This window comes from Leuciscus leuciscus, assembly GCF_965113295.1.
Source record: "Leuciscus leuciscus genome assembly, chromosome: 21".
NCBI lineage: Eukaryota > Metazoa > Chordata > Actinopteri > Cypriniformes > Leuciscidae > Leuciscus > Leuciscus leuciscus.
Genome location: NC_138745.1, coordinates 18738909 through 18870915, shown reverse-complemented (window position 1 = coordinate 18870915; position 132007 = coordinate 18738909). Strand labels below are relative to the sequence as shown.

General features: G+C 37.1%; 5 protein-coding genes and 1 long non-coding RNA gene across 11 annotated transcripts; 3 read left to right on the top strand and 3 right to left on the bottom strand.

Annotated features, from left to right (window-relative positions):
- Positions 1-22299: 22299 nt before the first annotated feature.
- Positions 22300-84517, bottom strand: rnls (renalase, FAD-dependent amine oxidase). Of its 4 annotated transcripts, none has more exons than XM_082152850.1 (7): positions 84305-84517; positions 79534-79639; positions 79239-79384; positions 77058-77219; positions 39848-40021; positions 29520-29698; positions 22300-22824 (listed from the first exon to the last, which is right to left on the bottom strand). In XM_082152850.1, the coding sequence occupies exons 1-7, from the start codon at positions 84420-84422 to the stop codon at positions 22672-22674; spliced, it is 1038 nt and encodes a 345-aa protein (XP_082008976.1). In that variant the 5' UTR covers positions 84423-84517; the 3' UTR covers positions 22300-22671. The 4 variants fall into 4 exon arrangements, with proteins under 4 accessions (XP_082008976.1, XP_082008977.1, XP_082008978.1 ...); XM_082152851.1 differs by having other exon boundaries at positions 29520-29695; XM_082152852.1 differs by having other exon boundaries at positions 77058-77216.
- LOC309485887 lies at positions 51403-57670 on the top strand. The gene is made up of 2 exons (XR_014201306.1): positions 51403-52594; positions 52656-57670. It is a non-coding gene; the product is annotated as an uncharacterized lncRNA (long non-coding RNA).
- A 409-nt stretch (positions 84518-84926) lies between the features above and the next one.
- lipf (lipase, gastric) lies at positions 84927-98019 on the top strand. Of its 2 annotated transcripts, XM_082152834.1 has the most exons (11): positions 84927-85084; positions 85774-85888; positions 89534-89651; positions 93155-93353; positions 94049-94158; positions 94477-94613; positions 94990-95136; positions 95225-95296; positions 95868-95936; positions 96775-96809; positions 96873-96909. In XM_082152834.1, the coding sequence occupies exons 1-11, from the start codon at positions 85062-85064 to the stop codon at positions 96892-96894; spliced, it is 1047 nt and encodes a 348-aa protein (XP_082008960.1). In that variant the 5' UTR covers positions 84927-85061; the 3' UTR covers positions 96895-96909. The 2 variants fall into 2 exon arrangements, with proteins under 2 accessions (XP_082008960.1, XP_082008959.1); XM_082152833.1 differs by lacking the exons at positions 96775-96809; positions 96873-96909 and adding an exon at positions 97050-98019.
- Position 98020: 1 nt separating this feature from the next.
- On the bottom strand, positions 98021-100630 carry ankrd22 (ankyrin repeat domain 22). The gene is made up of 6 exons (XM_082152882.1): positions 100378-100630; positions 99495-99686; positions 99185-99292; positions 98829-98906; positions 98601-98699; positions 98021-98443 (listed from the first exon to the last, which is right to left on the bottom strand). The coding sequence occupies exons 1-6, from the start codon at positions 100396-100398 to the stop codon at positions 98366-98368; spliced, it is 576 nt and encodes a 191-aa protein (XP_082009008.1). The 5' UTR covers positions 100399-100630; the 3' UTR covers positions 98021-98365.
- Positions 100631-103046: 2416 nt separating this feature from the next.
- stambpl1 (STAM binding protein-like 1) lies at positions 103047-115881 on the top strand. 2 transcript variants are annotated; one of them, XM_082152827.1, is made up of 11 exons: positions 103240-103511; positions 105470-105576; positions 106491-106708; positions 106927-107002; positions 108014-108109; positions 108224-108533; positions 109715-109839; positions 110902-111039; positions 112174-112286; positions 114379-114478; positions 114608-115881. In XM_082152827.1, the coding sequence occupies exons 2-11, from the start codon at positions 105547-105549 to the stop codon at positions 114662-114664; spliced, it is 1263 nt and encodes a 420-aa protein (XP_082008953.1). In that variant the 5' UTR covers positions 103240-103511; positions 105470-105546; the 3' UTR covers positions 114665-115881. The 2 variants fall into 2 exon arrangements, with proteins under 2 accessions (XP_082008954.1, XP_082008953.1); XM_082152828.1 differs by lacking the exons at positions 112174-112286; positions 114379-114478; positions 114608-115881 and adding an exon at positions 111437-112165 and having other exon boundaries at positions 103047-103511.
- Positions 115882-116891: 1010 nt separating this feature from the next.
- Positions 116892-123804, bottom strand: acta2 (actin alpha 2, smooth muscle). The gene is made up of 9 exons (XM_082152842.1): positions 123653-123804; positions 122083-122254; positions 121564-121692; positions 120917-121027; positions 119300-119384; positions 119048-119209; positions 117892-118083; positions 117620-117801; positions 116892-117409 (listed from the first exon to the last, which is right to left on the bottom strand). Exons 2-9 carry the CDS (start codon positions 122209-122211, stop codon positions 117266-117268), a joined length of 1134 nt encoding a protein of 377 aa, XP_082008968.1. The 5' UTR covers positions 122212-122254; positions 123653-123804; the 3' UTR covers positions 116892-117265.
- Positions 123805-132007: the final 8203 nt, after the last annotated feature.

Below are 132007 nucleotides of genomic sequence, written 5' to 3'. Positions count from 1 at the left end.
TGTGGCCATCTGTAATGAATCTGTGATGAATTAAGTGCTTCCCTTCAAAAGTGCTGAAAACAAACTGAACTTAACGTTCAGACTCCATTGTTTTGGTTTAATCTATCAAATAAACAGCTAGTCTGGGGTTACTGACAACAATTATAGTCATTGTTTGCTGAAGGCTAAGGTTGTGTGTGGTCTCAAAGTTGAAGTAAAGCATTTTCTTTTGTACTTCATTAAATTTGTTTTATTTCTACATCTGTTATATAATTACATTTATACTAGCAGTGCTTTGCCTTGCTCTTCTCAATTCATGCTGCAAAAATACAGCCGTAGATCATATTTCCTCATCTGTGTGAATGAGTGGTGATCTCTCTCTTAGAAGTTTGAGTTTGTCCTTGAAAAATTTAAGAAGTTAATCTGAGGAGATATTTGATTTCTTTGCCATCTTTGTGGTGTATCTAATATGATACATTTCAGTCATTTAAAAAAAAGAAAATGATAAATGTCCTTACTAATATCAACCAAAACTCCTCAAGGTCTCAGTCTGAGATACATAATAGTTTTTTTTTTTAAGGGATAGTTCGTCCAAAAATGAAAATTCAGCCATCATTTACTTTTCGTCTACGTTTTATGAATACTGTGAATTCTAAAATACTACTCTTTTCACATATTGTTCTTCTCCTACTATGGAAGTTTGCATATTTGTACACAGCCGTCTTGTCCTCACCGACAGTAGGCTACTATTACAGTATTGAAAAGAGTAGCAAGAATATTCTTCAAAAATTCACCGTTTGTGTTCCACAGAAGAAAGCAAGGAATACAGGTTTGAAACAACATGAGGATGAAAACAATAGTAGGTGCAGTATCCCTTTAAGGAACAGCCACTCATTGGACACATGTCTATATGCAGCTACAGTATTGTAACATCTGCTATGTGCGTGGATTCTTCTCAAGCCCATCTGGGAGAAGCTCCCTGCGGTCTCCAGAGCCTTGCTGGGAGAGATAGATGTCCTGTCTAAGCCGGCCTGTTTAGGGCTCAACCTGTGCCCTAAACCCAATGACCCTAGGGAGGTGAGGGGACACACTACAGCAGTCGCTTTCCCCCTCCCCATCCCCCAACACTCTCTTATGAAGCCAGAACAAGGCCAGAGGAGAGCAGACACAGAGCCGAAGCTTCCCCTGGGGAGCCTTACTGAAGCCTTTCATGTTCTCCACAAGACTGCACTATGGACAACATGAACTGAGGATGTATAAAAAAAATCTTCATCTTTCTTTTTTTTTTTATGAAGGAATGACCTTGCAGGAGCATTTGATCAAAAACTCTGTATGTGGATGGAAAAAACAAAGAAAGGGAAGATGAAAAAGAGACAAAGGATCCATATTTAAATGTGAAGTTCAGCGAACCCTCAATGAGTCAGTAGTTTTCTCTTCCTCGCCCCAAAGTCTTTATAAAATCACTTCTTCCCACTGGTTGTGTGCTAAATCTATATTTACTCAAGCTACTTTTATTCAGGCCCTGTTGCCTTGTAAAAGATCCTTTGATTTTAAAAGAGCGGTAAACAAATAGTAACACTTCTGCCATATGGGTTTACTGAATACCTTATTGACTAGATAAACACAAAGACATAAAAAAGACATACAAAATGAAACCTTCTTTCATGTTCTAGATGCAGTGGTAGAATATGGCTCATGGTGAACTTAGCAACACTTTGGTTATTAGGTGCAACTACTTTTTTTTTTTTTTAGCATAACACTTCACACTTTAGCATAATACACATTTTTGAAAGAAGTCTCTTATGTTCACCAAGTCTGCATTTATTTGATCAAGAATATTATTACAATGTAAAAGAACTGTTTTTGCTGCTTAATATTTTTGTGGAAACTACCATTTAAAAGTTTGGGCTAAGATAATATATATATATATATATATATATATATATATATATATATATATATTATTATTATTCAGCAAGGATGCATTCAATTGATCAAAAGTGACAGTTTTTTTTCAACACAGATAAAAAAAATAAAAAAACATTACTAATAATTGTGCACCAATAATAATTGAACACCAAATTAGCACATTTGTAAGACTTCTGAAAACTTTTACATTTTAATCGTATTTTACAATATGATTATTTTCACTGTATTTTTGATCAAATAAATGCAGCCTTGGTGATCATAAGAGACTCTAAATAAAAAAATTTTTTTTAAAAATTGTCTGGTAGCATTAGATTACTTTTGATGCAATGATACAAGCAATCAAGCAGTTGAGATTTGCTATATAGTATATATTGTTTTATATGTTTATCGAACTTTATATAAAGAACTGGGTGCTAATTTAGTTTGCGATTTGAGATAATATATATATACAATCAAGCAGTTTAGATTTTTCTATATAGGCTAGTGTATGTAACTTTACCTGAGTATACTGTATGTATGCAGATAAAGATGGATATACTATTTATCCATCCTTTTTTATCTTTTATATAGATAGGCCTAGTTGTGCAATAACATGTTGCATTGATATAAATTGCCTGCACATTTGAGGCTTTAAAGCTCAATGAGAGCTTTAACCTGGACAGAAATCACACACAGAAGGCTGGAAACACGACCGCCTCGCATCAATAGTGCTACACACCAGCGCACACTCTGGTTCCCACAATCTGTTAAAACAGTTGAAGAGGTCACTTTCTCCCATATAACCCGCCCCCTCGCTCCGCCGCACAGCTGTCTTTCGTTTGGATTAAGCCAAGAATAAAGCAGGAAGTGGAAATTAAACAAGGGCAGAGTCATGTAAGTTATCAAGGATGGAGAAACCTGTATCCAACAACTCATGGAGTGGGTGGGACATCAAAGTTTGCTCATCAAAAGAAATTATAACAGAAAGCAGAGAAATTATGGCTTTATTTCATTACACTGCTGCTTTCATTCTTTAGTTTTGTAGCCAGTCAAAGGATGTTTCTTCAACTAGGGGCATTTTTTGATATCACTGTGTGGTGAAAATGACATTTGAGAATCATTTTTATTGCTAGGACTTTATGTATCCTAAAACTTTTTGACAAATACAGCTTGATTTACAAGTGACATTCACTTGTCTTCACACATCACATGTGTCATACTGTATTTCATCTCAAGTTCGTCCAGACAGCAACATAGTGTCGGCCCAGATCCGGGCCACATCTGGTACATGTGGATTCAGAACTTTTGAAAAAACTGTATTATGGTCAACATGTTGGTTGTGGTGGTAACTACATTTAAATAACTGAACTAAATGATTTTCAAACAAAAATATTTAAAGGCTTATTTTATAATGCATTTTCACATTTTAGTTTTTTTTTATGGAAAAACAATAGCAAAAAGCAGTTCTGTCATTTTCTATATTTTTTTTCCTAAACCATAGCTTTCCTAATTATGCATTAATGCAGTGACATTATACACTGACACATTGAGTTATGCATTTGACACATTATTTTAATGCGATAAAAAATAAAAGTAAAAAAATACTTTTGCCAGTAAAAAATATATAATTAAAATATTACGTTTGATGGCCAAGATGATACCAAGCTGAACTGTCTGGGATAGAAGCTCTTGCTTTCTCCTTTTCCCACACTGCTGCTTGACATTCAGAAACATTTTGTACCACTTAAGTAAAAGCCATGATTGTATATAGATTCCAGTAATACAGACAGGATCTCTTCATTTTAATCCTGCCTCCAGAAGTAATAAAAGAGACCAGACGCGCAGACCTCTGGAAATGACTGAAAAAAAGCTAAATCAAAACGGTAGCATGTTTACATCTAAACATGGAGCTCAGCTGCTGGATGGCTAGATTGTTTCATCAGATGCAAAAATGAGGTGAAAATTTGTGATTAAGCAAACCAGAGACATCTTTATTAAGATAATTTTACATAGTTGGACCTAAGAATGTGTGTTCAGTGTGTTCCTCCTTTTCTATTCATTTGCTCTGTTTGCTTTGGCTGACTATCACTGAAGGAAAAGGATCTTTTTTTCCTCCCGCAAGGCCGGAGGAGGCCTGTATACGCGTGTGCTCTCCGCTCAGGCCAGCGAGATGTTGGCCAACACTGCCTCTCTTGTTCTGCCTGTCTCTGTGTTACCAGAGGTCATGGGATGAGTCACACATGAAGGCAATGCATAGAAGCAACGCGGCAGACCTTTACAGCTTCCGCAGGTGGATAAATACCACACAAAAGCAATGACGGAAAGATGTGTGTGTTTGTGTTGTAGTCTGCTTTTCAGACCATAGAGCACCATCAGAAACAGAAGGGTTCAACTGTCACAGACGGTAATGTGCTGGAACTTGCGCTGTTTATCTTCGAACTCCTAAATAGTGATGATATTGTAAATAGCCTTTTCCTACAACATTCTTTTGCTATTTACTTTTAACCATTTGGTCTCAAGGTGTTTTTAGTGGATCTTTGCTCAGGTTCAGCACATAATCAACTAACATCTGACAAACAGAACGTTTCCAAGTATTTATTTTTTTTTGCCAATTTTGAACGATATATATCATTATCTTTTCAGCAAACTTTTGCTGTGCTTGAAAAGTGCGCTGTCCTTTTATGAATGCCACTTATTTTGTATATTGTAACTTTATTTTTATACATTTTAACAAAAACAACAATGAACTAAACATTCCTTGACAACAACAGTGACCCAAATAAAAGAGATACAGAATTAGAAAAAGTGGAAAAGAAAATACCTAAAACACTATGCAATGGTAAAATGAAAGAAAATAAACTTTTTATACAACAGGGAATAAGTAAAAGTTCCACACCGATCAGTTCACCCTCAATGCTTCAATATATATACTAATAGGTGTCCACCTTTGTATGAAAATGTCCATATTAGTGCATTTTTATGCATTCATATTTTTTTATGTCACTGTACTTTTATTAAGTGTTTTTTGATCAAGGTCTGATTATTCAAGAATTTATACAAAACAGAATAGCATACTGTCACAAGGATGAAGATGATGAAGACGGATGACAGGATTATTAAACATAAACAAGGTTTTATTAAACTAGAAGGTAGCAAATGTAACACAAAAACAATAACCGTCAACTAAAGACTGAACACAGAGGAACTAAATACACAGAGGTAACAAACTAAATGATGTGCAGCTGTGGTGGAAGATTAGTGTCCATGGGAACAGATGAGTGGTGGGAAACATGTGACTGATGACAACAAACTGAAAGTTCATGAAAGTGAAACAAAAGATGAGTGAGTCCAGATAACCGTGACATACTATATGCAGTACAGCACTGAAGGATTTTGTAGAGATGAACAGAGCCGGATCTGTGCCTGACTCTTTGCTCTTAAAACCAGGACGAACCAAAAGAACTCTGGTCCCGGTGAACTCCAGCACTCCCCTGACAGTTCATACAACCTCCCCGCTCCATGTTTGTCTCAAAGTTCAATGTAAGTGCACCAAAAATTGAAACTGTGCGTGTCTTACGTGTGTGTTTGGATTTGGAAAGCACATCAACCACAAGAAAACAAGAAAAAAGGGATTTTTAGAAAAATGGATTTTATCATAACACATGCTTGTTCATAATTTAAAGTGCCCCTATTATGCTATTGTAAAGGTTTCTAATTTTATTTTGTCTCCTACAATAAATTTACATGCATCAAAGGTAAAAAAAAAAATACTTACATTTTCTCATAATATATATTACACATCATCTAATTTCTCAAAAAGTCTGAAAAGGGTTTGTTCGAAGATTCAGTCTCTCTTAACCCCTCCTTTCCGAGAGACTCTGCTCTGATTGGTCAGATGGCCCAGTTTGTTGTGATTGGAAATGAAACGGTCATTACCATATCTGAATTTCAGCTCCGGAGGATTCCTCAGCACTCGACAAACAGTGGTTAGACCAGTAACGATGTTGTCGTTTAATTTTCTGTATCAATTCCAGCGCGAGTCCTCATCCTTTTGTGTATTCCAGTGATTCACAGCCCTGAAAACAGCATCATCTCGACCTGTCGACAACACAAACCAAACTCTTCTAGGCCTCAGCTACAACTACAGTGTTTGAGAACGGGTCAAAGTAGACGTTGCAAATGAAGACGGTAGGCTGCATTATGTTACATTGTTACATAAGTATGTAACGGTAAGTGAGACTGGAATTGCTGACAACTCGTTTTGGCAATCGATTCTTTCTTTTAGGAGACAATAACTATATTTGTCGCACACTCTGACCTTTTACATTCACAAAAAGCTATATTATACACTGCGTGAAAGGTACGAAAGAGCATAATAGGGGCACTTTTTTAATGATGCCAACATATTGATGTTCTTTTGTCTCCTTTTGCATCTCTGGTGTCTACATGTTTAGAATAAGACAGACTAACCAAAATACAAAATAAGGGGTGATTAATAATGACAGCAAATATTCCTTCAGTACATTTAGAGGATAACAACTGCAGAACATTACAGACTTGCATTTCTAATGAAGTCTTTCTCTCTTTTTTTGTGAGAAATATGAGAGTGGCTCTGAAGGTCAAGTGTGCAGTGGGGGTGGCAGGGGTTAATGAGGATGGCAGAGGGGGGTCTTACGCACATACACAAGTGTGTGAAAGGGTTAAAAAGGTTTTAGTCAGGGAGCGCAGCCCCAGATTAAATGGCCAGTAGAACAATACCACGGATTTAGTACAGATAACCCACATTACCAACCAGCGAGATGGAACCTTTTAGCCCTGAAACAAAATAATAAGTATCTTTACAACCAGCCTATTAACTACCATCTGTTGGGCCGCTGACCAGACCCTCTGGCTGCAGAGAGCGTGTCGTTTAGCGTGGGAGCGAGAGGTGGCTGGAGGGGGAGGAAAGAAAAAGAGAGATTAAGAGAAAGAGTCAATCTGTTTCACAAAAGCGATTTATTTATAATGTCATTTATTAAAAAAAAGAAAAAAAGAAAGAAAAGAAGCTAAAGAATACCACTGATGGAGGCTCAAAACAGATCCCAATATGAGAGAAATACCAACGTTTAATAAATAGTTACAATTATTCTTATTAATATTCACATTAAACAATTTTTTCACCACATTATTTCATTTCTTAGCCTAAGATTGTTCATTGACATCAAGTAAATCCTAAGTTTTTAATCCTAAGTAGTCACGGCCATGGCAACCGATACAAAAAATGAATTTATTTATTCATTTGGATTGGTTTATTTAGAAAAATTGGTCTAAATTACCTCTCCACATAATAGTAATTGCGACATCACATTTTTCTTCAGTTTGAATGTGGACAAACACGTTACTTGACGCTGCTTACAATTGCCAAGCAACTTGGCACATAAACATAACCATCTGCATTTTGCAACGGCTTCAAACGTGGCCTATACAATTAGAATTTAGAGTCAGAACTATTTGTTAGCACTGTGTCCCAATTCACCTTACACTATATGCAGCAAAACTATGTTGTGTTTTTGGGATGGGAAAGTAAATTGAAGATCTGCCAGTCGCTGTCTTTCATGCATTAAGTGCTGCTGAAGCTTTTGAATAATGATGCATTTAATAATGTGCAGATAATGCAAGCCAAACATCCCTCTTTTGAAATTTTACAATCCGCATCTTTATTAAATGTGTGTTCACAATGTGTTTCAGATGAAACATGGATAACAGCAAATAAATAATTTTGATGAAGGTAAAATTTGATTCACATTATCATTTCAAGTAAAAATGTTGTATAGTGCATTTAAAATGACACAACACATGGCGCTTTACTGGAGCTCTTTATTGATTTCTGGTTTGGCAGCTTCACATCTGTTAGATCAATATAACAGTCCCCATCTGACCCCCACCACATTTGAGTGACACAATAAATGGCTAAATAAATATGACTTTTATGTATTAAATCCATGAGACTGACGGTTTTCCTTAGAGATTATTTTATAAAATGAAATGTCTTAAGAGACACACATTTACTTTAACATTAAACACCGTATTCACATAAAATCACCCAGTTTGACTTAAAGCCTTTAAGAGCAGCTTTTACTTTTAAGTTCCCTGGAGCAGCTGATCGCTCATTTAATGAAGTAAATCAAGTAAAGGTATTAATCATTATGCACAATATACTGGCACCTTATTGGTTGTCAGTCAGATCTTTTTAATTTAGTACTATTGACCAATATAAATGAAAAAAATAATAATAAAAAGGGATATTTAATTGTACTGCTCATTTTCTCTATTGTTCCATTTAGATTACCATTGCTGTCATCTATCGCGCCCTTAAAGTTACTCTTAAAAACACTAATAATTTAATAACACTGTTAAATAATCTTTAGCAAATCTATTTCCATTTTTAATACTGTACATTATAACGATGCCTAAATTCACTTGTATCATAAAAAAAAAAAAAAAAAGCTTTTGGTGTTTTGTTTTTAATTTAGGCAAAAAAGTGTAGAAATTAATGACATTGTAAATTAAATAAATATAAAATAAATATTTATATTAAAAATATTTAATTAATTAGATCTAATAAATTATGCTCACACAAGGAATTGACCTTGGTATTGAAGCTTCTAGTACTACACACACATAGATATAACAAGACGCATAATAACATTTAAGAATAACAAATATAAAAAGACAGATAGGATTAGTCAGAATGAACATTTTCTGATAATGTATTGTACTGATATGTATTTCAGTATTGTGAATAATAATATGAATAAATACGACTAACTGAATTTACAGATATTGCACAAAAAAGTGGGGTATTCCACATTTAACTGTTCAAGAGGGAAAGAAATAGCTCAGTGGGAAGAAAGAAAAAAAACGAAACCAAAGAAAACTTTCAAAAAGTAACGGCACATAGTTGGTATTACACGCCACCATGTTTGTAGTTCTTTTTTATTTAACATCTGTAGTCCTGAAGTGAACCGTCATACTCTTTTAAACATATGAATCAGGGCACGCTAACTCCAATATCACACACATTGTTTAGGATGCAAATAAGGATACGTTCTTAGTCTTCTTTTAGAACAGCCTGATTGCAAGTAACAAAATGTTTATACGTTTTTGCATGTATCTGATTGTGAAGGTCTTTGTGTTTTTTCTCAGCAGCAGGCAGTGGGGCCAGATTCGGGTTAACCCACTTTTCCAGACGCCCTGTGGCTGTTCTCCCCCATGCTGCCATCAGTCACAGCTCGATGGCCAGTCCTGTCCTCTGTCTTTTATTATTACACATGAACACACTTGCTCTCAGGTGCGAGAGCCTGTGAAAGGTGCAGGGGCAGAGGTGGGAAAGCCTCCACTCTTTAGGGATGACAAACATCTGTGTAAGCCATCAAAACAGCTGCTGAGCTTTTCACTCTCTCTTTCCAAGCTCACCCCCACCGCCGCTCGAACCGCTGTTTGTCTAACGCCCCCGAAGACTTCCATTCAGGCCTCAATGCGGGACGAGAGCAAACGAGAGATTCATCATTGCAGGAAGTCGGGACTGATCAAAGCACTACACGCTTCTTCCAAGTATAATCATCGCCTGGGACGGAGGGTCCTCCTCACCGCCACTCTTCACATGAGCCGAGAAAGTTGAGATTGCAGTTCGTCGAAAGGATAATTACTTCGCCGGTCATTAATGCCGTTTCTCGGAGAGGGAGATTGTTTTAATATTAATGTCCATGGGGGATGTGGAATCAGAAACATAGCTGGGCTTTGGCGCTCTAAACAGAGGGAGTGAGAAGAATCTCTTTGATTCTCCCCTGACTTTTACAGTCCAGCGACCACATTGTTATTCCTGAGTTGTTTGCTAATGAGATTTCCAGTCAAGTTGAAGCCATGTCCCATCTTATGAAACTTAAGATCACCACTTCTTCCCTTTTCCCAAAAAAGGCAGCAGGACGCCAGAAGTCTATCTCCCAGTCCCATCATTACACCAGAGAGGAGGGATTCTACCAAGCGGGACACTTCTGCTATTAGGGCAGGGTATCAATACAGTTTTCCAAATTTAATTTAGATTCACAATCTCTCAAATCTATTTGAATTCCAATTGGTTTTGATTCTGATTGATGCTATATTCTTGTATCCATGCAGCTCAAACATCAATGTGGCTTGGGAATTGTACTGTACCCAATTTCAAGTTCCAAGTTTCAATTAAGTTTCAATTGTACCTAATTAGGTACAATTCCCAGGGAATGCATGAACTGATCAAATGTATACCGTAAAATGAAATGTAAGTCACTTTGGATAAAAGAGTCTGCCAAATGCGTACATGTAATGCTGTAAATTAGGGGCGTTGTTGTGAATGTTATACCCTTGGGTATAAGGGTGTAAAATGTTATAGCCTACCCTTTTTACAGCTGTGCCTTAGTAGAATATCACTGCTAAATCCTTGTCTCATGATGAGGATTACAATTTTTTCCTGATAACATTTCATGTTTTTTATATTTGTTATATTATATTGAATATTCATAAGACAAAATATTAACAAAAATAGCACTGGATGAGGTGGATATTTACCTACAATCCATTGAATAAAAAAAATAAAAAAATAAAAAAACATCCTGACACATTTTTGATGACCTGTGTCCCAGTTGTGATTAAAAGGCTAGAAACACCCTTGCTGTAAATGATACAGGGTGGTATTTCAAAGCGATTCAAACCAGTAACATGGCTTTTTGAACTATTCATTAAAAAACGTCTTATAACATTTACATTTACATTTACATTTATTCATTTAGCTGACGCTTATATCCGAAGCGACTTACAATTGCTATATATGTCAGAGGTCGCACGCCTCTGGAGCAACTAGGGGTTAAGTGTCTTGCTCAGGGACACATTGGTGTCTCACAGTGGATTCGAACCCGGGTCTCTCACACCAAAGGCATGTGTCTTATCCATTGCGCCACCACCACCACTTATAAGAGTCATTAGTTTCATGAATCAGTCTATCACATATATTTTTTGATTCATTTCAAAGAACTGGTTCATAATAGTCATTTGTTGGTAAATCGGACTACACTGGTCACGCTTCAAGTTTTTGGTCCACTAAAAAGAACTGACTCATTAAGAAACATTTGCTTGTGGATCGGACAACATTGATAACGCTATGTGTTTTTGATTCACTAAAAATAACAGACAGTTTAACTGGAGTCCATATTTACACAAACATACTGTAAAGTAAAAGATTGCTTTTGGGATATTAAGTATCAATATCACAATCGTTCAAATGAAGGTTGTGATTAATCTAAAAATCAATATTTGTTTTCCGTTCACACATCAAAGGCTGAACTGAACTCACTCTCAATTCAGTTTTAAGTTATATATAGAATATTATTCATAACAGCGCTATGCGTGAACATAAATGTATTTTTCTTTTTAAAAAAGAACCAAGTATATTCTGTGTGAATGTAGCCCCTGAAGCATGGACATCGTCCCACTCAAACCAAAGGCAAAGGCAGGGAAGGGGTGTACAAACGCAGAGCGCATATTCCCCAGACTGCAGTGGAGCCACACAGTGGGAAGTGGATGAAAGTAAACACGGCATGTGGAGGGAAAAAAATATGCTGAAATGGCTTTCTCTAAAAAAAATGATGTCTGACGAAATTTGGGTGACCTCCTGGCCTTTCCCACAGCCATAAAAGCCCCAGAGTCTGCAGGCCACAGCCTGCCACTGCAGCGGGTAAACCATGATACAGTCCCTCTCTCTGTCTCTCTCCCTCTCATGCTGTTGCATTCTTTCCTTTTCTATCCCCCACTCTCCTTACATGTCCTAATTACTTTACTTCCATGACGATAATGTGTCTTTCTTAACAGCATGTGGTTCAGAACAAATCCCTAACCATAATGTTTGAGGAGTATCTAAACTGCGCTGCTTTGCAAAGCTCTGTACTGGATTATTGCAAAAATGACTGTAAATGTGAGATTCTTTGTCCTAATATTGCCATCCAGTTCACCTAATGTGAATGTTTTCAGCTCTGTTCACCAGGTTTAAATGCATTATTCAGATTTTTCCTCTAATTTGGGCAGAAAATGCTGACCTATAACCCAAAAAGCAGTAGCTACTAGCTACAGTAGAGGTGTACTGTGAAATCCCCTTGGGTAAATGTCCAAAAAGTAAAAAAAAAAAATTGACCCCAAAAAACCCAGAAAGTCCATGACCAAAAAATCCATGATGAGTTGTCCATTAGTTGACAAATCCAAAACATCCGTATCTATGGCAACATTACTGTTACAAAGGGAAAGAAAACAAACAAAAGTTTGAACAAAATCCCATTTTTTATGTTTATCCAACAGTGGCCTAAATGTGCCTGTTTTGATTTGGTTAATGGAATACAGTGTAACACAGTTCTTTTACTCTTTGTGTTCACGTTGGATTTTGACAAACTTATATACCATTTTTAAGAAAAGGTTAAAAAATGTTGTGTGTTGTGGTAAAAACATTTAACAATATTTATTCTTGTATTTTGAGCATATCATAATCCTTTTCAAATATATATATATATAATATATATATATTCATATATTTAAAAAAATAAGTATTTTTACAAATATCATGAATTATTAACTTCATAAGGGATTTTCTTCATTATGATATACATATATATATATATATATATATACACACACACATATACATACATATACACACACATACATATATATATACACACACACACACACACACACACACACACACACACACACATACATACATATACACATACATACATATATATATATGTGTGTGTGTGTATATATATATATATATGTATGTGTATATATATGTATATGTATGTATATGTGTGTGTGTGTGTGTATATATATATATATGTATATGTGTGTGTGTATATATATATATATGTATATCATAATGAAGAAAATCCCTTATGAAGTTAATAATTCATGATATTTGTAAAAATTCTTATTTTTTTAAATATATGAATATATATATATATATATATATATATATATATATATATATATATATATATATATATTTATATATATATATATATTTATATATATATATATATATATATATATATGATATATATCATGACATTGACCCACTTAATATTTCCTATTACTGCATCATCATCGAAAATAAAAAGAGAGATGGAATGAGAGTTCTGGACTTATATCACACTTGAATGTCATGAATCATGAATGTCAGAATGTTCAGACTGAAGTTAATATTCTCATCAAAGACTCAAACACAAACAAGTACATCAGATTTCTAGCGGGGTTCAGATGAGTTCAGTGTCAAAAAACTTTATAAGACTGAATTCTTCTCCATAGACTCCGTCTGTATGTTTAATATACTCAAGGCTGTCTGAAATGCAATATACATGCTCCATTCTATTGAAAGCAATATACCTTTGAACATCTAAATGAATAATACACTGCATATGAGACCAGGCTGAGAATATTGAATGTTTCTGTGGCATTGAGGAGAGGGAAATGATGGGAAATGTATGTGACCAGTCAAAACAAAGCAACAGACGTGTCCTTACATCTGATTGGCTGTGCCTCCCAGGCTCTCGCTCTCCCTTCCCCCACTCAGCCCCAAAATGAGCAGAAGTGCTCGCGCCAGCTCTCCCAGAGCTCTCTTCTGCCCTCTTTTCTGCAGTCTAAAGTCCAAAGCTGTAACAGATTTACAACTAGGGTAGGGCTATTGTGTGTAATACAGAGCGCTGGTCTAATCTGAGCTGAAAAGGCTTTAGCCAAGCGTTAGATTGTCCTTGCTCATGGCTCTGGCCAAATAACGTGCTCTTCCTTCTATACACAGGCCCTTTATAAAGCTGATTAATGAGAGAAAGACTGTAAAATGTCCAGCGCTGAGAAGATAGCACTCAGACCACATTGGCAGGCCAACTTCTTTTTACTTTCAGAAAGTTGAAGTAGGTCCAGACCAGGGTCAGAAATTCACGTGGGCGATCCCTAAACCAGTAATAATAATAAAAAGACAATTTTATGTCTAATAAAGGCAAAATGCTCCTGAAGGTTGGTTTAGTTTCGATTTTTTATTTTTTTTTATTTTTAAGAAGTTTAAATTTAATGACTCTTAATGACTTGAAAAATGTCATGGATTTATCAAAATAAATCAAAAACATACTTTCTTTACTCCCTTGAAATATTGTTTGCTTACTTTTAGAGTCCGAGAGTATTGTTATTTATTTATTTTATTTTTGGATGAGCACATACCATCTCGTTTTGTTAGTGTACACATATAAAAAATTTTTTTTTTTTTTTTTTTTACTTATGTACATTTTAAATATATTTTAAGGTATTTCGATTTACAATGAAATATTAATTCATAAATATCATTGCGTTTTGGGGAGTTGCATCAAAAGACTATAACATGTTATAACCTAAACTAATATTCTTCATTTTGATATCAGGACAGTTGAATTAACCTGACCATGTCTTACTTTATTTTAAGTTAATATAATATAAAGTTAATACATTTCTGAACAGGAGCTGGTAAAAATGAAACTATAATTTAAGATTGCCTTGGAAATAAACTATATGGGGGAAAAAAAAAACAAGCAAAACAACTTTAATGAGTAAAACTGTCTGGCTGCAGTCAGTAAGAGAGGCATGTGGCGTTTCAAGCTTACAGACATTAAGTAGTGTGTGTGTGTGTGTGTGTGTGTGTGTGTGTGTGTGTGACGACTCCACTCCCCTGAGAGTGAGTGTGCACACTTCCCCTAGAAGTTAAGGGTTAGGGTGTGCCACTGCCGCAGTACATGTACAACCAGTCTTCTCAGTACTCTTCTCCCTCACAAGAGGTTAGGCAATTTAACATACACTTAACCTGTCACTGAGCTCATACCAGACACATATGGTCTTCTTACATAACGTCTGAGTCCAATTCATATGCACAAATACTCATTAAGCGCATACCATGCATGTACCCTCCAACGCAGCCTCCAGCACAAATTATTTTAACTGCGAAACCCTTTTCAAGGTTTCATACAAACCACTGATTCAGCATCTGCCCAAAGGTAGCACTGTGTACTCTCGATCTGCTCATCTTTACAGAGGTTCCTGTGCAGCCTGGACTGTATACGTCAGCACTGAACAGAGGGCTTTGAGCCATCACTTCCTGTGGAACAGTGGTCAGCGTTCGTCCATCCCCGACATCTGTTGTCCGTGCTCTCTGATCTGAGAATGCTTTTCTTATAACAACACAACCAGACCTCTGAAGCTACAGTAAAAGGTTCACCATTTCAACTACTCAAATATGCATTTTTGGGATCTGGTGTCAAGAGACACATGATTTGGGGGTGATGCAAAGAAGCAACTCCATAGGAAAAACAGGAAAATGGTACGCTCTTTTTATATAATGGAGTACACGGATATTATTAAATTATCAACTATCTCAGATGTTTCTCCTGAAATTCCTTAATAGTAGGGTCCAGAATTAAAACTCTTTGGGCCCTAAGTGCATGGTCTAAAGTGCATGGCACAAGTGCACTTAGGGTGTTTCCGAATCAACTTTTGTTCGTTTAACGACGGGAAAAGTGGTCAGCGCACCAGGCGCATGGTCTAAAAAAGGTTGTCCCTATTCTCTTAATGAAAAATGGGTGTGTTTTGGGCATAACATGCAATAAACCAATCAGAGTCTCATCTCCCATTCCCTTTAAAAACCAGTTGCTATGTACATGGCAGAATTTGCAAGTGGAAAAACTGAACGCTTCTCCAGAGAGGAAACGGATCAGCTCGTGCGCGAGGTTAAAGCGCGCAAGCAGACCATCTACGGGACAGTGTAAGCACGTTGTGCACCCACCTATAGACGTATATTACTAACTCCCTGTAAAGCGTAACTCTAGCCAAAATGCAACCTAGGGTATTTTTGTGTATCTACCCGAGGCAAACTTTCGTTTAAAAGCATAATTAGGATGGAAACGCCACTTTTAAGATTGACCATATTTTCGTTTTGGGTCAAATTGCCTTTTGAATGGGAGTGTTAGGGGCACTTCTATGATAGCATCAAAATCGCTATTTTTAAAACACTAAGGCGGCTCGACGCAACATGAAACTTTGCTCAAAGTATCACTTTGTCAGTCAAAAATAGTCGATCTCCGAATGCAATGTAACAGGGAGGAGAGTAAAGATGGAAAGCTCCTAAAGCTTAGTTCCATATAAATTCACGGATAATTTGTTGTTTTGTCGTTAGTGAAAATCAATATTGACCTTGTATTTGAAAAAGGATCCTCATATAAGAAACAATACTAAAATTCAGAGTTAGTTCATTCGCATTCGGAAACCGACTATTTTTGACTGACAAAATGCCGGAGGCCGGAAACAACAACAGCTACAGTGAGTTGTTCAAAACCTTTCTTTTTAGTAAACTCTGTGTACACAAACGATGTTCTCAATGCTCAAGTTCATGTGTAGAGCCCCTGCCTGGTGATACTTCAAGCAAAGTTTCATGTTGCGTCGAGCCTTCTTAGTGTTTTAAAAATAGCAATTTTGATGCTATCATAGAAGTGCCCCTAACACTCCCATTCAAAAGGCAATTTGACCGAAAACGAAAATACGGTCAATCTTAAAAGTGCCGTTTCCATCCTAATTATGCTTTTAAACGAAAGTTTGCCTCGGGTAGATTCACAAAAAGACCCTAGGTTGCATTTTGGCGAGAGTTACGCTTTAAGTGCTAAATGAGAGCAAAAAAAGGGCTTTGGCATGTGAATAAAATACAGGCTGGTCACAACATAATATTGAATATTTTTAAGAGTATTATATAAAGAGTATTTTTCCACCAGAACTTTATGTGGCAATATATACAGTATGTGGCATATTCCTTAGCCAACGAAACAAAAACATGAGGAACAAAAGTGCAATAAAAAGTTAATTTTATACACTGATTAGGAGAATTAAAAATGTTAACAATAAAACGAGAATTGTAAGAGCATAAAGCAATAAAATGAATGTGAATTGCACTGCTGAAATCATTGAGATATTAAAGATATCTCATTTGTGATTTTTACATCCTATGGGGACACACATTTCCCTGACAAGGCCTACTTTATGGCGTGGCAACATTTCACAAGCTACAGATGGCGCGGATCCTGCTAGCATTGCGCAAAGCATAAGGGTTGTTAATGACTCTCTGCACTCTCAAAACAACTCCTGAGAAGAGCCCAGGCAGGAGGCTTGCACTAGTTGGACGGGTTGTACTCAAGTCACCTTGATGTCTAGCTTTCTGCCATTCTGTGGGCAGGACAGAGGACCGAAATGACAGTTTAATGTGCAGCTGCTGATACCAGATTGACAGCTGGCATGCTGCTATCAGTCCTGAGATGTTGGGAAGCTACTAACTTAACCACATTTTTCAACAGAGTGATAGAAACCTGGCTTTAAAAAAAACAAAACAAAAAACAGCTTTTGCAGTATCAAGCTAGTTGTTTCGATGAGTGTAATGCTAAATGCTAAATCGCTATTTATTGTCATTCACAACTCATCTCCCATGGCCTCATAGGATAGTAAAGTAGTTTAGAATCTCGGTGGAAATAGCAGGTCATCCGGTTACTTCTCTCCTACTCTTTTCGTATACTGTTTTTGCCCACTACAAAGTAAGGAAGTAGGAATATTTGGATGCAGGGTCTGTTTGCAAGATAAATAAATAAAACAATAAATAACCTAAATAAATGCTATAATAGTTATACATAATAGCTTTGTTATTGCCAAAATAGATTCAATGTAGTTAGATAGTTAATTACATTTGTATTAGCTTGTAAGGTAGCTAACTACTGGCATTGAAAAGGTCTTGTTTTAAGTCCTAATGCTAGGTTTCGTTAGGTTTAGGGTAGGGTTTAGTGTAGGCAGCACGTTGCAACAACCAAAGTAACAAAACTTTGCCAGATTCATGTTAATCTGTTTTGGACAGAAAGGAACACGCTGTTAGTGCCACTCACTCATCCACTTAGAAAGTGTTGTGAAATGTGCAGTTATCAGTGTAATATAATTTTCCAGAAATGTCACCACAGGAACGCATTTCCAATGAGCCTGGGCTGGTTGCTTTTAGGTTGGAACACTATACGACGTTTAAAATGTGAACTGATTAGAAAACACTAGGAAACATACAGTTGCCAACGTTGAAAATAGTTACAGAGAAAAACTGAACATCATACACTAAATGACTGGCTGTGCCATCACATTTGTGGTTGCTCAGCAAGACTGAGTCCTTCCGATATGAATCCGCATAATCTGAGTTTCACATAAGGGTGAAAAGTTCCCCTCACAGATTTACCTAAATTCATCACGTTGACCAACAGAATGCTGCTTGGTTTGAAAGTGAGTCCTGTGTGAGCGGTGCTTTATAGATTGATACTCTTCTATTGACAAGAGACAATGGACCTTTTTTGAAATTTTGCAAATGCGACCGTATATTCCATATTCTGGATCGCACACTACCAGACTTTCAAGTCATTCAGAAGACAATAAAACTCACGCTGGAATTGTGACAAAAACGAAAACAATAAGTGTTCTATAATTGGCTCAAAATGTCAAACACGTTTGATATCCTCGGACTGGATGGAATCATAGTCTGAAGCTAAAAAATCTAAGCCTGTGCCCATCATACACTGTGATTTTCTGCGAAAACTGTCAACTTCGACTGACATCCTCTGACTAGTGACTCCTCCAGACTGTAAATCGGAGGGAAAAAATCTGTGCAATGTCATTGAGTGTATTCCAGCCTTTCGCTAAGGGTAGTTTGCTGCCATGTGAGTGAATCCGTCCCTCCCAGGTCAATAGAGAGCTTTTGGGTATATTGACTGCTGAGAAAGCCATGCTGTTGGGCCTGTGAGGAGAAGCGGGAGAGCGAGAAGAAGGGGCCGATGACGTCAGCGCCCATTACCCATGGCACCACCCCTCTAATTAAACAAGCCTGAGCTCCCTAGAGATGTGAGAGAGGGAGAGGAGTCTAAACATCCCAATCTCCTGTCTGCCGCTTACACACAACCACACAGGATCCTCATATCCCTAAACCCATGCACTATCTCCTTTCATTTCCTCCCAGAAAACATCTCTCCCTCTAACCAAATATGAAAAAAAAAAAAAAAATCTTATTAGTGATGCCCTTGAATCCAGCTACAAAAGTCTTCCCATTCTCAATGTGAGTGATAGCCTAAGCACCTCTGATATGATGCCAGCGCTTTTCATCCGGCTCTAGGGGGGTCTACCTAAAGAGGACACACATGATCTGCCTCGGAGTGGGGGATGGGATTGTGTATGATGCCGAAAAGGATTGTATGTGTGTGTCTGTGTCAATTGGGTAGGGATTAGCCTACCGCTGTCTCGTCAAGCTCTGGTGCCATCTGCCAGTGACTTTGCAAAAATGCAAATCAGATACCCAGAATGCACAGCAGCCACGCTCCGTCGGGATAGCCTATAAAAATAGGTCAGTGGAGCTATGATCCTTGTGTCTGCGGCAACACGCTCTGTGGCTTTACGGCGTGCGCTTTTAGAAAAGGGGGGAATGAACAGTCAGGGGGAAGCGAAAGAGTCTGGAAGGACCCTCGTGAGCATGCGAATTGTCACCAGGGATGAAGAGAGGGGATAAAAGAAAATGAGAGCAAGAATATTTCAGACAGGGATGAAAGTAAGAAGCGAAAGGAGTCAGGGGAACATTTGAAATGAGTCTTGGCAGCAAAACAAAGGCTTTGCCTGACTGTGTCATCTACCAGGCGCACGAGCAGCCGGCAAGAGTGGCACAACATTCGCCCGCCTCACGATCACCCCCCGATGCCTGTCCATCAGTCTGTTAGGACGACCATCCTCAACCCAAATCAAATCACTAACAATGTCACCCCTGCAATGGAGTGTTCTACCATAGCCCATTCTTTTTTATCGACAGCTAAAAAAAGATCAAAGAGCCCTAGACGGTAATGTGCGTATTAATGAAAGCGAGGTGGCTGATGCAACATTGTGGCAAGGCTTTTGCAACCCAGGCAGCTGAGCTCTATTCCTTGCAGGATGACTTGTATGAATAATGTATCCATTAGAGTAAAGCCTCGCTCTTTCTCTCTCCCACTCTCCGTTTCTTTCTAGCAGATCAGACCAGCACTGCTAGAGAAAGAGGAACACGTACAAAAGGCTGTTATTCATATATAATAAAGTGGAAAGGATTAGCTTTTTCTGTATAACCTTTTCTTTTTAGTTCCTTTTAAATCAGAACATGCTAGTGGTGACTTGATGACTTGCCTTTTTCAACATATACTCTTGGCTTTGTTCCTGAAAGTAACTACCACATGAAATTCTTGCTGAGGCCCGGCTTTTTGTTTAACATGGCAGGCATGGATGATTAGTTTATATTGGAAAATCATAGTGGCACATGGTCAAACTCTTTAAAGCAGGGTATAAATAAAATATATTCAGAATATATACCAATATATACAGTGCGGGGTCTGAAAGTATGAGACTAGATTGAAAATCTGGGACTTAAAATCTAATTTAAAAAAAGAAATAAACAGAAGGTTTTAGGATATTGAAACATTTAAAACAAAGTTTATTATAAATATATAATATTCTGCACTATTTCTAAGTCAATAATCATTTAAGTACATTAATGATATCCATTCCATTGAAGCTTAAGGTGCTCTTTAGATCATTCTAAAATCATGCTGTTGAACATGATCATCAGGTTTGTTAGGTTCATGCAGCTTGACTGCTGCTGTCATTAAAGCAAAAGCAATTCAAATGAATCAAGTTAAAAAACGATCAATTATCAACTGCCTCAGAAAACAGGAAAACAAAACAATGATAAGTCATTGGATGCAAGATAAAAGCAAAATGTACACGAGTATAACCCATCCATCTTGAGGTTTGTTGACTCTGTATTGATGATAGTGTGGTGTATCTCAGGAGGGAAGTAATATAATCCTGGTAAGGGCACAGAGGCTAATATTAGTAGTGAGAACAGGAGTTTGGAGTGGGGGAGTAACTGATAAAGAAAGAGAGAAAGGGAGAGATCAAGAAAGAGAATGAGGTAGGCCCAGCTGTGCAGTGGGCCCCGGGCCCACCCGGCCATAATTATGGCTGGATTATGACTGACTCTCTCTCCAGACTGGCTGCCAAACATTTTGTCCCAGATTATGTCCCAGATGCAGCAACACTAAGCTGCACAAGTCGGTCAATGGCTGCTCTCGCTCCTCTAAGCAGAATTACTGTACACAGATCAGTAGGGGGTGGCAGCCGAGCTGGGCCAACTTTCACCCCCACTCCTGCACTCAACAACCAAATGCAAGATGGGTCTGATTTGCACAAATTATCTCGGAGCTGTTTTTAAAACATCAAAATTGTAGGTAAAAATGTTCATGAATGTATGGAAACCCCTTTATGCCTAAAATAATAATAATAAAAAGATTATATACATTTTATTTTATAATTGCAATTATTGTGACTTTATACTTCCTCATTCTGACTTTATTTCTCACAGTGGTAGCTTATGTTACAAAATGACTTCATGGGCTTAACAAAGTGTTTTTTGCTAGTTTCAGCCCGACGCAGTTATCATTTTCACGTCCTGCACCATGTTGTTTAAATAGCAAATGCATTTGCGCCCATTTGTGTGCACATGGGCGTGCTGGTCTGAAAACGAGGTGTGTTCAGGCACATTGTTGGTGCGTTGCTATTTTGAGGCAACTGAAATAGACTGCGCCATCGACCAACAAAAACCTGGTCTAAAGTCAATGGCGCAATATTTTTTTGCTATTTAAAGAGCGCGTTAGTAATACACGTCTATAGGCGGGTCCACAACGTGCGTACACTTTGTCCCGTAGATTAACCTCGCGCAGGAGCTGATCCATTTCCTCTCTGGAGAAGCATTCAGTTTTTCCGCTTGCAAATTTTGTCATCTTGCAAATTTTGTCATGTAAATTGTGAATCCGCCATGGCGCGAGCGCAACTGGCTTTTAAAGGGAATGGGAGATGAAACTGATTGGTTTATTGCACGTTAAGCCCAAAACACACCCATTACTCATTAAGAGAATAGGAACAACCCTTTTATACCATGCGCCTGGCGTGCCGACAATTTTTCCCGTCGTTAAACTAGCAAAACTGTATTCGGAAACACCCTAAGTGCACTTGCGCCGTGCGCTTTAGACCATGAGCTTAGATCATTAAAATAGGGCCCTACATCTCATATTTAACTACTACTCACAATTGTGGCGTATTTCGTTACAATTATTACTTTATTTCTCTAAATTAATTTAAACTTAATCTTACATTAACTTTTTTTACTCTGAGTTTTACATATATTATAATTAGTTGATAGATTAGAGTATAGTTGGTCACATAGCAGAACGTCAACTACCCATGTACAGCGACACATTCAAGCATGTTTTAATCATTTTATTCATCTTAAACTAATTACAAGGGAAGGTTGAGAATACCTGAATGCATACATAATGTTTGCTACACATCAGAAAACAATAGTCCAAGATACTGTGTCAAAGCCAGTGTGAGGCACCAGCCTCCGTCACAACTGAACCTGCGCAGTGCTCTGTTGTCCTCTAATCCTCAGCATCCGGCACAGACGGTATAATTGGTTTTTGTAACAAAATGCATTTCTGCAGACACAGGCCAGACAGATCTACTGTTCTTTGTGCAGTACATCCATCTTCCTGCGGGGATGGGCTTAAATCTAAATCAATGTGCCATCCTCCATAACAAAAAACAAAAATAAAGGCGTACTTTCCCACCCCCCTTTTAGAGAGAAGACTTCAGAACATCAAAGACCTTCAGGGCGGACTCGATGCAGCCGTCGAAATTGGAGTGTGTGAAGCCGTCCCCCCCACACACCAGCAGAGGCTGGGAGAGCAGTGTCATCTGCCCAGGGCAATCAGCCACCGATCTGCTCACCTAATTAGAGAACAACAAAATTGAGTGATTGGATGTCCAATAACTGATGCAACCTCATTTTTACTCTGATATTGAGCAAAAAAAAAAAAAAGTGAATACGGTCGGAGCAGTTCCGTCTTTGTGTGTGTGTGTGTGTGTGTGTATGCAAATGAATGCACACTGAAAGTATTGTACTCATAATACTATATGGAACATTTGTGGGTGATGCATAGTATAACACTGGATATGTTCATTGGACTGTTTATTTCATATCATTGATACTCAAGAAGGCAAAACACAGGAACCAAGCATCTTTATGTATATACAGGTACATACAGTACAGCCATTCAAAAGTTTGGGATCGGTAAGACTGTATTATTACAATTTAAAATAACTGTTTTCTATTTGAATATATTTTAAAAAAATGTAATTTATTCCTGTGATGCAAAGCTGAATTTTCAGCATCATTACTCCAGGATTCTGAAGGATCATGTGACACTGAAGACTGCTAATGATACTGAAAATTCAGCTTTGCATCACAGGAATAAATTACATAAATTAATATATTCACATAGAAAACAGTTATTTAACATTTTATAAATATTTAACAATATTACTGTTTTATTTTGTATTTTTAATCAAATAAATGCAGCCTTGGTGAGCATAAGAGACTTCTTTTAAAAACATAAAAAATCTTATCGATCCCAAACTTTTGAACGGCAGTGTGTATATATATATATATATATATATATATATATATATATATATATATATATGTAAATACATTCCTTAAGACTTCAGATAATTTCTCATCACTTTATTTTCTTTGTCTCTCATATTTAACTTGTACAGACTTGTATTGAAACCGATGATTATTGAAAGTATGTACAGTCATTTCTTGAGACCTCAATTCAATCAGCACAGTGTTTACAGGAAGGCTTCTCTCTTATCTCTTTCCTCATTTACAACAGAAATATTACTATATGTCTGGCTGGTGACTATGAGGTGGAGTCAATTGTAATGTTTTGAATAACCTCAACAGAACAGAGATATCAACGGCTGGATTACAAGGATTGAGCTGGTCTGAGTGCATGACAGTACTAAAATACGGTGCACTTCTGAATGCTGCCTAACAGACCTGTTTGACAACTGAATGTGGCACATGGAAAATGTTAAAATAATTAAAATAGTTTAGTTGGACAAAAAAAGTCTTCATTTTTATTCAATATCAGGACAACCACATTGTGGTTTATGGTGTCCAGGCTTCAAATACAGTGGAAAGTATTGTGGAGATACTTTTTTTGCCTAAAGTATCTATAAGACACAATAAGAGAGGAGGGTGGACAGACTGTCCATCCATATTTAATGCAGACAGTAAAGGCATTTAAAAGAAGGTTTTTTTTCTTTGTGCCACCTCAGTTTTTTTTGCCAAATTATTATTTTACCTAATTTCCAAAATTATAATTCCCAAATTTCCAAAATCATAACTTTTTGGTGATTTTCATCATTTCGAAGTCCAAATATATAATTTAGATTTAGGTAGAACCAAGGAATTTTTGTATGTGGGTGGTAGGGTGAATCGACCAAAATTTGACAAAATATTAATTTGTCAACATAACACAACAGAGTTTTACAAACTAATTAGATACGCATTAATTATCCATTTAAATGTCAGCTATTTATGAAAACGACTTTTGCCGAGTAACCAAACTCAACGTGCATTAAAGGGGTGGTTCGGGATTTTTGACATCGGACCTCATTTTTAAGTCAGCCTGGTTGTTATTCATCAGTGGAGACATTTAAAAAAAAAAAATTATCCAGTCCTTTTATTTGGATAGTTAGCCGATGCTAGGCTAGCGCGAGTCAATGGTATATGTTAGCCAGCCATTAAAAACCGTTTTACCCACTCCACAGTGCACCAAACGCAAATCAATTATAACACTAGACTATCGATGCAAATGTCCGTTGAGAGAATAATGTTAGAAATCAAACTTACCTTTCATCACATTGCATTAGTTATAATTTGTTCCCTGTAATCATAAGCCTTGTCTACAGCAGCAGCGGAGTGATATTGATTACCTAGGCAACCGAGTGAGCCGGTACACACATGACGCAAGTGTATTTACCTGCCGCTGGTACACTGATTACAGTGCGCTTCTGTTCTGTGTTTACTTTTTGCCGCATTACTAACCGGAGCAAAGTAAAATTCCGCAGCTGCTGAGAAGGATCATTGAGATGAAAGGTAAGTTTGATTTCTAACATTATTCTCTCAACGGACATTTGCATCGATAGTCTAGTGTTATAATTGATTTGCGTTTGGTGCACTGTGGAGTGGGTAAAACGTTTTTTAATGGCTGGCTAACATATACCATTTACTCGCGCTAGCCTAGCATCGGCTAACTATCCAAATATAAGGACTGGATAATTTTGAAAAAAAAATGTCTCCACTGATGAATAACAACCAGGCTGACATAAAAATTAGGTCCGATGTCAAAAATCCCGAACCACCCCTTTAAGGAATCTGTTTTTAACAACTCCTTTGCATATCTGAACTCCTATGCATATTACAAAAGTATTTATATAATGTATATTATATGTGTGTGTGTGTGTGTGTGTGCATACATTTTTCTCTTTATTTGTAATGAAGTACTGAGTAGTTAGTGAGGTACAGAAATTCTAAACTGATCAAGAAAAAAAAACTGTACTGGTATAGGATTGGTATTGGTAAAGGCAGATACACTGCATAATATTGCGGTATTGGTTTTGGACATGAAAAAGTGGTATCAAGCCAACCCTACTGGTTGTACTGCAGATTTGTTTCCTCATAATGAACATTCTCACAAGAGATGAGGGAGGGAAAGGGCTGTTAATATATTTGGTTAAATATAGAGCTTTTAATAGCAGTGGAGGCGCCTTCATTGGGTCAACCAGAGTCAAGAATAGACTTAATGGTAAAATGAGCAGAATTTGGAGGATACTCGCTGTCTCTGTGGGTTGTGGGTTCTAAAGAGCAAATGGTATGTGTGACCCAGGTTATAACTAGAAAAACTAAGTTTTTCAAAGCCCTACTTTAAAGCAAAAAAGTTTTAAAAAGCTTAAAAAAGTTTTTGGAAGTTAAGCCTTTGAAATTTAGTTTTAGAAAGTAAGATGTTTTTAAAAAGCGACAGATGTTTTGTGGCTGCTCTGTATATGTTGGGTGTGCTGTAGCTGTGTAGTTTTTATATATTAATATTTACAGAGGACAGACATGTTGCACTGCAAACTAAATATCTGGGTTGAACTTCTTTATAAACTGCCTCTATGGTTCATTAAAATGATGTATGTATTCTACAGTCAGCAGTAAATGATACAGGTCCTCACTGTAAATCTGATCCACATTTACAGATAACTCTAAAAGAGCCACAGCTAGAATGGCGTCTCTGCACAATGTTTAAACGTAGAAATGCAGCATGTAAATGACTACTGAGAGTAAACACATTCCCTGCACGGCCCATTACAAAGGCTTCAGCCGGCCCCAAACCTCCGCCAGATAAACATCAAGGTGCAATGCACTAGAGCCAAGGAAATAGTGTCCATTTCCTGGGGCTTTCACCAGGCATCTTACAGACTGAGCGCTATCATCATTCTGTCCAAACTCCCCCTCCCCTCTTGTATCTTTAAATGGTAATCTGTGTGTAAATCAATTGATAAACGTTTGGCCTGAAACATGGCCAAGAACAAATTGTTTGGTTTATTTCAGAGGTACGCTGATGTAAGTAGGGCTGAACTCCTTAACCTCCTTAAATCTGCTTCACCCCAACGTTCCTCTGGTGTACATTCAGACATTAAAGTTCCAGCATGTCAGAACTTTGGTGCATCAAACTGCAGGGCCCGTTGCAACAATCTCCTTAAGCGATAGTTTACCCCCCCCCAAAAAAAAATCTAAATGATGTTATACATAATTTGGAACACCATGAAGAACAGTAAATGGTGACAGAGTTTTCATTTTTGAGTGAACTATACCTTAAGAAAACCATTATTAGAGAACATTATTAGAGATAATTACAAGTATTTTCTCAAGTTAAAGGAATAGTTCACACATTTTGAAGAATGTCAGTAACCAGACAGTTCATGTACCCCATTGACTTCCATAGTAGGAAAAAAAAAAACATACTATGGAAGTCAATGGGGTACATCAACTGTTTGGTTATATCTTGTCGCCACTTAATGTTCAAACTTTTCTGTATAAGCTTTTTAGATATTATGTTTATTATAGACAGGTCAGGCCAAGAAGCATGATTAATTGCATACATTATTGTATAATTAAAAATAATTACCCCAAATCAACACATTCAATTGACAGCCCTAAATCCTACAAATTTATTTGTATTATTTTTTTATGAAATTAATGATACACCTAGACCCCACCATGCCTTTTAATTATGAATTGAAGTTATGCATTATTAAGCATGAGTGATAACAAAAGGAATGCACATGTTCTACGCTCAAACAGTGTAGTGCCTGTTGCAAAAAGCATCTACATTTACAGTAGATTGAAAGTCATGACTCATGAAGAGTCTTTCCAGCCATTAGAGTCCAGAGGAGTCAATGACTTTGACATGTGGTGAGTGCGAATGTGTGCTGCCGGTTTATGCTCAGCAAACTGTGATGTGGCAAATGACTGTAAGACCGACTCCTGCTCCATGCCTTCTGTGTGTTTGACCGGGAACTGGCACGTGCACAGGTGTGTGTGTGTGTGTGTGAGAGAGTAAGCGTTGTGTTCCCGCCTGTGCAGTCTAAACGGGCCTTGGCCCACTCTCTGGCACTCAGCGAGCTCAGCGCTCCCACACAGATGTTCTATGTCCTCTGACCTCAAACTGAGGCCCAACGCTGCATGTCACAGAGGAGCTAAGAGTGTGGGGGCTTCGAAAGAAAATGTCTGTGCGTGTGTGTGTGTGAGAGAGAATGCAACTGTGCGAGAAAGGGCGCAGTCCCACACAGTGTGTGAATGCATAAAGTACTACTGTAAGATTGTGTGTGTGTGAGCCAAGTGAGTGGGGGGAGAGTATGGATTTCTATGTGTGTGAATCTACCAAGACTCTTCTGAAAAAATTACACTACTTTTTCCTTAAACTGTATTTTGTCTGTTTTCCAGTAAATATATATATATATATACACACATTTATTCATCATCTACTTCTAATTTATTAGAGAAGAAAAATTGCCAGAAGATAATAAAACAAAATGTGTCATAAATTAGGTTTATTATCGAACAAAATTTAGTAAGGTTTATGCTTAAAGAACTTTTTGTCAAAGTTTTAATATCTGAAAATAAGTCTTAATATCTTATGAATTTTTGCTTCTCAAGTAAATCTTGTTTTAAGGACATTTAGATATTTTTTTAACAGGAAAACAGTAACTATACAGCAGTTTTTTTTTTTTTTGCACTGCCGAAAATTCTCTCCATTCAATAGTGAGGTTTGAAGAAGCCATCAGCCTGGCTTTATTAAAAATGTATGTCTTTTGCTGTATAGCAGGGAGGCTTTTATTAGTAGCACTTGCCTGAATAAGCCAAAACATCTCCGTTTCGCTCTTGCTATATATATATATATGATTACACAGACTAAAGAAAAACAATTTTTCTCCACAAAATTCAAAATGTAGGGATAAAATAACTAAAAGAAATTAGATCAAATAAAAATTAAATCTAAAAATAATTAACTATATTATAAAGGACTGGCTCATGATGAGATGGAACAGGGGATGATAAAAAATGACTTATATATTTATATTTGAAGAGTTCAGATGCAAAATCCTCTAAATGCCATCTGAAATTTTCTTCTAGAATGATAATTTTTATAAAGCTTGTATATTTAAGTTAAGTAATTTCACTTAAATGACAATTAATAGGTAATTTGCATTGCCATTTAAGTGAAATTATTGAACTTAAATATACGAGCTTGATAAAAATGATCATTCTAGAAGAAAATTTCAGATGGCACTTCATAACTCTTCATATATATGTATATATATATATATATATATATATATATATATATATATATATATATATATATATATATAGTTATAGTTTTAGTTTTAGTTATGATACTGCCTTCAGTGGCTCAGTTTAAGATGAACTATCTATCTAACTATCTAACATCAAAGTTTACAGTGAATTCTGTTTCAGACCAGATAGTTGTCAAGTATGGAAAACATTCTAACACTCAATAACAAAACACATTATTAATTGCACTACTATACCACTACCAAAAGTTTTTGAAAGAACAGTTGTGAAATATTACAATTTAAAACAACTCTTTTTATTTTATATATATATATATATATATATATATATATATATATATATATATATATATATATATATATATATATATATATATATATATATATATATATATATTTGGTGCTCAAGAAAACAAATCAGATTATTATCAATGTTGAATACAGTTGTACTGTTAATATTTTTTGTGAAAACCACAATATAGTTTTTTTCAGGATTCTTTGATGAATAGAAAGTTCACAACAACAGCATTTATTTGAAATAGAAATAGTTTGTATCATTAAAAATATATTTACTGTCACTTTTGACCAATTTGCTGAATAAAAGTAACTATTTCTAAAAAAAAAAAAAATATATATATATATATATATATGAATGGTAGCGTTTTGAGTTTCTCAGTCCAATTTTCACGCACAGCTTAATGTCGTCTCACCTGTGAGTACCTCCATTTCTGACACTTGATGCTGTCAGGTTCAGGAAGCTCTGGCATCACCTTTGCCAGCTCTTCCAGGATGATGGGCTGTACCACATCTTTTTCCTCCTCCAGGTGCTGGATGCCAAAGGGCACACTGGTGTGGACCACCACAGAAGGTCCGCAGTCCTTCGATGCTGCTAATGATACACAAATAATCATCAGGCTCACATGTGCCTGCTTAAGTCATGAAGTACCTAATTCACAGATCCTACATTGTGTGCTACAGTGAGAGGAGGACTGCGAAAAGTTAAGTAAGGAAATTTCAAATAGAGGAAGAAATGATGGTGAGATAAACAACAAAGACAGCAGCAGAAAAGCAACGACACAGGCTGGAAATGCCACAAACAGTTTATTCTTTATAAAAAAAATTATATATTTTTTACATTTATTTTGCATGTCATAGAGAACGTCAACTGGAGGATGTCTTTGACATAATGTTATGCAAGTTTTAAAGGGACACTGTACCAAAAACAGAACATTCGGTCATCATTTACTCACCCTTATGTCATTCCAATCATCTATGTCTTTCATTCTTCTGTGTAACACCGTGTCCTAATCAGACGTGATGCGATAAGATTCCAGCGACAAATAATTTGTCTTTCCACACAAGAAGCGATGCGACTGCGAGATGCATCAAAATCAATCAAAACTCACAGCCAATCAGAACAGCATGTGGGCGGAGTCTCGCGGCAAGTGCACAGCACCAGAGAGTAATCTTGATGGCTCTCTCAAGAAGTTACATAATACATAGGCTACATAATCAAATTCACAAATATTACACCATATAAACATTATTAAAAATACATAGGCTACTGAGTTACTAAAACAATCTTTGTCAAAGAATACACTTGTTTGTTCACAGTTTGAACGTTCTTGTTTCCATTTGTTTAATTTCAAGATCTGAGGTGAATTATCCATTGTTGCTTTTACAGTTACAAAGCTGGGAGCACTAAATGATATTCAAAGTCACATTGCATGCTTTTAACATTAAATAAAGCACATAAACAGTACCTGAGATTATCATTGCCATACTTTGTTCCAGCATACTTTGTAAACGTTGCAGAAAAATAGAAACCGTTTCTAAAATAGAATCGTTGCGTGTCGCCGTCGTGGCTGGTTAGGACAAAAACTCTGATTAACATGGAAAAGATATCTTTTATCGTGTGTCGCAGCGTCGCGTGTAGTTAGGACATGGTGTAACACAAAAGAATGAAAGTCAGTGGGAAATAAACAACACTGGATCACATTAACAAAAAACACAGACTTCCTGGTAAAATAAAGGTAAATAAAAAAATTAAATAAAAATATAGACGATATTACCAAAAGTATTGGGACACCCCTCCAAATCATTGAATTCAGGTGTTCCAATCACTTCCATTGCCACAGTTGTATAAAATCAAGCACCTAGGCAATGCATGCAGACTGCTTCTACAAACATTTGTGAAAGAATGGGTCGTTCTCAGGAGCTCAGTGAATTCAAGAGAGGTACTGTGATAGGTTGCCCCATGTGCAATAAGCAATTGGGAGCAACAGCAACTCAGCCACGAAGTGGTAGGCCATGTAAAATCGCAGCGCATCATCGGGTCAGTGCATGCTGAGTCAATAGCTACAGACCTCCAAACTTCGTGTGGCCTTCAGATTAGCTTAAGAACAGTGCGTAGAGAGCTTCATGGAATGGGTTTCCATGGCCGAGCAGCTGCATCCAAGCCTTACATCACCAAGTGCAGTGCAAAGCATCGGATGCAGTGTATAGCACGCCGCCACTGGACCTCTAGAGCAGTGGAGACGTGTTCTCTGGAGTGACGAATCACGCTTCTCTGTCTGACAATCCGATGGACGACTTGGGGTTTGCCGGTTGCCAGGAGAACGGTACTTGCCTGATTGCATTGTGCCAAGTGTAAAGTTTGGTGGAGGGGGGATTATGGTGTAGGGTTGTTTTTCAGGGGTTGGGCTTGGCCCCTTAGTTCCAGTGAAAGGAACTCTTAATGCTTCAGCATACCAAGACATTTTGGACAATTTCATGCTCCCAACTTTGTGGGAACAGTTTGGGGATGGCCATACCTTCCTGTTCCAACATGACTGCGCACCAGTGCACAAAGCAAGGTCCATAAAGACATGGATAAGTGAGTTTGGTGTGGAGGAACTTGACTGGCCTGCACAGAGTCCTAACCTCAACCCGATAGAACACCTTTGGGATGAATTAGAGCGGAGACTGTGAGCCAGGCCTTTTCGTCCAACATCAGTGCCTGACCTCACAAATGCGCTTCTAGAAGAATAGTCAAAAATTCCCATAAACACACTCCAAAACCTAGTGGAAAGCCTTCCCAGAAGAGTTGAAGCTGTTTTAGCTGCAAAGGGTGGGCCAACTCCATATTAAACTCTATGGATTAAGAATGGGATGTCATTAAAGTTCATGTGCATGTAAAGGCTGACGTCCCAAAACTTTTGCCAATATAGTATATCTTTTTCCATTCATACAGGTTTGGAATAACATGAGGATGAGTAAATGATGGCAAAAGTTTCATTTTTGTAAAATGTATCTCTTGTACTAGTCAAGCTAGCTGTTGCATATTCACTGCACATATAACATGACCAACTTAATTTGTTAGTCATAACAAGTTAGTGTGAGTGGTGTTAAATAACAGTACTCAGCAGCCTTCCCTTCTCCAGACGATGGTTTCCTAGTGATATCATCTATGGGCACACCAAACCCCATGATCTAATGCTTTACAGGCCGAGCTCATCGGCAGAGACATGACCCATGACTGAGAACAGGCCTGATATATCAGCCTTGCACATAGTGTAGTCATTTCTCTAATGACACTGTTTTAAAACACATATTTAATATGATTGGAGGAAATCATGCTTTATTGGGCTCCATAAACATGGGCCTGTGTTTGAGCAGCTGGAGTGATTTGGCCCAATGACTCCAAGTAGGATGAAGATGCTGAAAGCCATTGTTGATCAATGCTTGAGGAACGAGGGCTGGGTCTGAATAAAACCCAAGAGACTAGCTAAAGCTTAATATTAAAGCCTCTGGCAGATTCACATGGTAACAGATTGAGTTTATGATCACCTGTGAGGAGGAGCTTTATACTTAAGTAAGATCTATTCTGTTCAGTAAAGTTTTATGGACCAACAGAGAACGATGAGCCATTTAAATCATGACCACTGGCATAAATGTGGAAAAAGTCAAGCAAATCACATCCACATGCCATACCCATGCCCGGTCCTTAAATAATATTGGGCTAATAAATAAATCAAGTACGCCTGGAAATAAAGTTGTGGATAAAACCCTTGATGAATAACAAATGATTAAGGTTAGTTTCTGACTAATAGCATCCAAACAGGGCTTTTCACACTACACTTAACAGTGAGTTTAAGTCTTTTTAAACTACAGAATAAGGCTAGTTTTTGATGAGGTTCAGAAGACAACAAAATTACATGGCAATAATTTCCACAGATAGACAAGAAGTTATTAAAACAAAGTCGTTGAATGTTGCATTTGCATAATCAATATGATTATTATCCTCAAAAATATGCAATAAATAACCCAGTTTACAGTTTTCAGCGTGACATGTTGAAACTAGATTACCCAGGATAAATAACAGTACAAGAGAATAAAGTTTAAGATAAAGTTAAGAATGACCCAGGGTTCAACTTCACATTTTTCAATTGTGAAAAGTCTATAGGAAAAGGCTGGTTTAAGTCAATACCGCCACAGGTAACAGACTGTGTCAACAGAGGAGGTACATGTGAGGAATCAAGTGCCTCTGTTGGATAAATAACAGAAGAAAATGGATGGATTATAAAATCTTGTCCAAAATTCCAGGTCATGAAATACTAGATTGTGCCCTCATAGTTATATACCTGTATGTTTGCACTACCATTCAAAAGTTCAGTGTTGGTTAGATAAAAAAAAAAAATGTTTTTGAGAGAAGTTACTTATGCTCACCAAAGCTGCATTTACTTAATCAAAAATACAGTAAAACAGTAATATTGTGAAACCTTATTACAATATAAAATAACTGTTTTCTATTTTAATATATTTTAATATATTTAAAAATGTAATTTATTACTCTGATAGAAGAATTTTCAACAGCCATTACTCCAGTCTTCAGTGTCACATGATCCTTCAGAAATCATGATATGCTGATTTGCTGCTCAAGAAACATTTCTTACTAATATTAATGTTGACAATAGTTGTGCTACTTAATATTTTTTGTGGAAACGGAAAGATATGAGGTTAAAAAGAACAGCTTTTATTTTAATATCATTTTTTTTTTTATGTGTAAGTTTTTAATGTCAATTTTGATTAATTTAGTGCATCATTTGCTGAATAAAAGTATTCATTTCTTTGAAAAAACCTTTTGAATAGTTTTTTACAGACTAATTATTTACATTTAATTTAATTTACTTACTTGAATTGAATATTGATCATTTTATTATATGTCAATGCCAATTTATTTGTAACTAATTTATTTGTGTTTGACTTACAGTATGTTTACTTAACCCTCTGTTCTTCGGTCATTTTTGACCTAAAAATTATGTTTTTTTTTTGTAAATAATTTTTTACTTAATCGGAATGGTACGAAACTTGGTAAAGGTTTTTGACACTGTCTTGCTATGTGAACAACAACAACAACAACAAAACAAATCATGGAGATGATTCATAAAGGTTAAATGGTCCTGAAAAAAATAGTCACACTTGAGCTACAAGATCTAAAAAGACCGCATTGGAAATGAATGGGAGATGAATTTCATCTAGTGGAAGCTTTTGGTACTGCACTCACACAAAATCTTACTGAAAGCAAATTTTTTAAAGATATCAAGCTCAAATTTGGAACACAACTTGTTTAGATGTATGGCTTTGATTTTCTTGAGGTTTTAGAGAAAAAAAAAAATAATAATAATTTTAATAGCATTTTGTGCATTTTCCATGACAATAAATGTAAAATTCTGTAACTTTTTTAAGTTCACTTTTTAAAACTTTTTCCACATCAGCAATAATTTGCCCAGTGTCGTCTTTAAAAAGAGATCAAACTTAAGTCTGTGCTCTAAAGCATTCAAGATTTACGACAGTTTAAGTTGGCAATTTCATTTTCAGGTCTATGCTCACAAATGAATAAATGGATTATAATAACTACAGCATAAATATAATTTAGTACCATAAAATTGCCTAAAAATACAAAATATTAAATAAAAAACGTGAAGACCACCAGAGGGTTAATTAGGCTTTTGAAAATGGCTTACTAGTTTATTTGGTTAATTTTTCTTATTTCTTAAAACCATTTAAATACAAAAATGAAAAAAGCAATAAATTAGAGAACATAAACCATGAGAACATGCTGTTTGAGGATGTAGGAAAAGGTTTCAGATATTAGCTGCAATGCTGGCATGGTTCAAGCGAGGGAAAGAGGAAGTCATTTTTTCAGTGGTATTCTCTTGCTTATGTAAGAGTTTACAAGCATTACAAGCTAAACCTAAAGAGATTACCACATAACTTTTTCATTTCACTTCAAATCAGCCAAATTTATGGCAGGATTGATGGAAGGATTAACTTCACAATTATAGAGAATTGTTTTTGTAAAAAGAACAAAGTATCTGAAGAGATAATAGCTGAAATTATTGTTCTAACCAGTCTAGGTTGACTTTGGCTGACCATTATGAATATCAGAACAGGGCTGAAACACAGAGACATGGTCATTTTCCGTTTGCAGAGCAGTCAGACTATATACGTGTTTGGCACAGTGCCAGGCAGAGAGGAGGGGAAAAGGAGAAGCAGAGGGTGGGTGAGAGAGAGAGAGAGAGAGAGAGAGAGAGAGAGAGAGAGAGAGAGAGAGAGAGAGAGAGAGAGAGAGAGAGAGAGAGAGAGAGAGAGAGCTTCCTTTACAAGAAAAGAGTTTGAGTGTTTATTTGTAAGTGTGCATGTGCCAGAATGTGACTGTGCATGAGAGAGAGAGGTCATAAAGCGTGGGTAGAGGGCTGGCATTGTGCCTGCTGGTTGAGTCACTTATTTCTTGGTGGGGGCAGAGCTTGTCACAAAGTTCACAGGGTGAATAGGAAACTGCATGTACTGCCTGACAGAAAATAACTTACATATGAATTAAACGTATAGTCATTTTTTCCCCCTCATTAACCCTTTAAGCCCTGAAGGCGCTTTTTGAGTTGTTTTTTCCAAAGTGACATACACAAAAGTAAAGACTCATAACTCCAAATAGCAAGCAGAGTCCAAATGTAGGTATCGTTTGATAGAAAAACCTTTTACATTTTTAGGGGGGAAAAAATCATTACATTCTCATGCTGGGAAACTGCTGACAAAAGACACAAAAAAAAGAAAAAAAAAGAAAAGAAAATTTCTAGTGAAATTTTACATATATTTCTTATTTGATATGCAATTACTCAGGAAGGAAATAAGGTATAGGAGGACAAGCTGCATCTGGATCAAATTTTGTGGAGATAGCATAAAGTAATCAAAAGTTACAGTATTTGGAACCAAGGTAGCTTTTTTGTTTAGCCCTTGACACCCGGAAGGCATTTTTAAAATTGTTGTTCCTCCGTGAGGAATATCTCGTGATCAACGCAATGGCTTATGTTGATTTTGGACTCAATCGGGAGCATCAACTGTAAGGAATGATTTTTTGTAATGCGATTTTCTGTGCATGTTTCAGTTACAAGCGTAAACACCACATGAAAGCTACATTTGATTTTACATAGCTAAATGTGCGCCTATGGAGTTTTGTGTGTTATAACTCCATGAGAGTATATCTTCAGATCTAAATGACAGATTATGGTGAGTTTGGGCTCTTTTTAATCGTGATCTGCAGTAAATAATGATGTGCCACTTTCCACGATCGGAGCATGTTTCATGAAGTTATGAGCGAAAACAACATAAATGCTGCATCCGTATATTATTTACATGTGAGTCTGGGGTGGCTTCACGTACAAAAACCCGTTCAAGTTTAGTCAAAGCCCAAAACATTTATGCTTGTATTCTACTCTGTGATACCTTTCTAATGAAATATGACACATGACTATCTGAGCTGTATGATGTTTTTGACATATTACACGCATAGTATAAAAAAGTATTTAATAAATTATGGAAACTCTTTTTCTATATCAGCAAATAACTCAGCACAACCTAGGAGTTAATCAAATTGGCTAAATGCATCGTAAAGTTCAGACTCTAAGCTTTCAAATGACACTTTTTGTGTTGACCAAGGCAGTTGTTTTGAAATATATGATTATTAATTTTTTCGTAGCTAGGTGGCGCCTGCCAGCAGAACACTCCGTTTTAGAGGGACTATTCGATCAAAGTGGTTAGATGCATTAAAAAGCTGAGCATTAAAAAGTTTCTAAGCTTGTTGTGATACATGATTTTGTGATACATATTTTGACATTCTAAGAAAGAAATGTTGTAGGATAAAAATTCTTTTCATTCAGCTTTATTGAATTGGGACTTTTTTAATGCTTCAAAAAGGACGTAAAAGCACCATAAAGATATCATAAAAGTAGATAATACGGTTAGCCCTAGTTGTTCTTGAGAGTTCATAAGAGAAGTAGTGATATTTGATTCATGAACAAATCTGTTGGGTCAAATCTTTTCAATGAATACAACTCACAAAACTAACTTGAAAAATTCTTTCCCAAATCTGACTGATCTGGTTCTCGAGTTTACAGCAGCTCACTAGAGGGAAGGATTTTTACTGAGTTACTTAGGCCTATTCTTCATAAAAAGCTATATGATTTCAGAAGACTCTTATTATAGCAAGTTGTTTGGACCACTTTTACGATACCTTTATGGTGCTTTAGCATCCTTTTTGAAGCTTGAAAGCCTCATCAGCCATGGGTACTAAACTCAATGAAAAGAGAAACTGGCAAATTTCTCTTTTTGTCTTCCACAGACGAAAGAAAGTCAAACTTGTTTGGAGCAACATGAGGGTGAGTAAAAATAACAGAATTTTCATTATTGATTGGACTATACCTACAATTTCCTCCCTTAATTACATACATAATGTTTTAATTAGATAATTAATCACATCCAGAGAACATTAACGTCCATAACGCCCACATCCAGACACATTAGTATTAACTACAGTGATCCCAATACCATCTGAATCAGTACATGAAATGACAGACATCCCATAATTATAACTTAAACGTCCTTTAGAAAATGAATCCTGTCTGAATTTTTTTTTTTTTTTTTGCCATTCTGGTAGCAAGTTTCATACTTCATATGTAATCAAATTCATATCAATTATGAACCAGTTCTGTTTTTGGGAAACCATCATCTAGCCCTGATCTACCTCATTCCACATTTACTGAACGGCATAAATGGGTTTCTCGCCAGACGCTCAGGAACACAGTAATAGCTTATCATTAGCGGCCTGCCAAAAAGTTTTCAAAGAGAGCTTGGGGTGCTCTGTGAGATCAGACTCAGACCTACTTTACTGGAACTACAAGCAAAACACATTACAGAAATGAAAAGGAAGATTAAAGCATGGTCGTGTGAAAGCTGAGGAGGCTGGAAGGAGTGTGCCGGGCTAAAAGAACAGCACAGCAGAATGCAAAATTTAACAGCTCCCCTAATTATGATGTTGCCCTCGGAAACACTGGAGTGGATGAAAGGTGACAGGTGTAGAGGCTGTTTTCACAAGACTATTTCCACTGGGCTACTGCAGATACACCATCATGGACTTACAGGCTTTGTGAGGAAAAACTCACAAACACAAATCACGTACAAATTCTTCACAAATAGAAACGCTTTTTTTAGTCATGCATTCACAAAAATCATAAACAACAAGACGCACACACACACACACACACACACACACACACACACACACACACACACACACACACACACACACACACACACACACACACACACACACACACACACACACACACACACACACACACACACACACACACACTCTAGTTCTGTTCCCAAACCTAGTGAGGTGGCTCACTGTTTGCTGTCCACATACACTTAATAAAACAAAAAACAAAACCAACTGATAAAATTAAATGCTTTAAAACGGTCTAACACAAATGACACACAAACAGTGACAAAACTGAGTTTTTTGTTCCATTTCGCCTCTGGCTCATCATCTGTTGACTTTCTAGCAGCTCCCTGTTTTAATTACTTAAACGTGTGATATGACAAAAATCCTTACCAGGATATAAATCTCTGTTATTGCCTTTGTTATAGCACTTTTATATGTGCTAGAAAAAATTATAAATACATTTACATTTACATTTAGTCATTTAGCAGACGCTTTTGTCCAAATTGGGACTAAATTAAGCAAGTCATCGTGAAGAGGCAAAAACAACGCAAGAAGTGCTCAAAATACGAAGTTCAGGCATTATTCAGAGTTGCATAAGCCCGATAAGCGCGAATTTACAGGAAAAGTATTTTTTTTATTTTTTTTTTTTATTTTTTTTATGAGGTTAAGTGCTCACGGAAGAGAAGAGTTTTCAGCTCTTTTTTGAATGTTGTCATGGATTCTGCATTCCGGATGCCGGTGGGGAGATCATTCCACCAGCATGGAACTGTGAATGAGAATGTTCTGGAAAGTGATTTTTTGGCTCTCTGTGATGGAACCACGAGACGTCGCTCGTTGACTGATCGAAGGCTTCTGGTATGATACTTCACACTCAAATACAATATAGCTATTTATCTAAAATCTATATCATCGTTTTATATTGTAATATCACCAGGCTCTAAATCTTGCTCTATAGTAAAGCACTAAGGCATAATAGACATAACAGTATGACTTTCTGTAAAGCTGCTTTAAAAACAGTGTGTATGGTGAAAAGCGCTATTAAATTTGACTAGTGAATTTGACTTGCTAATAAATTTGACTAGACTTGATACATTTTCAAGGCAGACAAACTCTGTGCTGTAATTTAAAGAAAAGGCAGAAAAGGACAGACACTGACAGGAACAGGGTGGAATAGCAGGGGCAGGGTATTAGAAATGTCTTTAGGGCTGTCAACCAAAAAATGAAAATAAAAACAGACGTGTCACCATCGAAACGGTGTCATTTTTGACACCGTTTGAAACTGATTATGACCATGACCATGACCATGTGTAAAAGTCAATGGGCATCAGTTTGGATTTGAAAAAATAAATCGGATTTAAAAACCAAATCAGATTTGTGTGCAGTGTGAACAAAGATCTTGAAACACAGTGAGAGAAAGAAACAGAAAATGCAGAGAAACAGAACGAAACGTCAGAGCGGGAGTTGGAGATGAGAGGAGGAAAATATGAAGGCACTGACCTAAATTGCGCTTTTTATCATCTATGGCAATGAAGCGAATGCAGGGATTATTGGAGACGTACTTGGCCGCCCAAGGGACGTCGATTCGTGCGTCGGCTTTGTAGAAGAGTCCAAGTGCGTAGCGGGAAGAGTAGCTGACAGCCTCCAGCTTCTTCCTCTGATTCTCCCCCATCACTGCACAGACACACACAAACACAACAGCACAGGATGAAGCCTCTGGGCCTCTGTTAGTTCATCTCTCTGTTAACTTCAGACAGACGCCAGAGTTGGTGCCTGTGAAGAACGGGCCTCTAGCATTCATAACGCACAGATCAAATGAGGGAACATTGTGCCGTCAACTCACAGAGCTTCTACAGCACCAAGTCTGATAACACACATGGGTTAGTGTGATTTGAGTGTGTGGTTGATGTGTAGTGCTGATAAAACACAACCAACTAGCCCCTTTTTGCAGCTGAGATGAGCCGTGCGGAGGTTGAAATGGACAGTGAGTGACACTTTAATGAGAACGCGGTGCATGGACTGATTCGCTTGTGCATGTAGGGCTCTTTTTTTTTTTTTTTTTTATGCTGTCCTTGTTTCCTGTCTGGAACATCTGTTATTTATTGGAAACAAGCAGTCACACTAAGGCCTGCTTTAGTTATTTAGGGCCCACAGGTACTGAGTGTAGTGGAGGTCAAAGGTCAGCCCTTGTGGAATCAAATGCATATTTCTACTCAAAGACACCCCTGTTTCCAGTAAGGAAGAAAGCATTTCACGGACAACCGACAGAGACTTGATCAACATTAGTCTATCTGAGCAGTATCTTCCCCTCCTGAAGCAACAAACAGATGTTTGGTGAAAAGTGATGAACAGAATGCTAACTCATCATTTTCCCTTTGCACATGTGTAATTCAGTTCCAAAGGGCAGTGTCAGTGTCAACAAGCTCGGGCACCCCTCTTGGCCCTAGTAAATCCATATACCGTTTAAAGACCTCATGAAATCAGTTTCCTTTCCTGTGTTGATGTAATTCCAATTGAAACAGGAAATTTAGGTGGGACTTATCGAATGGCCTGTCCTTTATAAAAAAGCAAACGAAAAAAAGGCATAAGTCAGAATTTTTTTATTCTTTTTTTAATGATTCCGTGTTCCCCAACTGTTCAATTAACAAATTGATATTAATTAAAAAGCCTATTATTTTACATATATTTAATTATGAAATGTATTTAATTAACATTACATTAAGATTCATTATTATTAATATTAATTTGTTGCACAGTTGTAACCTGTATGATTTTGTTGATTCTGTCTGTATCACTGAAAGAATACAGATGCAAGAACCGAAAAACGAAACAAACGTAATTTGATTCCAGTATTTTTTCCACTGTGTAAACAGTTCTTAATTCAGCTAAAAATCTGTGCAGATGAGTCAGCAATTTTTTGCTCTGTTTTCCGAGAAGAGAAAGGCTGTTCATTTCAAATGTGTATATCTGCTAAAAGTGTATTCTGTCACTTATAGCTGTAATAAGCATATAGACAATAAATGTACAGTAGAATATAGATGACCTCAAAGTTCCCTCTCAGTCAGTCACTTTTCGACGTTACGTCAGAACTGACTGATGCATTGGGATCTTGCCTGAGAGCCCAATCACCTTTGAGTGGTAACAAAACGTGAGATTTGCATGGCAAGCAAGGAATTACACATTTAAGAATCTGTTTTATATCTGCTGATCTTGCATCTTTACATAACATCACATGAAAAACTAAGGGGAAGTACATTGTATTTAGCATTTAAGGTAAAGATGATGACATCAGATGAATGATTCGTTAAAGCAAAGATTTTATTAAAAGAGGTTCCTGTCAGTCCTGTTCTCGAGTCAGATTACTGACAATCTCACCCTTTGTCTTTAACCCTCTGAGGTCGGCAAACGCGCCCCCGCGTTTTGTTGGATTTTCTTCACATTGTAGCACAATAAACTTAAATTACTCCGTCATTTATGGTCATACAGAAAAAAGAAATATAAAAAAAGAATCTGTGATATTTCTACTTTTGTATGTGTCCACTTACAATCAAATAAAAACATTGTGCTTTTGTAAAATAAAGAAAATAAACAGGGTGTGCGTTCTGCCTCTCCGTCGCGGTGAACTTTTTTTTCTTGAGCACGTCTATAAACTGAAACAAAACTCAGCGAATACTTGTCACACATTTATGAGCCATATACCTTTATACACATTTAAGTGTGTACTTTTAAATGATCGGATTCAAACTGAAAACAAATATTCTCTGTTTAAGTAATTTGTATAAAACCAGTATCTCAAACGCTTGCTAATTACTTTTAATTCGACCACGCCCACTCGCGCAAATCGTCCACATGCAACGCGAACGCCCTCATTACCTCAAACACAAAACACCAAAACACTTCACAAATCACTGCTTTTCGTCGAGTTTGGAAGACACGTCTGAGCTTACATTGGATTTAACTCCAATGGATTGTAAGAAGAACGCGATTTGAAGACAAGAAAGATGTAAGGTAAGAAATTCTTACTTATTAGTTTATGGTATTGTTGCATAAACTTCACATTGCAGTTGAACTGTTGCTAGATATATTAGGGGTGTGCATTGGCACTGCCCTCACAATTCGATTCGATTACGATTCACCAGGTAACGATTCGATTCAATTCGATTCTACGATGCATTGCGATGCATCAAAATTCTACTGCACACAACAAGGCAAATTTTTCATCAGTCATGAGGCAATACAAGCAGTCAGATATTGAACAACAGATTTTATTGGCTGCTATGTGTGTATTATCACACTCCTGTATCTTTGATATAAATGTCATTAAATAAAATAAAATTGAATGGTACAGGGTATTGGATATGGCATTTTCAAACCTGAAAAAGAAAACATAAATCACTGCTGTCAGTGCTTTGAATGAGAAATGTTTCTCTTCTCTCTGCTTGAGAACCATTTGAAATTAAATTTCAACTTTATTGTCCAACTCGAGGCCAGAAAATAAACAGTGTAGGGGTGTAACGGTTCAGAAAATTCATGATTCGGTTCAATACGATACACTTGTGTCACGGTTCGGTACGTTTTCGATACAGCAAAAAGAAAGAAATGCCAGAGAAATTTCCTTGATTTTTTTTTTTTTATTCTTTTTTTTATTTTAAACTAACATCATGAAGCAGGGATGGAAATTAGCACCCGCCACCAGCCAAATGCGGGTGATTTTGTGTTGTGGCGGGTAAACTCGCTTCACCTACCGGCCACCGTGGCGGGTAAATAAAAATAGCGTACTGTTTCACATGGACGGCGGACACTTTTAGAGGAGGCACACCTTCAAAAAAATTTGGCATTACATCGAAGGTAAAAAAACGTTTTTTTAAAGAACGATGGAGAAAAGCAGACAATGGGGAGTCCCGAGATTGGTTAGTTTACGACGAGACAAGGTGGACCTTAAATTAAAAACGTTAAATTAAAACCGTTATTCAATCACTGTTTAACCTAATAAAAATGACTGATAAAATAACAGATTAAAATATAAAATAAAATATAGATTTTAATAGCTTGATGCTCTTTAAATATTTTGTTGCATTGTAAAAAGTGTCGGTGCATAGGACGGACCTATCCGCGATCGCTCTCCATGGTTCTGACCAAAGAAGAGCGCTTTGGAATCTCCATTACGCATCATACCGTTGTCTCTTAGTGCGCTACGAAGACTCTTGAGGTATAACTTAACAAAAGGTACCTATACTACCACTAAAGGTATAGCCTACCATTGGCGTCTTCAGGGCTATCATCCACTCGCGAGGCAGAGGCGCTGGCGCCCTCCCAGCAACGGCGCTGTTCGCCGAGAAAGATATGATGCATCATGAGATGCGCAAATATGTCTGGAGACATGACATGTAAGACATGATTTTGACCACTTCATTGAGTTTTGTTTTGTAGAAAGGCTCTTTTTAAAAGATTTTCGTTTTGTATAAATTGTATCTTAATTTTGATCAATGTTTTATCAACGAATTGCCTGTATTTATCATAAATAATAAGAAAATATATAGCAGACAATGTATTAAGGCGCCGGCATGATCACTTGCATTGCATGTGAACTGGAGAGCGCCGAAACTCAGCTTGTGCCTCACAGATTTGAGAAATATAGGCTATATATTACAGAAAGCTTGAAATGTCTACTTTTAAACGAAAATATTCAAAACCAAAAGAAATAGGCTCTCTGATTGTGAAATCCATATGAAATGTGCATTTCTCTCTGGCGTTCATGGCGAATCCGCAAAACACCAGTTTATTAATAAATAATTAAATGTCTCCTTGCTATTTTAGACGCATTAATTTTCATTACTTTTACCGGTTCTTTGTGGCAAGCTTTATGCGTGCGGTGCGCTTGAGTGCGGCTATATTACGTAAACGCGCATTATCCTGTAGACTATAGCCTATTTAAGCATAATTAAAATAATATACAGGGGCGATTTGTCCACGAATGGCTTAAATGAACAACAACTAGTCGACTAGAATTTTTTTTAAGTCGGAGGCAGCCCTATTCCACATATTTTCGAACCAGGATCAGGCCATTCTGGGTTGAGCGAGCGACATTGCGGAATGAGCGAGCTATTCAGAAATGCGTTCTCCACTCACGAGCTCTGATCGGAACAAACCCGTCTGCTGAATTTGCGCAGAAACATCAAGATAGACATAACCAGCTTTTTAAAAAATTTAAAACTAAACATTTAGACTATTTTAGCACAAATTATGATCTTATTGACGATTTTTTATAGTTCTTGACAAAATTAGAATATATAAACTTTTTTTTTTTTTTGAAGACAAGTTTTGGGTGGGCCTGTTGAAAAGTGAAGTGGGTGGGCCTACTTACGCACCCATAATGCCTTGCCTGGTGTGTGTATAAGAACGAAAGAGAAAATGTCAGTATTTAATTGAGACTTGAGATTAAATAAACTGCTTAAGTATTGTAGATCTTGTAGTATTAATTTTCACATGCAGTTACACATTGTAGGTTAAAAACAAGAAAGTGGCTGGTAAAAACATTGAGTGGCTGGTAGATTTTTAAATCCACCAGCCACAGTGGCCTGTGGACAAAAAAGTTAATTTCCATCCCTGTCATGAAGTATGGTATTTTTTTCTTTGAGCAATGATGGAGCTATAATTGACTCTTCTTAGGAGCATCCGAGCATATAAAACAAAACAGCTCCTTGGAAAAAAATTTAATGTAGGCTAATATTTTGTGCTTATAAACACATGTTTATTTTAGTTCAGATTAACATTTGAGGGCAGCAATGTTATTCATAATGTCAAAATAAATCCGACATAACGTTACTTGAAAGCATTATAGCCTACTATTCCTGCCAAACTTCCAAAGTTGCAGTTAGTGTTACTACAGTAAATCCATGGTGAATGTTGCTGATCTGTGGACACTGTATAGTTCATTCATGTCACAATGTTTCTTCCTGGTTTCCACGTCAGCGCTGTTTGATCTGTTAATAACGGAGAAATGTGAATGTTTCTCATTAGATCTCGCAGCGATGTTATTACTTTAGTGGCGAATTCAAATGCTTTCTTCACTGGATCTCTTAGCGCTGTGTAGTATAAGATCGGCTCGCGCTGCTTTGGTCCAAACTGATAAACAGTCCGTCACGAGTAGCTCAGTTTCGTTCCGCTTACATTGCGTTTGCCATTTGATGTTGTGGTCGCGCCAGCGTCTACATTATGAGCGCGCTCGCGACGCGCTTACATTTGAAATAACTGTTCGGTTTGAAAATGCGTGCCTTGTACCGAACGGTTTAATACACCCCTAAAACAGTGACATAATCGATTATGGCACTTTGCCGCATCGATGCTGAATCGTGCATGCCCCGCATTGCGATGCATCGCCGAATCGATTATCGTTGACACCACTAAGATATATGGTGAATATTATACAATTTAGACCTGTGTTTACTGTTAAATACGGTTTGTGGATATCTGCTCAAACATAGATATGTATAACCATAATGTTTAATATTTTGGAGCGCGATCGCGTTTGAATGTATCATATTTTGGAGCGCGATCCCGTTTGAATGTATCATATTTTGGAGCGCGATCGCGTTTGAATGTATCATATTTTGGAGCGTGATCGCGTTTGAAAGGCAAAATGCACCAAACATTAGGCTTTATATTTTTACTATTATCTCATTTCATATCATCATAACGAATGGAAACATTTGAAGTAACATAAGATAATCAATATATTTTTCTCTAGCATTGTTACTGAAATCTTTTGGAAGATTTATAGGCTGCTATAGGTTATTGTTATAATTATTTTATGCAGTACTGCACATAGCTTATGCCTACAAGGCACAACAAACATGGTGTTCATTATATTATATATTGTTGGAAACATTTGTGTGTGTGTGTATTCTGTGAATTTTAAAAAGCAATTTTAACCAGAAAAGTCTAAAATGTATTCCCAAAATCGTGCAGGCCTAGTTTCTCTTCATACCAGTATGTTCACTTTTTTTCTTTTCTTTCAGGGACCAGATGCAACTGAGTCCTGCTGACTTCAACATTCACATGAGTCTCTGTACATGAACATGGTAAAGTGAAAATCAAACACCTTGGAAATGAAAGGTACTGTATGTACAATGTTTTTAGGAATGGCACAAAGGTCTCTGTCTTTGGATCATTGTTTTCAATGTGCTCTTTTGTCATTTGTTGTGTATTTTTGGATTATGTTGTGTTGTAAATAAATCCAAACAATCTAAAAGCCATTCTTTTTTAAATCTCCTCATTCTTTGTGCAAGGTTGCTCTGAATGACAGGGCCTGATAGCTCCTAATAGGGCAGTTAGGGGAGTGTCTTTGTCTTTCTCAGGTGTTGAAGGCTTACGTATTCATGAGATGATCACGCCTCTTCGCATATGGCTTTCTCACACAAAACACGTCTTCGAAATTTTAAATCAATATATTGTCTTATCTGAATGAGCAGTCAGGGTGATTTTCACATAGTTTTGGAGCAAATATTCTAGGCTACGTGATACAATTTTCAAAAGTCTTGTGAAGAAATAATCAATATGGGTTTCATGGCCTTATTTCAGTGACAATTTTTTTTGGTATTTTCACAAACCACGCATAAATGTCATTATCTCAAAACTACAAACTTTTACATACATGCTGCTGATATATTATTGTAGCAGAGTTTGTGCTAAATACAGTGTAATAAGACTTTAGCCATGACAATGTCACAAGTAACAGAAATAAGCACAAATGTCAGAGCATGTCAGAACACCTCCAGGGCCAGAAAACAGCTCAGACCTCAGAGGGTTAATGGCTCTTGGAGCCACTGTCCCATTCTTTGAATAGTTATGCTGATTGGATTAGGACTGGTGACACTCCAGAGTCTGGGGCGGGTTTAAGCATGCTTTGTTTAAGGTCGTCAGCCAGGTGCTTTGTCGGCATTTCTAAGCTCTGCCTCCTAAAATCTATATAAACTACAATGTACACTACCTTCGTTAGACTTGATGACTGCAGCACAAAACAGAACATGAACGTTCTCAATAATAAAAAAAAATCCTATAATTTACTCATCCTGGAGCCATCCTAGGTGTATATGACTTACTTATATTAGCCAAACACAATCTGAGTTATATAAAAAAAAAAATCCTGGTTCTTTCAAACTTTATAATGCGAGTGAATTGTACCATAGATTTTGAAGCCCAGAAAAAATGCTTCCATCCATCATAAAAGGGATCCAAGGAGCCATTCACTTCCTCTACTTCGGGACGCTACGCCTCCCTGGTTGGGCCCCAGCGATCCACCTCACTGCCCCTCCATGGTTGCGTCTGTGGTTAAGCTGGTGCCGCTTGCACAGTGTCTGGGGGCCTGGCTATCTTGTTGGCTCATGCAGACAATCAGACTAGGCTGTGCAATTCAGTTCACCTGGCGTCCCCCCAGGTTCAGAAGCATTTGTTTACCTCAGTGGCAGACAAGCATGCTCCTGTCCTGCTTAAGGAGATGCAGTCCTGCTGGCAAAGAACGCAATAGAGCCAGTCCCTCCAGCCGAGATAGGTCAGGGTTTTACAAACCGTACTTCATTGTTCCCAAAAAAGGTGGTGGGTTATGGTCGATCTTGGATCTTTGTGTCTTGAATCAGGCCCTTCACAAGCTTCCGTTCAAGATGCTAAAGCAGAAGTGCATCCTCATGTGTTTCTCCCCCATGATTGAGCGATCGACTTGAAGGATGTGTACTTTCATGTCTTGACTTTACCCCGACAGACAGTTCCAACGCTTTGCTTCGAGGATAGGGCATATCAGTACAAGATCCTCCCGTTTTGGCTGTCCCTGTCGCCTCGCGTCTTCACAAAAGTCACAGACACTGTCCTTGGCCCGCTAAGGGAAGTGGGCGTTCACATTCTCAACTATCTTGACTCTGCCTCACTGTAGCTCAGCTCACTTTCCCTCTGAAAGCTTAAAGGGATACTTCAGGATTTAACATTAAGCTTTGTATTAGTAGAAAACCTGTAGTATTTTCGAATTACCGTGCTTTCTACCCTCATATCCCCCTGAGATGAGAGATTTATGTATTTTTTGTCTGGAAAAAATCCTCAGATGACGCAAAAATCGTCATTTTGCGTCATCGGAGGATTTTTTGGCCAGAGGCTAAAGACTACAGCCAGTAGGAGGGGCTGTCCCGCATGTTTTCAACCAGCTCATAGGAGGTGGGATCTCACTCACAGAATGTACACATAGTATCAGCCGTCTTTCTTTGGAAGCTAAGCTAACAGGCTCTTGTTCTGTGGAGAAAGCTGAGTAGTAGGAGAAAGCTGAGTAGTAGGGGTTACCATCCTCTTTTTCCCGGACATGTCCGGCCGTCGAGATCGTCCAAAATGTCCGGGATTCGGCTTTTGGTTTCAGCAGTCGCCATTCATTGTTTACATGCACACCTTTTGTTTCAATCTAACTGAATTCATTCCGATTGGTGAATCTGAATGTAGTGTTTACATGAACAAGGGGTGTCGCAATATACCGGTGTTGACGATAATCGTGATATTCAAAGCATGAAATATCGACATCGTGTTAATTTAGAGTGTGACAATATACCGGTATTGGCGATAACCACAATGTTTAAAATGAATAGGACTCTTATGATAATATGACACCTAAATACTCCAGCGCCAGTACCTGGTTGACCTCTCAGCTGGCAGTATTGCACCCGCTGACACCTGTCAAATAAGAAGACGACGCAGCGCTCGTCCGCGCCCGCGCAGCTAGAGTGGAACACTCTGTCCACACCCGAAAAAAGTAGGCTCGCCAGAGTTCTTCGGCTTCAAAGAAAACAGCACCTTAAAGGTGGTCGCACACCGGACTTCGAACACATTCTCTATGAGTGTACACACACCGGCGGCCGCGACGCCCAGCAACGGCTCAGGACCATGTTCAAAATCCTGCTGCGACACAGAGCGTCATTTACATCGTTTTATATTAAATTTACATTATATTTGTCTCAAATCATCGTAAGTGATTTCTCCCTGTGCTGCAATATACATTTAATTTTACATTAATTTACAGAAATCAGCTGCTTGAATGAAAATTGCTGATGTTATCGGATTTTCAGGTGATATTCTCAATTCATTCAATTAACGGACGCTCTGAGGTAAAGTGTTCAGATCACAGACTCAGCAACTATTATTTAATTGTACAGTGTAATCATAACATAGTGCAGACATTATCTCAATTCCATAATGTCCTTAAACAATGATATTGCTGGCCATAAACTGAGACGCGCGTGCGTGTGCGATACCTCGAGTTGTCATAAACGCGACGCGGCTATTATTTTACTAGTCATGGAATGGGAAATGTGACATTAACTGTTAACAGGGGGTTTCTGTGGTCATATATTAATAAAGGGTGATTATTAAAATTAAGAACCCCGTTTTCTTTACTCATCTTATTTTTGTATTTTGTAATTTGCACTTGATTTTTTAATTCAAATCTGCTATCTGCATGACTTTATTGGCACCGGTGCAACAATAGGTTTAAGAGCTTTTCAGTTCTTCAGGAAACCTTCAGACAGTGTTTTGCTTCAGTTTGAAACCAGATAAACTTCACATGCTTGTCTTCCTTCACAAGAATTTGCCAAAGATTGAGTACGCAAGAAGTAAAAAATGCATGTGCCTTGTCTATCAGTATCCTTATGTTTGTTGGGTAAAAAAGAAAAACTATATAAACAAAGTAAAAATGTATTTGACTGATAACTACCCGAAATGGATTCTATAGATATCGCGATATATCGATATCGTGAATTCTTTTGGCCACAATAACCGTGGTGTGAAAAATCTAACATCGTGACAGCCCTAACATGAACGCTAAACAAGTGATCGGTTGATGTGCGTTTTAACATTGCTAAGAAAATTCCCGCTCCTCCGTGAGAGATACGAGATCGGTGCGTCTCAGTAATCACGCCACCGGCCTCGCGCCGTTCTCCCGTGCCCCTCAGCCTCGTCCTGCTCGCCACAGTAAACAAAATGAATGGCGACTGTAGAACGCAAAAGCCGAATCCCGGACATTTTGGGCGATCTCGAAATACCGGGTAAACTCGTCACGGAGTCTCACAAGTAGCCTAGCCTTCTTGTTTTCAACTGCGCTCTCTAACCGGTAGGCGTGGCTTGGGAGTGGCCTCTTAGGGCAGCGAAGCAAGTGCATTCTGGGAGTTGTTATCTTTCATCCACATAAGCCAAAAATACATTTTCTGGCTTTTCTCAGTCTAGAAAGCTACAAATTCAAAAATAATTTCACATTTCTTCGACATAAATGACCTATTTTAAATACACATTCATCTTTCCAGAGGTGAAGTATCCCTTTAAGTACGATCGGCTGACTGACCCCATAGGAGGAGAAGCCATCCTCAGAGGTTAAAATCCTCCACACAAGTTCCTCCTCTCTCTCTTCCTGCTTCTGCTGGTCACTGTGTGTGTGTGGGACCGGAAACTACCATGCGGTCGTCAAGCCCGGTCCTACCACGCGGTCGTACCAACACATCAAGCCATGTGCAACTTCCTCGACCATGACGGAGTTGAACTAAACATGCAAGTTCATCATATCTTCTTCATTCAATGCAGTAGAAATCGATTGCAACTTCAACGCCATCGACTCACGGAACCATCAAATCAGGAACTTTACGAAACTGCTTCAATGGCAATGCAAGTATCGTACAATTAACTGACTAAATAGAGGTTTAGTAATAAGCTGTGAAGCCTTCTACAAGGCTTTGAAAATAATAAGCTGATGGTTCTTTTCATAGTTGAATTAATCTTTTCCATAGCTTCATTCCATGTTTCCGTTTCCGGTTTCATTCTGTGAGCTTAACATTTTACCCATGTATTAAAATTGTGTGTACTGTATGTGTTTTGTTTAGATTAGTTGTGTTAATGATTTAGTTAAAGGACAAGTTCGGTATTTTACACTTAAAGCCCTGTTTTCAGATCGTTTCTGATGAAATACAATGGTTAAGATTGAAATTTGGACAAATGCTGCTGGCCCGAGAATTTTCGGTTTCTGTGGTAGCAGATTCTGATTCTCTGTTTTACGCAAAGTCAATTTAACGATTTCTGGTCTTGTTACATACTCTAAGCGCTGTACATGTTAAGACAGAATTATTTTTCTGTCGCTATGAAAAATACCCTTTTCTTAGAATTAATGGGACGAACGGATTAATTGATTGTAATATAAAGTTAGCGACATCAAGTTAATCAGATTAACTGATCCAAATATAAATAATTAATCATAACAAGTTATGATTAATTATGAATATTTCCTCTTTGAGCTAATTAGTTACATGGGAATGGCGCAGAGGCAAACATCGGGTGACAATCACACCATTCTGTAGTCGCACTTTCAGCCCGTTGTCAGACCTTGCTTTTCTACAGGCAGAGTGCCCCTAGAACAAGTGTACATGCACGTTGTTGTTACAACAGATGCCTCCAGAATGGGCTGGGACACTGTAGGCAACGAGCAAACAGCTTCAGGATCCTGAACAGGACCTTGACTGCAGTGGCACATCAATTGCCTCGAGTTGTTAGCAGTACTTATGGCCCTGCACCAAATTCGACTGTTATTACAGGACAATTGCCAGATTTTGTATTCCCTGACCGAGGGGACCCTCGGCTCGAAAACACTGGCACACAGCTGGCCCCAGGGCCTATGCAAATATGCGCTTACCCCAGTGAGCCGCAAGGTCAGGGAGGTTGGGGAGAAGCTTCTGATGGTTGCGCCTTACTGGCCACCCGGACCTGGTTCTCTTACCTGACGCTCCTTCTTACGGCCCCTCCCTGGCGGATTCCACTGAGGAAGGACCTGCTTTTCAGGGACGGGGGTCCCTATGGCACCCGTGGCCAGACCTCTGGAAACTCCAAGAGTGGTATCTGGATGGGACGCAGAGGACTTAAGTGGTCTACCACCAGCAGTTGTAGACACGATGACTCATGCCAGAGTCCCCTCTACGAGGCAAGCTTATTCCTTGAAGTGGAGTCTGTTCGTTGAATGGTGTTCTTCCCGTCAGGCAGAACCCCATAAAAGCCGAAGAATTGGAGCGAAGGCCATCTCCCTCCAGCTTAAAAGTGTATGTTAATGCTATTACGACACAGTAGTAAGTCTGTGGAAAAACAGGGAGAGAGGAGACTGAATCCTCATCGACCATGCCTCATCCCCTCTTGGGACCTCTCTGTGGTATTAACAGCCCTACATAGAGTGCCCTTTGAACCATTGCAGTAAGTTTAAGCTTAAGATCCTGTCTCTCAAGACGTCTTTCAAGAGGGTTGGGCCCTTCAGGCATTTTCGTTCAGCGAAACATGCCTGGAATTCGGACTGGCTAACTCTCAAGTAATTCCCGTAAGACCCCAGCCCATATACACTCACCTAAAGGATTATTAGGAACACCTGTTCAATTTCTCATTAATACAATTATCTAATCAACCAATCACATGGCAGTTGCTTCAATGCATTTAGGGGTGTGGTCCTGGTCAAGACAATCTCCTGAACTCCAAACTGAATGTCAGAATGGGAAAGAAAGGTGATTTAAGCAATTTTGAGCGTGGCATGGTTGTTGGTGCCAGACGGGCCGGTCTGAGTATTTCACAATCTGCTCAGTTACTGGGATTTTCATGCACAACCATTTCTAGGGTTTACAAAGAATGGTGTGAAAAGGGAAAAACATCCAGTATGCGGCAGTCCTGTGGGCGAAAATGCTTTGTTGATGCTAGAGGTCAGAGGAGAATGGGACGACTGATTCAAGCTGATAGAAGAGCAACTTTGACTGAAATAACCACTCGTTACAACCGAGGTATGCAGCAAAGCATTTGTGAAGCCACAACACGCACAACCTTGAGGCGGATGGGCTACAACAGCAGAAGACCCCACCGGGTACCACTTTTCTCCACTACAAATAGGAAAAAGAGGCTACAATTTGCATGAGCTCACCAAAATTGGACAGTTGAAGACTGGAAAAATGTTGCCTGGTCTGATGAGTCTCGATTTCTGTTGAGACATTCAGATGGTAGAGTCAGAATTTGGCGTAAACAGAATGAGAACATGGATCCATCATGCCTTGTCACCACTGTGCAGGCTGGTGGTGGTGGTGTAATGGTGTGGGGGATGTTTTTTCTTGGCACACTTTAGGCCCCTTAGTGCCAATTGGGCATCGTTTAAATGCCACGGCCTACCTGAGCATTGTTTCTGACCATGTCCATACCTTTATGACCACCATGTACCCATCCTCTGATGGCTACTTCCAGCAGGATAATGCACCATGTCGCAAAGCTCGAATCATTTGAAATTGGTTTCTTGAACATGACAATGAGTTCACTGTACTAAAATGGCCCCCACAGTCACCAGATCTCAACCCAATAGAGCATCTTTGGGATGTGGTGGAACGGGAGCTTCGTGCCCTGGATGTGCATCCCACAAATCTCCATCAACTGCAAGATGCTATCCTATCAATATGGACCAACATTTCTAAAGAATGCTTTCAGCACCTTGTTGAATCAATGCCACGTAGAATTAAGGCAGTTCTGAATGCGAAAGGGGGTCAAACACAGTATTAGTATGGTGTTCCTAATAATCCTTTAGGTGAGTGTATGTGCTCAAAGTTCCCACAAGTGGACTGCACACAGAGCTTCGGAAGCTCTGAGCAACTCTTTGTTTGCTTTGGAGGTCAGCAGAAGGAAAAGGCTGTCTCCAAGCAGAGGTTGGCCCACTGGATAGTGGATGCCATCGTCTTGGCGTTTCAGTCCCAAGGCGAGCCATGCCCCCTTGGTCTGAGGGCTCTCTCCACTCGGAGTGTAGGCTTGGAGTGTTGGCGCACAGCACCTCTCTGACAGACATCTGCAGAGCTGAGGACTGGGCAACTCTAACACATTCGCGAGATTCTACAATCTAAGGGAGAAGCTGATTTCTGCCCTGAGGTTTAGTCCATATGTGTATTTCCATGTTACCTCCCTACAGGCAGGATGTGGTCTATGTAGCGTCCCTCTCCATCTGGATTTGGCACGCTTTTCCAGTGTTATCCAACCAGTCATGGCTGTATAGGGTAAACCGAAAGGAACAGCAGCTATCGACCTTCCCCTTGGAAAGTTATGTCCTTCCGTCCCACCAGGTACGCAGGTCTATGAGGCTTACACAGGGCGCTGGGAAGGGTCAGCGATTGTGGCGCTTTCCACAGGGATCCCAATGCATCAGTCAGTTCTGACGCAACGTCAAAAGTGACTGACTGATAGGGAACATCTTGGTTACTAATGTAACCCCCCTTCCCTAAAGGATGGAATGAAGATGTTACGTCCTGCCTGCCACAACCGCTGTACCACAGCTGAATGGTTGGGACCCCCGTTTTGGCTCCTCAGCGCAAACTTGAATGAGTGAGCTTGCCATGCAAATCTCACTCACCAATGTATATTGGCTTGTTTTGTTACCACTCAAAGGTGATTGAGCTCTCAGGAGAGATCCCAATGCTTCAGTCAGTTCTGACGTAATGTCTTATTTCCCTCCTTCAGGAAACAGGGGTTACATTAGTAACCGAGCCGTTTTTAAAGTTGACCTATTATGCCCAGTATCAAAGTCTTGATTTTGTTTTTGGGGTTGTTTTTTCTACTAGAAAAGGTTTTCATGCTTCATATTTCAAAAAATATATATTTTTCACATATTGATGTAGCACCTCTCTTCCCAGTCTGTCATTAACATTCTGTTTAGTTCTGGTCTCTATGGGCCGGTTTACACCTGGTCACTTCATGCGTTTTTACTGATCAGATTGCTATCTGATCAAATAACCAGATGCATTTAGATGCCCAGTTTCGTATGCGGCCCAGACCACCTCCTGATGTGGTTTGAGCGATCGGATTTAAATCCGTCTCAAATGTGTTTTGGAGGGCATTTACACCTGGTCTTTTTACGATCGGATAGCTATCCGATCACAGAAAACGCATGAAGTGGCCAGGTGTAAACAGCCCCTATAAAGCACCTCCTTCAGAAAAGCACAATGTGCTCTGACTGGTCACCTGGAACAGTGTGTTGTGATTGGTCAACTACTTCGAGTGTGTTTCAGAAATGTCATGCCAATTAACATAACCGCGAGTTTCAACACAATACTAACGCAACTCAACCAGGCCTCGCTGCCTTTTTTTTTGCATATGCTTTGGGCAGGAATTATTTAAATAAGGAAAATTGTGATGTACATTCCCGGAAAAAAACTCAAGGCTACAATCAAGGCATTTCAAGGAGTTCAAAAACAGTGCTAACTGATATAGAGAATTACTCCTTTTGGAGTGGAATTTGTGCAGAACTTTTTCAAGCACAAACAACAACATTACACACTAAAGAAGGTTGAAAATGTAAAAAAGCATAATAGGACCCCTTTAAAAGATTTAAAAAAAAACATCCAATCCCAAAGTTAAAATGGAACTGGCACCTGGCTCGCCGAATGACAGTGACCACGCAAACCCTTCCAAACACCATAAACCACTGCTGTAATTTTGTTGTCATAAGAAACGCTTCACCAACTGTAAGTTTGATTAGAAAGTAACCAACTGACAATGATGGAATACGACAATAGATGTTAAGCAGTCACATGACTGTCCCCGGACATGTCCCTTTTATCACTGTTTGTGTCATTGCGGAACATCTGGGGAAGATTAGGAGCATGTAAATGTGCCCCTTGGTACAGAGACAATCTTCTGCAGCATCTGAGCGTGGAAAGCCAAGGATAATGCAAACCCTGTCAGCTGAATCCATAAAGAGGCTTTCTTTTTCTCATGGTAATGGAATCTGGTTACAGAACACACCATTGTTAATCGGCATAAAAGATCTTGACGCGGGAAGGGTTATCTAATACAGATATGAGAACGCTTTTTACCACATTAACCCATTTAAGTTGTCAGAAAACACTTTCCCTAGAGCTAGACAATGAGTGCAGATGCACATTAATGAATCATCTCCTTTCAAAAGGCTATGACTTCCATTTCAAGTAAAACGAGACCACCTATTTGGTGGTCTGAATGACTTCAGCTTAGCCACAACTATTGAGATGTTTTCAGAGCTGTGCATTTAAAATAGAAAAGCACAGGCTATGTATTTTCTGGCAGCTATGGTAAGTAAAGCTCTGCATCATGGTGTATAGTGTATACTGCCCTACATTACCCCCAATCCCTTCCTGCCCGCTCAGGTTGGCAATTACCTCTGACAGGTTTCGACTGTGGGTCTTCTAGATTTCAGCTCAATCACATGCACAGAGCTCACAAACCAGCTGAACTGAGAGAAATAGCAAAGCAAATAATCTACATACTGCTTCCTACTTAGGTTAAAATCATATTTTATAGACACAGTATTTATTTATTTTTCATTACAAATGATATTGTCAACATAATTACAATCAAATGAATCTGTTATGACACCTTTTTGCTTTACTGGCTGACATTCAATGGAAGCAAATACAATATGGCATTTTTTCACAAGGTCAATGTCACAAATTTGCTTACATTTGATTAGTGACCAAAAAATGGGACAGAATCAGAATTGTTTTTGTTTTTTAATACTGGTGCATGCCTAAAATATCCCCTCTCTATTTTGTCATAACTTTTCTTTTTTCAAACTTTTCAATATCCTAAAACTTCTCTCTAGTTCTTAAAGCATGAGAAAAAAAATATATTATTACATTTTAAATTGAAAAGATGTTTGGACCAACAATATATTTCTAAAGAAAATTATTTTAAGGACAAAGGGCAATGTTTGAAATGCTTATGAGTAGTGTACTTCAAGCAAGTTAACTTAAGCAATATTACAAAATTATTCCCAGAGTCCTCTTGGTATGTGGATTTTTCCTTAATCAAGGTTCTTCATCAAGGAAGCAAGAGTTGGCTTTAGCTATACTTAAAATGAATTATACATCCACCTGCACAAATGATATTCACCTGGTGGAATATTATACATTTTTCCTCTCCTAGTTGTCCTCAGCCCATGGAGAGATGATGTATGCTTTTTTTATATATATAAATTATTCACTAAAATGTGCAGTTTTACGTTTTCCACTTCTTTATAAAAGATGAATATCCTTTATTTGCTCACTCTAATGGTTTCCTTGCTTAATGATAAGTAATGGCACTAATGTGCAATGAGAGCACTAGTGAGCACTTCAGTAAAAAATGTCCTCTTAGTTTAGACCAGAGGGATTTGATTTCATTACACACATCTGTGATCTTTAGCCTCCTTCCCTGACACATCCTCCAGTCGAAGGACTAACAAATCCACATGAGCACAAATCTACACGAACAGTCAAGTTCTTTCAATATCCTGAAGGGAAAGCCCTGCATAGCCTCAATGTGAGACATACCTTCCACGAAACCACATTCACTTACTGGGCTATACACACACACGCACCTGATGTCCTCTTCCTCTTCAGACACTTGTCACCACTAGAGTCTGCTTTACATCTGTCTGGACCTTATAAATCTCCAATCAGGGCAGAGCGGAGGGGCTTCTGACAGCATGTGCTGTATGTGCGGGAGCGGGACCACCTCACACCAGCTACATTCACAAAGTCAGTGATTGGCAACTGTATTTACTGACAGATGTGAATCTGAAACTGTCCTGTTCATACAACAGCTTACAGGAGCAGCTCAAATACTGCCTAGTCAAGCTACATTTATACTCCTGTGCAACTATACTGACAGGTGTTGGGATTTACTTGAGATGTACATTAAAATTCTTGTTGATAGAGTAATTTTCATGCAGTTAAATGGCTGATATTAATATTCTATACTATTTTGTCTAAATAAACCCAAAAACCCAAAAAGTCACTTCAAAAAGATTCATTTTGAAATTTGCTTCTACATTAAATTATTAGCATGTTTAATTGAGTGCTTTTTTTGTTAGATGACAACATCTAAATCCACCAAAAGCATCTTCATATGTTTTTTTTTTATGTTTTTTTTTTTTTATGAGTATAGAGTGCAGCATTTTTTTTGTGTCCTGACTAGGTTCGGTTCACAGAAAAAAAAAATAATTAAAGGGATAGTTCACCCAAAAACCATACAAGTTAAAGCCATACAAGTTTGTATTGACATGCGGGGGAGTAAATATAAGTAAACGTTCACAGCAAACTTTTACTTTTAGCTTTACATTTTTAGAACTCACAATTTTGATTGAGAGTTTACAAGGCAGTATTTTTAGGTGAACAATCGCTTTAAGAATGCCATAAGAATATTGTAATATTAGAATGTTATGATGAACTATATGCCTTTCTCCACTGACGTTCTAAGTTGTTCAAAACATTTCTAAGGATTCAGATTTTTAGAAGGCAGCTGTCTGACTCTGAGATGGTGAACAGGAACCTTTTTTTTTTTCACTGTTTGTGTAGCATTAGCAACACATTATTAGGTGTTTGATAATGCAGTCAAGCAAAAAGCTAATCATCTTAATTTACCGTAATGTGTCCGACGTTGTAGAGAGCGATACATAAAACACATTACAATTCTGATATATCGACTTGTACACAACCTGTTGATGAATCAGTTTCTGGTTCAAAAATATATGGTATTGAACCAGTATTTCCACTTGCCACTGTGCAGGGCTTACTAAAGTAAAGTTGAGCGAGTGGATCAGCTATTCTGGGTGCGTTTCCCGAACAACGACGTAACTCGCTGCTTAACTACCATAGTACGCTGCATCGTTGAAGAAATCAACTAGCTAGTCACGACTGTTTCCCGAAACCATATTGTCGCAAAGTGGTCGTTCAACCACGTTGGTTTATGACGTCACACACGTGTTGGAGTAATAACTTATTTTAATGAAACTGTTAGAGATCGAATTAATGCAAGATGTTTTGATATAAATTACAGACATGGCACCTGAGGACTATTTCAAATTTTTCTCAGTTATTTTGCTTTATTTCCAGATTTGTTCATAGGCTCGTTCTTACTTAGTAGAGCACGTTCGCACATGCACACTCTTCAAAAATGGTGATTTAAATCTCTTGAAAAACTCAAAGACGTAAATGACATTTGTATGTATTCTAAATAAAAGACACAGGTTGTACTGAATGACAGCTTGCTTATTTTGCTCAAGATTAGGATTTATTTAGTCCACATGTCATGCAATCTAGAAACTATGCTTCTAACCACAGCTCGAGAGCTGTCGTTCCAAACACACAACTTTGCGATGCTGTTTGCGAATGTTCGTTGGAACGATGGTTTCGGGAAACACCGACTCGTTGAACTTTGCTGATAACGACGGAACTTGCGACCATAGTTGGCTAACGATGCTTTCGGGAAACGCTCCCCAGAGCTTGCGTGATTTAGTGGAGGCAGGGCTAATTTGCATATTCATGTTTCCGCATATACTAAATGAAGCAAGGGTGTAGAGTTACATTCAAGCTATTTTCAGGCATGAATAAATTTTTTTCACAGGAATTTTTTTTTAAATATGGGTGATCAAAGATGAGTTTTAAGGGATAAATTTGTTGACTACAGGGGGACTTTAACCAAATCTGGGTGTGAACAAACACATTTAGGGGGGGGGGGAGTTTGGGAAATTTGGAATATGGGATTTTTTTTGGAAAGACCAAGGCTGCATTTATTTGATCATATACAATATTAATTAATGACCCAGCGAAATTTTCAGCAGACATTACTCCAGTCTTCAGGGTCACATGATCCTTCAGAAATCATTTGCTGATTTGGTGCTCAAGAAACATTAAAAAACAGTTGTGCTGCTTAATTTTTCCCCCTCAAGATTCTTTGATTAATATAAAAGTTCAAAAGAACAGCATTTTATTTTAATTATATCAATTGAAGGACCCCCAACACTGCACGTTTTCTTTTTCTCCCTAATCAAACACACCTGATTCAACTCATCAGCTCATTAACCCATGTGATAATGAGCTGATGATTTGAATCAGGTGTGTTTGATTAGGGAGACAAAGAAAACGTGCAGTGTTGGGGGTCCTTCAGGAGCAGGGTTGAAGAACACTGATTTAAGGCATCCTTGCTGAATAAAAATAATAATTTATTTAAAGAAAATCCTACTGACCTCAAACTTTTGACCAGTAGTGTATATAAAACGAAGAAAGGAAAATAGAGCAATACTAACCGCCACCTTTCCGACACACATATGCAGCACATTTGACAGCACACTTAAAGGTTGTATCAGTGATTTCAGGCCCAAACATAAATTATCACATTCATCTAATCTTTCCTAACGATCCGCTAGCTGCCCGCCCCATAAGCAGGCCGTCAAAAAACTGCGTCTCTGTAGGCAGCCTCTGAGATCTGCACACAAAAACAATTGGTTTCACCAACCACTCAAAATCAAAATAAATAGTGCTCCAACCAATCACCGACAGGGGGTGGGTGTTGTGAGGTTTTGCGCTCGTGACTCAGACTTCGCGTGCAGCCGTGCATGAGCGCAAAACCTCACAACACCCACACCCTACTCCCAGCAAAACCCAAAGCATCATAAGCTGGCTGCAAATTAGCCGCCACCTGACTGTAAGCATTTCCCTCTTCTAACCTGAAAAAGCAAACTGTACGCAGCTCTATAGCAGGAACCCGAGGCTAGTCATTGACACGTGTTTGGCTGTGCGAGTGACTACATTAGTATCTGTGAGCGTGTGTGCGTGCAGCTCTGGGACGAGAAGGTTAACATTTTCCAGTTGGCCGCTCGGGGGCATGTGTTGAACCCTGCACTTGTGGCCCCTGGATCTTTGATGTGGGAGTGGGTGAAACGTTCATGAAACTCAGCATGTTGACAGAGCGATCCTTAATCAATACAGTGAGTCCTACAATATGTTTCTGCACAGTGACTGCACTTACATAGTCACCAAACAACTTTTAACAAAAAAAATAACATCTAGCATTTCCTTTAATCTAGAACTTAAATGCAGAGGTTGTGTGTACAAAAGTACCAAAGGTCTGGTGGTCTCATGCTAAAGCATGAGATATGAGGCTTCCTTCTAAATCTTCCTCTCTTAAGCACGTATGTGTGTGTGTTCGGATAAGGGGGTGGAGAATTACTGAGCTACGGGGTGATTAGAAAAGTAAGGACCCAAGGGAACCTGTAGGAGTGAATCTGGCTGAAGCCCAGGAAGTTATGCACATCTGCATTACATCTCCCCACACACACACACACACACACACAGACAGAATCTCAAATTACTCATAGAGTTGTGTAGAAAGTTTCAAATCAGTCACTCATGAGATTCCATTTCAGAATGCTCCCTTAAATGGCTGCCTATGTAGGCTGTAGACAGCAAGACAGCTCACTGTGTTTTGGGACAGAGCCATATTTTTTTTTCAAACCTGCTTATATCAGGAAGCCTCTATTTTAGAACAAGGAAATGTGCCATTTTCAAATGAGCTTGCGGATATAATTAGCAATAGTTAACATAACAAATGACGCTGATGAAAAGTGCTATTTGCATGTAAACATTTGGGTTGTGATTTCATGCAGAGCTTCATGTCATTTGCTGGGCTGGTTACACATTATAAATGCTGCTTGGCTTGAAAATATAAATCCAGTGTTATTTTGCGACAAGCTCTCTGGTTCACAGGCAATCATTGAGGGGTAAAAGGCAGAAGGTGATGAATTACTATACAAGGGCATTTTCTCACGAAACAAAGTACATATTTTGGCTGCTAATGTGTCATTTCTAAGCACACAGAGTCAGCTGGGACCATTCCAGCAGTGGTTATGGAATACATGTGAATATTCCCTAAAGGAATAGGTCTTGGGGATCAAGTTTTTCTTCTTCTCAACAATTGGCCTAATTGGAGACATCAGTGCAGGGTGTCAGGGGATGTGATATAAACCTCTTTTAGGAGGTGTAACTGTCCCATGGTCAAGTAGACTAATTAGGACTCATTGGTGTTCAGCGCTGGGGAAGCAATTACAAAAGGGACCTTTGTGAAAAATGAGGGGTCAACTCTGCAGCGGTTTTAAAGGTGCAGTACGCACCAAAATGAAAATTGCGTACGGGACCTTCAAAGTTAACTCTTCAAAAAAACACAAAGAGTATGAGTTTAAGCCATTCAAACAAAGTTGTTGAACATTACCGTCGTGTTTGCTTTGTGTTGTTTTTGAAGCATCAACTTTGGAGGTCCCGTACACTTGCATTATATGGACTCACACAGATTGATTATTTTTCCAAAAATCTTTGTTTGTGCTCGTATGAAGAAAGAAAGTCTTATACATCTGGAATGGCATGAGGGTAAGCAAATTATGAGATAATTTTCTCACTTTGGAGTGGAGTATACCTCACCCTCGTGTTGTTCCAAACCAGTATGACTTTTTTTTCCTCGAACAGAAAAGTCTCATGCACAAAATAATAACAAAATAAATAAAATAACAGCATACAGGTAAGTAAATTATGAAAGAGGTTGCATTACTGTGCAAACTGTTGTTTTAGCAGCATTAATTAATACAAATTTGCAGAAATATGGCAAAGTAAAAAGCCCAACATTACATTTTAATTGTTTATTTAATGTCATTCAGAAGAAACAGCATTCACAAAAAGGCTATCTTCAAATGTGCAGCAAAGTATCGTGGACTGCGTACAGATTTGGCCAAATGATAAATTACATACTGGGTTGACTCAAACTAAAATACTGAATGAAATAAAATGCCACATCCAGCATGCAGAGAAATCCAAAACAAGTTTATTTTTGAATTTGGGTGGTCATTTTTTTCACATTGGCATTGTTTGATTGTTTGAGGCAACATTGTTGCAAGTGCACCAACTCCCAAGCATTCATCATTGTTCCCTGGAAGGGCTGGCCTTTGCTGCTTCCCTCTGGGGACGCCACACAGCAGCACCGCATACTGGAAGGCTACACAGAGTGCACAAGAGAGCTGAACCATTTCCCAATTTATGATCTCTCAGCCCTTTAAAGGTTGATTTAATATTTGCCTGAGAGGTTCTGGAAAGCTTCCCGAAAATAAAAAGGACGAGAGAAACCCCCCCCCCCCCCCCCCCCCCAAATAAAACAAAACCAAAAAGGGAGTCGAGTGTTGTTTATCTAACATTTAATGCACTTGTTGGTGAACTGTGTCCAAAAATAAGAAGTATTTATTAGTCTGGGTGAAGTGGAGGGGGCCTGACACCATTCAGCTTCAAAGGGGATTTGAACAGGAGCGAGAGGTCCATCATTAGCCGTAGCTCCTAATGGACCACGTTTCAACACGCATTTGCTCAAATGTCATGTGATTGGGATGATGTACAGCACGTTGGGAGAGAAGAGACCTGAATCGCTTTTCCAACTGGTCACCGAGAGCCAGGTTAACTTTGAGTCACTTGAAAAAACAAAGCCAATGTGATGTGCGCCTGGTGCCAAGGCAAGCTGAAGCTAGCGCTGCCAAACCACCTGAATGTGAAAGCACTTCATCTCATGTACGCAATTAAAGAAGTAAAGCGACATTATAGATGCCTCCAAGTTGTCTGAAAACTTTTAGTATCCAAACAATGATAAATCATCACTCTTATTTGCCATGTGATTTTATTAAAGGTGATTCATAAATAGGCCTCCATGTTCGCTGGATTCACTTAAATGCTGATCTTGTGAATGAGGTTTTGCCCTTCAAGTCTTAGCCTGAAAAGAACTTCAATTGAGGGCATTTTTGGTTTAGAATGCGGCAAAGTCTTTAACACATGCTCAATCTTTTCATATGTCAGCCAAATGTGATTAAACATGCAAAGAGCTGTAGTGTGCGCTGTAATTCATCCACAACAAGATGTTCTTGAGGATGTTCTCCATCTATTAAAGAAGCTTATATACACATTAGAGATAATGGCCCTCACTGTAAAACATATCCAGGTTTTCTCCTACAGCACTGGCCCAGAACACAGAGGAATCTGTGGGCCAACTACAGATCATCCATAAACCGCAGGCTTTGGCCGATGCTATAAATGAAAATTTCTCAGCTCTTTATATCCGGAGTTTGAGCCCTGGCCGCTAGAGAGACGGATGTACCTCCACAGCTGTAGGCCACTTTAAAGCGGCACAGGTTTTCAGGGATGTTTATTAATGTTTTTCGCTGGAGGGACTTTTTTTTTCGGTTTCCCTGCAAACAGGGCAATAATGGACACTTTTGTGTAGCCAGGTAAATGAAGACGAAACCGCTCTGATGTCAGCTGAAATAGCTGCTGGATAAACAAGGCGACTGCCAACACGACCGTGCGGTTTGTTTCATAGATAGCTCGAGTATAATTTGGGACCAAACAGAGACATTTAGGGCAGCTACCTGAGGGCTTCGGCGCTGACGTCAAGCCACATGTTATTTTAAGCAGTGGGTCAAAGGTGACCTATTTCTTTTACAGAATATTTTGCCCCAACATGGTGAACTGAAATCTATGTTATAGTGTAAAAGTCTGTTTTTAACTAATGGACAATGCTAAAAGCCTTCATCATAAATGTGTATGGAGTGTCTGGCGCTGCAGTGGACTTTCAGTGATGTGGTATAGGAAATCAATATGTCCCATTTCTAACTCCAGACTCATTCAGAGAGCAAATAAAAGCTGCTTTAGTGTGGCAACGCAATCAATTTGGTTATCTAAATTATAGTAAATTACTTCAGGAGTGTTACAATGCTTTACGGATGTAATGCAAAAAAATTTGAAACTATCTAAAATCCAGCCAAGGCTCATTGTAAAAACATGACTGTGGCGACATTTTTGTAAAATGATAATGTTGCTTCTTGCATCTTTTGCGAAACTTTCAATATGATTGTATAGTGAGTGGCGCTAAAAGAGAGTTCAGGAAACAGCTGATTATGAATCTGCGACGTTTTATTAAGTTGTTTGTTGTACGTATCATGGCAGTTCGAAAATGCAAAATGTTATTGGTCTATTGGGTTTGAAAATATTGTATCACCTACACTAAACCCTACCCTTAACCTAAACCGATAGCATTAACAAAAGCAAACATTTAATTTAAACTTGACTCGTAAACAAAATAAGTATTTATGAAATTGCTGATATTCCCCTGCAATCATAATTTGTGTGAAAAGGAATAAAAGTTATTGGTGTTTTACTGCCACAAGTGTTCATTTCACCTAGAAACGGCAGTGAATTGTATGTGCAGATTCGTTTTTGAAGTTTTGCAAAAATGTAGGTAGAGGCACATTTGTTCCCTAGGTTGCTAAAACCATGGTACAGCCTGTAACAGATTTGATGACCAAATATCCCTCGTCCCTTTTCATAGCATGGAAAGAAACAAAAAAGTAACAATAAGTGACCTTGCAACGCCATATTTTTGGATAATTTATGTGAAATAGTGTTTAAAACTATCCTAATACACATATTCTCCATTAGAATAGAACAAAAGCTGACAAAATGGAGATTGGCAAGAGTTATAAAGGTAGCAAGTAACGTTTTAAGGCAGGTCTTAGAGAAGGGTGTACAAAGAGCTTTTACAAAAACATCATAATGTGGTATTATGTCCTTCCTCAAATATGACTAACCAGTTTAAAACACACATTCTTCCTGTATTTAAAAGAAGAAGAAGATAAAAAAATTCGCACAGAACAAGCTCTATTTTAAAAGGGCAGACGGTTATTTTTTGTGCAGCATAGCTGAAGTTAAATCGGGAGCGCATGATGAAACAGACGAAGCAGAGAACTGACATGCAAATGTGCAAGAGCCGCCATTACTCATGAAAGATCATTTCAGTTTTAAGAAGGCTTGGCAAGGGAACTGCTATTAGGAGCACGACTTAGCCAGAGCCGTTACCGGCCTTGTCAAAAGAAGCTCTTTCTCTGCATCACAAATTCCTCTTAATTTAGAGGGCAATTCACTGCTCATTAATCTTCTGTTCTAATCCAAATACAGATCATGGCACTACCCAAAAATGGCATTCGCTCTTGGCACACCAGGGGTGAGATTATCTCAAGCCTCTGAAGTCACAATGAGGCTCTTCAGGCAGCGGAGGATTTTACACTCACAATTCTGAGGTTTGGCCTCAATTTCTCACATGCTTGACTATAGTGTCTTCTTTTCTGGGTGTGCCTCTAATTTTAGCTTTGTGCATTTTACATCTTCCTCTTTTTATGCACAGTTTCCTGAATGAGGTTTGTATGAAGAAACGTTGAAATGTATGCAAAAAATGTGTATATGTTTCTGCAACAAACATGTGTGATGCATGCTCTGGTTGATATCCTTAAACAAGCCCTGTTCTCATTTGGATGTTCAACTTGAAAATAATTATCAGTTTATCAATTTATCAATTTAAAAAAGGTAAATAAACAAACCACTTTTTAAACTAACAATTAAAAATGTATATCTCAAATTATTTTATTAATTAAAGGGATACTACACTTAAAGGGATACTCCACTGAAAAATGGAAATTCTGTCATTATATACTCACCCTCATGTTGTTTCAAACCTGTATGAATTTCTTTCTTCTGCTGAACAGAAAGGAAGATATCTAGAAGAATGTGAGTAACCAGACAGTTTTAGATACCATTGACTTCCATAGTAGGAAAAAAAATATACTATGGAAGTCAATGATTATGAAGTCTGGTTACTGATATTCTTCTAAATATCTTCCTTTCTGTTCAGCAGAAAAAGAAATTCATACAGGTTTGAAACAACATGAGGGTGAGTATATGATGACAGAATTTTCATTTTAAAGTGGAGTATCCCTTTAAAAAAGTTAATTGCTCACCCAAAAATGCAAATGTCATTTCAAAACTCTATGACTTTCTTTCTTTTAAAGAACATTAAAGAAGATATTTTGAAGAATGATGATAACCAAACATTTTGGTTGACCACTGACTTCCATTTTATGGATGGAAAAAAAGAAAACCACTGAGACATTTTTTTAAAAATATTTTCTTCATAAGACATTCATACAGATTTGGAATGATGATGAAAATGAATGATGACAGAATTAGCATTTTTGGGTGAACTATCACTTTCATGTTTAAAAGTGTAGTCAAATGTAACTGTTGGTTAAATAATAAATTAAATCACTTTTTTAGACTAAAAATATATATACATAGAAACATTTATTATACTTATGTTTAACATGTTAATTAAATGTAACAAATTAATAACTGTAAATAATAATACAATTAGTAACGCATTTTTAAATTTCTGCATTGGCCTGTTGCGTTTCTTAAAAAATAAAAATGTTGTCATTAGTTACTCACCCTCAAGTTGTTTCAAACCTGTATGAGTTTTCTTTCTTCTGTTGAACACAAAAGATGATATTTTAAAGAATGTTGGTAATCAAACAGTTGACAGTAGCTATTGACTTCCATATAGTAGGGGAAAAAAAATACAATGGAAGTCAATGGCTGCCGTTAACTGCCTGGTTACCAACATTACTCTAAATATCTTTGTGTTCAAAAGAAGAAAGAAACTCATACAGGTTTGGAACAACATAAGGGTGAGGATAAAACTCAAAAAAAAAAAAAAAAATCATTGGAAAGTTCACACATGCATAGCTGATATATGCATAGTTGATATAAAAAACTGGATGACTAGCAATTTCCTACTTCTTAATTCTGAAAAAAAAAAAACGAGATTCTAATTATTGGATAAAAACCTTCCTCATGTAATAACCTAGATTACTGTCTAACACTTGATGGCTGCTCTGTCAAGTCTTCGTCGTCGGTTAGGAACCTGGGTGTGCTCTTTGATACCAATCTTTCATTTCAAAGTCACGTTTCTATTATCTGTAAAACCGCATTCTTCCAACTTATATCTAAATGAAATTACGACATATGCTTTCAATGACAAATACGGAACAGTTAGTTAATGCATACATGACATCAGGGCTAGATTATTGTAATGCTATTATGGGTGGTTGCCCTGCACGCTTAATAAACAAACTACAGCTGGTCCAAAACACAGCAGCTAGAGTTCTTACTAGAACCAGGAAGTATGACCATATTAGCCCAGTTCTGTCAACACTGCATTGGCTCTCTATTAAACATTGTATACATTAAGTATTGCTGATTACTTACAAAGCACTAAATGGTTTAACTCCGCAGTACTTGAGCGAGCTCTTAACGCATTATAGTCCTTCACGTCTATTACAATCTCAAAATTCCGGCCAGTTGATAATACCTAGAATATCAAAAGCGACTGCTGGCGGTAGATCCTTTTCCTATTTAGCACCTAAACTTTGGAACTGTCTTCCTAACATTGTCCGGGAAGCAGACACACTCTGTCAGTTTAAATCTAGACTAAAAACACATCTCTTTAACCTGGCATACACATAACACATTATAGACTTCTATAATTCAATGTTAGGCTGCATAGATTAGGTCAGCCGGAACCGGGAACAATGATGTGCTTGTTACATCATAAGAAGAATGGCGTCTACGCTAATATTAATCTTTCTGTTTATCCCGAAGTTTACCTCAGTTCGCCGAATTCAGGCCGTATCCAGATCTGATGAAGGACCTGAGCCTGGACACGACGACAACGCATTCCTGAAGTGTCAACCAGTTCAATTTTTAGATGATAAAATTGTTCAAAGATTTTCAACGCTTGCACCTTGGAACCCATTTCAAGGTTTGCGTTCTCGAGCCACCAGGCACTGTTGTTGTGCAAATGAGCAGGCCGGAGAGCGTTAAGGGTTTTCTGTTAGAACGGTGTCGTGTTAGCGGCCCCTAAGTTAATAACTAATGATCTTTGCAACGGAAGTGAATCAATCAAAACTAACTTTAGCTGGACAATAACTTTATTCTAGAGCTGCTGTAAAGCCCAAACAATCTCTGTTAATTAAATTTCCCATTATCACTGTAAAGCTGCTTTGAAACAATCTATATTGTTAAAAGCGCTATATAAATGAAAGCGACTTGACACATGGGACCAAACAATGAAGACACGTCCCTTTCATGCATGATGGCCACCACATTACCATAAAGGTAAATAGATAAAGAAAATCAATTCGTAAATACTTTATAAAAATGTAATTTTGCATTTTTTTTTTAAATGCACATCTATAGACATTATTTTCACAATTCAACAATTTCTTTTAAATATGAATTAAAGCAACTGTTTTAGATGTCAATTAATGTCATTTATTTCTTTTGTCAATTTTTATTTCTTTTTAAATGCACTGATTTCTTCATTTTATTTTCAAGTGGCACTCCTATTCACAATTCTAAATAAAAGACATATTAATCCAAATTAACTACTTATTCACTAAAGGTAAAAACTTTAATACAGCATTGTTTTGATACAAAATTTACATGATCTGTCAAATCAGTCTGATGTGTCAAAAGGTGACTCACAAAACAAAGGTACATCACAGTGTCAGCAACAAACCGAGAGCTCCTTTGACAGGGTTAAGAGACCCAATTATAAAAAGAGAGAGAGAGAGAGAGAGAGAGAGAGAGATAGAGAGAGAGAGAGAGAGAGAGAGAGAGAGAGAGTGATGAAGAAGAAGAAGAAAAAAAAAACTATGCCTCCATTGTTTGGTCTCCTGAGTGCCTTTGAGAGAACTGTGGAGAGATGAGGACTAAGTATCCTTTTAGCGCACAACACCCAGACAGTGCAGGGGAAATAAGCGTGCCTTTCTGTCAGGAGTCAGAACAAGGGATTACATCATGCCAGACTTGAAAGCAGCAGACCCAGACAGCCACTCGATGAGAGACAAAAAGAGAATCTCTAACCAAGAGGAGGATGATGTAACTTGACACATTTATTGTATTCCGAGCACGGGACGGAGCTCAAGGTAATTGCTAGCCTAACAAAATGCTCAGATATTTATGTTTGGTGGAGGGGAACAAAAGAAGCACCGTTTTAAGTTTAATGGCGCATCCTGTCATGCCTTTTATCATATCTGCTGATTAACAACCGCTCTTTAAATTCAACTCTAAAACAAGGAAATAATCAGCATGCTACCTATCTCGCACAGCCAGGCCCCAAATCAAATAACGCAGCCAGGAAGACTGATTACCACATGAGAGAGCGAGCCTGCCAAAAATAGAGCTTTAATTTCATTAGAAATGAAGAATCATGTTTCTCAACATCAGCAGAGTTTCAAGGCCGGCAGGGGATCCGGGCTGTGTGTTACTGTCGGCCACACGGAGGTTAGCTGCAAAAATGCCCTATTTCAGCACAATGATGTAATCACTTATAGCACAAAGGCTTGCTAAGATGGGGCACCCTGACAGACCTGCACGCGGGCAGGACAGGAAGTAAAAGCACATAATAGGAAAGGGTGTGGGCACGAGTAACTGAGTAACGGAACGGGCAATTGAGTCAATGGCTTCTATATGCAGACATCAATTTTGCCTTTGTCATCCTTGCATCAAGCTGCAGTTTGCATAAATGCATCTGTAAGTGGTCCATAAACTATCATTGAGTGAATCAGGAGTTATGATTCACAGCTTTAATCTCATATAAAGAGGTTAGAAAGTGGTCATTTAGCACTTGGAAGGCGAATGTAAATTTTGGACTGCCTAGATTAGAGTGTGACTTTAAAACTAAACAGCTGCTTGGAATCACAAACCAAATCCTCAAGTATGAGCATTAAGCATTAAGCATTAGTAAAATAAAATTTTTAAAGAAATAGTTTCACAGCAGGGAACTAGCACATCAAGTCAAGTCAAGTCAAGTCAAGTCACCTTCATTTATATAGCACTTTTTACAATACAAATTGTATCAAAGCAGCTTCACAGTGATAACACTTAAGGTGGACGATTTGTGAACAGTGATAACATTAAAATAATACAACAAAGTTTGTTTCTAGAAGAAAATTGCGTCATCGTCCACCTTAAGTAAGGCAGATCAATAATATTGTTGAATATTAAATGTCCCCAACTAAGCAACCAAAAGCCAAGGCGACAGTGGCAAGGAACCAAAACTCCATCAAGGTGACAGAATGGAGGAAAAAAACCCTGGGAGAACCCAGGCTCAGTCGGGGCCAACATGTTAAAATGCATTATCATTCAAAAGTTTGCGGCATGTAAGATTTGTTTGTGAAAGAAGTCTCTAATGCTCTTTAAGGCTGCATTCATTTGATTGAAAATACAGTAAAAGCAGAATTATTGCCAAATATAATTTACATTTTAAAATGTAATTTATTTCTGTAAATGAAGCAAAGTTTAATATTCAGCAGCCATTACTCCAGTCGTCAGTATCACATGACTTCAGAAATCATTCTAATATGCTGATTTAGTGCATTTATTATTATTATCAATGATGAAAGAAGGTTTTTTTTTCCAGTATTTTGATGAATAGAAAGAACAGAAATTTTTAACATTATAAATGTCTTTACAGTCAATTTCCATCAATTTAATGCATCCCTGCTTTAAAAAAACCCCAAATCTTACTAATGCTAGACTTTTGAACAGTATTGTATATAATAAAAAACTAGATAGTTTGGGAAGTATTTGCTCAAATTTTTACTTTGGTTAAAGAGCAGAACATCTAAACCGTTTTTGTATAGGCACTGGGTCAACTTCCTCTTTAGGGTCTTCTCTGTCTTTAACCACAAAAGCAGAAATGGTTCTGCATAGGCTTAAGCAAGCTTGCCAAAGTGGAAGTGATTTCTGATCAGATTCTAATTTTGAAATGTACTTGTTCAGCCTCTTACTGTGTCGTTGGAGAACAGGCCCGACCACCTGTTATAGATTACATACTCTGATGAGCAGGAAGAGCCAGACCCAGTGTTTTATGTTCAAAAATGCACTCTCCATAGTTTGCGTTAGGGTGTGTGTATGCGTGTGGCATGTGTCCTAGGCTCAAAAACTTCCCCGAAGTGACTGTGGAGTTACTATGAAGGAAATCAGACGTCTGAGAGCGCTCAAACATGTTATGTAAATCCAATTCAGCGCTTGCAAAAGCTGCATCCCATTCTCTCATGTTAATTTCTGACAGCTGGTGGAGCAGTGACAGAAGAAAGCTCGAATGAAAGAATTAAGGAAGAAAGTGTTGCAGAACACAATGAAAAACATCCAAATGTTAAGGAGGGGAATTTCTGGCCAAGAAAAGTGCAGAATCTGTCAGGAAGTCGGCTGCAACAGAATGCACTAGAGTTGGCAAAGCACCTCTGGCCCAAACGTATGTTCCATAACCCTAGTCAAACCGCTAACCCAAAATGTTCAGTAATATATTAGAGGAAACAAATCAGAGTCAAGTCCAGAGAGGGCTCCGATCCACATCAGGCACGCCACAGCCCAGCGGCACGCATAGAGTTCATTCATCTTTTGCAAATGATACACGCTCATATTTCCTCAGCACATGGAAAGCCGCTGGGAAAACTAAAGTCCAATGAATGAGAGGACGTGACTGTCACTGCATTCAGGTTAAAAGAAATATGGCTGCTCTGGATTTCATTGGTTTCTATGGCTATTCTGCTAATATACTGTAACCACATACAAACTATGAGCGGATGTAACAACCATGTAAAGAACTGTTCAAGATGTAGGTCGTCTTAAATTAAGCTAATTTTGCACTTTGCAAACTTCTGCAAATCCTACTTGTAAAAAAATGTTCAGGTCGGCATTATACCATAAAACATAATGCAATCTTTGCTGAAAGCTGAGAATAGACAACATTCATGTGGAATATGAACTATGTGATTAAAATATCTTTTTTTTTTTTTTTACTTCATAATCAGACCTTGATATAAAACAATTAAAAAAAATATAACTTGCAATAAATATCTTTGCAAGTCTATGATATATAAAAAAAGAGCTATGAAAAAGTAAAGCCTATTTTTTTTCTGAATGTCATTATTGAATTTTATCATCTACAGGTTTTTCTGGGGCATTTTGGATTTTCTTGTTGGATTCTTTTTTTTATTTTTTATTTGTGTTGTCCACTAAACTGCATGGAATCTGACAAAGAGAGCACAGATTTTGGAGTGAATAATCAAAGTAAAATAAAAAACATATTCTTCGAGTTATGGTTGCTTACATGACTCTTTCAACGTCCAAAATTGGCATTAAAACAATTCCAATCATTTTGCTTTTCCATTGATCATTTTTTTTTCACACAAATTAGACCTAAAGACCTAAAAATGGAGGTCAATAGATACTTCTGTGAAATCGTGCTGTAAATGAAGCAGGAAGCGTGAGGCATTCATTTTTTTCAGTGTGCAGCTAGAATCTGTGAAAATGATTTCCAGATTGCATCTTGCAAGTGCCAGTGGCTCATACCTGCCTGCTGCCCCCAACTGTCCAGCAGCCGACACTACAAACAGAGCCGCTAAAACAGTGACATCATGGCACAGGACAATCAAGACAAAATGAACATATTTTATCTACGTGTTAGTACTATCAATTTTGAGAATGAGCTTTTTTCCAAACCATTTTAGTTGTATATACACTATCGTTCAAAAGTTTGGGGTTGGTTCAATTTCTTAAGGTTTTTAAAAGTCTTATGCTCACCAAGGTTCAAAGGATCAAGAAGAATACAGTAAAATAATCAAATAAATATTATTATTACAGTTTATTTAAAAAAAATTCTGCAGTTTAATATATTTTAAAATGTACTTTATTCCTGTGATGGCAAAGCTGAATTTTCAGCAGCAATTACTCCGTTCTTCAGTGTCACATGATCCTTCAGAAATCATTCTAATATGTTGAGTGGGTGCTCAAAAAAACATTTATTATTATCAAAATTGTTGAAAACAGTTGTGCAACTTAATATTTTTGTGGACACCGGGATGCATTTTTTTTGAAAGTTAAAAGAACAGCATCTATTTGAAATAGAATTATTTTTGTAACATTATAAATGTCTTTACTGTCACTTAAAATCAATTTAACGCATCCTTGCTGAATAAAAGAATACATTTCTTTAAAATAAAAATAAAAATCTTACTGACCCCAAAATTTTGAACAATGGTGTAGGCCTATATGATGTGGCATACATTGTACGCACTGCAATTATGTGGACAATTTACACAAATTGCCCTGGATAGTCAGCTCAGTCATAGTTCAGTCCCAAAAGCACCATAACTACATCTAAAATTATGAAGAACCTAAATATAAGAACTGCACCTCTGCTAGATGATTCATTTGCTTTAAAATTATGAACACAAACCAAAGAATATAGATTTAGCCGGGTCACAAAACGTTACAAAACCTCCAACTGAATATGATATGTTCTACAAAACAAAGATGTACGCAGAAGAAGAAAAAAAAGTTACAAATGAGAAACATAGCCCACTAAAAATGAAAGATCAGAAGGGTTTAAGGAATTTCAAGAAATGGCTGTAATGTCTCTCCCAGGAGCAGTGTTTTTCTGAACACATGGGTTTTCTCACAGTCCTGACACAAAACAGAATAACACTTAAAAGAGTCCAAAAAGCCATGTCTTGTTGAAGTGGCTTTAAAATAACTATGATTTGACAGAGAAGCAGTTAAATGAGAGCCTACATTGACTGGAGCCAGCCAGAGAATAAATCAACTTAAATCTCTGTGGAAAACATCCTCACCTCCAAATCTGAATGGGTATTTAAGAAGGAAACCAGCCAATTATTTGGGCATGATTTTATTTGTATATCTTAAGGGCCTCTTACAGTTTCGACCCTCTTTTAAATTGCATTCGGATATGAGGAGTCCTGTGCAACTGCACTGTGACATTGATCACATGGCCTCCATCTCCATCCAGACCACTTCAGATGAATTTTTCAGCTGCTCCATTGCAGCCGTTTCATAGCGTATCAACAGTGAAGAGACCCATCCGCCTCTGCCCTACTTCTGCTGCTCTGTGCGTGACACCACAACCATTTAAAGCGCCGTTTTTTCGCTAGCGACTCCTCCACCATTTTCAGCTGTCTCATTCCATTTTTCATTTATCCCTTAATTTGCGATGCAGCTCTTTTTCCGAGCCTGCGACTTTCTCCTCGCACCCTGCATTATTCACAGTTTCTCAGAAGCTCCAACACCCAGAAGACCTAGACCCGACTCTTCCATTTCCATATTTCTACTTAAGGACTTATGTTTTACCATTTCAAACACGTCATACTGAGAATACCAATTTGGACATTGATGCAAGACCTGCAGTATGTGGCAGCTGGAAAACAGTTTAAGATGGAGATATGGGGTCTCTGAAGCCCACCAGCCCAGGGCAAGACTGAATGGATATAACGGAGAGGTGGACCTGTGACTCTGAAAACAGATCTGAGACTATTGAACATACAATCTGGCTATTGTTCATTTAAACCCTCTGACTACAATAAAAAGATAGTTAAGGTACCCATATTATGCTATTTTAATGGTTCCTAATTGGTCTCCAACAGTAGTTTTACATGAATCCAAGGTCAAAAAACATTTAAATTTTCTCATAATATACAATGCACGTTCGAAGATTCAGTCTCTCTAAACCCCTCCTTTCCAAGAGTCTACTCTGCTCTGATTGGTCAGACGGCCCAGTCTGTTGTGATTAGTTGACCACTTACAGCGCGTGTTGGAAATCAGAATTTCAGCTTCAGAGGCTTCCTCAGCGCTTGAGGCACAGTAATACGAACAGTAACGATGGCGTTAGTTTTTCCGTATCAATTCCAGCGCGAGTCCTCATCCTTATGAAATGCATGCAAAGTGGATTCACAGCACAGAAAACAGCATCATCTCGACCTGTCGACAACACAAACCAACCTCTTCTAAGCCTCAGCTACAACTACAGTGTTTGAGAACGGGTCAAAGTAGACGTTGTTCATGGGCAGCCAGTGAAGATCATACGCTGGTATTATGCAAATATGTTACGTTGGTATGTAACAAACAGGAAGTGAGACTGGAATTGCTGTCGACTCATTTCCACAGTTCGGAATTGATCCTTTCTTTTAGGGGACAATCATTTTATTTGTCGTGCACTTTGATTTTTAAAACTTTGCAGACATTTTTACATTCACAAACAGCTATATTACACACGACATGAAAGGTAATATTAGAAAAATCATAATAGGGGAACTTTAAAAAACATTTTTGATGGTATAGTCCACCCACTATTTCCAAAATTCTGTAATTTTACTCACCATCATGTCATTCCAAACCTGTATGACTTATTTTTTCTGCAGAACACAGAAGAAGATATTTTTTTTGTCCATATAATGGAAGTCCATTTTCATCAAAACTTTTTGGTAACCAACATTCTTCAAAATATCTCTTTTAAGTTCCACAGGAGAAATAAAAGTCATACGGCTTTGGACCACAGAGGGTAAGTATATGATGACTTTTTTTTTTTTTTTTTTGGGTAGACCAACACTTTTAAGCATTCAGGATGTAAAGATACAGTATATGTATAGATATCCTTTGACCTTAACTTAGTTGTTTGTGTACTGTATGTATGCGTTTTTTGTCTTTAATTTATGACAAGACAAATTATAATGGCTGACAAAAATGGTGAACCATCAAGGTATATCTACCTTTATCTTTTATTCTAGGAGATCTATGCAGTAAAAATATTTTTTTTCCTTAGAATACAATTTAAGAAACAGTTTTATAATTAATGTATTTGTTGTAATTAAGCTTCTATAACTAAAAATACATCTGTCCACTGCAGTTCACACCATGAATTAAAGGGAATATTTGGTTATTAGGAATTTCCATTCAGCTCTGTCACTATTTCTAAAATTAAATAAAATAATAAAATAATGCCATTTCACAGGATATTTTGAACAGAAACAATGGCAGACAGCAAAACCAAAAGTCATATTTGACTTTTTGAAGGCCAAAGTGTGTGTGTGTGTGTGTGTATATTTGTGTTTGTGGTGTTGTTGTAATGTACTCACAAGATCCCACGTCTCCTTGCAGCTGAAGTATTTGGGGTACTGGCATGGTTAAAACCACAACGTCAAACTGCTGTGATGCTCCCCCTTTGTGACACACTTCCCAGCCAGAGTCTTTCCGGTGAATGTGAGTGACATGTCGGTCGTAGAGCACCTCTGCTCCTGCTTGAGTGCGGAGGGGCACAGTTGGCAATTTTGCACATAGCAAAAGAAGTAGAAAGGAGAGAGAAACATAGAAGGAAAGAATTCCAAAGAAAGTCACGCAGATTATGTATTATAGAAAAGTCAAGATTTGGTTTATGGCACATGCAAATAGTTTTACATGATCCCTAATTTTAGAAACAGGAGTAATAGTGGGAAAAAAACTAGTGGTAAAATGTACTGTTTATTAAAATGCTTAATTTGGTATTACATTAGGGGTGGACTTGAATAGGCTAGGACTTGGTCCTCCTGGTCCCCAATGGTGACACCAGAATAAACATATTCATGATTCTGAAGCTGAAAATACAGGATTTTGTTCAACACATATGCTTGTGGAATAACCCACTTTTTTGTGCAATATCCTTATTAATTTGTCTCATTTATTCATGTTATTGTTCACAAAACTGTAAATATGTTCGTTGTCTGTAAATGTTTACAGATATACTTTATACTTCTTTATTCGTAAATGTTATTATGTGACTTGTTATATTTTTATGTGTGTACTGGAAGCTTCAATAGCAAGGTAAATTCCTTGTTGGTGAAGCACACTTGGCAATACAACTCTTTCTGATTCTGATAATGTAGGCCCCATTTTACTAGTAAAATCAGACATTTGACATTACCAGGACCCACAAATAGACCTCCATTGCATTATAATAATTTATATTCAACATTATGTATAGTAGTTTAAGGTAGTACGCTTTCAATGCAGGCATTTGTTGCATCCATAAGGATATATCGTTACACTCCTAAAACAAACCCAATTCCAGTTAATATATCTTATGTGAATTAGGCTTAAGAAGGGCTTAAGGTGACAGAAAAAAACATCAGTAAATGAAATTAACATCAGGGAAATAGCGTGCAAATACACACTTTTCATGCAAATCCCTTACTGTTTTGCTGATCTTTGAATAACTGTGTTGAATTGTGTTGTTTCAAATATTGCTACATTACAGCAGCTCCATCTGACTGCTGCTTTTTGTTCACATGCAAAACATCAAAACATCCTGAACTGTTTCTAAAGACTCAGTCAGATTATTGACTAAGAGCTGTGATCTTTGAGTTCATAAATCAGCTTGCAGTCTGGCCAAATTCTTCTGGGTTCTCTCTAGGAAATCAGATTTTTTTTCTAGAGAGGTAACATTTAGATGGAACAAAACAGCTGGAAGACTCGGGTCTTGCTGACCCAAAAATAATTTTCTGGCAGCACATTTCTGTTATTAAACAGCTGATGAAAAACAGCTGCTTTATGAACAGCGATAAAATCGGTTATTTAATCTGTCTTGCTTCTCTGAAGTGTGAATAAATAAAAAGCATTTCTGTGTGAAATTGCCCTAATGAAAAAAAAACTAAAAAAACTTTATGCAACAGCATATTTTTTTGCTATTTTAATACATGTTTTAAATTAAATGTAGATATTTGCATTATAATAATTTTTATGAAAATCTGCAGGTTTAAAAGTATCTTATGCTTGCCATGGCTGCATTTATTTTATTAAATACACAGTAAAAACAGTAATATTGTGAATTATTGTTACAATTTAAAATAATTGTTTTCTATTTTATTAAATTTTACAATCTTTTTATTCCTGTGATGGAAATGCTGAATTTTGTGTAACATGATCCTTCAAAAATCATTCTAATATGCTTAGTTGGCGCTCAAGAAGCATTTCTTATTATTATAAGTGTATATAAAACAGTTGGGATGCTTAATATGTTTTTGGATTCCCCAGGATTATTAGATGAATAAAATTAAAAAAGAGCAGCATTTTATTTAAAATAGAAATATGCTGTAACATTAAAATTCTTTACTGTAACTTTTGATCAATTCAATGCATCTTTGCTAGATAAAAGTATTAATTTCTTTATAAAAACAAATCTTTCTGACGGTAGTGTATATCAATATGACTTACAGCAGAACCAGAAGAAGAAATCAGAAATGAAATGCTAGGAAATAAGTTGAACCTGAATTCAAATGACCTACCTGACTCTTTGAGGTAGTGTTTGACGATGGACGAGACCCCATGGGGCGTCACATAGTTCATAATTCCTTCTTCCTTAGACATCATGTCTTCAACAGGAGCAACGAGAGGTTTTAAAATGTCTTGTGCTAAGAGTTCTTCATAAAAACTAAAAATACAAGAAAATGCATTAGTCACTACAAGCAGCAAATATTTTTATTAACATAAAGCAAAAAAAAAAAAAGCAAAAAAACTTTTATTTCCAAAAAATGATATCCACACCATACAGATCAGATATAGTACTGAGAAGTAGCCCACCTGCTGTGAATACGAGCGTAGTGTGGTGTGGCACTTATGTATTGAGCACCAAGGTCAACCGTGCATGAAGGATTGTTTGGACTTCTGCTTGTGGACATTCTTCCTCCTATAAAATTAAATATCATCAGGTCCGATCGATGTGAAACATAAAAATGCTGTTTTAATCTTTAGAGCTAAAAAAATAAAATAAACATTTGAATGTAAACAATGATGATTCAGCATTAAAAATAAGAAATCAGACATCAAACTTTTACAATTATTGTAATTATTGTAAAAACAATAGCCTATGTTGTGCATTATAATTAAGTGGACATAAATGGATATGACATATTAATATCATCATAATATTATGTAGGCCTATTTTTTCCTTCTTTAAAGTGGTTTTGGAAACCACTGATGACAATATCAGGAATTTTTACCATATTTATGGCTGAGTTTAGGAACGTTGTCTAGTATTGGGAGAAATGTCACCACTAAAATTAAGTACAAAAGTACATATGCTTTGAAGCTGAAAGGCTAAAAGTTTAACACTTTGAAATTCACTGTTAAAAATGCTTATATAATCTGATAAAATGCCTTTATAAAAATGGGATATAATCATTTTTAAATCACTAAATATGTTGAGATATAACCCTATACAAAGCCTGTTGTACACAAATCTTCTACAAGCTACTACGGACATGGAAAAAATATGAGATGGGAGGAAAAATATATTTCAATATTTTACTTAGTCTGTCATCTGTTCTTCAATTGTCAAAAAGGATTTTAAATAGAATAGTTGAATTAGTATTTTACATTAATAACATTTAAAAATATATGTAGGGGCTTTTTGTCCAAAAATAAATCCAAAATGAAAGCCACCCATCTTGTGTAAAGGTTGAGGGATTCTTGATGCACATAATCCAAGAAATACCCAATATAAATGCCAAATTCAGAACGTTTTCCACAAGAAAGCAACAAAAAAGGTTAATCTTGCTCTGTCAAACAATGTGTGGTCGAAAGCTGTGCTCTCTCAACCTTCACACCTGATTCAGCCTACTTCCTTATACAGAGCCACCTTACAAAATAAAAGTAATCTTCTTTAAATTCAGCAAAACATTAAATCGTAGTTTAAGTGAACAGTTGAGTTACAATAAATACAATTCAAACATTCAAATTTGAATGGCTCCAACCATATATATTAAAGGGGTCATGAACTGAGAAGTCAAATTTTCATTAAGCTTTTGACATACAGAGGTCATCATACTATCAGAATATCCTGTAAGTTTCAGAACTGAAAACTTCCTGTTTAGTCCAAAAACAGCTTTAATTGTAACCAAGCCCAATGAATGACTCATTGTGGAATGTGCCTATCTATGACAAATAGGTGAAAGACCGCCTCTACTTATATAATATTACCTTCCGAAGGATCCTAATGTTAAGAATGTGGTTATTTTTTATTATGAACAATGTCTCAGTTAAGCATTAGGCCTATTTATTTGTATGCGGTACATTTCACTAGGGCTGGGATGATACACCTATCTCCCGATTCAAAAATATCACGATACTTGGGTGCTGATACGATATATATTGCGATTTTTTTAAGAATTGCGATTCTACAAGTAGGGGTAGAACCGGGGCGAAAGTAACGCGGGACGAAAGTAACAAAGCGATTTGACCTATTGCGATTCGATATTGCAATTTATTTTTAACACTAGAGACCATCGGGAAAAGTTAGATTGTACATGTATAAGATGAGCCATATTTACAAAAACAAATTTTCACATCTTTCTGACTTTTATTTCAGAAGCATCATACTCCATTCTCTTGAATAAATGATTCATAACAAATAATTTTTTTAACAATCACTTGTCGCCATTTTGTGGTGAAACAATGTAATCAATAAATGCGTTTTAAGCACCAAGCTTCTATCAAAAGCTGATTTTGATCGCCATCAGTGTTCATATTTGAACTTTAAACTTTTATCCAAGTACTTCTATGATAATTGTAACTATTGCATCACAGAAATAATGATACTATGAGGTTGAAAAGACTGCTGTTTCATGACAACTCTCTCTGGGTCAGCGATTCTGGAATAAAAAATTTTGAATCGTAAAAAAAGAACAAGAAAATCGCGCTAGCTAGGTGAATCGATTTTTCTCCCAGCCCTACATTTCACTGTGGTTTCTTTTTAGTAAATAAGTCGAAATTTCGGCGCAGGCTTTGTAAACACTTTACGATATGGACTCGACAGTAACAACATGTCATGTAAGTAACCGTGTTAATTCTAATGCATGATCTGTGACCAGTCATTTCTGATATTCAGTCAGATGTCTTTGTCTATGTGTCAGTAAATCAAACCAGTGACTAAACAGTCAACTTCACATTGCTTCTCTTAGTAGGATGAAATTAAGCTGTTATTTAAGCTGTGATTAAGTTATATATAGAAAGCGATAAAAAAAACGCTCCTTTTGCAACAGCTGGAGCTGTCAATCAAACAGCGCGAGTTTATAAGTGAAGTGAAAGTGACGTGTAGCCAAGTATGGTGTCCCATAATCGGAATTTGTGCTCTGCATTTCACCCATCCAAGTGCACACACACACACACACACCTTGGCTTGAACACACCCAAAGCAGCCGGCAGCCATTTTTGCTGCGGCGCCTGGGGAGCGATTGGGGGTTAGGTGCCTTGCTCAAGGGCACCCAGTTGTGGGTAATGAGAGTGGAAGAGAGCGCTGTTTCATTCACTCCCCCACCTACATTTCCTGCCGGTAGCACTCAAACCCGTGACTCTCTAACCATTAGGCCACAACTGCCCCATCAGTGACTGATTTCTGGACTCGCACCAAAACTCACGTAATAATCAACAAATCTCTTATTTACATTGTGTTTGCACTGTTGATTATGATAAAAGCATGCGTTATTGTTCAGAAATCGAGTTACAATGATGAGATTGCTGCATTCATGCGCTCAACATAGCTGCGTCCGAAATCGCATACTTCTATATAGCAGACGAAATAATAAACAGTATGTCCAAATTCCCATTACTGATAAAAAGAGAAGGCAAAAAAGTACCTGGAAGACCTCCAACTTCCAGCGAGATTCTGGTGTGCATATGATACTATATAGAACATAATTTTTTAGCAGCCCTGAAGTAATTACTCAAATTCAAAATAAGAACCTACTCAAGAGAGTGTGACATTTCGGACGCAGCCCATGTCTGTGATCAGCTACATGCTCATGCTGCAATCATGCCACAATCTAAATATAATGCTATAGATCTATACAATGCTATAATCAACACTTTTGGTCACGCGATTAGTTAAAGCTGCAGTCCGTAACATTTTTTGTGTTAAAAATGTACAAAAATTATATAATGAGCGAATACATCATGAATCCATTTTCCAAACTGCGTTTTTGTCTTATCCTGAATCACTACGGAACACCTATAAGACTATTTTAGACTGGTTCGGGTCGTACCACTGCGGAGAGAAGTAGCTCCGGTTACAATGTTCTTCCACTAGACGCATGCAGTTCTGTTTATTAACCGATAGAGTTACGGAATGCAGCTTTAACCTTGAGAGCTGTAATAGTAAAAACTTGCTAAAAGTTTTTGAGAGAGTTAAACATGTAATACTTAGCTATTTCATAAAGATATCAGCCAATCACAGCAGTGGGCGTTTACACTGACGCAAGTATAGGACAGTAATAGGAGTTACCAGATCAGTGGCGAGGCCATAAACAGAGGGGCATTTTCGACCTTGTTAACTGATTTGCCCACATCGCAGTGAGGGTAGGGTTTAGGGGTGGGTTTGGGTGAAGGGCATAATTTTCATTGCATGATTTATAAATACCCACCAGTTTGAAAAAACCTACAAATTTAGAAACGCCCACTTTTGTTCCGAAGTCCCACAGCAGACAGACCCCTTAAAAAAAGAGCGGTCAAATCAGAGGGCTAAAATCAGGGTAGTAAAATGCCTTTTATTTCTAAATTGATTTTTGTCCTATACTAACATTATAAGTGCACCACAGGAAAGAAATTTAATGGAATTTCTTCAATAGAAATGATATTAAGTTATTTACACAGAGGCGGCATCTTTTCCCATCTTAACCCAGTTTTTAATTATTTTAAACAGCTGTTGCAATTTGGCGTTAACTATTCTGTTCCATTAACATCTTAATCAACCACATTCTAATCATTGTTATTTGACGATATTTGTAGTGGGAGTGTTTGAAGTGGGGAAGTTCAAGAGATGCTGCCTTCATCATATGCTATCACAATTATCGTAAATAAATATTTGTTTCCTAGTACAAAAAAATGGACATGAACGCCCTCTCAAGTCTCAAAAACGTTAATGCGATGAGCTCGTAATGACGACTTCTGAAGTGGAAAGTAGGAAATTTCCGATAGCAGGTGAAGGAAGCATTACTTTCTGGTCATCTTTTCTGAAGTAAGTTACATTAGTAACGTTACTTGTTCATTCATTCTGTCCTTTCAGGCAGAGTCAATAGGAATCCGACATAAAAAAAAAACGAACTAAATAAAAATATTTGTAGAATAAAGTTGAAGTTACTTTATATCTGTTCATTTTCTGCTCACCTTAGAGGAGCAGGTCACCAGTTTAGCAACTTTTTGATTTATGTTTAACCCATAATGAGTGATTTGCAGCACATACCACCAATGCAATGATTCCAACACACGAAACATTCACCACTCGATAAAGTGTTTCATATTAGTTTATAAAAAAAAGCATTCTGTATGTCAAAACAAATATCGTTAAGAAGATGCTAACCTGAACCCCGAGATTTGTCCCACACGACTACATTAACCTTGTTTGGCAGCTCCCTCCGCAGCAGACAGGCACATATACTGCCAGTAAGTCCAGCACCAACTATTAGAACTCGAGACATTTTTTTAAAGAATGTAAAGTAAGCAACTAACGTTACTTAAGGTGAATTAGCCAAGTGATCTAGCTAGTTTCAAGATCTCACTCGATATGGCTTAACGTTACTGTCACTTTAAGAATTATGAAAGGCTGAAGGTTTTTTTGTTGGCCAACTAAAACATTCCCTTTGTTTGTTCAATGTTTGACTGATAAGTATGCACATAATATCCAAACTTCAAAATAATAATAAAGTTATATGTCAGTTTTGTAGCTATTTGAAGAGTACGCACTCAAATGTCTTAATTGCATAGTGTAATTTTTAAATTAATTTATTTTCGTAGACGAAAAAAACTTGCCTTAACTGACCTGAAGCACAATTTATTTAGTCTCATTATCTAAAAACAAATAATGACAACGTCAGTTTGACACATTTAAATAATAATGGAGGAGTATTGAATCAAAGGAGAAAGCAGCTAGCTACATGTATTAAGCTTCTTCAGGGAGGGGGACTGATTGATTAAAGGCGTTTAAGAACAGTGATCATGTCATGATGTCACTGTCAGCTGATGTTATGTTAAAGCATTATCATCGCTATCAGTCAGTGTGGTTAGCTAGTTGTTAATACTGACCTAACTCTCCACGCGTTTGAGTTCAGTGCGCTGCTATGGAGAGCTCATCCGACGTTGGGTGAGTTTCATTATTTTCGTTATTCAATGCTTATTGCTTAGGACTCTTCAACAAACACGGTTCATTAGAACATTAATCTCGATCAGCTTAATAAGACAAACATGTTTATTCGTGTGCTGCAAAGAATGATGTAGAATAGTGCAGGTTAGTAAATGAATTAGCAGTGAACGAAAATACTGTACGACAATGTAACTACTGTATGTTTGCACTGGCTGACTTCTGATGTATTTGTGACGCTTAAAGTTTGTTTTTTCAAAAGCAGTGGCTTGGCTTCTTGTCATTCATACCACTCGGATTGGGCTAACTGAACTGCTTTCGCTTTGTGAAAATGCAGAATTGTAAAATTAAACGTTCCTTAAATTATATATAGGCCCTACACTATTTTTGGTGGCAGAAATGTTTGAATAGGAAAAAAAAGTGTTTTTTTTTTTGTTTTTTGTTTTTTTACCAGTCACACTGCTCTTGTATAATAAAGTACAGTGATGTTTAGCAATGTTTGTTTTTACAGTTTATTTCGTCTGAACATACTAGGATTTAGCTACATTGATTTTTTTTATGTAGCCTATTGCTTACCTTTCAGTCGCACATGTTAAGCAACACTGTATTGATGGCTGCTGAAGAAAAGCTTTGGTTTAGATTAGTCTTGGGAAACCATGTATGTTAATTCACTGTTTGTGAATGTTCAACAGAAAGAAGATATCATGGCTGGTCTTGTCTCTGGTATTGCTTACACTTGGGCTGGTTCAGTGCAGGCCGCCTTTTCAGGACGAGGCAGGACTGGACCCTGAAGTCAATATGAACATCGTAAGTGACCAATACAACATGTAACATGTAATAAGACAAGCTGCAATGAGTGTTTTTCATTACTCATCAGTAAATTGTCAATGAGCGTTAAAACACCATGAATATAGAACAAATTCTGGTAAATTGGGTCACTTTTGTCCTTCACCTCAGTGGTGACAAAAATGAAGTTATTCAACAACATGCTGATCAGCTTTGTGGACAATACTGTTTACTTTGTGAACTTGCTCCTCAGAATCACAACCTGTAAGTATGAATTAAGTTATTTTAATTAAGAATTAAATTCTCATTTTAGTAAATTGTGGCCATGAATTAAGAATTTGTCCTCTCGTTTTAGTAAATCGTGTTCGTGCTGATTTAACTAAAACAAGGGAACAAATTAGTACAACATGGCCATGATTTAGTAAATTGTGGAAACTGATTACTAATTGTGCACACTATTTGCTTCTTAAAACAAGGAACAAATTAGTAAAACATGCTGACATATTAGTAAGTTGCGGGAACAAATTGTTAATTCGTGGCAACGATATACTTTTTTTTTTCTTGCATTTATGTGTGGGGCTCCGTAATACAGTGACAATATGAGGCTTAGCCTACACTCAAGGAGAATTCAGAGGCCAGACTGAGCAAAATTATGCAATTTGGTTTAGCTATAGGCTATGGCCCAATTTTTTTGCAATTTTGATAGCTTGTAATATAAATCAATGAGATTGTTATAACAGTATAACAGACTTACAGAAAAAATTCATAGAAATATCAGTTGTCACTCTGTATCTCCCAATAATATTCCCCAATAGTCTTACGGTAATAAGATGATTTTTAAACAATTATGTATGGATAATAGATAATGAAGTAAACCTATACTACACAAGGACTTATAACTCAACTGACCACATGAATGTCATGTCATGTTTTGAACTTTGCACTAGATTTGTAATATTATTTGCAGTTCTCTGTTTTGACACGTGCTCTCGAGAGAAGTGGATTCATTAGTTGACCATCTCTATAACAAACTACATTTTGCACTTTGTCCTTCCACATTTCACTGTGGCTCGCCCCCTTCGCAAATATGTACATGCATGAAATATCCATATATGAAATATATGCTCATATTATAGAGTAAAAAAAACATATACCAATATGTACATAATATTCATAGCTATATATGAAACTTATTCGAAATTGAAACAATTCCATATATTGACATATTAATTTATCCCTTATAAATATATCTGTTTATGTATCTATAATGCATATTTTGACATGTATGTCTCATATATGAAATATCCATGCACAAAATATATTCTCATTGTATATTGGTCTTAACATACAGTACCATATAAAAATTCATCATTTAAATATTTTGTTTCATGTAGCTATATAAACTAATTTTACTATGGGTATTTCATATATGGTATAAACTAATATCTTTATATATCTTGAGGATGTATATATGTGGTAATAATGTATTGGCTTATATGAAAACATAAATGACAACACCACTCTCGATATAGGAACATATATCTCATATATTACATTTACTGTACGTACAGTATGGGTCTTGGGAGCTGAATGCAGAGCACATCATCATGTTATCACAATTGTAAAAGTGTATATCTTGTTTCATACGTGTTTTTAAGAAAACCTTTTTTTTTTTCTCAGTGTGTGAAAATGGGAAGAGAAACATTATTCACGAGTTCAGCAATTTTTTCATATTTGAGATTAGACAGCTTTATGTAAAATCTTTTCCCACAGACTCTGAAAGGGAATTGTACTCTAAGTGACATTTATGCACTTTCATGTGTGGTTAGATATGAAACAAGACTTCTTGGTTTAAATAATGATATCTCATAATCATTGTTTGATAATTTGCACAGGTCAGAAAACCATTTGCAGAAACACTGATAAGACAGTAATTTGTTGGTTTTAATACAATAACTGGGTTTTATACTCTAGGTTTCACATACTTGCATTCATAAGGAGACGATTGAGCCTTAAAATGTGCCCCCAAACACTTGGGCTACTTAAAGGAATAGTTTAACCCTTAAATTAAAATTCTGTCATTATTTTTCATTCGAACACGTTAGGACAGTTTAAATACTCTTAATCCAGTTCTTTTCAGTTTGTAGTGGACATGTCTGTCAAGATCAATAAAGGACAAAAAGACAATTCATAACTTGTACACCATATGTCTTCTAAAGCCACACATATACAAAAAGCCATTCCAAGAAAAACTTTGGTGAAAGTGAGTAAAAAAATGGGTCAACAATGCCTTGAAAGGTTCAATGTAACAAAGGTAGCGACAGATTTTTTTCTTTTCATCCGAGTGAAACGAAATAAAGAAAAAGTAAAAAATGTAGGGTGGGGACTTGGTTCTATCCATCGGTTGTTGAAAAGAAAAAAAAATACACACAAACAATTAGTGTTGTAAAGTATTTGAGTAAATATAATTAGTTACTTTTTGGCCACTTTGTAGTTTTACTGAGTATCAAATATATTAGCAACTTTATTAGTTTTATTAGTCAGAGGTGCAAAAAAAAAAGAAGAAAAAAAGTAAGCCTTTTTTTAAGATTTACAAATTTCAATTGTATAGTAAAATTCCATCAAATTGATTTGAATAATCAAATGAATAATAAATGAATAATATGTACGGATTATTCAATTCAATTTGATGGAATTTTACCATTCAATTAAAATTCGTAAATCTTAAAAAAATAATTTAAAAAAGGTGCAGCTCTGACAAAAAAAGAAAAGAAAAAAGATGTACTTCAAATGATTTTGAGCTCCGTTGTATTTGCTCTTGATTTCAAGGAAAATGACATTATTTATAATGCAGCTCTAAAGTTCCCAGAATTTTCAATAGTTGTTCACATTCTGCATTTTATCAGGCTTACTTCCTTTTGCGTTTTCACTCTGCAGAAGTACATGAAACATTAATGATTTTCCAACACACACTATTTCTGCATGAAAAGAGGACAAATACCCCATCTCAGACAGAGAGTGAGAGAAAGAAGCACAACCCCCAGTGCTTACCCTCCCCTTAATGTGTGTTGAGCCAGCAGTGGGTTTATCCTTAAGTGGCCTAAAGTAGAATGAGCAGACAGAAGACCCAGGGGGAGTGGGAAACTGCAGAGCCTTTAATTATGCATGGGGAGATTGCATGGCAGGCCTGGAACCAACAAGCTCACACAGTTTCTTTGAAGTCTCTGATTATAATTTATCTCATATCTAGAGGAGGAGGAGGAGGAGTGTGACTCCATACAGCTGAAATAATTGTGCTCTTGAAAAGACAAATGGCTAAACTAAGAATTTAAGCTGAACTGGTGTTTTCTCTTGTCATTACATTTAAAAAAAAAAATGCTGCCACGCTTATGAAATTTATTGTAGACCTTGGCAAAGAAGAAATGTAGCTATTCTTAGGTTTATATTTCTTCTTCAAATGGAGAACATTATACTGCTTTCATCAGAAAAGAACAACGCTTGTGCTATTTTGAAGTGTTGTATTGTCTAAGAATGACTCACTGAAGTGTTTGCTATTCTATATCATTTCATTTATCTTAGATAAAGGTGTGTTTCCATTGATTTCTCCAAGCTGTCATGCTTCTCATGGACTTTGTCCATGTTCACCACTGTGTTTGTCTCTTGTAGAGCGAGATCATCACACACTGGGGCTACACAGCGGAAGAATTCGAAGTGGTCACCGAGGATGGGTACATCCTGAGCGTCAACCGAATCCCACATGGGCTCAAAAACAAGGATGGACAAGGTAATGGTTTAAGTTGGATAGCCAAAATATTTGAATGAGCCCATTCATGCTTTTGTTTGGCCTGTGTTAGTGTGAATTATTAAAGATTCACTGACATGGCCATCTGAAAGAGGAATCTCTGTAAGATGATATCTGAATCCTCACCATTCACAGATTCACTGTGCTGCCATTATTCAATTAAAGTTTACATGTATAGCGCTTTTCACAATGCATATTGTTTCAAAGCAGTTTAACAGCAAATACTTGTTTTGATGTTACTGGTATTCTGTTATCAGCCAGAGATGAGTGTATTAAAGTAATGTCCGTATTAATATACTGTTTTAATACATGTTATGTGGTTAGTTAACTTCATGTTTTCAGATAAGCTAATGTTAGGCAGAAATTACAATTTGTGCTTGTAATGATTACAATATAAGGTGTTATTACTATATTAGGATAATATCTGAAAGTAAATTGTCGGTGTCACCTGAAAACTTTGCAAAGCTGGAGCCAAAAATACAAACTGAAATATATGAAATACATAGTCACATGAACACACTGGGTGAGATGTTCACATCTGAAGCTTAACATCTTAACATCCCGTGCTCTTTAATAGTCACGTAGCAATTTAAAGAGGGGAAAGAAGTGGTTTTAGATGAGTCAGTCTCATATGGAGGAGGACCTCCTGTTACAGGGTCATATAACACAACCCACACATGATTTCTTCACTGGGTTTTTCATCTCATAAATATCTAAATCTCATGACCTCTCGTGATGCTGCGGGTTTCGCAAATTGGTAACACTTTACAATAAGGTCTCATTTGTTAACATTAGTTAATGAATTAACAAACATGAACTAACAATGAGCAATACAAATTTGCTACATTATTTATTCATTTTTGTTTATGTTAGTTCACAGTGCATTAACTAATGCTAACAAATACAACATTTGATTTTATATTTGATCTAATATTAACTAATGAAACCTTATTGTATAGCGTTACCCACAAATTTAACAGTGTTATTGAATTATTCGTGTTTTTAAAGATTTACTTTTACTTTAATTGATTATGCAGATAAGCTGAAAATTGTTGTCATGTTATGGCAAAACAATTATGATAAAATAAAAGATAAAAAAATAAACTATAATATATAATAAAATTAAAAATTAAAAGTTAAAAATTAAAAAATTAAATTAAGAAAAAAAGAAACATTAAATATTAAAACCTATATTACAATACATTCTGATATCAGTTCACTCATTGTGCATAGAAAACTTTCACTGGATTAATACAATTAATTGCAAAATGAATGTTTGGAAATGTAAACTTATATTTTACATAATAAAAAAACTTATAGTTGTATTAATCCAGTGAAAGTTTTGTATGCACAAGGAGTGAACTGATATCAGAATGTACTGTAATAGGTGTATCACTAGAATAAATCAATGACAGGTATGATGTCATCAGCTGTAAAACAAAGGAATCTCTGTGAAGATACAGCAGGCTGAAATCAGTTCAGTCCGGATGAGTGTTATTGTGGTGTTAATGTTCAATTCACTATTCATTAGTTCTTCTGAAATCAGTATTCAGTTTGATATTTAGCGCTCCCCATATTTCATTAATGAGCAGAGAGATCTCAAAAGCTCATGCTCTCACACTAATCTCGCCAGGGACGCCACTGGAGCGGAAAACCAATTCAACAGCCATACATCAGCTTCCACTCTCCCTTGCTGTGCTAACACAATGTCTCATGTTATTCTAAATGAGAATACATTTCCCCGACACAAATCCCTCTGCTGGAGGATTTGAGGGGCCTTTGAGAAACTTTGGCCTTGTGCATCTTTGCTTTTTACTCATTGTATTAGATTAAGGGTGTTTGTTGGCTCGTGTTTGACCTTCAGAATAAAATTGGTTTATGCAAATGAATGTGTGGAAATGCGTTCTGTACGTTTATAACCATACTTAATCAGGAAGCCAGGGAATTATGAAGACCAAGACAAACCCTGTGTTTTATGGTTGTTTTAGGGCTGTGTGTGTTTGTGTGCGCTGGGAGCTGGTTAATGTTAATAATGAATTCTGATCTGTGATAAATAAGTAAAGAGCCATCAAGCTGTTTGTTTCAGTGGATGGCTGGTGCTGAGTGCTGTGACGTTGGGTGTTATAAACACAGAAGCTCTGAGGTGGCACACACAAGATGCAATTCATTTCATGCTGTCCCAATTCTCCATGTCACACGGGACACTGGTGGATCGAAAGAAGAGCACCGGGGAATTACTTTTGAGGTTTCATAAAGACAGTCTCACCTGAGAAAGTGCACACTAATTTTGTTCTCCGAATCTATTGATCAATTCAAAAATACATTCAAAATGCAATTCATGCACACAATGACTTCTGTAATGAGAATGTTTTTAAAATTGTGTTTAAAGCACTGATTTCCTTTATTTGAACTTCATTTCCCATAATCCCTATCGTGACTCAACGTGCAACTGCTCTTATTATTCTGCAGTTATGTAAACTGTAAAGTCTCCACACTGTTGCTAAAGTCTTGCTGGGTGAGTTGCAGGCTTTAAGGGGGTAGAAGGAATGACTGGTATGAAGTCAAACAATGCTATCAGCCCAAGGTCTGTTTGTGCTACTAAGAGGACCAGCTCACTTCCTGTTTCTGACAGATATTCACGATAAAGGTCCCAAAAAAAGAAAGGATGGCATTAGCAGTATAAAGCTAATGCACATACTCCCTCTGCTGGCAAAATACATAATCTCAACAAAAAAATAAATAATATAATAATAATAATAATAATAATACATGCATACATACAGACAGACATACATACATACATACATACATACATACATAGACATGTATGTACGTATGTTTGTTTGCATGTATGTACGTATGTGTGCGTGCATGTGTGTGTACCTACTTAACTATATTTTGGGGACAAATTTGTTCCCAGAAGTGACCAAAATCTCCAAAAACCTTCCTTTAGGAATTTCCTAATTTGTAAATCTGGTATCAAAATTAAATATATAAAGGTTTTTGTACAAATACAGAAAGTTTTGTGTGATGGCCAGGTTTACGGTAGGGTTAGTGTGAGGGGAGAGAATATACAGTTTGTATCAGTATAAAAACCATTACGTCTATGGAATGTAAACGTGTGTGCGTGCGTGCGTGCGTGCGTGTTTGTGTGCGTGTGTGTGTGTGTGTGTGTGTGTGTTTGATTATATTCACATCCACTTAAAGGTTTGTGTGTGTCTGTATATTTGATTATATTCACATCCACTTAAAGGTTTTGTGTGTGTGTGTGTGTGTGTGTGTGTGTGTGTGTGTGTGTGTGTGTGTGTGTGTGTGTGTGTGTGTGTGTGTGTGTGTGTGTGTGTGTGTGTGTGTGTGTGTGTGTGTGTGTGTGTGTGTGTGTGTGTGTGTGTGTGTGTGTGTGTGTGTGTGTGTGATTGATTATATTCACATTCACTTAAAGGTTTTGTGACCTATTTTGGACTCTTGATTGATGTTTATGACAGAAGCCAAGCCTGTAGTGTTCCTCCAACATGGTCTTCTCGCTGCTGGAAGTAACTGGGTGACAAACCTGCCCAACACCAGCCTGGGTTTCCTCCTAGCCGATGCTGGATTTGACGTGTGGATGGGCAACAGTCGTGGGAACACCTGGTCCAGAAAACATGTCAGCCTTGACCCTAAACAGAAAGAATACTGGAAGTTCAGGTACAAGGATAAGATTTTTATGAAAGTGGTGTGTGATATTCAACATGTTTACTCAGTTCACACTTCCCCAACAAAAACCAACCTTTACACTTTTTAAGACATTTAAAATAAACATTAGAAAATTAACTTCCATTGTTTGAATGTTCAGAATTCAAACTGTAACCATGTCATGATCATAATATTTATATCTTGAATTGAAATTGGTCATATTTCAGACATACACTACTATTCAAAAGTTTGAGGTCGGTAAGATTTTTTTTAATGTTTTTGAAAGAAGTCTCATGATACTTTTCTTTAGGATTCTTTGATAAATATAAAGTTCAAAAGAACAGCATTTAAAAAAAAAATCTTTTGTAACATTGTAAATGTGTGTATTGTCACTTTTTGAACAGTAGTGTATATTTACAAATTTAGAGTTTGATATAAAAGTTGACTTTTTGATTGTATATATTTAAGCATTCATTACCTCATTTAAACTCATGATAATTGTGTGAAAATAATTAAAACCTTGTCTTGCCTCAAATTGTAACATTATTATTATTCTTGCCTCACAAGCTTTGGTATATCCTTCAGGAAATGCAAATCTAGTTCTTATCTTGGGAATTCTCAGTTGGATTAATAATGTTTCATCCAGAATCCTAAGCTCAAAAAAATTCTCTCTGTGTTGTGTGTGTGTGTGTGTGTGTGTGTGTCAGTCATGATGAAATGGCTAAGAAGGATCTTCCCGCTGTGATAAACTTCATTACAAAGACAACTGGCCAGGAGCAAATCTTTTATGTGGGCCATTCCCAGGGAACCACTATAGGTATCACCCATCCTCTAAGCATTTCAGAGTGATTCATTATTTTGAAATGTGGAAATGTAAGCCAGGGTGACTATTCATCAAATCACTGGTCTACAAAATATGCTGAGAGTTGTGCTGTGCTTTATGCATCCTCTTGCACTGACAGTAGGCGAATGCTGAATGTGTTATCATGTGGGAACATCTCCCAGATCACAGCTGCTACAGTACTTCTCACTTTTAGCTATGCATGACATGTGATTCTAAGCCTTATATATTTGATTTATTTCTTCTTTAACTGTTGCTGAGTAACTTCCTGTTCTTCACTCTCTTGCTTCTCAGCATTCATGGCTTTCTCAACAATGCCGGAGCTGGCCAGCAAAATCAAGATGTTCTTTGCCCTGGCTCCTGTCGCCACAGTGGGGTTGACTAAAAGCCCCATGACCAAATTGTCTGTTATTCCAGAGTTTCTGATTTGGGTGAGCAGTTTATTTAAAATGCTATACTGGCCCTGTCCCAAATGGCACACTTCAATTGCACTTGCATTCTTTTGGATTTACAATGACCGCTGCGTGTCCGTTAAGTCCACAAGACCATAGGATGTCCCATTTGTCATTTTAGACAACTTCTACCCGACAGTCAAAGCGGCATTTCGTCACAAAAGTGTGGACTCAGAGGAAGATCACAAGGGCTTAAAGTTCCATTAGGGACAGGGACACTGTAGCTCTGTAGCAAAAATAAAACCTATTGCCTTTTAACTGCCATGAAACCTCATAAGTCACTGATTTGGAATCAACTCATAAGGCACATGATTATTTATCAGCTCATATCAACCAATCATTTTTTCATTTGCAGGATCTTTTTGGAAGAAAAGACTTCATGCCTCAGAACGAATTGATTAAGTTTTTTGCCACTGAATTCTGCAGCAGAAAGCCCTTGAGTGTGCTGTGTGGAAACATCTTCTTTCTCCTCTGTGGTTTTGATGAAGAGAACCTGAACATGGTATAACACTCTTAAGTATTGTTCAGTTATGCTCTTTTATCTCAATGGATTTGGAATGTTCCTTCAAGAGTTTGTCTCTATCTTTCAGACCAGAACACCTGTGTACACAACACACTGCCCAGCAGGAACCTCAGTCCAGAACATGGTTCATTGGGCTCAGGTAAAAGAAAACTCACAGTGACATGTGCATGTGCCCTGCTAAATGTCCCTTTCCATCTGCAATACATTTTAAAACATCCACACATTATTTCCTCAAAATGAGTGAAAGCACAAACACCAGAAGTTGTGACAGTTCCTTCATCTGTCTCAGAGTAAAAAATATCAGTGTGAAGTAATAGAGCAGTGTCACAATAGGGGCTTTTGGGTAAGTCCAATTTGACATATTTCTGGACCTGCTTGATCACATTGCCCCGCATGTGTTCTCAGATGCAATCAAATAATGTTGTTTTTGTTGTTGTTTTTTTGCTTTTTATTTCCTGTTACATTTCTTTTTTTGCTTTTTTTCTACTCTAAAATGTAAAAAAATAATTAATCAGATTTCTGGACAATAAAAGGCATCCAATTTTTTTTTTTTTTTTATAATTGGCATAGAATAATAATAGAATACTGTTATTTATGTCCCATTTGGGTTGACTCATTTACAAAATGAAGGCACACTCAAACATATGTACCTTCTACTTCCTTTGTAGTTTGACCTGATTTTTAATACACATCTTGTGTTCTTTGTACAGGCTGTGAAATCCAGTAATCTTATGGCATATGATTATGGAAAAGCTGGAAATATGGCACATTATAATCAGGTAATGTTGAAGACTATTAGTACTATCTATTTCTCCCCTTAAAGAGACAGTCCACCCAAAAATGAAAATAATTAATGCTGCGTTCCAGGCAGGTTTTTGAGCACGTAAATCACGACTCCAACCCACGACTCACGACTTTGTAGCGTTCCAGGCCAGTCACGCCAAACTACCTGAGCGCAAGGAATTGTGGTAGCTAGATGTAAACATTGTATGCCAATTTCGCTATGCTGAGAAATTGTACGTTACATATATATATATTTTTTTTTTTTTTTTCATAAGCATGATCAATGCTGTCAAGTTCAGGTTTACGTCACCTTAACATTTCCATGCGGCAATACACTTTCACGACATACTTATTGTTTCAGACACATAACATTGTAATACATAATCGTGTGTGTATTATTATCATTATTATTATTATATTATTATTAATTTGACTGCAACGTTATATTGTCCTAAAGTGTATTCTCACCGTGTACCGCCTGCAGAAACACTGTATCCATAGGGGCTGCCATTGTTGTTTTGTATGGTTTCGCGGGCTATGTGACGTCAGAGCTCGTAACTGGGAGTACATCGATCTAGTACGAGTTCACGGGTGGGAAGTCACGGGTTTGACTGCCGTTCCAGTGCACTTTCACGGGTATGAGGTTGGAAAAACACGGGTTACAGGTTGCCTGGAACGCACCATAATTACCCTCATGTCTGTATGCATTTCTTTCTTCTGTTGAACACAAAAGAATTTTTTTTTTTTGAAGAATGTTAGTAACCAAACAGTTCCCATTCACTTCCAAACTGTTAAGTTACTAACATTCTTCAAAATATCTTCTTTTATTAACAGAAGACAGTCATACAGGAACTTGGAACGACACGAGGGTGAGAAAATGACAAATTTTCATTTTTGGGTGGACTAATTTCAAAGTGAACTATCCCTGTAAGCTGTTTTCCCCAATACATTTAACACACCTATCCGGGGCATTTTGGAAATACTCAAGACTCTTATTACGACAATTTTGTCTTGTTTTCTCTGTCATTCAGAGGACTAGAGTACTAAGTCAGTAGTAAAATGGACCAGTGCCTGAAGTGTAAAGGTCTCTTCTTGCTTCCTCTTCCCAGTCAACCCCTCCTCTGTACAACGTGAGGGACATGATGGTACCTACAGCTTTGTGGTCTGGTGGGCAGGACACTTTGGCAGATCCTCAGGATGTGGCTCTACTGCTCACACAGATACCTAAATTGATGTACCACCGCAATATTGAGCACTGGGAACACCTGGACTTCATCTGGGGCTTGGACGCCCCACAAGAGATGTACAGCAAAATGATTGAAATTATGAGGGAGCATGTGTGAAGAGACATTTTGATTGAGCAGCAGGTTTTATCAGCAATTTGTTTTTACCATGCTTTGAGCTTAAAGGGATAGTTCACCCAAAAATGAAAATTATTTTCTACCTCTGTTTATTCATACTTTAAGCAGATGAACCATTTGTTTGAGGTGCTGGTAACCATATCTGCAATTACCAATGTTTATTCTGTATTACAAACTGATTTAAGCCTTTGAGCCGTCACCTAGAGATTGAGTTTTACACTCATAATCAGGTGTTGCCTTTTAATGTCTTTTAAAGGACATGCACTGTTTAATGTGTTTTTCATTTTAGCTTTTACTAACCACTAGTTTACCTTACTGTAGCATTTCATTACCTTTTTTAAGGCCTGTTCACACCAACAACAATAACTATATTAGCGCCCACGCAGAAGACAATATCATTCTGTTTATTCTAAGCGCACACTCATCTGCCGCTCTAAATGGTCCAGCTCGTTATAGCAGGATTGATTCTGATTGGCTGTCAATGTTTTTATTGTTCCATCAGCTGGATAAAATCATTATGAAAAGGATCATTTATTTGTACCTTTATAACTGTAGTTTATAACTGTGTGGACTTTGCTGTTCTTTAATATTGAAACGATTTTAGAACTATATCTTTATCGTTATAGTTCTCGTCCTTGGTGTGAATGGCCATTGTGTCTTGTGTAATGGATTTTGTAAATCATGACATGAAACCCAATAAACATACATTGATGCATAAGACGTATACAGAAAATAACTTTATTTAGTGAGAGGTTTTATTTTTATTTTTAACCAACAACGTGGCACAAACTAAATCCACGATACCTTACAGTGATAAAAACAAACTTTAACACACTTTAAAACAACCTGAATATACAATACATTAAATTATCAATATACAATCTATAAGAAACTTTTACTCATTACTTTACAAAACAGTAAATCAAATATACTTAAATAGGAATTAGTATGGCAACATCGTTCACCTGAGAAAACCCAATCTAAACTCAGCTGGTGAATTGTAAAGGACCGCACTGCTTCTGCACATGAAACAAGTCTCTGCTCTCTTATGTCCTCCATTAATACTAATTTGATTTCATTAACATTGTAACAATTTTGTAGAATTGTAGTCTCTTTGCAATATCTAGAGGAGTTTCACTTTTCTGTGAGGGAGACAGAAACAAAATGCCAAACTATTAATAGAGTCATACAACAATGTGTATACAGTATGTACAAGTTACTGTAATATCAAGACAAAATGATTGCTAAATCCTCTTAGACAGTTCATGCTGAAATAACTGCCAAAACTAATTAACTTACTTTGTTCTGTATAGAAACATCTGCATTTTTATGCAATAACAATGGAACGATCCTTTGACTTTTTCTTTCGCACGCATAATGAAGTCCAGTGTTCCCCTTCTAAAAAGATGCAAAGATACACAGATTATACAATGAACATCCTTTTTGGCAGGATTATGTCTACAAAAATTGACCGATTTCTCAATGAACACTGGCCTGAAAAAGTCAAATGAAAATTTTTATACTTACATAGTCTACAGCATTAACATCCACCTTAGTGGCCAAAAGAAACTCCATCAATTTCACATTTTTTCTTTGCTTCTCTTCCTTTTGAGAGAGAACAGGTGTAATGCTTTAATATAGTATAATGACACACATTTAGGTCAGTCACATTTAAAGTCAGATCGCATATGTGATGGGCTAGAACACCATAAAACTCCACAAAATATTTCCTAACCCCATACATGAATCTCAAGGACATTCTTGATCTCACTCTGCATGCTAAGATTAATTTTTGATCACAATTTTAGCTACTACAGCAATTCTCCTCTTTTCAGACAGTAATTAGTCTCTTCTAGAAATACTATGACTGAGGAATAACTTACCATTATTAGATAACCAATTAACAAGATAGGCATCAAAATGGCAATCATCAGGTAATCCAAGAAGGAGAATGTTCTCCTCGTAGCATAGTGCAAACAGGTCCTTTCTTTCTAAAGAAGGAACACACATATTTTTAAGCAAAACAAGCAAGCTGACCACACAAACAATCATCAATAAAATGTACCACAGGGCGAGTCTGAGAAAATTATTAAAGTGAATCAAGTGCACACGGGACTCCTTCATAACAAACAGCGGTAGCATTATGATAGTCGAAAACAGAACTATTTTCTTGTCTTCTGACTAATGCAATACCTTATTCCTAATGGACACATTTGCATTGTAGTCTAGAAGGTATTTGACACTCCTGAGGTTTCCCCGTCTACAGGCGGCTATAATCGGCGTGTCTCCCGTTCCTTTATCTTGAACATTCACATTTCTGGCATCAGCCGAGATTAGTTCATGCAACTTGTGGACGTCATCATCATAAGCTGCCTGACACATGGGCTGTGGAAAGGAAGCAGCACAAAATTATTACGAAAATGTACATGAAAATACTAATAATCTCATATCTAGTACTTTAATAAATGTATAAGGTGACTAAAGAATAATCACATGTGCATGTGAAGTTAGTTAGAACCATGACTTGATATCAGATAATGGTGAAGAGCAAAACAGGTCTGGTGACAAATAACTTCTTAACACATAAACACACCCTTTCCAAACACAAAATGACAGATTAAATAGCAAATGCTACGTTTTTATTTACATAAACACTGAATATAAAGTTCCAAGAGCAGTATTGTATTTTCCTTTTCATGCTTAAGTAGGCCTAAATTACTGTATTTTATGTATTTTGTGGTGTAAAGGAGATGTAGATGTTAATGCAACACTAATGAAAATGCCAACAGAAGTTGCCATTGATTTCAACATGGACACCTCTTAAAAAATTAAGAAAAGATAAGTATAATTACATTTTTAATCAGTAGAAAAACATTACGTTGACAGTGACACGGAATTGAGGTATGAAGAACGAAACTCATTAAGTTGTTAGATATTAAATCGCCTTAATTTAGCATAACACGGCCAGTCAATTATCATAATCATCAGTTGCATGAGCCAAGCCATTTCATTTCTAAAGACATGAAGATCAAGACATGTTTCAAAAAGAGCCGGCAAAATAGCCCACGTTACTCACCTCTGAGTACAAGATCCCCATTTGGTTTCCTCTGTCACTAAAGGGAAACGAACTTGTAAATCCTTAATCAGGACTCGGAGGTTATAAAACTAACAGTCCTTTGCTAACTTGTAGAAAACCTGTGGGAACTTAAACTGTGTTAAACAGCGCTTCAAGTCCAGATAAGGGTGTGGTCATTTAGCTAACGATGACGCATACCGGCATACGCAATCCGTGTCGTTCAGGTATGGAGGTGTAGCGGTGGATTCATTCCGTTCTTGTTGATACACATTTCCTCTCAGCAACATCCAGAATAGACTGACAGACTGACTGACTGGACAGTTTTGTAATGAAACGGTTATATAATAAAACGGTTTCCTGGTTTAAATGTAAGCAAAGAAAATAAATAAATGGCCTTGTCATTTCACTCAAAAAAACTAGTTTTCTCGGTCGTTTTGGTGCATTTCTCAGATCACATCTGAAATTCTTGTTCATCCTCCACATCATTAGTCACCTGTGCACATCATAAAAACAAATTCTCGTTATTTTGAACAAATTGCAAATGCTTTAATACATCCATGCAATTAATTATGTGGCCTACAATTGTCTGTTGTTTCCAATATTATCGATTGCTTATGTCATGTTGATCAAAATATATTATACTGGTTCAGTGTTAAATAGGATACCCCTCAAAACATCTAGTTCCTTGCAGTCATTAGGCTAAATGCAAAATGGTTAAAAAGACGTTTCAAATGCGTCATATGCGTCAAGTATGTTTTCTAAAAGAAATTGTAAATGTGTCCTGAATTGATGAATTGCAGAGGAGAATTTAGAATTTCACTAATGAAGGGAAATGTAAAGCAGATCAACCAATGACACACCAGTTCACTAAAAGAGCTCAGATGTGCATCTCTTGAAGCTTCGTTTGGCAAGCATTTAAAGAGAGCACAACACAGTGTTACAAAGTCTGCCAATGGAAGAACAAGGAAAAAAAACAGGGCCAACATCCGGGAAGAAGAGTAAAAATTTGTGGTGAAAGGCACAGAGGCAAAATGAGGGAGAAAAGGCCAAGATTGTAGACATGTTTCTGATGAAATAAGGGAAATAATGTTCTCAATCATGACCTTATGAGGCGGGTCGAAAGGTACAGTTGAATGTTGGGAGAACAACCGTGTCCTCAGTCATTCAGATGTTTAGAACAGGTAATCAGACAATGTTCACTATACTGTAATACTGTAGGCTATACTCTGTTATATTAGTAGACTATATAGTCCACTTGCATTTTACATTATACAGTAGGCTAAATGTGTGACTGAATCCTGTAGTCTCTTGCAATCAATAGAGTAATGTGTAAATTTGTACTGTTAAAATGTATATATGCCATGCAAGTGTAGTCTTTTGCATTTTCAATCGTTTTCATCAAAATTGAAGCCATAGTTTTCATCTGAAAATACGGACAGAGTCTGTTATATTGACAATATGACTAAGCCTTTTGACTATCTTGAACAATGACACAAGGACTTGTCATTCTGATGGCAATGATTTGTTCATTGACAAAAATTCTTTGGAGAGTTGAACTTAGGATTTTGAGCAATTGAGAAAAACTGTAAAATGCAGTTTACAAATTCTCAGTTTTTAGCCTATACTCATAATGCATTCATAGCCTAGTTTCCAATTTCTTGGCAAACCACAATTTATCAAAGGAATCTGATTATACATTTTAGGATAACATTTTATTCAGATCCCTTTACCTTTGGTAAATTTATGAGAAAGTTAACTTATATATTCAACTATCACAAAAAAAAAAAAATCTAAATAAAAATGTAATATTAGGCCTACTATGATATAATATTAGCATATGTTCTCTTGAGGTTGGAGGGCAAAAGACACTGTTTTGTCAAAGAACTTATTTCATTCTGACATAGGCTATCCCTTTAGAATTCACAGGCTGATGTTACTAGGCTACATGAGATCTGTTTCTTTATGATTCACACATAATAGATAGATAGATAGATAGATAGATAGATAGATAGATAGATAGATAGATAGATAGATAGATAGATAGATAGATAGATAGATAGATAGATAGATAGATAGATAGATAGATAGATAGATAGATAGATAGATAGATAATCCTAAATAAAATCTCAAAGAAACCCGCATCTGCCCATCTTTATAAGAAACTTTACAAAAAAAACAAGCTCATATAATAGGCTAATTGTCATGACACGTTTTTTTATGGTTTACATAATCGTATTTTTTTACTCAACTGCTGCAGAAACGGGCTTTGATAGAGGTAGGCCTATAGCTTATTATTTAAAAGGAGATTGAGCCTACTTTGTTTAATGCATCTATCAGTAGACCTCCTGCGCAGATGCAATTTGGCGATTTGGAGGAGTTGTGCCCCATCTGGTGGACAAAAATACAAACAACCCATGTCTTTTTTTTTTCTTTTCTTTTTTTTTGGTAGCGTAACATTTGACAAAATACGTAAACCATCCAAGAAGAGCGTGTCCCATCATTAGGCTACACTCTCTTTAGAATGTAAATGAATGATCGTGGACTCCATAATCGCGCCATATGCTTGAATAAAGTTAATAATGTCTAATGGTATCTGTCAGCTTGTAAATGTCGTGATATGCATCGATTATACATTCGTCCAGTCATCCCCACCCCCCAGCTGTCACAATGGTTGCTTCTCAAAGTGAACTAGATATCGTTTTGGACAATGAGCATCAGAAGTATCTGAGAATAGAGAATCATAGAGAATCCGGATGATGTCTAGATGGGCGGCTCGTGAGGTTTTGAAACACAGCCATTCACAGCACAGCTGCTTCAGCGGCATTTGAACTCTCTCTCTCTCTCTCTCACACACACACACACACACACACAGAGCTCCGGGCAAACCATCTGACATCGAAGGGTTATTCGCTCAGAAAGACAGCAATCAGCCATTTTAGTCCTGCGCGTATATGCCAAAAAGAACAAAGCTTTCATGAGGCACAAAGGCAAAAGGCCGAGAGTTTTAGACAATAATAAAAACCTGCTCTTTTATTTACGCGAGTTGCCTGTTTTCGCGCTGGATTCTAGCATGTGCCACATGTGACGATTATAGGAATGTGGAGCATGGGATCACAACAGCCATTCATCCGCAGGTGAGGATTTTATTGTATGTAGTTATACATTTATTTTTTGGTGCTACTAAATTAGACCTATGTGATTATTACTGTTTTGTGTTTAAATTAATTTAAATTGCAACTGCAATCTTGTCAGGTGGGAAAAATATCACTGACAAAATCAATGTCATTTGTATATTTGATATGCTTGATTATATATAATGCTGTTCGATTGTTTTGTCATCTTAACATTATGGATTTTGTCTTGGAGGAGCTCCAGGTTTGAACACATTAGATGTTGATCATATAAAAATGCATTTGTGTCATAACTTTTTAGTGATGGAGAAAAGCAGAAGTTACAGGCAAGTCGTGATTTAGATGATACTAGAAAGTAATAAAGTTATAAAATAAAGTTACGTTAGTGTAATATTACGTTTACATACAGTTCTCACTGTGTAAATGGTGTATCTAATAACAAATAAACAATATAACAGCCTAATTTATTCATATACAGGTCAGGTCAACTGATATCTAGACAAACCTAGAACACAAATAGTTATGTTAATAGTCAAATATTGTGTGTGTTGATGTGAGACGCATAGTAATTGTATTTTAATACCTAATACAAACATGTTTGCAGATGTAGACATGTGGTTTTAATTTACTTGGCTCTTAAAATATGTTGAAGAACTGCTCATCCCTCCTTGAACATGCTTGTGTTTTAACCTTAGAATCTCTATTTAGACTTCCACAGAACACTATAATAAATTAGCATTTTGAAGGGCTATTTATGTCAGTCCATAGCACTTACCATTATTTTTTTAGACATCTTTTGGTATTTTTGGCATTTGTTTTTTTATTCTTAAAATCCTAAATCTTATCTCAAAGGGATAGTTCACCCAAAAATGAAAATGTTGTCATAATTTACTCATCCTCAAGTTGTTCCAAACCTGTATTAGTTTCTGTCTTCTGTTGAACACAAAAGAAGATATTTAAAAAACAATTGGGAACCAGATTGTTGACGGCAGCCATTGACTTCCATAGTATTTTTTTTCCTACTATGGAAGTCAATAGCTTCCGTCAACTGTTTGATTGCCAACATTCTTCAAAATATCTTATTTTGTGTTTTACAGAAGAAAGAAACTCATACAGGTTTGCAACAACTTGAGGATGAGTAAGTGATGATTTTTTTAGGTGTTTTATGTTTTTAGGTGAACAATCCCTTTAAAATCCCTAGTATTGTTAAAGACATGAGAATCCAGACAATTGCTGATTCATTATGGAATCCTGAATCATTTGCTTTATTTGATGAGCAAATGTGAAATTGCTCTTTAATAAGTTTACAAAAATGTTGAATATTAAACACCTTTATTATATTCGTATGATCTAGCTAATCAAATGCAAATGTACATTATACAAGGCCCTGATTAAGAGAGATTGCTCAGTGTTAAATCTGTCACATCTCCTGCACTCTAATTTGAACAGTGCATCTGTGCAACAGTGCATCAATATTTTCTTCTGTGGTGGTGATACCTTTTCCATTTGTTAATTTGCAAAAGCATGGCACTGTGACTGCACTCCCAGCTTTCAAAGTGTATTGGAGAGAGAATCTGTCCAATCTACCTATCTTTCGTGCTAAGTGAAAAAGCACACCAAGGATTTTTTTTTTTTTTTTTACAGCTGAAGATATCCATGAGTCACCATATTTTGCTGCATGGTAACAAGCTGTCATAGCAACTGTAGCACAGATTCTGGAACGAATAACCGTGTTATTTGGACCAAGACGCTGAATTATATTCGATAATCCCCATGGAAATGCACAGGGCACGGTAACCGTGTTAATAGATTAGGAAGAATAAACTAGGAATTCTAAGGCATGGAATTGTAGCCAAATCCAGTGTTGAGTAACTGAAAACAAAAAGACTCAGGCGGTATCGACCCAGTGGCCTCTTAATAGCACTGCTGTGATGCCAGATATGATGTTTCTTGCTCCTCAGCTTGGAATCATCTTGGGAGATGACAGATGGATGCATAGGGAGGATCGAAGCCTGCAAAGCAACGTCGTAAACTCACCATGGACCAGGGCTTCAGTTTCAGCACACTGGTGAGTGGCGTTGAGGGAGGAGGAGGGTGGTGGGGGACAGCTGATATCACTCGGAGGTGGGTCGCAGGGACAGAATGGCTTCCTCTGACTCACTCCTATTAGTATTCCCATTGCAGCTGCTCCGTCATTCAGATCCCTCCATCCTGGAGTGGGCGAGAGGGAAGAACGGATGTAGCCCCCTTCACACTTCGCTTCCCCTCTTCGTGAATGCGTGATCAAAATAGTCGTCTTATTCTGGCCACCCAGAATCCCCAGAGACTTTTAATTTGGCTGTCCACCAGCATTCGCAGATTTTTGTGTGCGTACTGCATACTGTTCAAAAGTCAAGCAAGCTGTCATATCCAGCAAGTCTAACAGCTTGGCAGTCCCATATTGGTGTCCATTGGTGTCCTGCTGCATGTTGATTAGACGCCCACTCTTTCCAGTGACCCTAAAACAGAGGCTCTGTTTAGTCATTAGTTTGGGAGTTGGAAGCGAACTCCGCGTGGGTGCTGCCTTGTGTTCCGGTTCGCACTAGCTGTGTGATGAACAGAGCTTATGTTGTGTGTGTCGGAGGCCTGTGATGTCTATGGGACCAAATTCCCTGTGTCGCTGGCGTACTGGGACAGATGCGGGTTCAGTTTGTCTATCTAGAGCAATTTTACTTGACAGAGCTACAAAGTGGAGAATCTAAAAAGATGAGCAGGACACAAAATAATCCTAAAAAGTATTGAAATTAGAGGGCTAAATTGTCCAAAAAAACATCACTATATGTCTCCATCAGCAATAGTATTTCGTTGCTGATAAAAAAAACTAAAAAAAAACGCTTGTCCATTACGTCACCATGGTCTCATGGTTCGCAGAGGGTTCCTCAAGACTTGTGGTATACCACTGCTCTGTGTTGTTATGGTTTTTGTTGTCCTCTCCGTTTGCAGAAGAAGTTAGCGGCCGAGCCGGATCACACTGACGTCACTCTGCCGGCAGTGGAGCGTGTACGGGCCCTCAGTAAAATGGGCTATAACATTGAAATAAATGAAGACATCGCCCCGAGGCGCTACTTTCGCTCTGGTGTGGAGATGGAGCGTATGGCAGCTGTTTATCTAGAGGAGGGCAGTCTGGAGAATGCCTTTGTCCTCTACAATAAGTTCATAACGTATGTTTTTATTTAATTCATTTATTTGATTTAATTTCCATCAATTAATTTTCCAAATCGATTGTCTGATGTAGGGTCACAGCCTTTTTGTTTTGTTTTTTGTCTTTTGTTTTTTTGTCTTTAATTTAATTTTTCCTCATATCTTCAGCCATAATATGCATTGTGTAATTCACGGCCATCAATCCTCAGCTCTATTTTCCTATTTCACTCCTGTGCAGTTTATTTGTTGAGAAACTCCCCAGTCACAGGGACTATCAGCAGTGCAACGTCCCTGAGAAGCAAGTGATAATGAAGGTAAGCCCTTGGCATGTTACTCACAGGAACTGATGGAGCCCTGTGGCGCTCAGCCCACTGTAAATCTGATTAGCATCATGCTCAATTACCTTGGCCTTGTCAGGCTCCCAGCTGCTCACATGGTGGGTTTGCCTTCTGTACATGTTCTGCTTTCATTTCAACATGTTCACATGAAAATGACTTAAGTCAAATGGCTGTTCCTTGTCACCTGATGTTTCAAACATTGTTTAAAAGACTAATTTCTGATTAAGTATTTTATAGATGTTTAAATGCATTTTTTCTCTGTCGTTTTGTGCCTGATGGACCTCTTATGTTCATTTATCAGTTCACTAGGATATTTAAATACTCCATGAAATGGCTTGACGAACAGTTGTCTTCCTATTGAAAAGGGACGTTAAAAGATGGGACATATCTAGGAACTTGTTTCAATTCATGGATTTCATCCGGTCCCTTTCCACAGGTGTATTAATCAAGCACAATGCAGTCTGCATTCATAATCTAGGTGCTTGATTTTATACACCTGTGGAAAGGGACCGGATGAAACCCATGAATACCCTGATGTGTACGTCCAAACCCTTAACCATGATAAGCTACTTACTATTGCTTGTCTGTTGCAAGTGGTATTGCTAAAAAGGCTTTTATTGAAGGTTATTGAGATCTTTATTGAACCAAAATATTTAGTGCAACATCAATGTTTTGGTTTGGAGAAAAATTGTCTAAATTTAGCTAAATATCTGCAAAAGAGTTTTGTCCACTAGCATATAAATAGCTTCAATTGTAGCAGACAGTGACTAATAACCACACACATTTCATGGGGACTTTAACCTAATGATCTTAATGTTTCGTGATGGTCCTTAAATACAAAAAAAGATGAGTAGTTTGTGTCTCTAGTCCCAGCTTTAGAAAAATCATTATGTCCCTGAAAGCTTAAGCTGGCACATATTGATCTGGTACTCGCTGTCTGTAACACAACCCCTAATGTTTATTCCATTATCTGTTCATTATGTTCAGAAATTACAGGAGGTTGCTTTTCCACGAAAGGACCAATTGAAGAGACTTCTCCATGAGAAATACAGCAAAGAACACAGTGAATATCTGAAGAGTCAGGTACATTAGACTGAGCAATTTTATCACTGCTGATTAAACGCCTGTTAATAAAATTTCAGATTCACTTTGTTATCGTGAATACCAGTCATAACGTGTTTGTGACTATTTGTGCAGACTCAAGCCATGGCTGTCGACACGTGTGGTGAACGGCTGCAGAAGATGTCTTTGATGGAGGAGGAACGGCAACGTGTGGCACAGCTCAGGAAGATGCAAATCGAGTCCGAACAGTTTCGCTTCTTTGAGGACCAGCTGCGTAGACAGGAGATGGCCAGTCGCAGGGATGAGGCTGTCCCCAAAGTGCCTGAACAAACCGACGGGTCCTGCTTATCCCAGACCCCGAGAAACCATGTACGCCTTGACCCCAATCGTAACAAACCAGCGGCCCCCATCCCCAAACCAGCAGCCACCTTAGCAGCTGTACAGAGTGAGTGCCCTCATTTAGCTCCTATTTGCTTATTCATTTTGTGATTTATTACACTGCTCTCTTTAGTCAGTTGTGTGTTTTTTTTATTTTTTTTATTTTTTTTTTAAATGGATTGTCTGTTAAACTGCATATTTGACCACTGCTCTGTTTATGTTCTCATATAATCAAATAATTAATGTTCATTTATTTACACTACTGTTTGTGGTCAGCATGATCATTTTGACGTGAGTTCGAAACCAGAGTTCGAATCCGCCTTTTTCCGAACTTGTTCTTCTCCCTTTTCCCATCACATATCAGATTGGAAAGGCATTTATTTTCAATAAATATGAAGAAAATATGTGACAATTGGAATTAAGTGCCTAACGGTTATTTAATGATAAAGTGTTTATCGGGTAGGTGTAGGGAGGGCTTTTATTGTCCTAATAAGGTGGCATTTATTTAATAAATATAATCATTTAGGGCGGCTACACTCAATATGTTATTATTGCATACTGTTTTATAATGTATTAAAATACTGAGGTACAAATAGTATCTAACTACTATTTACACTTGTTCCAAAGAAAATACTGCTCTCTATCTCTATTTTCATTTAGTGTAAATAGCATATCACTAAGAAAAGAATGCTATTTTTACATAGTTTAAATAGAAACTATTGCTATTTGCACTTAATGTAAATAAAAGCTGCCTTCATTTATTCTTATGATGGCAAAAAATAATTTTCAGAAGCCAAGCCATACTTCACTCTTCCATGTCACATGATCCTTCAAAACTTGCTCTAATATGCTGATTCGGTGCTTAATATTTTGGGGGAAACTATGATCTCCAAGACCACAACCTTTTTAAATGTATACATAATAGTTAAATGTATATGTAGAAAGTTAAAAAGAACAGCATTAATTTTGAAATATAAATCTTTTGTATATCTTTTTCTGACACTTTTGATCCGTTGTATCCATCCTTGCGTAGTAAAACTATTAAAAATAAGAAAACTTACTGACCCCAAAATTTTAAACAGTGTATTCATTCATTAACAAACATGATAATGTACAATCAGACAGTCATTAATGCAAAATAAACCCCTTCAGGATGATACAAATTTTATTTTGGCTGTCTCACTGAACATGATCAAACACTTGTGTTATTAGCAGTACTATACTGAGTTTGTTCCTGTGTGTTTCTAGGTCAGCGTGTGGAAGGCCTGAGGCGGGTTTTAATCCCACGAGACCTGACTTACAGGTTCCTTTTGCTGGCTGACAGCAACACGGCGAGAGGAATTGAGACATGTGGCGTTCTCTGTGGAAAACTGGTAAGGCCTCAGCTGATGCAAACCTCCTCTCTGTAGGTGTGAGATTCTTTTGTTCCATCAGTGACTAAGGCTGCATTTAAGCTGAATTTCCAGAATCATTATGATCCTTCCCTGGAAGTGAGCGTGAATATGATTTGATGACTGTTAATAGTCAATTGTGAACATTCTTTATATACAGTCTTTCTCATTAACTGTGGGAGCTTAGGTGTTGCACAATCTTTGTAGATACTAGGTGCGGATTTGGACTTTCTCATACAGGAACTTTCACTACACATGCAATAGTCTCACTATTCATGGGCTTTACAGTGTTTCAGTTTCTTATCTGCCAACCACCTGCAATCCATCTACTGTATATACTACAGTGACTGGCTTCGACACTAATTTGTCTCAAGTTTATCCTCTTTTTACACTCTTATCACTTGTTTTTCACCTCTCTGTCAATCCAGAAACATTCTATGTGAACCTGCTGCTCAGGTCCCATAGAGAATGAATTTCTCACCTCATTCAACTTGTTAACTTGTATCCTCAATAAACTCGTCTCCATACCGGCGTGATGACTCCGACTTCCTACCAGATGGAACTGTATAATATTCTGAATGTTCTGATCCAATCTGACTTCTGACTTGTAATGCTGCCTGGATCATAATCCTACACTGTTCGCTCATTGGCCAGAGGAGAACTGGCCCCCGACTGAGCCTGGGTTCTCCCAAAGTTTTTTTCTCCATTCTGTCACCTGATGGAGTTTTGGTTCCTTGCCACTGTCACCTTGGCTTTTTGCTTGCTTAGTTGGGGACATTTAATATTCAACAATATTATTGATCTGCCTTACTTAAGGTGGACGATGATGCAATTTTCTTCTAGAAACAAACTTTGTTGTATTATTTTCATGTTATCACTGTGAAGCTGCTTTGATTCAATCTGTATTGTAAAAAGCTCTATATAAATAAAGGTGACTTGACTTGACTTGTCAGAGGACACATAGTATAATTGTGGGATGCTGTGTCAGCCTGATATGCAGTGTGTTAATAGACAAACTGAAATCTGTGTTTTGTTGTCCCGCAGACACACAATGAGTTTGTGCTGACCCATGTGATCGTCCCCAAGCAGTCCGCCGGTCCTGACTACTGTGACATGGAGAACGTGGAAGAGCTGTTCAGTTTCCAGGACCATCATAACCTCCTGACCCTGGGCTGGATCCATGTGAGTGTCTCTTTTTTTGGCTCTCACTTATTGTCATGCAGGTGAAAATCTTGCTGTCAGACCCACACAGAATCTGAGCCTGCAGAAAGTGCCACAAGAATTTCCACAGAATTTGAGTAGCCATCATTCACACGTAATATATTTTGGGCGATTTTATTATATAAGAGAATAATCTCCATTTATCTATTTACTCTAAAACTTTTTTTTGTTTTGTATGTTTGTTTAATCCAATTCTACAGATTTAATTCATGAAAATGGGGGGGGGGGAAATCTGCAGATTTTGTATGGGCCTGGTCATTTCTAATAAAACATTATAGAGCTAAATGCTTTTTAGGCTGTCTTTGGTAGTACGAAGTTTGCACCTTGATGTTTGCGTCTTTTTTTACGTACGTCACAGTGCGCGCTTCACCAGAGAGTCGGAGAGGGTGAGTCGCTTGGGAGAAGAGAGCGGGCAAATTCGAGCAAAATGGGAAGTGCAGATTTAACTCTCAATGGCTCGAAAATGACTGGTTTCGGAGATAGGTGGCAACAGTGACGGCAATGAAGCCAAGTGCATTTTAAGCCGCAAGACGTTTAAATTGGGTACTATGGGAATGAGGGCGAATTACAAATCTCTTTTTTCTAACAGACTTTCATTTTTTTTCTTTTTTTTAACTGGTGATTCCCTGGAGGTTTGAGATTTAGACGGAGCAACTTTTCTCTATTTACGGATATGGCGAGGCACACACGGGCGAGTGATAGATGTATGCAATTCCCAGAGAAAATCATCCAGCCTGGTCTTAAATATAAACACTTGTAGGCTTACCATAGTGAATCAGGATAAGATAAAAACACGTTTTGGAAGGATTGATGTATTGACTCATTATTTAAATCGTTAATTTTAAGTACAAAAGTTACATTGTGTACCTTTAATTTGCGCATTATCAGTAGATCACCCGCAGAACTTTGCACTTCCATCTCTGCTTTTATGGGATTGCAGTTTCACGCTAATTTGCCCTGTTTAGTAAATCTGGCCCATAGTCTCCAAGTCACCTGCTGTTCATTTTGCATGGTGAATTAATATATGGCTGCATGAGAATAAGGAGAATAATATTAAATGGTGTTAATATGAATATTTGCATGTTTAACTCCCAGACACACCCGACACAGACGGCCTTCCTCTCCAGCGTGGATCTACACACACACAGTTCTTATCAGCTCATGCTACCTGAGGCCATCGCCATTGTTTGCGCACCTAAACATAATGAGTGAGTATAACACTCACAAAACTCCCACACCCTGCATTGTTCACACAACCTCAAGGCTTTTTCCATCCACAGCCTATAAAGCTCTACTGCAAATCAATGCCAATTAATGTGTTTTTTAACAATAGATTTTTGATTGTTTGAAAAGTGATACATTTAAACCTCCATGAATCATTTCAGTACTCTTGTCGTTAAAGACCAACATTTATTCAAGGCAAATAAATTCAATGAATGTCTCCCGTTTGACAATGATTGAACTACACCATGCAAATATATTTTATCTTTTGTCTTCTGCAGTAACATTGGATGCAGTAACATTTTTAATATCCAGATTGCTGCAATATAATGAAGAAATGAGATGGATGGATGGATAGATATACATATGCATACTACAAAATATTATGAGAATTTTTTTTTCATAATACTAATAATTATGTATGTATATATATATATATATATATATATATATATATATATATATATATATATATATATATATATATATATATATACCGGTGTATATATATATATATGTATGTATGTATATGTATGTATGTATATATATAAATATTTTTTTTGTATTTTTTTTTGGGGGGTTTAAAATAAATTAATATTTAAATTATAATATATGTACATTTTATACTGCCCAGCCAAAAAAAATTGCTGTTTGGATTAGGGATGTCAATTTTCATAAATTCCCATGATCGATCGTCGTTTAAATTAACAATCAATTAATCGATTAATCGTTAGCCTTAATACTGTGATATGCGTCTACTGCAGTGGCTATGACAGGGTCTGCAAATGCTGCTCAAAACGCTATATGTTCCTCACCAAATCAATTAGAATGGTTTTAAATATAAATAAAGGGCTAGTAGGATTGTAAAATGTTTCGATGTGATTGATAATTAAATTAATTATTTAATAATCAAATATAACTACTAATACAACGTGTCACCAACGCCGCCTCATATGCGCTTAGAATGTGTGACTGTTGTGGACGCGCTCTTCCTGGAACAACTGCACGCGCTGAATGAATCTGCTACCGTTAAACTGGAGCACTTTGCTAGCACGTTATTTATCTAAAAGAAACGCGTCCTATATGAGATTAATCAGATATATTCAAAATAAACATAATATTACAAATTATATCTGCACAAAATGACGCAATTCATGCACAAGTGAACTTGAACTAAGTTGTGTGCCATTCATTCAGAACTACTCATGTTGTGGACGCGGTCTTCCTGGAGCAACGTGATACGGCAACTAAACCCAAATAATTCACAATGTTTTATTACAATATTGTTCTCTTTATAATGTTATGTGATATTACAGTCCCAATAGTCATTATTAGTCGTGCACTGCCGTTTGAGCTGTGCGCGCTGAAGCTGATCTTAACCAAATGCATCCAATATGAGATCAATCAGATATAGATAGGCCTACAGAAAATAAACAGTATTACAACTTACATTTGCACAAAACAAAAGGCTGCGAATGCACACGCAAACTTATAGTCATGATGAAGGTGTAAAATGGTCCCAAACATAACTCCGGCGTGCTCGCTTTACATGTTTCGCGGTTGAGCAGCACGCACGCGCATGAAGACCTGCTTAATCGATGATCGATAAGTTGTATCGATTAAATGTATTATCGACAATTAATCGATCGTCGATTAATCGTTGACATCCCTAGTTTGGATACAAATAGGCATATGCTTAAGAGTCTATGATAGGATCATTATTGCAGTGATTATGATGTTTCTAGCATGTTACAGTATATGTTTGTTAACCGTTTTTCAAACACGAATTAATGGAGTGTATACTATAGCTTTTCATTTCTTAAGCAACCATGTTGGAAATAAAAAGTTATGCACCTCTTGATGGAAATAAATGCTTCCCTTAAGAGGTACATCAACTATCTATCTATCTATCTTTCTGTCTATCTGTCTGTCTCATTTATTTAAATATTAATTTTGATATTATTTTAATAAATGTGAATAATTAATGAGCTTATTTTATTGGAGTCCATACATGCATGCATACATACATGCACACATTCTCACACACACATAATTTAGATTGTAATTTTTCTGCTTCAGCACGGGAGTGTTCCGACTGACCAGTGCTGGAATGGGAGAAGTGGCCGGATGCAGATTGAAAGGTTTTCACCCCCACTCTAAAGACCCCCCTCTGTTCACTGTAAGAACCATTTATTTCAACTGTGAATATGAAAATCAGCATCTGTACTGTTATACCTTCTGGTGTGAGTGTTGACATCAAAAGTGAAACGCCATTAGAGAAGTGAAAAATGGCCTTTTCTATTTGCAGATTTGCAAGCACATTGTGGTGAAAGACTCGAAAACGACAGTTCTGGATCTCAGGTGACAGATGAAGAGGGGAAATACTTCACTATCAGCAAACCATTGAAAATATCTATTTATATCTTTCTTTACTTGAAGGCTTTTTTGTATTTATTTATTTTACAAAAAGGTACTGTGAAACAGAATCCCTCAGCTGCACAGTTTGCTGTGAGCAGGTTTAGTGAAGCTACTGAGATGTTCCAATGGTGTTTTGTGTTTTTTTTAGATCATCATGCGCTTTTTGTTTGTGGCCAGTTGTTTTGAAAAATATTGTGGTCAGATTGTACTATGTAATATGATCTGACTGCTGTTTTGGTTCTTTGTCCTCAAGGTGGCGTCATTTATCAAGGCATACTATGAGGCTGCTACAATGTGAATTGTTTTCAGGAATTTTTAAAAGGATGTTGTGTGTGCGCTCGTGTGTGATTTGCCTTTGATATCCATTGGTATCACTTGCAGTTCTCACTGTAACACAATATACACGGAATAAGTGATATTTCTTTTTAAAACTAACTGAATTTTCTAGTACAAAAAGATAATGAATTGCTACGAGAGTCATTTTTTGGCCTTACATATTGTATCATTTTTAGTGATTGAATGATTAATAATTATGCTTTGTAAGGCAGTAAATCTACCTTATAATAATGCAACACATACTTCAATTCAAGCTTTCAGTTCAGAGACCATTTCAGGCAAAAAAGAAAAGAAAAATAAGTATTTTCCAACTTCAGCCCAGTGACACAACATCAAGTTGGCCAGTGAGCTGACTGTTTTATTTTCCAAGTTCAGTTTTTTTCACAGTGTGGATCTGATTACAAGTGATGTGAAAAGCATAAACAAAAAAGATTGGGATCTCTTAGCTCACACCAAAGCTCCCATTACAGAATAAGCAAATACCTAAGGGCCTTGACTGCACTAATCTCAGGGTACCATTCCCTCATTTTAACGGCCTGATTTTTGTCTCCACTACTTTTATGGTTTGAGAATAATTTTTTTATTGTCATTAGCGGATGATGAAATTTCATGTATGATGACAAGTTATTATCTTATCCATGCAGTGCTGAAAGTATATCATGTATTTCTGGTACAGTGTGGCATTAGATTGTTTCTCCAGTGTGTGGCTGTGTGCCAGTGGCTTTGTGTTCAGGACAATACAAGGAGCCTTATGTGTCTGTACATGCACCCTTACTTTCCGCTCCTCATTTGTTAATAAAATGGGGGGGGGAAATCTCTGCTATGAAATTACATGACTTTTTTTAATCTGTAAAAGATTTAGACTGAAATGAAGCACGTCATCATCATCATTTTCCCAAGCAAAGTGATGCATGTAGTATGATGAAATGTGGAGCAATTATTTGCCTAGATTCATCACCACCGGTAAAAGATTGCTCACACATGCTTCAACATATCCTTTCTCTTGAACCTAATGTGCTTTTGATTTTTGATCTTTTGTTTTCCTGGTCAAACCGTTTACTTTTAACATTGCTAATTCAATTAAAACAAATTAAGTCTAGCAGGCCATTTGCGTTTGTAATTTGATTGGGTGTTTAGGAGAAGAACCTTCAAGATTCTTATAATACTAATGTGTCACAGAGTTAGCAAAATGTAATATAAATGAACAAATAGGGATAAAAAAATGGAGTTCATAGATACCAAACATGCTACACATTTGATTTTAATTAACCATGGTATGCAATTTGAAACATTAATCCAAAAGAGTTTGAATTAAAACATGGGCCAAACCCTATAAAAGGAAAATCATGAGATGGGATAATTGGATATGTTTATTTCTCAAGTGGTTATATATAGGATTAAAAGGGTTTATTTGTCATTTTCAACAAGAATTAACTGAGTCAAACCTCTTTAGAAATTATTTTGCGTCGTAAACCGTCTTTGTGTCCTGTACACCTGGTTCTGGATTATTAATGGATTAATAATGGATTATTTGTTAAATATAACAAATAATTGTGTTGTCTCTGTCTCAGAGATGAAGTAGAAAAAAAGATTTCCGTGGGTTTTTCAGGCTTGAAACCAACCGTCTTAAAGGTTTCAGGTTCTACATGACTGTAGGAGTCCTGTGCGTACAGTAATTATAAATCATTTACAGTGAATGACAATGTAGAGAAATATTTCCATTTATTAAAATGATTCATTTTACGAATATAATTTAGATAAGGTTTTTCATTTTTATTTGTGCAAACATTAAGCTCGAGTTGTTTTTTTGGTGCAGAAACAAAAGAGGTGAAATACAGTTTATTATTGCAGAGCTTTATTCCTTCATGGAGATATGATGTCCATACAGACTGCCTGAAAGCTGACATGCAGTTGTGTTACCTCGTAGCGTTTTAACACAAAAGGGAGAATGAGCCCTGTTCCTCCATGCCCTCTCCTCATCTCTGGAGTCTCGTCACCCCAAAGAATCTCCCAAATCCTTCATATTGGCAGCACATTCAAGCTTTTGAACCCATTGAAAACAACACTATATCGTCATGACTTAACATAATTAATTCAAAACATTCAAACAGATGTGGGCAGTGCAAAGACAAAACAGGGAAGTACGTTCACAGTTTACAGGCTATGAAGCAATAGCAGAATTAGGGGACCAGGAAGGGGTTGAAGGTGGCGTTTAGAAGCACTTGCGATGAACGATGGATGGTCCGGCCTCGTCGTACTCCTGCTTGCTTATCCACATCTGCTGGAAGGTGGAGAGAGAGGCCAGGATGGAGCCGCCAATCCATACTGAATACTTGCGCTCAGGTGGGGCGATGATCTGTGTACATACAGGGTAGAATCAGTGTCAGTATTTTCTGAAAAAAAAGTTTTTAGATATTTTTCTTTAACGTTTATTTTAAAGTAACATTTTGCATAACATAACTTTTTATTTCAGCTTTAGTTTTACGATAACCCTGGCTCAAAGAGAAACTGATTAATTAGAAGAAAAAAAAAGATTTTAATCAGATATTCCTAATCAGCCTGAGACCTTGATCTTCATGGTGCTGGGGGCCAAAGCAGTGATCTCCTTCTGCATTCTGTCTGCTATACCAGGGTACATGGTGGTACCACCGGACAGCACGTTGTTAGCGTACAGGTCCTTACGGATGTCAATGTCGCATTTCATGATGCTGTTGTAAGTGGTTTCATGAATGCCAGCCGATTCCATTCCTAACACAAAGCGCAAATCAATGCATTTAAGCCCGTGTATCAAAGTGCTCTGAATTCATCGTTTGAAAAGAGATGGGAAGAAAACCTCACCGATGAAGGATGGCTGGAAGAGCGTCTCAGGGCAGCGGAACCTCTCATTGCCAATAGTGATGACCTGTCCATCGGGAAGCTCATAGCTCTTCTCCAGGGAGGAGGAAGAGGCTGCGGTGGCCATCTCATTCTCAAAGTCCAGCGCGACATAGCACAACTTCTCCTTGATGTCACGGACAATTTCTCTTTCAGCTATAGAAGGCCGATGACAGAGATGCAAATCAGTGGAACATTTTTTATTTTATTTTTATAATTTAAGTAAATTTTTCTTATGCCACTGGAAATTGTTTCTTGGATATTTTATTATTTTATATATTTATATACTGTACATTCTCCAGTATATATATTCCTGTCATGACAACTTTTGGTGTGATTGGCATGATAATGTTTTTTTTTCCTCTCCATTCTGTCACCTGATGGAGATTTGGTTCCTTGCCATTGTTGCCTTGGCTTTTGGCTTGCTTAGTTGGGGACATTTAATATTCAACAATATCACTGATCTGCCTGTATTGACATCATTATATGAGAACTGATCTGAGCTGGACGATGACATCACTGTTTTTCAGAGCGGCAATATATATAAATTAACTAAATTAATAACTTTTTTACAACAAAAATTATCCATCACTGAACTGAAGCTGGACTATAACACTATTATCTGCTGTACAGTAGAAACAAACTTTGTTGCATTATTTTCCTGTTATCACTGTAAAGCTACTTTGAAACAATCTGTATTGTAAAAAGCGCTATATAAATGGGTATGACCATGTTGATATGTTTGGTATTGAGAGAATAGATCTGCTATGCTGCTGCTGCTGCTGCTGCTGCTGTGAGCAAGTAAGACATGCTGCTGCTGTACAATATAGCATTCATGTACCCGTAGCAGATCTATACAGGTGGAGCTGGGGAAGGTGGAGGGTTTCTGAAAGTGCACTGTAAATTCTACAGAAAACGCTGACCAGTATTTGAAGGTTGAGCAGCAAGCTCATTGGCTACTGATACAGCAAGAACTAATCAGCTGTGCCCTATAGAGAATGATGTGATTGCAAGCAGATTGAGTTAAAGACCTATCAGCCTGTGCCATCAAGAGTTCCATGACAGTATATATTATGATTTTTCATATCATTATACTGGTACTGTATATGTCCAGACCCACCAGTTGTGACGAATGAGTAGCCTCTTTCAGTTAGGATCTTCATGAGGTAGTCAGTAAGATCACGGCCGGCCAAATCCAAACGCATAATGGCATGTGGAAGAGCGTAGCCCTCGTAAATGGGCACATTATGGGTGACACCATCACCAGAGTCAAGGACAATGCCTGGTCAAGAAAAAGAAAGCATTTGGTAATGCACACTCGCAGCATTTTAAGTCAAATACGTGCTGTGACCTGTTTGACAGGTGAACTGACCTGTTGTACGCCCTGAAGCATAGAGGGACAGCACCGCTTGGATAGCTACATACATGGCTGGAACATTGAAGGTCTCGAACATGATCTGCAAAGTGAGAACCAACAATCAACCAAGTGCTTTCAGATTTACTGAAAAAATTTTCTTATTACCCAAATCTTCTTTTTGACAATCCCAACAGATCGATTCTTAAAATCAATCATCAAGATTGATTTTAAGATAAGTCATTCTGTGTAAGCTGCATCAATGCATATTTCTATAGAACTGTCATCTCTGGCTGAAGAAACATACAACCTGATCAGTATTATCTGATTAGCTGGTTGTTTTTAGTAAATCAAAAAATTCCCTAAAAAACTCACTCTTATGAGTCAATCCTTTAAATGAATAGTGAAAACCTGATAAGTTGCAATTGATAAGTCTGAAACACATAACTAACTGCTCTATGCTAATTCCTTAGCAGGGTCCGTTTTTATTATTTTATTATTTATTTATTTATTTTACAACGGAAAAAAAAATCAATAATAACAAGAAACAAAACAATGCAAGAACACATTAAATTGATCAAAAAAGAAAGTATAATGTATAAGGCATGTATAATGTAATAAAAAACTGTTGTTCTTTTGAACTGTATAATAATAAAAAAAATCATCTGTTTTCAAAATTAGTAATAATAAGAAATGTTTCTTAAGCCCTAAATCAGCATATTAGAATGATTTATGAAGGATCATGTGACACTGAAGACTGGTGTAATGATACTGAAAATTCAGCTTTGCACTAACAGGAATTCATTTACTTTTATAGAAAACAGTTATTTTAAACTGTAATAATATTCACATAATATTCATTTCACTGTTTTTTGTTGTTGTTTTTTTATCATATAAAACAGCCTTGGTGAGCATTTTAGAGACTTTTCTTTCAAAAACCATAAAAAATCTTACCGACCCGAAACTTTTGAAAGGTTATGTAAGCAAAACGGACATTATAATATACTTGGAACCAAACTGAGAGATGGATGGAACTGGAATTAGCATTTTTGAGTAGTTTGGGAATTTCCTAAGGGTTTTTAGAATAGCAATTTTTTATTTAAAATGAAATAAGGTCTGTGGTTAGCGTAACTTGACTTTAATATTATGTTATAGCCTACAACATAAATTACACATAGGCATACCTCAAACATTCATTTAAAACCATTGTGGGATTTTTTTTCTACTACTGACAGTCATAGCACTAAATTATAATTTTTATGCCTACATATAAAGCACACACACAGCAGCTTAAACATTCATGTTTGAGGTTTGACAGTGTGTATGTAGAGCTAATGTTTTTTTTATTTTACTTACAAACTCGTGTCACAACTAAACAACTCAACAGTTTATTTGTATGTGCACTTGTTTTGTCACAGACACAAGGCCTCTTGCTTTGAAATACTACACACTAAATGCTGCGGGTGTTGAGTGAAATCACTGTTTGTCTGGTGAAACTAATGAAGGTATATCTGATAAACATCTCAATACCCTAAGGGCTTAATGGAGACGTCAGAGCAAATGCTTGTCCGTTTTATAAACTTGTATATCCACAGATCTTACACAATCAGTTTTCTAATTCAATTAAGCTCTAACCTGGGTCATCTTCTCCCTGTTGGCTTTGGGATTGAGGGGGGCTTCTGTCAGCAGAGTGGGATGCTCCTCTGGAGCCACACGGAGTTCGTTGTAGAAAGAGTGATGCCAGATCTGTTAAACATAAACAACAGACATTAACGAACAAACCGCTATCACATCAAATGTTGATGTGGATCAAATTAAGGATGATAGAAGGGCATATGAATCACTTTGAGCACAAGTGTGGAATGTGAAAGCTGTTTCTCACAGTTTAAACAACAGATTGAGAAGGCCCGAGATAGATTAGCATCTGTTGTATGCATGTGTTTGATGATGACACCAAGTTGCGTGAAAGTGTGAGTCATAAGCAGGAATAGTTTGAGTTTTTCGGAAAAGTGCTTTTGATGGATGTAGGTCTCGAGAATGTATGTGTTGAAACAAGACTGGTGATGCAGGTGTTTCTGATGAAATCTCAGACCTTGAGTGCCATTATATTGAAATGTACAACAGAATTATGGAAAGATTGCAGCACATAAATTCAAGCCTTATGATAAGCCATGTTTGCTGAAGGAGAGATATTTTTAGTAGACTGTTTAGACGTCTTCCTTATTTGCACTCATCTTGTTTTGGTTTGTTATCTTTTGGCTTGTTTGATAGGATCTGCTTACTTTTTCCATGTCGTCCCAGTTTGTGATGATGCCGTGCTCAATAGGGTACTTTAGGGTCAGGATTCCCCTTTTGCTTTGAGCCTCATCACCAACGTAGCTATCTTTCTGCCCCATTCCCACCATCACACCCTGAGGAAAAAGTAAAACCGGTCAAGGCACGTACACAAGTCGTACACAATGAACAGCCCCCAAAAGTAAGAATGAGTTCTAGTTAATTCTATCTTAATCTCTTCTATACTTGAATGCAGATACTCTGGGATGTAGTCCAACTTTCCCTAAAACATTTGGAATCAGATCAAGAAAAATAAGTAAAAGGCGCAGGGCATAACAGAAACTTTTGAAAGGTTATGTAAGCAAAATGTACATTATAATTGAAATATACTTGGATTGCAAGTGCACTTTGCTAACCTCAAATACAAGCTCAATCATTGCATTTTATGTTGTTGTTGTGTCAAATGTACCCATTGATGTAGGCTGCAGTACTTATCGGCCCCTAGTGTTGTGTTGAGGGACGCTCACCTGGTGTCTGGGACGACCCACTATGGAGGGGAACACCGCTCTGGGAGCGTCATCCCCGGCGAAGCCTGCCTTACACAGTCCTGATCCATTGTCGCACACAAGGGCAGTACTTTCTTCGTCGTCACACATTTTCAGCTCAGATTTCCTTCCTTACTCCAACAGGAGACAATCACTGCAAGAAAGTGTCATCATTAATGTTATATACATACTTTTAAACAGTTTTAAATCCCATTTTGGGCTCCCAATTGGAAAAATGATTCATAAATGAAATAAAAAGAAAAAAAATATGAACAAAAAAAATGCTTTAAGATGTAGGGTTAGTTTATATATTTATTATAATTAGCTTAATATAAAAACATTAAAAGTCAATGGTATGTGCTCATTTAGATGGGAAATAACCATATACGTGTTAAACAACAAAGTATTCACCACACCCTTTTGAACCATGAAGAGGAATACTACAAAGAATGTAAGGTGTACCTGGCAAATTCATTCATAAACTAATTCATACTCACCTGTTTTTTCCTGTTAAGCATAAAGGGAACATAAATTGTTTAAAATGTTGCTTTAAACTTTGCTTTGGCAACATTTTGTATCGCTAACTCTAACTCTGATGTAATGCAAGAAATTATACAAAAATGCATTAATAATTTGGAGAAAATGCACACACACACACACACACACACACACACACACACACACACACACACACACACACACACACACACACACACACACACACACACACACACACACACACACACACACACACACACACACACACACACACACACACACACACACACACACACACACACACACACTTTCTAAACATCCGTCCTGCAGCCCTTACTGAGTGCACTATGGGAAAATTTCCTAATTTGGAAATGATGGAGAAGCATGTCTGTCTTTGGACTCTCCCTCCCTTTGCCTCTGCCTCTCTACAATATTTTATGAAAAAAGAGAGTGGGTGAGAAAAAGAGGGGATGGGTCAGTGGTCCAGAAGAACCATATTTAGTCATAAACCTCACAAATCAAATGAGCTTCCACAGCGTCCAGATTTTCGAAGCCTTCACCTTAATTTAACAACACACACGCGCCATCAGAGCCTTTAACATTTAGCATCATCATGAAATCACATTACAGACACTAAAGATGCCGCCTCAGACATGTAGATATGTAATAGTTCTAAAACATAAATGCTTTTAGAAAATATAATTTGAGTGTAGGTGAAATCGTTCTGCAAGAGGAAAATGTATCTATACTTTCAGAAGGCTAATCTCTAGAAACACTTGATTTATCATCAGTGTAAAAACATTACACAATAATGAAGATTAATCTTTTCTCACAAAACACCAACCAAACTAACCAACACATCTTGAAAGCAGCTTACACCTGTGCAGAAACCATTTCTCTATACAATTATATAGACAGCAAATTTCAAGTTAAAGCACTTAAAGCTTCATAAAACATTATCTGAGTCTTGCAAAGTACAAAATCGGGTAGAGAAATGGAGAAGGAGATCGAGAGAGCGAGGATGCGAGTGTGAGGTGAGGTAAATGACACTTACCCTGACAGTGCTGGGCCGGGGGAGGGGATTTAGCCACTTGGTGATGGTGTGCTACTCACTGGCTTGTGGTGTACTTATGTAGTTCCCATCCCTGCTCACCGCACCCTCCCACATCCCAAACAAGGAGCCTGGGCTGCACTCAGATCGGTAGCCTCACTCCACTAAAGCCTTATAGGGATGACTGGGAGAAAACACTCCAATCCGGGCGGCAGCCCTCCTGCCTCATCACTCAGGGCATTCCAATGGTCCTTTTTGTTTTTTTCTCCTCCGAAATTTTGGGGACCTCACCATGCAGGAACATAAACAGAGAGCTGGGCCCTGCCCTACTACTAGGACACACATCAAGGTCCACACCTGAGACAGAGAAAGAACAGCACAATGAATTTGAATCACATCATTACAGAGTTAGATCACACACTAAAAGTACCTGGGAGTGGAAAAGTTCAAACTACTATGTCTTTATGTATAAATCAACCAGAGAACTGGTAACCTGCAACCTATTTGTACACATATGGTCAAAAGTCTGGGGTCATATATATATATATATTCTTTATTTTATTTTGATCATCGTCATTCTGCCTGTGCACTGGAAGCTTCTGTCACTAGACAAATTATTTGTATGTGTAAGCAAACTTGGCAATAAAACTCATTCTTGTTCTGATATTGTGAAATAGTATTAGCTTACAATTTAAAAGAACTGTTTTCTATTTTAATATTTTAAAGTGTAATTTATTTGTGTGATTGAAAATCTGAATTTTCAGCAGCACTCCAGTCTTCTGTGTCAAATGATCCTCCGAAAATCATTCTGATGTTTTGATTTGATGCTCAAGAAACAGTTGTGCTCTTTTTTTCTGGAAACTGTAATACATTTTTTAGGATTCTTTGAAAGTACAGCATTAGCTTTAAACATAAATATTTTTTAACAATATTTTATGTCTTTACTGTCACTTTTGATCAATTTAGTGCATCCTCTCTGAATAAAGGTATTCATTTAAAAAACTAAAAAACAATTCTTAACCGATCCCAAACTTTCTAAATGGTATAGGCTATAGGCATTTTGGGCAACTAAGTATGTTTAAAACACTATGTAAGACTATAATTTTCCGCCTGAGACGACCTGTTTGGAACAACAGTATTTGCTTGACCAACACTGAAGCCAAATTTAAGGTATAGTAAGAAAGGAAAAATACAAAACAAGATCCAGTCATAGAAGGAAGTAGAACAACAAAGATATTCTAAATCTATGCTGAATTATGGAGAATTAAATCTTGCATAATCATCCAACCGGTTGCCTTGCCTGTTGATGTCTGAAATGTTAAAAATACACCCATGAAGTAATATATTATTAGGGATTCAAAGGAGTTTCAGTTCAAAGATACTAATTACAACCACAGTTTCATGTAGTTAGTTTCTATCTGTCCTTGGATCACGTGATATACTGGCTCAAGCCTACAATGGAAAACTGTCATGGAATGCTCAATCTGATTAACCAACAGTCAGATAATGTGGTTTAGATAAATGCAAAAAATTCACACAGATACATGGAACGCACAATCACAACAATAGTTTAGAGAAAGGGAAGCCTGTGATGCAACACACACGCAACTAGTTACACCAGTTCACCTTAGGCACGGTTAGCCCCTATTTTTTTCTTTTCAGATACATTCCATTTTGTCCGGGATTATGCTCAAGTAAACAAACTTGCAGAATGTGTCTGTCTCATTTTAGGCCATTTTCTGCTCAGCTCTCCTCATTCAAGGCAAGAGCTCGCGTTTCCCTTCCCCTTCAGAAGTGAGCGCAGCCTTGTCGCACCAAAAAAGGAACTGTTCTGTAAATAAGAAGAGTCTTGGCAGTCCACTGCGCTCAGAGGCATGTAAGGCAAGAAATGACCCCTCTGAAGGTGTGGTCTGGGAAATCACACAAAACACTGTCTGTTTCAGAGAAATAAGTGCATGTTGTATACAAATGTCTCTGTCCTTGCGTGTATGGAGGAAGACCCCACGGGATGGGGGAAAGGCCAGAAGAAGAGAATTGTTTTCTCAAACTAAAATAAAATCTGTAGATATACCTTATGCGCCTATAGCAGCTTCATTGCCATGTTTAGATGTACTTCAGTCTCCCATCCCAATGCCTCGTATTCTGGAAGTACAGTATGACTCAGACTCATCAGGGATAGTATTTTAACGCAGTAACATTGGCCGGCACATAATCTTACACATATTTTTTTCTACAATACAATTGCGTCATACAATTTTACCAACATTGTCTGACTAATTTTTATATCTGTTTATCCATTGGATATCACATTTACAATGTGCACTGGGCCAACTTTCCTAACTGCTTTTGAAATGTCTTTTTTCCCCTTCATCAGTGAGAAAACCACACCTTGTCAACACAAAATGAACCAGTATTTCAAGCCAATAAATCTGGGCATTAAAGGGACAGCTCACCCAAAAATGAAGCTCACTCCAATGTTCCTAATCTGTATGACATTCTTATTTTGAAAAATTGGTCACACTATATTTTACAGTATATGTACTTACAGTGTTCTTACAGTGTAGTAACCCAAGAAAGTACTGGCAATATAATACTTTTTTGGGTTAAGGTCAGGTTTAGTGGTAGGTTCAGTTAATTACAATAACTGGGTTAGTACCCAGTTATTGTAATTGCACCTAGTTATTGTAATTGTTATAATAAGTACATAGTATGTACATACAGAATTTACAGTGGATTGTAAAATAACATGCTACTGAAAAATGTCTCTATTCTTTTGCCAGTACAACGAAAGTCAATTGAGTCCAGTGTTGTTTTGGACCTCTTTTACTTTGATTGTATAGACAAAAACATTTGAAACATTCTTCTAAATGTCTTCTTTTATGTTTCGCAGAATAACAAATATGACACAGATTTGAAACAACATGGGTGTGAGTAAATAATGACCACTTTTTTGTTTTTGGATGAGCTGAGCTTGATATTGACAGAGCAGCATGTAGAAGAGTTTGCTACTGGGCGGTGGATAAAACCTCTGCTCATTTGGAATGTGCTTTGACCGAAAATGGCAAAGCAGCTGTGCTCTTAATGGAGTCCAGCCTGCGTCTTATTGGACACCTAGCATCAACAAGCATCTACTCACAAGCAGCTCTGGAATGCCTTATGACAGTAGCATGCAATGCTGTGCATTATCACTGTTCCTCAATCTCACAATCCTCATGTGCTTATAAACTCCCCATTGATGATTCAACTCTTTAAAACTTGAAAGTGCGTGAGAGATGAAAATAGAGACTAAAAGGGAAGGAAAACTAAGAGGGAGTTTTTTTCCCCATATGTCTGTATGCATTGCAAGCAATAAATTCAGTTAGCTTACCAAATGGCAAAATGCCTGCCTACCAGTTTCCTGTCTCCTAATATTATTATTTTTAACCAAAGTTCAAATAATGTCCACTCACTGCATCCATTCCTGTTTTGCCCCCTTGTGGCTATTATATTATTTTTACAGAAATCAATAGTGTTGACAGTGAGGATACTCAAGCAACTTCTTAATGATGGAATAAAGAAATATAGAAAAAAACACATACATGTTGGTGCACCTATCATTTTGACGACATTCCATAGGCGTAATGGTTTTTATACTGTACAAACTGTATATTCTATTCCCCTACACTAACCCTATCACAGAAAACTTTCTGCGTTTTTACATTTTTAATAAAACATTGTTAAGTATGTTTTTAAGCCTTTTTAATTACGAGGACTCAGGAAATGTCCTCATAAACTATGTTTATGTTGTAATAACAGAGTAATACCCATGTTAGCATACAGATTTGTGTCTTCATAAATCAGATAAACAAGCATATACACACACACACACACGCAAACATAATTTGAACGTTGGGTTTCCATAATGATGTTTTTACTGACAAACTGTATATTATATCCCCTAACCCTATACCCCTAAACAAAACACTCCCCAAAAACTCTCTGCATTCATATATTCATATTCAATATAATTTATAAGCTGTTTTCCTGGCAAAAAAATCTTCCCACAAGGTCAAAAATCAAGGTCAAAAAAAATTTTTTCAGCATGTTGTCACACTTTTTAAGTTGTCATGTGTGCTACAATGGAACAGCCGCACAGCCCAGTAAGTAGTGTAATTAATAAATTGTATAAATTTACAACATACATTTATAACATTTAAAATGTGACATCTTGCCTGTGATTGTCAAAACATTTGGTAACTAAATAGAATTTTGACAATGACTGGTAGGATACAGTTTTTATTATTGCTTGACAAAAATGTCAAGATTTCAATTCCATTCTTGTGATTTGATTCCGATTTCATTTTTTTTATAAAAAAAAATTAATCTCACCTAATGCTGTAAACAGAGGGCCCAATCTGCTGGTATTATTAAAGGTTAAAAATAACAAATGAAATTAAATATAATGTAGTTTTTGTTATAATAACAATTATTTAATGACATAAGTAAAAATATAATAAATATGTAGCCTAATATAGTGCTCAGCAAAATCTCCTCTCTAGCTATTTTTTTCTATTCAATTAACATGCTATGGTCATTAAATGGCTTTCCTGAGGTAAATGTAACGTTATGTGACATAATTGTTCTCCTGCTATTATATATTGACCTCTAATAAAAAAAGTAACAGATGAAGTTCACGTGCACTTGAACTGAGGCGGTCAGCGATCTGTCACGTCACATTTACAAGAGCCAAAAGTATTTTTGTCTGAATTTCGTAATAAAATTGACGGAATCTAAGAGCTGATAATTAGTTTAATATTAAAAGTACCTCTTTGCTCCGCAATTTTTCTGTGCGTGAGAAAATGGATGTGTGGCGTGAGAGCGTGTGAAAAGTGTCATTTGCGTGAGTCTCGTGCTCAATGCGTGAGAGTTGGCAGCCCTGTTATTCATAAATCAGTTATAGCGCACTTAATGTTTTTTCAAGTGCATATGTTCGTTTGACTTGTTTAACTTGACATCATATGTTGTTCCGCGTATTTCATCACGATGTGAATTGTGAAAAGGAAACCTTGAATAGAAAGCGGACACGTCATGGACTTTCCCCTCGAGGTGGTTGAACATGATGAAAGGCGTTTTACTTTCCACAGTTTCGCTTTGTCACGTGGATCAACACAATGCAGATTAACCAAAGACTCTCAAGGGGCGCTACATTCAGCCTTTAGTGTGATTGGGATTGTGTGGATTTCCAGATTTTCGTAAGCCTATCTGAAATATTTTCTCTACACAATTAGATTTTAAAATAGTTAACATTAATTCATTGTAGGTGCACTATTTGATACATTTGATGGTTGTTTGTCATACAATTGAAATGAGTGTTTTTGAGAAAAGTGTGAAAATCTGGTAAATCATAATGAAATGTGGTTAATCCACGACTTTACTTGCAGTCTTTTTTTTATTTTTATTCCAAATCTTAATTTATTTTATGTTTTAAACATTTGTAAATATTAAAAAATTTGTCATTTTTAATAATCATTTGACCTAGATGATCTGTGGTCTACACAAGCAGGAAACTCATGAATGTGGTTGTGACATGTTTTAAGACACCACAAACTACCCATGAAAAATATGCCAGAGAAAAATGTTTTACATCACACACTCATTGAATACACAAATAAATAAACAAAAACAATTTATTTGGTTTCAGGGCACACATAATGTTACTCTGACTATTCTCTTTAAACTTGGCACACAAAATAAACTTCTAACCTCTTATCGCTCTCATCGGAAGGAAAATATTAGAGACGGAAGACATTAGTGTATTCACCTATTATGTGGTCATTATGTACATCTGCTTGATTTCCCCTCTGTTTCTGCCTTACATTGCGGTTCCCTTCATGTGGAAAAAAAAGTCTTGAAGGGAATTTCAAATGTATTTATATTTAGCATTACGATATTGCCAAAATATTGTCCAGTGGCACATTATTTTATTATTTATAGGCAAACCACATGCCACAGTTTCAATTGTAGACTAATTCTAATCCATACATTCAAACAAATAGAGAAATGTTAAGCTCCACCGTTTTTTTTTTTAAACAATTGTGAGGGAATAATTTTATGAATGGTTTACTAATAGTTGTTTCTGCATATTAAGCTGAGATAGGTGAAAGTATTTGAACTAGATATGAACAACAGTAGCCTTTACATTTTGCCGATACGATAATATTATAATTCATGTTATGGCAGATATTGTCAACCATTTTAATTCTACAATGCATCACAACATTATAATTTACAATTATTATGAGAAATGAATATTAATTTTGAATGATATTTAACAGTATTGGTAAATGATTAGTATTTAAAGATTAATTGTAACGCAATGGTAATCTATTAAAAAAAAGAGAAATGAGCTCTGTTGACAGATAGCAATAGATAAAAAATGATCTAATATTGACCAATATCGGTACAGATTGTGCATCCATAATGAATAATAAATGCACACTTCACCTTTAAAAAGAAGCAAAAATTTATTAAACAAGATTTCAGGAGATTTTGTGTCCAAAAATAAGACCACATGCAGAGTATCAGACTGTTACGATAATCTTGGATCTGTTGCTTTTTCTCAGAAATGAATGTTGTTGTTGATCACTTTTGTTATTTTTTGCTGGAACTCTCTTTCCAGTGAACTGCCAAACAGGCCTCAACATTAGATTTCTCAATAGCACTATACTTCGACTTATAACATTAAGTAATGTGAGATCCAAACACACCAGATGTGCGTATACAAGCAGTGTGAATCATGATATGTGTGATAAGCTTTATGTCTCCTATTGGCATCAGAATGCAAGTCTCAAGAAGAACAAGTTTGTACAAGGAAGCTTTAATTCATATTGATATTATTTACACTCCATCAACCATTCAGTTTTAAGCATGTCTCTTTCTGTCTCTTTTTTTATTATTAAACTCAGATTCAGTGCATAGCAAACACTGATAACTTCTGTGAATGAATATGTCTTTTAGAAAGCAATTATCTTTAGCAGTGTTCTGAATGCCAAACAGCTTTCATCCCAAAGTCAGTTGGTGTTCATTTGTGAAGATTAGTTTAGTGAACGAGATGTTTGGGCGTCATAAACATTTGTTGCTCACAGAGCTTATTTTCAGCATTAATCCAAAAATCAATGGAAAATATTGGCTCTTCGTCAAAGGAATTAAGGTGATACAAATGATATGTTTACACAACAACAATGTACTAAAAACAGAAAAAAATTTTCGTTGCATATTTTGCTTACAGTCGACACCATTGTCAAAACGATCCCTGTTCACACCGATCCGTGAAAATTACTAAAAACGCTGTATTATGCTGCCAGGCCAGTAGTTGGCGATGTCACTTTGTAAAGAAACACTATGTGCCCATAGACTGAACACGTAATGCGCAAGATGTCACTGTTTTAACAAATTCAAGTTTTTTGTAGTTTACATGGAGACGATCAAAGGTATCGTTTTCAAAAACCTACACTTTGAAACCCGTTTTCAAAAGTTTGCATTTTCAGGCCCCCCTCGTGTAAACGTGTAAAATTGTAATTTAAAAAAAATGTTTTTAGTTTAAAATGGTGTCGTGTAAATGGCCCTTTAAGTCAGTTTGGGTCATTTGACACAGATGTACATGAGTAATACAAGGTGTGTTGTGTGATAAGTCAAGTCAAGTCAAGTCAAGTCATCTTCATTTATATAGCGCTTTTAACAATGTAGATTGTTCCAAAGCGACTTTACAGAGATATAAGGATAGTTTAAAGTAACAGAGATTGTTTTGGCTTTATAGCAGTTCTTGAATAAAGTTATTTTCCAGCTAAAGTTAATTTGATTGATTCACTTCCGTCGTAACGATCATTAGTTATTAACTTAGGGGCCGCTAACATAGATATCATATAATAAAGGCTAGATGTCTCGTCCGCGCTACTGGCCAATGGAGGTCGACGTCCGCACACGGCGGCCATCTTGCCACAGGGAGCTCGCTCACTCGTAACATTGTGTTTTAATGGTGCGTGTACTTTTAAATAACCATAACTTGTTCAATTTTCTACCGATTTTCAAACGGTTTGGTTTGTTATAAACGTCAGAGATGTAGTTATGACACTGCATACATATGAATAATTATAACAATGGACTTCCATATGAAAGAATTATAGCCACGTTAATAACGTTTGTAAGAAACCAAACCGTTTGTAAATCCGTCAAGATTTCAGTGAGATAAGAGGATTTGTGTTCGTGCTGATCACACACCTTACTTCAGATACCACAGAGCTCGCCAGAAAGCTTCCCTGTGACAAGATGGCCGCCGGTGATGCCGTTCGAGACTCCGCCTTAAGACATCTAGCCTTATAT

What these genes read in the sequence shown, in the direction of transcription:
- lipf (XM_082152833.1), top strand. Translation starts at nt 85,062, where the DNA reads ATGGAGAGCTCATCCGACGTTGG. An exon ending in ACATGGTTCATTGGGCTCAG is followed by an intron (nt 95,297 to 95,867) that starts GTAAAAGAAAAC and finishes TTCTTTGTACAG; the next exon opens with GCTGTGAAATCCAGTAATCT. An exon ending in ATATGGCACATTATAATCAG is followed by an intron (nt 95,937 to 97,049) that starts GTAATGTTGAAG and finishes TCCTCTTCCCAG; the next exon opens with TCAACCCCTCCTCTGTACAA.
- stambpl1 (XM_082152827.1), top strand. Translation starts at nt 105,547, where the DNA reads ATGGACCAGGGCTTCAGTTTCAGCACACTG. An exon ending in CTCTACAATAAGTTCATAAC is followed by an intron (nt 106,709 to 106,926) that starts GTATGTTTTTAT and finishes ACTCCTGTGCAG; the next exon opens with TTTATTTGTTGAGAAACTCC. An exon ending in AAGACCCCCCTCTGTTCACT is followed by an intron (nt 114,479 to 114,607) that starts GTAAGAACCATT and finishes TTCTATTTGCAG; the next exon opens with ATTTGCAAGCACATTGTGGT.
- rnls (XM_082152850.1), bottom strand. Translation starts at nt 84,422, where the DNA reads ATGTCTCGAGTTCTAATAGTTGGTGCTGGACTTACTGGCAGTATATGT. An exon ending in TACGCTCGTATTCACAGCAG is followed by an intron (nt 79,385 to 79,533) that starts GTGGGCTACTTC and finishes TTGTATTTTTAG; the next exon opens with TTTTTATGAAGAACTCTTAG. An exon ending in TGATAAAAAGCGCAATTTAG is followed by an intron (nt 29,699 to 39,847) that starts GTCAGTGCCTTC and finishes GTGTATCATTAG; the next exon opens with CAGCATCGAAGGACTGCGGA.
- acta2 (XM_082152842.1), bottom strand. Translation starts at nt 122,211, where the DNA reads ATGTGTGACGACGAAGAAAGTACTGCCCTTGTGTGCGACAATGGATCA. An exon ending in ACTGGGACGACATGGAAAAA is followed by an intron (nt 121,028 to 121,563) that starts GTAAGCAGATCC and finishes TATGTTTAACAG; the next exon opens with ATCTGGCATCACTCTTTCTA. An exon ending in ACAGGGAGAAGATGACCCAG is followed by an intron (nt 119,385 to 120,916) that starts GTTAGAGCTTAA and finishes CTCACTTTGCAG; the next exon opens with ATCATGTTCGAGACCTTCAA.
- ankrd22 (XM_082152882.1), bottom strand. Translation starts at nt 100,398, where the DNA reads ATGGGGATCTTGTACTCAGAG. An exon ending in ATGTTAATGCTGTAGACTAT is followed by an intron (nt 98,700 to 98,828) that starts GTAAGTATAAAA and finishes GCATCTTTTTAG; the next exon opens with AAGGGGAACACTGGACTTCA. An exon ending in ATGTTTCTATACAGAACAAA is followed by an intron (nt 98,444 to 98,600) that starts GTAAGTTAATTA and finishes TCTCCCTCACAG; the next exon opens with AAAAGTGAAACTCCTCTAGA.